The 144,179-nt window shown below is 44.4% G+C and overlaps 1 protein-coding gene across 1 annotated transcript; it reads left to right on the top strand.

Moving 5' to 3' along the window:
- The first annotated feature begins 34,554 nt into the window (after positions 1 to 34,554).
- Positions 34,555 to 113,351, top strand: LOC126235710 (protein yellow-like). The gene is made up of 6 exons (XM_049944472.1): positions 34,555 to 34,620; positions 49,035 to 49,238; positions 55,827 to 56,002; positions 74,737 to 75,288; positions 82,230 to 82,489; positions 109,557 to 113,351. The coding sequence occupies exons 2-6, from the start codon at positions 49,037 to 49,039 to the stop codon at positions 109,717 to 109,719; spliced, it is 1,353 nt and encodes a 450-aa protein (XP_049800429.1). The 5' UTR covers positions 34,555 to 34,620; positions 49,035 to 49,036; the 3' UTR covers positions 109,720 to 113,351.
- Positions 113,352 to 144,179: the final 30,828 nt, after the last annotated feature.

Here is a 144,179-nt window from a genome sequence, read left to right as displayed (position 1 = left end):
ACATTCACTCACTACCGACAATGGCTCTAACGCAGTGAAAGGTATTCTTCATTTGGTTTTGCTGCTCCTGCAGTGGCCGTGTTTGGAGATGAAATTACTGGACATAAGATCAGCTCGTTATACAAGAAACCGTTTTTATTGAAACCCAAACATGTTTCAACACTTTTGTGCCATCGATAGTTGATATTTTTGTAGTTAAGGAGTTCGATAGTGGAAATAACGCCACTTCTACATGATAATGCTGTCCCTGGTAATGTTGGCAGCTGCTTATACAATTATGTTAACAGGCTGAAATTTTGACATCCTTCAACTGAAGAATAGGGAACCCAAAGGCAAAAATATACTGTGAGAAAAGTAATGACTGCCACTAGGAACTTTTTCGAATATTTTTGTATGAAGTGACAGTTTTGTGTTGCTTACCATCAGGTCTGATTCTTCATCAGTTCTTGTGTTTTGCGAGGCCACAAATATCACAAGCCGTCTTATAGTTTTGGGCAGAGTCATCTGTTCCTATTTCGCCACAGGATTCCCAGTACCAATCTGCATGAATATAACGTCATTGCATCCACATTCAACGCCGTCATAGAGACCCTACAATATATATTCCAATCTCTGCCTTGCTCTACAGTTCTTTACCCTCTACAGCTCATTCTAGTACAATGGAAGTACTCCGTTATTGCTTAACATGTCCTACCATCCTGTCCCTTCTTCTTGTCAGTGTTTTCCATATATTACATTCCTCGCAGAGTCTGCAGAGAACCTCCTTTTTCGTAACCGTATCAGTCCACCTAATTTTCAACATTCTTCTGTGTCACCACATCTCAAATGCTTCAATTCTCATCTTTTCCGGTTTTCCTACAGTCCATGTTTCACCACCATACAAAGCAGTGCTACAAACGTAAATTCTCAGAAATTTCTTTCTCAAATTAAGACCTATCTGTGATGCAAGTAGACCTCAGTTGGCCAGGAATGCTCTTTTTGTCAGGGCTAGTTTGCTTTTTATGTCCTCCTTGCTGCGGCCATCATGAGTTATTTTGCTGTCTAGGTAGCAGAATTCCTTAACTCCATCTAGTTCGTCATCACCAATCCTCATGTTAAGTTTCTCGCTGTTCTCATCTGTGCTACTTCTCATTATTTTCGTCTTTCTTCGATTAATCTCAGTCTAATTCTGTACTCATTAGACTGTTAATTCCGTTAAGAAGATTATGTAATTCTTCTTCACTTTCACTGAGGAAAACAACGCATTTAGCGAATCTTCTCATCGATATCCTTTCACCCTGAATTTTAATTCCATCCTTGAACCTTTCTTTTATTTCCGACATCGCTCGTCGATGTATAGACTGAACAGAACGGGTAGAAGACTACAGTCCTATCTTATACTCTTTTTTATACTATCATTTCGTTCTTAATCTGCCACTCCTATTGTTCCCTCTTGACTCGTGTACGTGTTGTATATTACCCGTCTTCCCCTACAGCATACGCCTATTTTCCTCAGAATTTCGAACATCTTGCACCATTTGACATTGTCGAACGCTTTTTCCACGCTGACAAATCCTGTGAACGTGTCTTGATTTTTCTTCAGTCCTGCTTCCGTTATCACCGGCAACGTCAGAATTGCCTCTCTGGTGCCTTTACCTTTCCTAAAGCCAAACTCGCCGTCATCTAGCACATTCTCAGTTTTCTTTTCCATTCGTCTATCTATTGTCAGCAACTTGGATGCATGAGCTGTTAAGCTGATTGTGCCATAATTCTCGCACTTGTCGGCTCTTGCAATCTTCGGAATTGTGTGGATAATATTTTCCTAAAGTCAGATGATTTATCGCCAGAGTCATATAATCTATACATCAACGTGAATAGTTCCTATGTTGCCACTTCAAAATGTTCAAATGTGTGTGAAGTGTTATGGGACTTAACTGCTAAGGTCATCTGTCCCTAAGCTTACACACTAATTAACCTAAATTATTCTAAGGACAAATACAGACACACCAATGCCTGAGGGAGGACTCGAACCTCCGCCGGGACCAGCCGCACAGTCCATGACTGCAGCGCCGAGGACCGTTCGGCTAATCCCGCGCGGCGTTGCTACTTCCCCCACTGATTTTAGAAATTCTGATGGAATGTTATCCATTCCTTCTGCCTTATTCGATCATAAGTTTTCCAAATCTCGTTTTAATTCTGATTCTAATAATGAATCCCCTCCCTAATGAAGATATTCGACTCGTATTACAATAACGCTTTAAATCTTGTAACAATCAACGCTAACACTGAAACAGCTATGCACACACTTGTGGCTGAGTCGTCAGTCTTGTATTAGCACTGTACTGAAACTCTGTAGGTGGCTCATAATCAGTGGCAAAGTGCCAGACCGCATATCCAGAGGTCTCAGGTTCTATCGCCGTTCAAACCTAGGATTTGTAGCTGTTGCCTTTCATTAGTTACGCCTCTGGCAATATTTGTTGACGTGAAAAATTTCGAGTTGTACCGTGGTTCGGAGTCCGCATTAAACTGATGGTACCTCCTACAACTGGTTTGGTAGTCAGTTCAAAGGTCGGAGAGAGACAACGGCATACCCCCTCCAGCAGCAATGCCTAGCTAAGTATTGTGGTATTGAAAAAAATCTTCTGTCTGATGACTGCTTCACTTATTGAAACACTTTAATTGAAATGTTTCTCCACCTCTCTTCTTGTGTAGCTGCAGAAGCAGTTTTCTGGTTCACAGCGTATTGCGATCTGTTACTACTGTCTACGCATTTAGTGCAAAAGGACATCTACAATACCGCTAACTATCTGACTACAAACCTCGGTTTAACATTCCAAGCTAGCCTGTTTGGAAACTACACTTCCTTCTGGAAAATATTCTGTACCCCATAAAGCACTTGTTCTCTAAGCATGTTACGGGACATTTACTTTAAGAGTGTAGAAGATGTAACTGTCTGTTTGGAATATGACAGAGCGATTTGCAGAGTTTTAAGATCTAATCTAAAAATAGCATATGCAGTTTTCTGCCTTCATTACCATATCTCAATATATTTCAGTTCTGATTCTGTCCTTATTTCACAGCGGAAAACACATGTACCACCTCCAGTGCGCATTGCATTACATTTGAAGATTAGCGTCAGTTGCAGCTACACAATCTCAAACTTTTATATCCTTTGTTATTCTTCAAAATTGTGCTTTGCCTGGTTTGAAATACGTATACGAAACAAACCTGACAGCCAGTAGAATTAGCGATGCTGTATGGATGTATAAGTGGCTGTGGAAACACAAGAAAACCGAGTGTACGGGCCACATTATGCGTGAAAACAAATAATATCGCCAGTACGTCGTATTTCAAGTTAATAATTGTTCATTAATAATTGTCCGGATGCAACTAGAATAGGAATTGGCTACAGACTGTTTTGGAGATTTTGCGAGATTATGATTTTACTAGCATAAAAACTTCTTTAGTACGTTACGCGAGGAAACCAACACTACTCCCTGCCCGTACACAGCAAGTTGGTAACAGGTAACGATTGGATGTGAGGAAAGAATTAATAACGGATTAGAAATGATGAAAATTTATTCTATCTGACATAAGGAAGAAATGTCAGAGTTATACATAAAACAGTTTCTGATTGTTTGTCTAACGTGGGTAGTTTTACTTGTATCGCGCTAAGGAAGACCACCGTAAGTAAGGACGGAGAACTTGGGCACATCACTGACACCATAGAGGAAACAATAATGCCGCGATCTATTTTCCTTACGTTTGTGGTCCTTATTTCCATAAAGCTAGTAACTCTGAATGATACCTAAGTTACAAATACTAAAATAACTATTTTCGTTTCAAAAGTTAGTTTCACTTGATTAATGCACTGCTGTTGTGCCCATGACGTGATTGGAATTTTACTTTATGACGTCATATAGCTCAGTAAAATCGAAACCAATGAACTGGAGAAACACTGGGGGCGGAACGGGACCAGGGCTTGCTGGGAAATCACGGAAGAGCTGTCTTAATGTGAGGAGGTAGAACTTGTGAACAATTCAGTCACGAGTACATCACTAACTATCATATATAAATACGTATGACTAATGAAGCCCTCGGATACTCTGGAGGAATTTAGGACACACATATCTGTGAAACAAATTTCAGTCTTTTAACTTACCAAATTCCCATCTTCACCATTATCCGTCACTTGCAACCATTTTGTTTTATCAAATCCCCTATGGCTCTGTTAGAAAGCGCCACGCACTCTACCATTATTCTGGCATTGATATTAACTTCAGGACTAAAATCAGAGCGTTTAAAGGAACATACGAAATTTACATATTTTTAAAAACCTAGCAACCTGTGTCTTAAAAAGTTCACAGTTCCTTTATCGACTTATTTCGTCCTGGAGAAAGCCACTGTCCTTCCGGACAACCAGAAGTCACATGCTGAAACACCTGTCACTTTTCAGTCTTTTGTTTCTTTAGCATGAAGAGTTGTCTACACTACATCTGTATCACATTCCTCAAGCCATGGCGTGCGGCGGAAGGTACTTGTGGTATCACTAACTTATCCCCCTACCCTGTTCAATTCGTGAATGGCGAATGCGAAGAATGATTTCTCGAATTTACTCTTCATGGTCATTGCACGACATTTATGTGGGAGGAATTAATATGTTGTAAGACTCTTCGTGCAAAGTGCTCTCTTGAAATTTCAGTGGTAAACCTCTCCCTAATGCACAACACCTTTCTCCTAACGATTGCCAAAGGAGTTTGTTGAGAATTTTGGTAACGCGCTCTCACCAACTAAACGATTTCATGAAGAAAAACGGCGCTCTTCGTTGTATCTTCTCTTTCTCTTCTATCAGTCCTAACTGGTAAGGATCCCATATTGATGAACAATACTCAACAGTCGGTCGAACAAGCGCCTTATAAGCCGCATCCTTCGTGGATGAGTTACATTTCGTTAAGATTATTTCTATGAATCTCAGTCTGGCATTTGCTTTTCGTAATATTTGGGCTATGCGGTCATTCCACGTAAGCGCACGCTGGATAATTACTCCTAGATTCTGTTTCGAGCAGTTTCCTCACCAATAATGTAGTTGTACAGCAGTGGATTTCTACTCTTATGTATGCGCAATTTGTTACACTCATTTAGGTTCAGGGTCAACTGCCAGAGCCTGCAGCATTCATCAGTCCTCTGCAGGTCATTCTGCAAATCGATACTGTCTTCTGGCACTGCTACTTTCTTACAGATAACCGCACCATCTGCGAACAGTCTTCAAGAGCATCCAACGCGCTCTATAAGATCATTTATATATTATTATCAGCGATTCAGTCGCACTTCCTTATCTTACTAACAAGGGAACCTCCCCATCGCAGCCCCCTCAGATTTACTTATAAGTTGGCACAGTGGATAGGCCTTGAAAAACTGAACACAGATCAATCGAGAAAACAGGAAGAAGTTGTGTGGAATTATGAAAAAAATAAGCAAAATATACAAACTGAGTAGTCCATGTGCAAGATAGGCTAGATCAAGGATAATATCAGCTCCGGAGCGCCGTGGTCCCGTGGTTAGCGTTAGGAACTGCGGAACGAAAGGTCCTTTGTTCAAGACTTCCCTCGAGTGAAAAGTGTACATTCTTTATTTTCGCAAAGTTATGATCTGTCCGTTCGTTTATTGACGTCTCTGTTCACTGTAATAAGTTTAGTGTCTGCGTTTTGCGACCGCGAGCTATATTTGCTGGATTCATATTGCCCACGGAATACATCTCACGTATTTAATCCACTCTCGTCCAAAGTAGCGAACAGTCAGCTGCCAGCCAGGGAGCCTCGTTAGCAGGAATACTCTCTCTTCCGTGCGCTGTAGTCGACTGACGTCGTGTGTTTCGATGTTTGTTTAGGTGCAGCGTCCCCATACTACGGCGCAGTTACCTCGCATCGGACGGACAGATAATAATTGTCTGAAAATAAAAAATTAAGCATTTCACTCGAGGGAAGACATGAACTAAGGACCTCTTGTTTCGCAGCTGCTAAAAAATGGCTCTGAGCACTATGGGACTCAACTGCTGTGGTCATAAGTCCCCTAGAACTTAGAACTACTTAAACCTAACTAACCTAAGGACATCACACACATCCATGCCCGAGGCAGGATTCGAACCTGCGACCGTAGCGGTCGTGTGGTTCCAGACTGTAGCGCCTTTAACCGCTCGGCCACTCCGGCCGGCTCGCAGCTGCTCACGCTAACCACGGGACCACGGCGCTCCTGAGCTTACACTCTCCTTGATGTTGCCTATCTTGCGCATGGACTAATCAGTTTGTATATTTTGCTTATTTTTTTCATAGTTCCACATAACTTCTTCCTGTTTTCTCGATTGATCTGTGTTCAGCTTTTCAAGGCCTATCCACTGTGCCAACTTATAACTAAATCTGAGAAGGGTGCGATGGGTAGGTTCCCTTGTAAGAGATAAATTCACATTCTTAAAGAGCGCCTTCTCTCAGCTATAATTTAACGTGTTGCACAGTCATTGCTGCCACAATCTCATACGCTGTTTTAAATCATCACTGACTGCCTTTCATGTTATCATCTTTGTGTGGCTGATACAGTCAGTATGGTCAGATGTTCTAAATGGTTCAAATGGCTCTGAGCACTATGGGACTCAACTGCTGAGGTCATAAGTCCCATAGAACCTAGAACTACTTAAACCTAGCTAACCTAAGGACAACACACACATCCATGCCCGAGGCAGTATTCGAACCTGCGACCGTAGCGGTCGCGCGTTTCCAGACTGTAGCGCCTAGAACCGCTCGGCCACCAGCGGCCGGCGGTCAGATGTTCTAAGTTCCCCGTATCCACAGCTAACAACTGCACCTCAATTGACCTGTGTATATACTGATGAGCCAGAACATTATGACCACCTGCTTAATGGCGTGTTGGTCCACCTTTCGACCGCCTTTCTGCTTGGCATAGTAGTCTTCCGTCGATGTCTAGGCATAGGTCACGCAATTCTCATAAATTGCGGGCTGGTGGTTTGTGGACGCGAAGTTGGCTCCGATAGCGTCCCAGACGTGCTGCAACGGATTAAGGTCAGACGAATTTGATGACCAAGACATCAACATGAGTTGCGTCCCTCAAACCGCAATAGCACGATTCTGGTCTTGTGGTATGTGTATTTGTCTTGCTGAAAGATGCCATCAATATCGAGGATGACAGTAAGCGTGATGAGATGCAGGTGATCCGAGATACAGTCATGTTATCAACAGCTGTTACTGTGCCTTCAGTGCCACCAAAAGTCCCACGGAATCTGAGGCGGACGTCCTCCACAGCGTAACAGTGCCCCCACTGCCACTGCCCTGCGTCTATGACGCGGTGCAGGTTTCGAGCAGTTGTTCGGCTGGACGACGGCGAATCCATAGGTCATCATCTACCTGGACAACAGACGTGATTCACTCGACCAGCTGACGCATTCCCATAAGTCCACCATCCAGTCTCGACGATCCCGTACCCACTGCGATCGTAATTGTCGATGTCGTTGCGTCAACAAGGGAACACGTGAGGGTCGTCTTCGGCGTTCATCAATGTGCGCGGAGCTTGGTGCTCTGAAACAGTTTTGCCTGCTGCAGCTTTGTACTCTGCTGTCATATCTGACACAGATCGCCGCCTGTCGAGCTTTACAGAACGGGCAAGACTGCGAACTCCACATTCTGTGATGAGGTGCGAACGTCTTATACTTTGTCGCCTACTCATTGTTTTCATCGATCTTCAAAAACTTTCGATAGGTGTTCACATCATTAGCACCCGGACAGCCTATCGGCTTCCCAAAAAATGGTTCAAATGGCTCTAAGCATTATGGGACTTAACATCTGAGGTCATCAGTCCCCTAGACTTAAAAATGGTTCAAATGGCTCTGAGTGCTACGGGACTTAACTTCTGAGGTCATTAGCACCCTAGACGTAGAACTACTTAAACCTAACTAACCTAAGGACATCACACACATCCATGACCGAGGCAGGATTCGAACCTGCGACCGTAGCAGCAGGGCAATTCCGGACTGAAAAGCCTAGAACCGCTCGACCACAGCGGCCGGCAGCAAAGTCGAGTAATATCAGACGGGAGAGGGGCGAAAACCTTTGAGACTATGTTACCAATACGTCGACCATTTCGGAAGTCTCCATCTTCGATGCAAGGCTTTATTTTCAAATGGAAACAGGGGTGGTCTGACTTTTCGGACAGACTGATAATTACACGAGAGAAACAACGGTGGCTCTCATTTGAGCACAGCTTTTAGTGGTTCTGTCAGTTGTGACATATTTCTTACTTAACAAGTGATGTGAAAGCTGAACGCTTTGAGGGCGATCTGATATGAGGAGAGAGGTGCGCCCGTCTTACGCGGAAGATTTCAACGAACAGCTCCTGGACAGACGACCCATTGCCCACAGTGCGGTGGTGAAACCTCTCGCGAAATTCCGTGAAACTGGCTCTGTCGCAGACAAACCGAAAGTCAGACGACTGAAAACGGCTATGGATGAATAAACGTTAACCGCTGCTCTGGCATCGGTCGGCAAGAGCACAGGGCGCAGGTTTCGCTGTTCCTCGAAGGAAACTGTTGCTAGTGGTGCACAAATAATGAGAAATCTGGCTCATTGGTTGAGGACCATGAGGAATGAATGAAGCGAATGGCAACAATGTTACAACGTGCTGGACAGCATGTCGACAGTATCATGTAGGCTGTATATGTCATCATGAGCATTTGACTTGTTCTGTACAAAACGTGACATAACTCTAGAATGAATGAAGCTATGCTCAAATGAAAGACACCATTTATTTCCTCGTGTAATTCTCTGTCTGGAGGTGTCGAATGCCCCCTTCCAATTTGAAAAACACGAGCTGCATCCAAGGCGGCGGCTTCGAAAATAGCAAGCATGTTGATTACATAGCCACACAGGTTTCCCCCTTCTCCTATCACATACTACTTGACTACTTGACTTTAAAGTTTTGGAAGAGTGGTTCCATATTATGTACCACTCCCACTTTTAATTGTCCATACATGTGTAATAACTGCTACATGTCTATTTCGGTTCTACCCACGCCCACATACTTCCTAGGAATTTGATTTTACCGTATTATTCCCTTTATTCTTCATGGCCTGTTTTCATAACCAAAATTCAGCGCGCTTGTATATTGTTTGAAGATGTATGGCTAACATTCATAATATCAGTACGAGGTATTGCGATGAAGTGCGCTTGTATGCACCAGATAATCTGGACAAAAATTCGCCAATATGCTTGCAGCTTGTCCAACTATGGTTAGTACTAGTGTACGAGCGCATAACAGGGATTTATTAGCTTCTCCAGATCCAATAACGTTTCATCGTGTAACACATTTGCTATGAGACCAGATGAAACCTAGCGTGTCCCGTTTGCGTTTTTTTGCTCATTATATTCAGAACCAGGTGACATATTCTTCATCATGTTTACGTAAAGTTTGTTTATGAATGTGCATGCTCCATAACATCTTTCAATGAATCTGTAAGTTGCAGTTATTTTCGGCCATGTTTCTCTCTGCCATAACACTCAAACTATTCTCTTGCCACATTATACTGTAGCGGCCGAGACTGTCTCCGACATCGTATCATAGGGTTATGGAAACAATGCTCTCACTAATAAAATTGTGTGCACAGTATTTAATGGTAGGATTTAGAGGTGTTTACACCAAAGATCTATCCCGAAAGGGCCGGCCGGAGTGGCCGTGCGGTTCTAGACGCTACAGTCTGGAACCGAGCGACCGCTACGGTCGCAGGTTCGAAGCCTGCCTCGGGCATGGATGTGTGTGATGTCCTTAGGTTAGTTAGGTTTAATTAGTTCTAAGTTCTAGGCGACTGATGACCTGAGAAGTTAAGTCGCATAGTGCTCAGAGTCATTTGAACCATTTTTTTAACCCGAAAGCAGGGTTCTTCGGATGTATGTCTATTATGCTTTCTGCTGTTCATCAAGAGACAAATCAGTTCGACCTCTCTTAGCACTAACCTTGGGCACTTAAATACAGGTCATCTGGGGCACTGGTTACCTCTTTATAGGGAATAATAGAGGCCCCCAAAGATTAACAAAAGCTCCGGCTGTTTCTCGATTTACACGATAACATAGTGTCCGTGCTAATGCTGAACAAACTTTGTGACACATTTTCAGCGTCTTCGTTCGATATTATTACAGTTAACCTAACTGTTAAAAGGTTACATCACAGTGTCTAAGTGGGAAGCAGTTGCTACATCTATGTTTCCTTAAGTTGCTCTTGCAATATCGTCCTTTAAGACTTTTTCTCTTCGGATTCTCTCCTTTGATAATGGCAGTATTATTTTGACATCCTCCTATTTCTGTGTACTGTGATCACCAGAAAACATTCTTTCTCTTACCACTTTAGATACCTCCACGTTTATTCCATCTACGTTTACAGATTTCCAAGTATTCTGCTTTGTTGCTGTAACTTGTAATTCTGTGCGTCCAAACAGGACAAACAAACGTATCATTTCGACCAGATGTGCCCTCTTTAGTTTGGAGTCACAGGTAACGCACTGTGTCGCCAACATTCTGGACGCAGAGGAGGACATCCCATAGCAGATGTTCCAACCAACGCGCATATTTTTTCTTAACAAGCTGCCGAACGATTTATCAGGTAGAACACGTGACATTATCACTGTCGTTTACTCTCCGTCTGATATTCCTCTTCCATTTAAAAATTATGTACGCAACAATTTATTTGCGTAGTTTCGACGCACACGTCATAACCACATATCATAAAATGTCTGCTGCAAATACTCGAAATATTTAAATGTTATACAGAGTGAATCACCTAAAACTCGTACCACAGATACTGTGGAAATGGGAAGCGCTATTGGTGTGCAGTTTTCACAGAATGGGCTGGTATTTTAGCGAATAAACAGATCGTAATAATGCTTGCAAAGAGCATTTTTTGTGCAAACATACACTTTTTAGTGAAATAATGCTTATTGAATCACACAAACTAAAATTTGGGTAAATTAGAATGTCACTGGAGTTTGTTGTAGGACTATAATGCGAGTCACTTACCAGATAGTGTGCTTTGAAACGTTTCCGCACCGACACGTTTGTGCCATTCAACCTGCGTAGCTGGTAGGTACGATTTTATTACATTTGCATACAGCGTGTGTTTATGTTCTTTGAGTGCTTTGTGACTTGATAGTCAGTTAATGGGTGAAAGTCCAAGCAATAGCTGTGGCGCGCGACAGTAAACCATCAGCTCCTAGGCCTGTGTTTCACAGACGGAACACTGAACGAGCACCAGTATCACAGCCTCCTAACAACCATCTTCCATCGTAGAAGACGTTCCTCTGCAGACTAGAAGGGACCTGTGGTACCAAAATGATGGCTGTCCAGCCCATATCGCACGAAGTACTACAGTATGTCTTCATGAATTGTTTCCATATTGTTGGATTGGATGCAGAGGAACTGTACCTTGACCGGCTCGTTCCCCGGATTTGACGTCTTTAGACTTTTTCTGAGCGGAAAGTTGAAAGACGCTGCCTAAAATGACATACCTACTACGCCCGATGGTATGCAAAGACGTATTATTACAGCCTGCCTGGACATCTCCGCTGAACGCCGGCCGGAGTGGTCGAGAGGTTCTAGGCGCTTCAGTCTGGAACCGCGCGACCGCTGTGCTCACAGGTTCGAATCCTGCCTCGGGCATGGACGTGTGTGATGTCCTCAGGTTGGTTAGGTTTAAGTAGTTCTAAGTTCTAGGGGACTGATGACCTCCGACGTTAAGTCCCATAGTGCTCAGAGCCATTTGAACCATCTCCGCTGAAACGGTAGCACATGTGCAGCAGCCGTTCCATATCACACTGGAGGCGAGTAATGCCGCTGCGGGAGTTCATTTCGAACATAACCAGTGATGGTCAGTTGTCTCGTTACTGGTCAGAATCACGCTAACTATTGTATGCACTTTCGTTGTTCTTTTGTGTGTACTACCGCTATTATAGTACAAGTGTCAGCGGGGAAACTTTTCAAAATACGACATCTCGTAAACGACTCGCACTACAGTCCTCCAACAGACTTCACTGACATTCTAACTTACCCCGCTTTCAGTCTGCTAATTTTAATAAGCGTTGTTCCATTTAGAAAAGTGTATGTTTTCACAAGAAGTACACTCAGTATTATTACAATATGTGTATTGGCTAACAATACGAGCCTCTGACTACCAACCCACCCTGTGAAAACCGCACATAAACAGCACTTTTCTATTTCCGCAATACTTGCGGTGTAAGTTTTAAATGATTCACCCTCTATTGTTAATAATAAAACGTAGTGTGTGGGATTCTATTATAACCAGAACAGTCGACAATAGATCACATGTTATCACTGCTAAGATATTGTTAATAATAAAACGTAGTGTGTGGGGTTCTATTACAACCAGAACAGTCGACAATAGATCACATGTTATCACTGCTAAGATATTCATCACAAATTGTGGGCAGTTGGGGCTTCTTACAAATCATGCGCATAACGGTAAATTCTTTGTACAACCGGCAACTTATCTTGGTGACTGATGATGCTCAAATAACCAGATTCGGCTATCGACGAATTTACTCGGTTTTTGAAGAACAAGAATTTCTGTGGTGCACATCGCCTTTATTGTTACGTCTCTCACTGGAGGTCATTAATTATTTCTGTGGTGCTCTAGCGCTGGCCCATCTGAACATCCTGGTTTTCGGTTTTCAGTAGTTTCTCAGAATCGGTCATGGAACACGCTAGGAAGTAGGACGCTTGCTCTGAACAAGGACAAGTCTTATTCCCTGCCGCATTCAACTAGTTCGATAGTCTATTCCATCTCCAATTACATTGCGTCGACAGTACGTTAAATCATAATCTTCCTTCCTCCAAAATACTTTCAGGAAATGGTTGTTGCACCGACTTACAGCTGATGTTAAACGTAAGTAAATAGTGTCGAATACCCATAATGTTACTTCAGTTCTAGCAGCAGCTTAGGCTGAGAAGCGGAAGTGACTATGGGTTGGAAGGGTGGGAGGCATTCACTTTTCTTGTCATAACACACAATTTATGGTAACATAAATACCGCAAATGATTCTAAACAAGCAAAGCTGTCAAAATATACGGAGTAATGACAGAACATTGCGGGCAACCTGTTAAATAATTTCACGACGAGTAGAACTACCTCTAGAGGGAGAAAACTACGCCTAAGATTCAGAGAAAGATAAAAGCTTGTCAAATAAATACACAGTGAATAACAACAATTAAAATTTGTTAATCAATACACACTGAATAGTACGCATATTCTGAGTGACAATGAATATACGTGATTCCTGTCCAATAGTTAAGATTTTCTAAATAAATCCACAATGAACAAAACAAAAACTTATGAGGGAAAAGCCAATATTAACGGTAGCACAAAAACGGCAGTATAAATTACACTTAGAACTAAATCCACACAATGCACAGAATAATGCGGCTGTAATTTCTCTTGCTCAAACCCCAGAAATGAACAATGAAATGGAAACCATAACCATCACTATTAATTAATTTACCACAAAACAGTCTTAATTCCAGATGCAAGTGCTTTATAAATTCAAAATACAAATTTACATCAGCCTGTATTTTTGCAAGGACTGTACGAAATAATTTCAATCATGAAACTCATAACAAGGCGTTACCAACCAACAGAGTCAGTTAATGACAGTGTAATAACATTGACAACTTTGTATAGAACCCCTGACCATGGACGTTCCGCATTACCAGGACCTGTTCTGTTTCCTGAAGCACACAAGCGACTGTGTAGCGGGCAAACTTAAGGCTAGTTTACACGACACATTAGTTTGCGCAACTCGTTTAGTGAAATGGGTTTCCAGCAAATGGTTTCGTGTACGACTGTAGACACAGAGACAGAAGTGTACACTTCAGTTTCGTCGTTTTGTGAATGCCGGAGTCGCCTCCGAAATGGAAGTTTTGGCAGCCGCACGAGTCGCGGCGGAGTTAATGCTTGTCTGCATGAAATCACTGCTTAAGAAAATAAATAAGACACGTGTCTGGATTCACGACTGCGTAAAGAAAAGACGTCAGCACGGACGCTCAGCAACCTTGCTGAAATAAACTGTTATGGAAGACCCGAAAAGTTATTTCAGTCGCCTGAGAATAACCATCACCATTAATTAATTTACCACAACATACTTTTATATTCCAGATGAAGTGCTAGAATAATCAGAACAGTTTACGTTTCCTCTAACCAGAGTTAATATCGCAGTAAGGAAGGAAGATACCGTAATGCGTAAAGCATTGTCGCCAGAACTGGAACCACAAATCACACTGCCTTTCCTGGCAAGTGGGAATTCATATTCGTCCCATGAACAGTGTTTGACTTGTCTGCATTTTTCTTAATTCTTTTGTGTACGAACTCATAAGCGAACTCATAAGCGAACGATATCGTCGACCTATTCGTGCGCATGGAAGCCTCAAACGCAGCAACACGCTCCAACTATTTTTTTTATAATCCACATCGTTAACATCCCATGTAGGGTATGTAGCATAGATATGCAAAATGCGAGTAGACCAAGTACCAACGAAGTAATAAATTTAAATATTATGGTTGAAGCGTCAGTGTGTCACTCATCTCATTGTTTATGCCACATCAAAAAAATGGTTCAAATGGCTCTGAGCACTATGGGACTCAACTTCTGAGGTCATTAGTCCCCTAGAACTTAGAACTAGTTAAACCTAACTAACCTAATGACATCACAAACATCCATGCCCGAGGCAGGATTCGAACCTGCGACTGTAGCGGTCTTGCGGTTCCAGACTGCAGCGCCTTTAACCGCACGGCCACTTCGGCCGGCTTTATGCCACATCATCTCTTGAACTATATATCGTACAATGATATAATTTTGCACTTAGATTCAGTGGCATACGTGAATACTCCCCCCCCCCCCCCTCCGCCCCATGAACCATGGACCTTGCCGTTGGTGGGGAGGCTTGCATGCCTCAACGATCCAGATAGCCGTACCGTAGGTGCAACCACAACGGAGGGGTATCTGTTGAGAGGCCAGACAAACGTGTGGTTCCTGAAGAGGGGCAGCAGCCTTTTCAGTAGTTGCAGGGGCAACAGTCTGGATGATTGACTGATCTGGCCTTGTGACACTAACCAAAACGGCCTTGCTGTGCTGGTACTGCGGACGGCTGGAAGCAAGGGTAAACTACAGCCGTAATTTTTCCCGAGGGTATGCAGCTTTACTGTATGGCATTGAGAGCTGCATCAAACCAGTCTCTGGACTGAAGACCACAACAACAACAACGTGAATACTGTCCGTAAAATCTGTCGCGAATAAAATTAGTAGTAAAGATGTAATAAATTATAACGTCATGCGTCATGCAGTACTTTTACTGCATGAACAGCGGAACAATAGTAAGCCATAAGCATTTCTTCTATTATCATTTTTCAGCGGTTGACAGCGAGAAAAAATTTCGTTCAGGTTTAAAATCTTGTGTAATGTCTGTTGCATGTAGCTAAGTGCTCTCATTCAGATATACTGGATGGATAAAGTCGCGGGCTATGCTTTTTTTTCACCGCCAACCCCACCTATTTGATGGACAGGTTGTTCTGAAGACCACGACATTTATTGATTGACCGTAAGGTACATGTGTGCCAAGTTTGGTTGAAGCCGGTCCAATGATTTAGGAGGAGATGTGGAACACACACACACACACACACACACACACACACACACACACACACAACCATTCACGAGTGGAGTGTGTGTGTGTGTGTGCGCGCGAACAAATTTCATGAAGCGACAAACATACGGGAGTCAGAATGCCCAGCTCCTTAAACAGATGTCTACAAGATGATTGTCGGTGAGCACCATACAGAACGTTTTTGAGAAATGAAGATTTTCTTCCTTAAAGATGAGCTACCCCATAACATTATTCCATATGTCATTACTGAATGAAAATATGCAAAATATCTCAGCTTACTGATTTGTCTTTCCTCAAGATTTGCAAAGATGCTAATTGTAAATGTGTCTGAACTAAAGTCTTTTAAGAGTTCCAAATGTACTTTTTTCACACTAAATCGTCATCAGTATGAACATCTACGAATTTTGAAGTTTCCACCGTATTTATTCTTTCCTCGCAGTAGTGGACCTAAGATTGAGCCTTGAGGAGCCCCATACGTGATTTCTCCCCAGTCAGACTAAAGTCCCTAGACTACTTTGTATGAATTGTTAAGTACAGCTTTCTCCATTCTTTTGTTTTGATATGACATCATCCATTGGTTGGCTGTACTGTAACACCATCAAATTTCAATTTATCTAGGAAAATACTGTGGTGCGCACAGTCAAATGCCTTAGATATGTCGCTGAAAATACCATCTGGCGCTATTTTATTACTTAACGCTTGTAAAATTTGGTGGGTGAACATGTAAATGGCATTCTTAATAGAGCAACTCTTCTGAAATCCACCACTTAACATTCGACTTCAATGTGCAGTAACCACTCACAGATGGCAGGCAGGTGGCAGCAGTAACAGTGGAGGGTATAGAGACCGTGTCAGGGGGACGCGGAAAACAGTACAGTCGTTGTCGTAAAGTGGAAACGGAACAATTTATTTGTTGTCCTGACGCGCATTGTGGGGTTTTGCGCACTCGTCTCGTGTAGGATGCCTAAGGAATGCTGCGGTGCTGCAATGCTACACAACAATTCAAGCAAGTAACATTAGTAGTTTTATTTGAATAAATCAGATTTGACAATACTTAACTTGAATGTACAGCAAGTGTCGCAAACGATGGGCGACTTGCAAACAGTAATGATCTTGGCTATAGACAAAGTCCAAACAAGCAATGGATATGGATCACTGATAACTGCTCTCGTAGCACTGTGCTAGGTCGGGCTGATACTGTCCACTAATGTCCAGCCGAGGCTGGCTGGAGCGGCACTTATATTCACTTCTAAAAGTCGCTGTCCTTATCAGCAGGATATTGGCTTACGTCGCCTCACAACCTTCCCTGGTCTTGCGTTCTTCGTCTTCGTTTTGGCCCTTGTGGTTACGCCAGAACATTTCGGACGGACCGTCGTCATGTAGGGAGTGCAACCACGACGGTGGATCCAGGAATGTGGGCGCAACGTCGGGCCGGAAGCTGTAGCTGCAGGGGACGTCAAGTTTCCAGCCGTACCCCGCCATCCAACCTGAGCTCTGGCGGAAACTTCCCCCGGAAAACGACCAGAAGAGAACGCGCCCACCTCCTGCTGCCACGAACTAGGTGAAGAAAGCGGCGACTGCTGCGTTGTGTGCGTGTCCAGCTCCGTCGGTAAGAGGAGGCGGAGGAGGCGAAGGCTCCGTCTCCACGGGGTCGCCTTTGGTGCCGTGATGGTACCCTCTGGCGACTGCTGTGGCCGCGATGTCCTCCGGACCCTTGAATCTGGGGGGAGAGAGATTGAAAGATCATAGTGTACATGACAGAGGCGAAGCTGATTTTCGAGGTGGCGCTGCAAACCAGGTGGACGTGAAAGAAGATACGTGCAAGCGCCAAGTCTACGGACGATCTCGCCTCGCGCCCACCGTCTGCTGCCGCTAAAAACCCTGTAGAACACAGTATCGTGTGGCGCGAAGTGATACTTGCGGCCTTCCTCCGGTGCCGGATGCTGAGGAGAGTGGAGCAGGTGGAGCGGTGCGCCATGACGGCGGCCGTGAAGGAATTACTCCGGCGACGGTCCATCTCGTGGGTGCGAACGATAGGAGGCGAGAAACAGTTGCAATGTTTGATCCCTGGGGTGTGCGGAGCGCAGTTTGGCCATCTGGTGCTTGAAGGCTCTGACAAAACGTTCCGCTTCGCCGTTTGACTGCGGATGGAACGGTGCGCTAGTTAGATGCTGTATGCCGTTGCGTTCACGGAATCTTTCAAATTCATTTAACGTGAACAGAGGTCCGTTGTCTGACACTATTACTTCAGGTAAGATGCGATCACCTGAACTGTGCTACGTGTCGTTGTCGAGGTCACTGGCACAGCCAAACGGGACCTGCTATATGAATCAACCACGATCAACCACTGGGTGTTCCAAAAAGGTCCCGCAAAGTCTACGTGCACACTTTGCCATGGCGATTGCGACTTAGGCCAAGCAGAGATTTTTTGTGACGTAGAGGACTGACTTTCCTCATAGGCGTGACACTGTGACGTCATCTGTTCTACTTGGGCGTCCATACCCTGCCAAGTACAGTGTCGATGCGCTACTTGTTGCGTACGAAGTAGCGATCAGCGCCTAATTTGTCCATGAGAGCCTCTGGGCGTGTCAGTGTACAAGCGTCAGTCACAGTTTCTGGGTTGACTATAGACTTAAAGTCAACACAGAGGCGAATGCGACCTGAAGGTTTGGGGAGCAAAACCAGTGGACTCGCCCGTTGACTAGCCTGCATGGGCGCAATAGCAGCAGCGACTTTGTCCCTTTTTGCATTTGGAACAGTTCTGGCCCGGCAAAATTTCGGCTGAGTAATACGTGCAACAAAATTATTAGCCTTGTCTAAACCTTCAGGAAAGAGTTCTGGGAATTCTTTTCGCAATCTAGCGGCAGTATTTTGCATGGAATGCAGATGCTGACAACACGTTGTCCTGAATGTTAAAACCAAACAAATCAAAAGAATCAAGACCAAATATGTTCTCGACCTCACGCGATTGTAGCACTGTGAAAATCACTGTTGACGTATGCGGGCGATACATGGCAGTCAAAGTACATGTTCCGAGAACAGGAATGCCTTGTCCATCATAAGCCATCATTTGCTTGCTAGTATTAGACAGACATGGAGAGGTAACAGTTCATATGTGTGACGATTTAGTTATGTGACAGAGGCACCTCTGTCCAACTGACATTTCACACGTTTCCCATAAAGAAGTACACGAACAAAAAGTTTGTTTGACTGACGTATCATTGGCGAAACTGCACGCTTGCTAGTTGCATACTTGGAATACACAGCATTAATGACATTGGTCTTGTGACTACAGTAGACCGATTTCTTATGTTCGTTTCATTGCAAACATACAGATTGCACATGTCCTTTCCAACCACAAGCGTAACACTGAGCTTGTCTGGAGGGGCAGTCTTGTCGATTGTGCCGTGAATAACACCGAGGGCAAGACTTAATTCTGTTCGCCTGTGTAGCTGCATGTTTAGCGAACTGCTTACGAGGCATGGAGAGGTGTTGTTTACTCTGCGTAGCTAGCGCAATCGGCTGGGGGCGATCGCAATCAAGGGGCTCAACCCGAGAAATAGCTGACTGCTCAAATGTATGAGCCGACAAGGGGTGGGGGGGGGGGGGTTTCTTTGGGGGGAAGAGACCAAACAGCGAGGTCATCGGTCTCATTGGATTAGGGAAGGAAGTCGGCCGTGCCATTTCAAAGGAACCATCCCGGCATTTGCCTGGAGCGATTTAGGGAAATCACGGAAAACCTAAATCTGGATGGCCGGACGCGAAAATACAGAAGCGTCCGATCTTACCCGTCGGCTTTGACCCATGACGTCACAAATGTAGCGGAAACGACTATAAACGACAATTCCAATATGGCGAATATAAAAATATCGCATACGTATTATCCAATATGGCGGATATAAAAACATCGCATACGTATTATAAACACTGAAATACACAAGTTTCAGAAAAAGCCTAATGACTCTAACGGGACAAGCGTGGGAAATTGGGGGTTTTTGGGTGGGGACAAACTAAATATACACAAATGTAGCCACCGACCGCCATACAAAACCACGCAAAACAACGAAATAAATCAACATCACAAAACTGACCAAATACCAAAAAACACATTCCTATCCAGAATCGGACACTTCCCTTGACCTATATAGCTCAACAGAACCTACCGATCACATCCTCCAATACAAAAAAAAAACGAACACTTCCCTTACACCTACATACATCTACAACAGCTCCCAATCACATAAATTACGATCGAACACTTCCGTTGACCTATATAGCTCAACAGAACCTACCGATCACATCCCCCAACACCAACCTAAAAAACCAACACTTCCCTTACACCTACATACATCTACAATAGCTCCCAATCACATAAATTACGATCGAACAAAGATAATAATAAACAAGTGGTACTCGAGGCCAGGCAGGGGGGGGGGCTGCGCCCCCCCCTGACCCCCCCGCCAAAAAAAAACCTCCCAACCTAACCTCGTATTCAGGGCTACGCTACAGATCAATGTGTAGGTCCTTAACGTCACGGGTCAAAGCCGACGCGTGAGATCGGATGTTTCTGTTGACACAAAACATACATCAAAAACAAAAAAAAAGGAACTTACCTCAAAAAAGTTCCAGCCCCACAAACTAGATTGGCCACCACAATCACACACAAATGCACACACGCACGCACGCACGCGGGAAATACAGAAGCGTCCGATCAACAACTTCGGCGATTAAACCGAATAGTTGTAAGAACTTGATAACTTCTAACGGTGTCTTTCATATCCATTCCTGAACAAAAAACCACAACCAAATACACTCAATAACAAACTCACCCGACGTACAGCAATGAGCATTAAATTAAAACAAACGAAAACCATGAACACACCACCAGAGAGCACGACAAACAAAAACAAGACATCTACAAACACGCCACAATCGCAAAACAAACTCCGCGCCGTAATGACGTCACACACCACAACACGCTTACGTCACGGGTCAAAGCCGACGAGTAAGATCGAAGGTTTCTGTTGACCCCGGACGCGGGATTGAACCGTCGTCCTCCCGAATGCGAGTCCAGTGTGCTAACCACTGCGCCACCTCGCTCGGTAGCCGACAAGGCACCGGACTCTTACTGATCTAGTATTTGCACTATCTGCTGGAATGATGGATCAGACTGTTTCAAAATCTGTTCTCTGAGTTTGACATCAGGCACACCGTATCACACAACATAATATCTGAATATAGAGCACCGAAAGCACATTTGAATTTGCATTTCCTTACCATACCCTGCAAATCTGTTACCCACTCTTGATAAGTTTGTTCAGATCGTTTTTTGCAAGTAAAGAATTGATACCTAGCTGCTACCACATACCCTTGTTGATCATAATAGTTATTTAGCGAAGCGATTACTTGGACATAATTAAGTTCACTCAGAGAGGGGTTAGGATAAAGTTTTGTGGTTAGGCGGAACACCGCACATCCTACCGTTGAAAATAGATGAGGAAGTTTCACGGTACCTGGTATATTGTGAGCTAATAAATGTGCTTCGAACTATGATAACCACTCGAGCCATTCCTCTTCTTGGCCACAAAACTGACGAAAAGGTGGTATAGCAGCTGTAGTAGGCGGTGCTTGTTCTGTCGGGCGCGCAGTGTTTGGCGATAGCTGCTGCACCGTGCTGAGTAGTGCCGAAATCTGCTGCGTATGGAACTGAAACATCTGCATTAGACGTGAGGCATCTAACGCTCGCGGTTGTGAGGCCTAAGCAGGGGCTGGGACAGGAGGGGTGGACATGTTGGAAGACACAAATGCAAAAAAAACGGCAAAAAATATGTAGAAAGAAAACACTGATTAGCAAAAACGACAAGAAAGTGGTAAAGCAATGAGCGCCCCTGCAAAGTAAAGTAAAAAAAAAAAAAAAATTAAGGCGCCAGCACAATATACGAAAAATTCGTGGCCGATGGGCACTGGGTTTGGAGGAAACTCGTCACTAAAATGTTGAGTCTTTATCGCCAAATGTGGATTCCTGCCCACTCGTATTGTATAGGGTGCCTAAAGGATCCTGCGTTCCCGGAATGCTATATAACAATTCAAGCAAATATCATTTGTAGTTTTACAAGGGCTATTCGGAAAATAAGGAACGATAGGTCGCGAAATGGAAACCACAGTGAAAATGAAAACTGTTTTATTTGCAACGGTTAGCTACAACTTCCAGCTACTTTTCTACACAGTCGCCGCTCGGACTTAGACATATGCCATAGCGTTGTACCAACTTTTCAATTCCATCGTTATAGAAGACAGCCGCTAGTGCTTTTCGTCAATTTTCTACTCTGTGTCAAAATATTGTCTTCATACCCAGCGGTTCATATGAGCAGAGACGAATCTCAGGGGTAGCCAATTACGGGCTGTATTGTAGGTGATCAAACACTTCCCATAGAAAACGCTGCAGGAGCGTCTTCATCGCCCCTGCAGAGTGCGGCCGAGAATTGCCGTGTAGAACGAACCGCATGACAGATATGTTATGTGGATTGCATAGCTTCAGGCGAAATCTTTCGCCAGGCTCTCATACTTGGCGGGAGATGCTAATTTCTAGCCATCTTTACGTTCTCACTGTGAGCTCAGAACTGAGAAGAGCGGCATGATGCGATCCAGGGGCGTACTAGACACAGTGCCCAACGCATCTGTGCAAAGCTTCATCGGATTTTCACTGTATTTTCCATTTCGTGACCGGTCGTTCCTTACTTTACGAATAACCCTCGTATTTCAATAAAGCAGATTGACAATACCTAATTTTGTATTTAGAACAAGTGTTCCAAGTGATGGGCAACATGCAGTTATGTTCTTCGCTATACACAAAGTCCAAACAAGCAATAGATATGGATTACTAACAACTGTTCTCGTATCACTCTCTGCTAGGCCGTGCTAATACTTTGCGATTACTGTCCACTAATGTCTGGCCCAGGCTGGCAGGAGCGGCGCTTATATTCACTTCTTGCATAGGTCGCTCCTGGCGCGGCGCGGTCCTTGCCAGCAGACTACTGCCTGACGTCGTCTCGCAGCCTTCTCCTGTCTTGCGTTCTTCCTCTTTGTTCCACTGCTTGTGGTTACGCCAGAACAGGCATGATCATTGGCTTTCGAGCCAAGGGTTAAATAATTTCCGACACGGCGAAATTTGTAAACTGTTCGCTTCTGCCATAGTCAAAGTACTCCGTGCCTTGTAAAATGGCGCTATGCAAAAACGGCGCCGAAGCAACTGTAGTGCACCACGACCCATAGATGACAGGGGTGAGCGACGGCTGCAGAGATGTGTACGGGCGAATACACGTGAAACTGCTGAGAAGTGGACCGCCCAGGTGAACGAAGGGGCTATCGACACGTCTCCCTAAAGACTGTCCAGCAAACACTGCTGTCTATGGGCCTTTGCAACTCGCGTCTGGTTCATGCATCGCTCCAACTGTTGTTCGTCGGCGACAAAGGCTGGAATTTGCACGCCAGTAACGCAATTGGGCGTCCACTGAGAGGCAACAGGTGGTCTTTTCAGACAAGCCATGTTTTATCGTCTATCGGACACATGGCCATTGGCGTGAACGGCGCGAAACATGTGAAAGCAAACATCCTGCAGCCAGGCGGGAGTTTATAGTCGGGTGAATGTTTTCTTAACATACCCTGGGTGATTTGGTGGTTCGCGAAGTCACAACGGATACACACCAGTACGCATTGTCCTCGGGGAGCCGGCCACTGTGGCCGAGCGGTTCTAGGTGCTTCAGTCCGGAACCGCGCTGCTGCTACGGTCGCAGGTTCGAATCCTTCCTTGGGCATGGATGTGTGTGATATCCTAAGGTTAGTTAGGTTTAAGTAGTTCTAAGTTGGAATCCGCCACGTGCAGGACCAGGGGAGCGGGGTACAATAGCACAGAATCGTGACATGCACTAAACATGATATAGACTAGAACTTAGTTTGTAAGACTTAGAATTAGGAAATTAAAATAGGTACCTGCAGCTATTAAACATCCCTGGTCTGCCTAGTGTCAGGGGCACGCTCATCGGGGTAGCTCGATCAAGGCTGTGTAGTAGGTTTATAATCTTGCTGACACACCTGTGACGCCGCAGGCAGTAGGGATTAGACCTTAGTAGCAATCATAAAGTAGAGTATTAATAGAAATATAGCTGCCCATAATAAATTTGTACTGGCTGTAGTTCAGTTGTTAACTTGTAAACTAGCTGCAATTATAATAATTTGGATCATAAAAGGACCCGCTAATCATATAAGATGGTGGGTTATATTGCATATTTAAAATTATTTGTGAATAAAGAATTTAATAATAAGATCTACATCTACATCTACATCCATACTCCGCAAGCCACCTGACGATGTGTGGCAGAGGGTACTTTGAGTACCTCTATCGGTTCTCCCTTCTATTCCAGTCTCGTATTGTTCGTGGAGAGAAAGATTGTCGGTATGCCTCTGTGTAGGCTCTAATCTCTCTGATTTTATCCTCATGGTCTCTTCGGGAGATATACGTAGGAGGGAGCAATATACTGCTTGACTCCTCGGTGAAGGTATGTTCTCGAAACTTCAACAAAAGCCATCACCGAGCTACTGAGCGTCTCTCTTGCAGAGTCTTCCACTGGAGTTTATCTATCATCTCCGTAACGCTTTCGCGATTACTAAATGATCCTGTAACGAAGCGCGCTGCTCTCCGTTGGATCTTCTCTATCTCTTCTCTCAACCCTATCTGGTACGGATCCCATACCGGTGAGCAGTATTCAAGCAGTGGGCGAACAAGTCTACTGTAACCTACTTCCTTTGTTTTCGGATTGCATTTCCTGAGGATTCTTCCAATGAATCTCAGTCTGGCATCTGCTCTACCGACTATCAACTTTATATCATCATTCCATTTTAAATCACTCCTAATGCCTACTCCCAGATAATTTATGGAATTAACTGCTTCCAGTTGCTGACCTGCTATATTGTCGCTAAATAATAAAGGATCTTTCTTTCTGTGTATTCGCAGCACATTACACTTGTCTACATTGAGATTCAATTGCCATTGCCTGCACCATGCGTCAATTCGCTGCAGATCCTCCTGCATTTCAGTACAATTTTCCATTGTTACAACTTCTCGATATACTACAGCATCATCCACAAAAAGCCTCAGTGAACTTCCGATGTCATCCACAAGGTCATTTATGTATATTGTGAATAGCAACGGTCCTACGACACTCCCCTGCGGCACACCTGAAATCACTCTTACTTCGGAAGACCTCTCTCCATTAACAATGACATGCTGCGTTCTGTTATCTAGGAGCTCTTCAATCCAATCACACAATTGGTCTGATAGTCCATATGCTCTTACTTTGTTGATTAAACGATTGTGGGGAACTGTATCGAACGCCTTGCGGAAGTCAAGAACCACGGAATCTACCTCGGAACCCGTGTCTATGGCCCTCTTAGTCTCGTCGACGAATAGAGCGAGGTGGGTTTCACACGATCGTCTTTTTCGAAACCCATGCTGATTCCTACAGAGTAGATTTCTAGTCTCCAGAAAAGTCATTATACTCGAACGTAATACGTGTTCCAAAATTCTACAACTGAACGACGTTAGAGATATAGGTCTATGGTTCTCCACATCTGTTCGACGTCCCTGCTTGAAAACGGGGATGACCTGTGCCCTTTTCCAATCTTTTGGAACGCTACGGTCTTCTAAAGACCTACGGTATACCGCTGCAAGAAGGGGGGAAGTTCCTTCGCGCACTCTGTGTAAAATCTAACTGGAATCCCATCAGGTCCAGCGGCATTTCCTCTTTTGAGCGATTTTAATTGTTTTTCTACCCCTCTGTCATCTATTTCGGTATCTACCATTTTGTCATCTGTGCGACAATCTAGAGAAGGAACTACAGTACAGTCTTCCTCTGTGAAACAACTTTGGAAAAAGACATTTATTATTTCGGCCTTTAGTCTGTCATCCTTTGTTTCAGTACCATTTTGGTCACAGAGTGTCTGGACATTTTGTTTTGATTCACCTACCGCTTTGAAATAAGACCAAAATTTCTTAGAATTTTCTGCCAAGTCAGTACATAGAACTTTACTTTCGAATTCGTTCAACGCCTCTCGCATAGCCCTCCTCACACTACATTTCGCTTCGTGTAATTTTTGTTTGTGTGCAAGGCTTTGGCTACGTTTATGTTTACTGTGAAGTTCGCTTTGCTTCCATAGCAGTTTTCTGAATCGGTTGTTGTACCACGGTGGCTCTTTTCCATCTTTTACGATCTTGCTTGGCACATACTCATCTAATGCAGTCTGGGTTACTGATGACCTCAGATGTTAAGTCCCATAGTGCTTAGAGTCATTTGAACCATTTTGTCCTCGGGGACCACGTGTACTCTTGTGCGCACTTTGTTTTTTCCTCTGCGCGATGGCATCTACCAGCAGGACAATGCAGCGTCTCACACAGCTCGCAGTGTGCTTGCGTTTTTCGAAGAGCGCCACGATTAGTTTACTGTATTCCCCTCGCCGACAAACTTCCCAGATTTAAGCCCAGTCGAGAATCTCGTGGACCATCTGAATCGATCTGTTCGCGCCATGGATCCTCAGCCGCGAAACCTAGCGCAGCTGCCCACGGCACTTAAGTCAGCACCGCCCCACGTCCCTGTCGATGACTCCCAGAACCTCACTGACTCCCTTCCGGCACGTCTCGCATCAGTCCACACTGCAAAATGTAGTTATTCAGGCTTCTGACACGTGGTCACATTAAGGTGACTGAACAGAGTAGTTAGTCTGGCATCCCGGTCCGGAGAGTTTGAAAGCCCGCCGGAAGGTATGGAGTTTGGTGACAGCCGCTAGACGGCACTGGGAGCGATGCTGTCGCCGCTGCCACCGCCTCCGCAATGAGACGGGCGCCGTGCCGGCCTATCGGCGTTCGCGGCGGACCTTTAGAGCTAGCGGCCCAACACCTCGACAGTTCAATCCTTCCAAAACCCAGGCGATCATTGTAGGCAAAACCACCCCTTCCTTCTGCTGCATCCCTGATTTGCATATCACCATCTATGGCCGTCCTATTGCCCTCACCCCCACCCTCAAGTACCTTGGCGTCACCCTCGACCGTCGCCTCTCCTGGATCCCCCATCTCTGGACGATCCAAGCCAAGGCATGCTCCCGACTCTGCCTCCTCAAGCTCCTTTCTGGCCGCACATGGGGTCTGGGCCACTCCACAATCCTCCACACCTGTAAATCCCTCATCTGCCCCATCCTCTGTTATGACCATCCCACCTGGATCTCTGGCCAACCTACCTTCTACAAGTCCCTTCTAATCTTGGAACGCCATGCGCTCCATCTCGCCTATCGCATCCGCCTCCCTTCCCCCACACGGATCCTCTATGACTTAATTCCTTTCCCACACCTCCTCCTCTTCCTTCAACGGATACAGATCCTTTACACCTCCCGTAAACTTGATCCCCCTCACCCACTTGTCTCTCCCATCCTTTCCCATCCCCATCTGCTGCTGCGCCAGTACACCTGCATCCCATCTGCTCTCCATCTTACCAAATTCCATACCCTTGCCCAAGGTGGCTTCTGCGAACTCCCCCTCCCTGATGATGCCCTCGTCCCCTCCATCTACCCCTCCTACCAACTTTGATTCTCCCTTCCACCTCCTGTGTTTTTCCTCCAGGCCACCCTGTTTCCCTTCTCTCCCTTCTCACTTCCTCACCCTTCCTCCCTCCCTCCCTCTTCCCCTCCCCGCGCTTCCACACACCCTCTACACCCTCTCCCCTCCCTTCTTTTCTGCCACTGGCATCTCCCCCCCCCCTCCATCCTACACTCACCTCTTCCCTCTGGCAGGCCCTCGGCTTTTTCGTCTGCACAGTACGTTTTTAGTGCGCCGGAGATCGTCACCACTGTGCTAGTGTTTGTCTTCCCGTCAGTTACTCAGCGTCTCTCCTTCTGTGCTCTTCCGTTCACGTGTGAAACTCTGTCTCCGTTGTGTACAGTGCTGAGCGTTTTTATACAAAAAGTACGTCCGTGAACGCCTTCGTTTATTTTAATATGTATGTCTCCTGTTTTTATCCTCCATGTACGTTTGTTTATTTGTTTTCCTGTTTTATGTATGTTTTTTCTGTGGCCTAAGAGTGGCATAGATAGCCCGCTGCCGGCCTACCTTTCTGTAAAGGTTTTAAAATTACAATAAACAAAAGAAAAACACTCGGCAGTCAGTCCGACTTCTGCAGGACGCAGTCAACCACGCTAACGTGCAGACTCACGTGCAAATGGTTAAACAACGACCTCAAGCTTTTCTTTCTGCTGATGGAGGAGATGCATAAGAACAGGAAGCCACCACGGTACCTGAAGTATTGCAATGCATAAAGGCGCTCCCCGGCAAGATGTATCAGAGGCATGGTGATATCGAAGCCAAGATACTAAAAGAATTGTCTCCAGAAGCCATCTACTATCTCGCCTACACCTTATCGAACATAATGAGGCAAAGAGTCTACCCCACGACGTGGAAGCGAGCGGTCGTTGTCGCACTTCCCACCCCGGCAAAAATCGGGCAGATCCAAAAAGCTACGGGCCAACAAGTTTACTGCCAACATTGAGCAAAGCCTTTGAGAGCATTCTCTTTCACCGACTGAATCGCAGCCTTAGCCAAGACGACGTCCTACCTGCAGAGCAGTTTGGTTTCAGACCTGGAAATTCTACATCGGTACAGCTACTGCGGGTAGTATAAACAGCCATACAAGCCTTCAACAGCAACGAATACTTGCCACGATATTCTTAGATGTCACGCGCGCGATTCTTTGGCACTGTGGGCTCTTGTACAGGGAATGAGTGGACGACTGGTGAAATTACTCTCTGATTGCCTCGAAGGCAGGACCTTTGTCGTCAGAACTTCTCACGGTGAAACAACGCCCCGAGAAGTACGTGCAGGAGTACAACACGGTGCGGTAAGAGCCCCTGTCTTGTATAACGCCTATACCGCCGACCTCCCTGCGTCGCCACGTGTCACCAGAAACGGCTACGGTTGCCGGTAGCTGTCAAGCAAATATTACAAACTGCCTCTTCTGACATCGAACGATGGGCAACAAACTGTTCATGTGTTTCAATGCTACAAAAAGTGAAGCTCTACTACTAACTAGGAGGCGACCGCCGAAACTTCCCCACATTACGCTTCAAACGGCCTATTCCATTGACACCGTCTGCGAGGTACCTGGGTATGGCTTTGGACTACTAACTCCCATGCAAGGACCACGTTGATGAAGTCAAAAATATGATGACCAAGGCGGCCGATGTGGCCGAGCGGTTCTAGGCGCTTCAGTCTGGAACCGCGCGACCGCTACGGTCGCAGGTTCGAATCCTGCCTCGGGCATGGATGTGTGTGATGTCCTTACGTTAGTTAGGTTTAAGTAGTTCTACGTTCTAGGGGACTGATGACCTCAGATGTTAAGTCCCATTGTGCTCAGAGCCATTTGAACCATTTTTGATGATGACCAGCACACTGGGCGCTCTTTATCCCCTCATCAATCAGCGTTCAGCTCTCATCATCGCATGTGGCCTTCAGATTTATAGGTCTTACTTCCGGCCTGCCCCGTCTGGGGAACAACTGCGAAAACTCATCTCAACAAACTCCAACGCCTCCAAAACAAGTATAACGTATATAACATGTTCCGAGGAATTCCCAGCGGCGTTCCTATGCGACGCAGTTGACGAGAAACTCGTGCTTTGTAGATTTAAATATCACGCAATGAAATTTTACAAGAAGACGAGAAGTTCCAAAAACCCTTTTATCCGTCGCCTCGGAACGCGCAACGACATTACCGACCGTTACAAGCGGCCCTTGGCCCTGCTTGACAGGTAGTGCGGCCACAAGAAGCTCACCTCCCAGTCAAACCTAATTCCTGACACCATGTAGACACATTCAGACACGAGGCGGATGAATAAACAAAATCACACTAAATAGTGGGCAATAACCACTCGGGAAACATTGTACCGTCAGTACAACGCAATTTCCGCTTGGGACAATGCTTGCCTAGCTCGACAGTCAGTCATGATTTCTCTGTACTGTTGTACTGATGTCGCTACTCATCGTTGTCTTGGTTCCGAATTCGCTGTGTCTCAAGAAGAGAACACTGCAAGTGGCATAACCTTACTTCCCAGAAACTTCGTTCAGTAGAAGGGGAGTGAAAATAAGCAAACACGTGTCTCGGCTTATCCGTTTCTGAGAAAACGACTGTCAAAGTTGTCGTCAAAATTTAGATGCCCGATAGCTTGCGCTGATATCAACCTACCTGGGGCACAGTGGCTAGGTCGCAGCCTCTCACTTCTGCGTCCCATGTTCGAAAACCGATTACTGTTTTTATTGTTTTCGTTTATCCACCCGTATACCTAGGTTACTACACGAATGTTCCTTATCAAGTTCGGGGATACAAGGACATTGTATTAATTGTATAATTGCAGCTAGGTTTCACAATAAGTGTAATACATGTATTATATGTGCGTGTGGTATTTTCAGAGGTTACAATCTTTTTAAATTCTCATATTCTTTTACGAGATTTGTACAGAAAGTAAGTTCCGATCGGTGCTTAATGGAAACCACAGTGAAACTCAGAAACACTTTATTTGCAAGAGTTGGCTACACTTTCCAGATACTTCTCTACGTAGTCACCGCTCCGACTTAGACATCTGTCGTAGCGTTATACCAAATTTCCAACACCATCGTCATAGAAGGCAGCCGCCTGTGCTCTCCGATAATTCTCTACGCTGGTCTATAGCGTGTAGCCTGCTCCCAAGTGCTGTCTTCGTATCCAGCGTTTAATGTGAACGGAGATGATACTCAGGAAGAACCAATTAGCACTGTGTTGTGAGTGATCAGACACTCCCCATCGAAAAGACTGCAGGGGCATCTTCCCTGCCCCTGCAGAGTGCGGCTGAGAATTGCCACGAAGAAGGAAGTGCGTGGCAGTTGTGTTAGGTGGGCTGCATTCATTAAGGCGAAGCCTCTCAGCGGGCCCTCCTACTTGGCGGGAGAGATCGTTATTCTAGGCACCTTTACTCGTTCACAGTGCACTCACAATTGAAAAGAGCGTCTTGATGCGATCGACGGTCACACTACAGATACTACCCAACACATCCGTGCAAAGCTTCATCGGATTTTCACTGGGGTGTCCATTGCGCGACCGATCGTAACTTACTTTCTGGACAACCCTCGTATTTCATTCTAATACCAGTTCTTAATTCTTATATTTTATTCTTATGTTTATTCTTCAGGAAGATTTGTACATTCCACTGGACGATACCGATTGTACAAACATTCGAAACAGAAATTCCAAAATGTACAATATGACACAACGCGTCATTAAAGTTTAGGTTGCACACATCCCCACTGTAAATTACAAGATGCACATTGTAAACACATTGCAGATAAGAGAATTCACCGTGTTGGGGAAGTAAGATTAATTCGTAAGAAAGCGCAAATATGTCAAGACGTTTTGATTTAGATGTATCTGAACGTGCCGGGTAAGCCGAAAAGCTAGTTCCCTTCCTCTTCCCGTCACATATTCACTTTTTTTGCGCTGCGATAGGAGTATTTTACAATCTGGTTCCCAATTTCCACTTTGCCATAATTTTGATATTAGGCCACCATAGCCTGGCAATCGATGCAGATTTTTGTTGACTCGGGCAACGAATAATGCGGGATGGGCTTATTTATTATCTCTCGAATCATGTCGACGAATGATCCGAGATAGGCCTATTTATTGTCTTTCGAACCATGTTGCTTATATCGTGCCGACGGATAAAGTTTTGACAAAATAGCAGGATTACCATTAATTACAGCTATTTGTCTACCACCTTACAAAATTTGAACCTATGCGCACAAGTCTGAAACATAGAAGTGGCACGCGCCAAAAAAAAAAAAAAATAAAAAAACTCACAAAAAGGTGTTTTTTGCACGTAAAATCCGAATGAAGATTCATTTTTTAAAGGGAGTTTTCAGTTGTATCGTAATAATCAATTTTTTATTTATTTGACTCGGTTCACATTGTTTCCGCACATTAAGTTTACGTAAGAACGAATTTTATGTCCTACATTTAGCTCGATTTTAGACCATCGTATCTCGACAACAGATAAAGATAACCGGGTAAAAAGAAAATCGTTTTCACTCTATCCGTTTATCTACCTCCGTGCAAAGTTTGAACCAATTCCTACAAATTTAAAGTTTAGAAGCGGCGCACTTCAAAAACGTCCCAGAAAATGTATTTTTTGCATGCTAAAGAAGTAAGACTTTTTTTCAGATGGTCAAAACGTACCTGAGACAAAGATCCGATATACTGCTGGACCAAATTTGAACCATCAGTCTTGCTCAAGTTCCGGGGTTACTTAAGGATGACTGTCTTTGCACGTAAAATCCGAACGGTACACGTACAAATAGTGGCATTAGTTGAGCATTAATTTCAGCACAATTGAAGTCTTTTCCAGAAAGAATCAATCGATTCGCATAATTTGCCTGGGCGTTAGTTCCGGTTCGTCGTTGAAGCCATACTTAATATACAGGGTCGTCCATTGATAATGACCGGACCAAATGTCTCGCGAAATAAGCATTAAACGAAAAACTACAAAGAACGAAACTCGTCTAGCTTGAAGAGGAAAACCAGATGGCGCTATGGTTGGCCCGCTAGATGGCGCTGCCGTAGGTCAAACGGATGTCAACTGCGTTTTTTAAAATAGGAACCCCCATTTTCATTACATATTCGTGTAGTACGTAAAGAAATATGAATGTTTTAGTTGGACCACTTTTTTCGCTTTGTGACAGATGACGCTGTAATAGTCACAAACGTATAAGTACGGGGTATCACGTAACATTCCGCCAGTGCGGACGGTATTTGCTTCGTGATACATTACCCGTGTTAAAATCGACCGTTTAGAAATTGCGGAAAAGGTCGATATCGTGTTGATGTCTGGCTATTGTGATCAAAATGCCCAAATGTCGTGTGCTATGTATGCTGCTCGGTATCCTGGACGACACCATCCAAGTGTCCGAACCGTTCGCCGGGTAGTTACGTTATTTAAGGAAACAGGAAGTGTTCAGCCACATGTGAAACGTCAACCAAGACCTGCAACAAATGATGATGCCCGAGTAGGTGTTTTAGCTGCTGTCGCGGCTAATCCGCACAACAGTAGCAGACAAATTGCGCGAGAATCGGGAATCTAAAAAACGTCGGTGTTGAGAATGCTACATCAACATCGATTGCACCCGCACCATATTTCATTGCACCAGGAATTGCATGGCGACGACTTTGAACGTCGTGTACAGTTCTCCCAACTTTGAATGTCGTGTACAGTTCTGCCACTGGACCCAAGATAAATTACGGGACGATGACAGATTTTTTGCACGCGTTCTATTTAGCGACGAAGCGTCATTGACCAACAGCGGTAACGGAAATCGGCCTAATATGCACTATTGGACAACGGGAAATCCACGATGGCTGCGACAAGTGGAACATGAGCGACCTTGGCGGGTTAATGTATGGTGCGGCATTATGGGAAGAAGGATAATTGGTCCCCATTTTATCGATGGCAATCTAAATGGTGCGATCTATGCTGATTTCCTACGTAATGTTCTACCGATGTTACTACAAGATGTTTCACTGCATGACAGTATGGCATTGTACTTACAACGTGATGAATGTCCGGCACATAGTTCGCGTGCGGTTGAAGCGGTATTGAACAGCATATTTCATGACAGGTGTATTGGTCGTCGAAGCACCATACCGTGGCCCGCACATTCACCGGATCTGACGTCCCCGGATTTCTTTCTGTGGAGGAAGTCGAAGGATATTTGCTATCGTGATCCACCGACAACGCCTGACAACATGCGTCAGCGCATTGTCAATGCATGTGCGAACATTACGGAAGGCGAACTACTCGCTGTTGAGAGGAATGTCGTTGCACGTGTTGCAAAATGCAATGAAGTTGACGGACATCATTTTGAGCATTTATTGCATTAATCTGGAATTTACAGGTAATCACGGTCTAACAGCATTCGTTCTCAGAAATACTAAGTTGACAGAGGTACATGTATCACATTGGAACAACCGAAATAAAATGTTCAAACGTACCTACGTTCTGTATTTTAATTTAAAAAACCTACCTGTTGCCAAGTGTTCGTCTAAAATTGTGAGCCATATGTTTGTGACTATTACAGCGCCATCTATCACAAAGCGAAAAAAGTGTTCCAGCTAAACATTCATATTTCTTTACGTACTACACGAATATGTAATAAAAAATGGGGGCTTCTATTTAAAAAGACGCAGTTGATATCTGTTTGACCTATGGCAGCGCCATCTAGCGGGCCAACCATAGCGCCATCTGGTTTCCCTCTTCAAGTTAGACAAGTTTCGACTTTGTAGTTTTTCCGTTTGACGCTTATTTCGTCAGATATTTGGCCCGGCCACGATCAATGGACCACTCCGTAGTTATAGGTATAGTAAGACAGTTGTTTGAACGGTAATACAAATGGCCGCTGGTCTAGCTGAAAATTTTTTACCCCGGATCAAATAGGAACCGAGCACCAAGACCCTCCCTCTCTCAAACAGTGATTCAGCGCGCCGCCTTCTCATCCACATTTGCTACAGCTCTTCCGCGCCGTCAAGATACGAACTGAGTTGCACAATAAGTGTGTACGACGTGATTGACTCGACGTATGTTCCGCCGCGGTGAAATTTGGGGTGTGCGCGGCGGTGTGGAAGACGCATCGAGGGCGTGAGGTCAGCGGGGGCTGGCGTGCGTCACGGGCGCTGCCCGCGGAGAAGCGACCGGTTCGCCGCGTCGCTATATAGCGCGGCCCAGGCCGGCGGAGCGCTACACTCAGGCGGAGACCCTGCTGGCGGCCAGAAGCGGCCGCTGCTCTCCTAGTCCACACACCACAGCGCCTCCGGTGAGTACGCGCCACAGTGCTGGCTCCGAGACCTACAGTCTGCTGCAACTGGCTGAATTCCGTGAAATTCTCTGCTGACCTCTCTTCGAGCGACGGCCATCAACTGCACGGCATTGAGTTATTACTTCACGGTTATCTAGCGGATGGTACTTACTTGTAGTATATCACTACCACCGCCTCCCCCCCCCCCCCTCCCTCCTTCAACCATTTTCCGTTCCATAAGCGAACGCTACGCGGGAATGCCTGTCGGTTCCCCTCTATATGAATTTTGCCGTAATTTTCTGGTTCCTTACCTGCACCGACAAAATTTCGGAGGGTATTCAGAGATATTTTCTGAGCGTATAATGTTCCCAGGGTTTCCGTTGGCTCGTTACACAGTTACGACATCTTCTTAAAAAAAAAAAAATCTGTATTGCACTTTACAATATTTGCACAACAGTGCAAACATCGACAGCATGCGCTGTGTATTGTTTGAAAATAAACTTCGTCCCTCGGTTCTGTCTCGTTTTTTCTTCCCCGGGAGTGTTAGAGGAACATTAACAGTGATACAAAGCATTGCGGATAGGTCTTCAGTGGTGCAATTTGAAGAACGGCATAGCCACGCTGCCTGAGGCGCCCCACTAACGACAGCAACATCACGGCAATTTTCCCAGAACCCTTCCAACAAATGGAAGCCCTCCATTCACCTTTCATAAAGCTGGTTTTATATGATCCTCTCATTTCATCTCGCTTCTTACTATTACTCCTAAATGTTTACGCGGTGTGATTCACCACTAACGTAATCTGATACTATCTGGTTTTTTTTTTCTCTTCGCTACAGGTATTATCTTAAATTTATTCAGATTAAAAATAAGCCTTCGATTTCTAGTGGAATTTTTGTCGAGTCTTACAGCACTTTCTTTGACGATAGTTCACTATAGGTAACGCCATCGACAGTGAACAATTTCGTAGTGCAGCTACCTAATAAATCATTCATTTTTATCGTCGCAGTCATTACGCGAGACGCGTGTTGCAGGAAGCACTCTATTTCTTGGCTGATTTTTTGAACGTCGACCCTCGGAATTTCAACAGTAAACTTCTCCGTGACACGCAAAGTCTTTCTTAAAGTCTCTCCCCCAGATTTGTTGGTCATCTCTGCGCGACTTTCGCTCTGAAACAGTCCCTCTTTAACTCTGCTCTACTTCTTCCGTGAACGATACTTGGTAAGGCTCGCAGGCAGACGAAGACTGCTTGGTCAAAGTATAGTTTCGTGAGCAGCTTCTCATCTGCGAGAACTACACTTCGTCATGACTGTTCCAAAACGTCAATGTCTGGCATTTGGTTCCCCAGGGCTAGGTTTTGTGGGCATTCCACCTTACACCACTCTGAATATTTATTCCTAGCTACTTGAAGGCTAGGGCTGATTTCGGTGACTGATCGTCAATTATAATCAAACGACCTTCCTTCGGTTTACTACTTGCGCTACAGGAATCTTGAGAGGGGTTTTGAGTAAAATAATTTTCAGAATTGGAGTGTCGTTGAAAGCTACTAAAACAATTAAATTGCCGATGTTCCGACCGACAATGACGCGGACCAATACCCAAAATTATTTCAACTGAAATGACACCCGCCGTGGAAGTCTACGAACTCAAGAATAGTTGATCAGTTCGAATCGTAACCTTTCTTACCACTGGCGACTGCAGACGAGCGTAACATAAATGCAATATCAATAACACGAAATCTACGTTCGTCATAGGTGTATACAGCCATTTCAACTGCTGTAAATATAAAATATTTCTGCCGTTGGGACGTGCGACGTTCGTGAGCTACCTATGAGATCAAACTACATTCCTGCCTTAACAATAGGCTAATATGTCACACGAGAAGACTTACCATTGATTTAATCCTCTTTGTAGCTACGTGAGAAAACTTGTGCGTATAAGCTTTCTGTAAAACGGTTTTAATCGTCTATACAGGGTGAGTCACCTAACGTTTTCGCTGGATGTATTTCGTAAACCACATCAAATACTGACGAACCGATTCCACAGACCGAACGTGAGGAGAGGGGCTAGTGTAATTGTTTAATACAAACCATACAAAAATGCACGGAAGTATGTTTTTTAACACAAACCTACGTTTTTTTAAATGGAACCACGTTAGTTTTGTTAGCACATCTGAACATATAAACAAATACGTAATCAGTGCCGTTTGTTGCATTGTAAAATGTTAATTACATCCGGAGATATTGTAACCTAAAGTTGACGCTTGAGACCTCCGACGTTCAGTTGCGTGTTGTAACAAACACTTCATTGCAGGGGCCCAAACAGCTGCAACATACATCGCGTTTTTCTACAGAATGATCTGCCAACGTTGCTCGAAAATGTCCCACTGGAAACGCGTCGACGTATGTGGTATCAGCATGATGGTGCACCTGCACATTCCGCAATTAACACTAGGCTGACCCTTGACAGGATGTTCGACGGGCGTTTCATAGGACGTGGAGGACGCATAAATTGGCCAGTCCGTTCTCCTGATCTTACACCTCTGGACTTCTTTCTGTGGGGTACGTTAAAGTAGAATGTGTACCGTGATGTGCCTACAACCCCAGAGGATATGAAACAACGTATTGTGGCAGCCTGCGGCGACATTACACCAGATGTACTGCGGCTTGTACGACATTCATTACGCCAGAGATTGCAATTGTGTGCAGCAAATGATGGCCACCACATTGAACATCTATTGGCCTGACATGTCGGGACACACTCTATTCCACTCCGTAATTGAAAACGGAAAGCACATGTGTACGTGTACCTCGCCCCTCATGGTAATGTACATGTGCGTCAGTGAAAAAGACCAATAAAAAGGTGTTAGCATGTGGACGTAATGTGCTGTTCCAGTCCCTTCTGTAACTAAGGTCCATCACCGTTCGCTTTGGATCCCTACGTAATTCGGTGCTCTCCGATACACACGATCGAACAGCGGAGGAGTGGTACTCAAGCGTCAACTTTAGGTTACAATATCTCCGGATGTAATTAACATTTTACAATGCAACAAACGGCACTGATTATGTATTTGTTTATATGTTCATATGTGCTAACAAAACTAACGGGGTTCCATTTAAAAGAACGTAGGTTTGTGTTAAAAAACATACTTCCGTGCATTTTTTTATGGTTTGTATTAACCAATTACACTAGCCCCTCTCCTCACGTTCGGTCTGTGGAACCGATTCGTCAGTATTTTATGTGGTTTACGAAATACATCCAGCGGTAATGTTAGGTGACTCACCCTGTATATGACACTGTTTTCGCCATATTGCCTAAACAAACCTACCAGAAAAAAATTATACTGACCAACCAGAACACTATGACCACCGACCTACTATCGATATAAAGCCGTCCAGTCGATAGCTGCGTCCCATGGCGAGGAATGACAGCTATTAATACACAGAGACGGTGCATGTAGTATCTCTGTTTAGAATGGGGAAGGGGCGTGATGTGAGTTTGATTGAGGGCAGATTGTGATGGCCCAGAGTCTCGACACGAGCATATCAGAAACTGCACGACTTGTTAGTTGTTCGAGGAATGTTGTTGTGAGTGTCTTCAACACGTGGTGAAACCAAGACGAAACGACGTCCAGATGTTATGAAGTTGGTCGGCCACCCCTAATTACAAATGTCGGATGTCGTTGGCTGCGCAGAATGGTAAATCAGGACAGGCGGCAAACTGCTGCGGAACTAACATCAATGTTGGCGCGTCGGCACAGTGATGCACGGTCTGATGAATCCCGATACCTTCTTCATCATGCCGACGGGAGGACGCGAATCTGTTGTCTTCCAAGCAAACAGCTCCTTTACATCTGTACTGCGGGACGGAGACAAGCTCCATTATGCCCTGGAGAACATTCACGTGGGCATCCGTAGGTCCAGTGGAGCTCGTGCAGGGCACCACGACTGGCGAGAAGTATCGTACACTGGTTGCAGACCACGTACACCTTTTGACGACGATCATGTTGTGGTGTTTCTCAGCAAGGTACTGTGCCATGTCACAAGGCCAGATGTGTGACGGGGTTGTTCGAGGAACACAGTGGCGAATTCCAATTGATGTGCTGGACTCCCAACTCACCAGGTATGAATCCGATCGATCAGATAATGGATGTGATTGAACGTGGCGTCAGTGCTCACGGCCCTTGTAACACCATAGCTCTAATGCTGTACTGATTTATTTTGCTTTTGTTTCATTTAATGTTACATTGCTGTGCTTCTGTAAATGTGTTTGATTGAATAGATAACACAAAATTGTATACTCCTTTCTTTGTACAAACTTTGACGTCATGTTTTGGTTCAATGCAAAGTAGTGTATCTGCCATTTAAATTCTTTGTCCCATTCGGAGAGAACAAAACTGACTGTATGTAATTCTAATTTCTGTCTGAATAATTTTTTTTAGAAATGTCAATATGTGCAAATGTTCTGTTTTATTTAATGTATTTGGTTACTGTTATGTAAACTGCTGATCCTCACTTGGGTGCTTAGTTAGTTTGTATGTAAAAGGTGTAGTGGTTCCCCTCGGGAACGGAGCTGTGTAGCGCGAGCAAATTGGGGTTGGCCTAGGTGGAAAAGGTGGCATAAGAGTCAGTCGGGACGAGCTACGATTCGGGGACGAGCTACCAAACCGTGCACTGCCTTGTAAAAGATGCATATTGTGCTGGTTCCGAGAGAGGCTTTTTCTGCTTCTTTCCAATGCCTCGGGTGGATGGATAAATAGCTGGAACTATTCTGGAATTTGTATCTATCATCACCACCAAGAAATGACAGAGTCCAGCAATTCTGCCTGCAATTCCACCTACCAACATGCAGTTGCCACCACATTGCGCAATCATTGCATAGGAATGCTATAATGATGTACAGTGAAGGATCAGCTTAATGGATGTGTTAGTGTGTTCAAATGTAAGGTAATTTATATCTGAATTTATATACCAACCTTGATTTTTCTCCTCATCATAACACCTCTCAGGTTCCTCTCCGTTTGAACTAAAGTGATTTCCGAGTGCCCTTACTGAAAGAAATTAAAGCCTATAGTTTTGGTAATTGATGCCTCTTGAACATAGTAAAAAGAAAGTTAAAGTTAATGTGGCAAGAGAGTGGGTTAAAGTTAATGATGCTTGCTGAAAATAATTTTCCTAGTAAAACTGCTTATTAATGTGTTGTTGACTACTTCAAAATTAAAAGTTCTTAAGATTGAGGCTTATAAAGTTTTGCTTAGTAAATGATCACATTACTGCCTGTTGTAAATCGCAGAAGATGAGTCAGTATCTTACGTATATGTTAATTTTGTGTTTCACTGTAGTAAAAATGGAAAACTGCAGTTGTGAAACGTTATATACTTATGTTTGCTAAGTGTATGTTTCTCTTGTGTATAGGAAGTGCATATTAATAACATAACAGGATCCACAGTTTGTCTATTGTATTAATGCTGGGTAATTAGTAACGGAAAGACCACTAATTATAAAAAACCATAATTTCTTTAAAGCCTGAAAGTAATAGGGTGTTTCGGTATCTCTTATAATTTTGCAAATAGTTTCTGCTGCTCCAACTGTTAGTTTCAATCTTACCGTAAACATATGTATGTGTCAGAGTTCATTGCACTCGCGTGTGACAAAGTATAGGTTGTGTTTATTCGTTAAAATTACTAATAACTATTTTCTTAAACGAGAATGTTAATCATTCTCTTGCCTAGTTAGGCTGGCGACCGTTTTCTTTATCAGTAGAACAGTACAGATAGGCAAAATTTTGTTCGTACTGTTCAAATATTTACGTAATTCTGACTTTCATTTTCGATAAGCCATTCCCGTTAGGTACAGCACGGTCAACCTAGGAAAATTCCTCTCAGAGGGTAACACTGCTCTGTTGCTTTATACCATAATTGTTTTTACTATATAATTATATTTCACGACCTGCCTCCTACTTTAAGGTTATGGTATAGCAGTAGCAGACGGTAGTTTTATACCCTGCTCCCCGGAATTTATAGGAATTAGGTCACTTGTGTGTGCAGATGTGATACCAACTTCCTCCGGTGACCTAGCAACGCCTCATTGCTACTATGACACGATGCGACGGCGTTGTTGTCCGAAGGTGGACATACCGACTGTTAATATTCTGGCTGATCTGTGTATACTCGATCGGAGTGACTCATTCCTGTGCGGCATTGGAGTATTATCGGGGAATATGTATGTGGGTGTATTGGTCATATTGGACGAATCTCTCCAAAAGCATGGTTTTAGTCAACGTGTGAAGCGTACTAAGCGCAAGTTTACCCGTTATAAAAGGTCAGAATTAGCTTCAGCCAAGGCCGTCGGTTGAGCCAAGGCCGTCGGTCGATGAAAGTCAGCTCATAAATTGTGCTTACCACGATCTCACATCAGTAGGAGATGAATACCAAATACAACTGACTTAATAATAAAGCTGGTAACACGCTAGGTGATTGCATTGTGAGAAGAAGCCCTTTTCTCAGAAATTATGTGGATGGAATTCTCTCTAAAAAGACAGGCGACTGCATCGTGCGAAGAAGCCCTTTTCTCAGAAATAATGTTGATGGAATTCGCTTAATATGACTCAGTGGATATGAATAGTGTCACAAATACATATTATTGGTTGATGCTATTACATTTTAGCTGGCACTGTGACGTGGCATATGTCTTACTTTGTGACTGTGAAAAGTGTCAAGTCACACAATGGTTCGGATTCCTAGTTAAACTGAGGTACCTCAAAACAACTTAGTCATTATTTCTCTTTTCTTACTCATCTACTGCGAGGCGGTGCAGTGAATAACACTCTGGGTCCACATTTAGTGGTGATAGCCGAGAGGGGTGGGGGAGGGAGGCGGGAAGAGGTAGGGAGGTGACTGAAGCCTCCGTTAAACCATTCTGACTTATGTTTTCGCGCTCTGCCTTAATCGCTTTTGCCAGTCAACAGATGGTTCGTTTGAAATGTATACTGCCCATCTCTGTCAACCCAATCGGAACTAATCTATAATGATCACGCCGTAGACGGGACGCTGGAAATCTTCTTTACTTTCTTCTTACCCTTATTTTCTAGAAATTACTACTCTAGCAGGAACTTTGTGGTAAGTGGCTGGTCTTACACGTACTTCCTTCTGAAGATAACGCAAGACGCTACACAAGTAGATGAAATTGATTAAAAATTGAGATCAGTAGCTTTGGGGAATTCAGACCTGTGACAATTGGTTGCTGGTACTTCTCCCTGGTGATAACTGATCAGCGAGCCTGCCGGTGAAATAGCGGTAGAGAAAAAAATATTTTCGGTCCTATGTTCCTTGTTTCAATAAAACCAATTTACTGCGGTTTTTTTAAGTAAACATTTTTTTCTAAAGTAGGAAAAGCTCATGACTGGTAAAGATAGATGTAAGAACCGAAAAAGAGTAGATCGTCAATGCAGATCCGTTGTGATTTTCTCTGATCCAAACTAATCCGCTATATATGCGAATACATTTGACATGTGTCTACAGCACTCTAGTTTTATTGGCCTAAACTGAATAGTTTCTGATGTTCTGAATAAAATCAACAGTCGGAGGGCGGCTGCGGAGACTTGGAATATCTGTAAAGCGTTTGTTTTGTCGGCGGCGGCAGTGTGTGCTGACGGCGGCCTGCAGCTGCGTGTGGCGACCACAGCCAGGAAGCGGCTTGCGGAAACCACACAAGAGGTGTGCAACCCGGGATACGGCGGCTAGAGCGCTTATCTCCAGAAAGCTGCAGGATTTTCCGGGCAGTTGTGACAATCGTGCATCTAATAACAGATAATTCTCCAACAACAGAAAACAAGAAATTAAAATACGTGTGACTGATAACCTATGTCTCAGTACTGCTTCAAATTGTATTTTCCCTCGAACCGCGAAAATAGCTATCTCATACGAATCCACGTCCTGAATGACTGAGGCTGTTTAAAAAGTCGTATAATCAGCCATATGCTCATGGGAAAACAGTTGTGGAGCGAGGACCGTTAAGTTTGCGGTTGCATTCAGTTCACACCATGGTTATTATAGGACAAGCACTGGTTAGGTCGGACCAGGGTAGACACACCTTTGTAGTAGAAATCATGCTGTATCTCGCATGAAGTCATTCAGGCAAATGACGGACAACCAAAGGAATGACGGTTTAATGGGTATATACTAATGGAGGTGGTGTCCTTCTGACCTGTTATTGTGTCAGAAGACTATCTGCATAGTGTAAATATCAATCAGTGGTCTTGTAGTGCACTGTACTGTGTTGTTGTTGTTGTTGTTGTTGCTGCTGCTGCTGCTGCTACTGCTGTGAATTATTATATAAATTAAAGGAAGGACGGTTAAAAAAAATGGCTCTGAGCACTATGGGACTCAACATCTTTGGTCATAAGTCCCCTAGAACTTAGAACTACTTAAACCTAACTAACCTAAGGACATCACACACACCCATGCCCGAGGCAGGATTCGAACCTGCGACCGTAGCAGTCCCGCGGTTCCGGACTGCAGCGCCAGAACCGCTAGACCACCGCGGCCGGCAAGGAAGGATGAGAATGAAAGTTCTTGCCGAAACGCTGGGGCATAGCATCCCCAACCAAGGGATGCCTCAGTCCATGAGTAACATTGTTGAGTTGTTTATAATTTAGATCAATACACATCCAGCAGTAAGGTAACTACAACTCTGCACGCCAATAGTGATAAGGAACATTTCTCAGATCACCCAGCGAAAATCAACTGTGCATAGGTCAATTAATTTCAGGAAAGCACCTTATAATTTAAATGTATACCTTAATGGGCACCTACATTAGATTCTTGAGCTTTTAGGCTACAGCAGACGATGTAATAAAACGGTGGTCATCTAGAAGTAAAGTAAGCCGATTATGGACACGAAAGCATGCCTTTCCAGGGTTCCAGATTCTCGCTGTTACTCATATCAGTTACCAGTCAGTAGCTCTGAGAGTTTTGCGAGATTTCGTCATGACTTCGAAAGAACATTTAATGCCTTTCACGGGTTAGTACAGCAATTTGTGATACAACAAAATATTCAGAATGTATGTTATGCTTTGAAAATCTGACAACAATACAGTGTTGCTGGTATTTTGGACCACGCGTCAATAAAAGGTACTTGTTTACAAATAGAGCGGTTTCATGTAGTTGTGAACAGTGGTGGACCGTGTTTGTGTGAATGTGGAGGGAATTTAAACGGTAGTCGCCTATGAGATTCGGCCAGTTAATGCAACGATTAGTTACAACAGACGTCTCGTATTAAGAACAGCATTTTTACAAAAATGCGGTGAACTTTTCTAAATGAACAAGTTTCAAATTTCTGCGGGACGAGTTCGCTAACAGTATGCGCACGAGTTAAAAGTGTCAACAAAATTGAGGTCGTTGTGAATAATATTCAAGTAATCAGCGTGCCTTACTGTTAAATACACGAAACCATTCACTCAGTTTGGAGACTGAACCTAAGGCAAAGCTGGGTCTTCGATTCCGTCAAATGAGTCACCCAAACACGTCTGGCTCACAATATGACTGACAGTGCATTTCTGCCGCATTTCCTATGTCTAAAGGTCAATACGTTTGTAAGAGACACAAATGTTATTCTGTCGCCAATCAGTTCCTTCAACGTCAGCAGCCTTCTCTGGGAAGCTAAGCTTTCAATACTTTTTTATTTCTTTTCCTTCCCACGAGTTCTCCTGCTCTATCTTTCATTTATACCATTTAGTGACTATCCTTGTACCGGTCGGTGCACAGATTCGTTACACTATATTAGTTTACAATACAATACGCTATAACAATAGAGATACACTACTGAGTGATTTCTCCTGCTCTATGTTTCATTTATACCATTTAGTGACTATACTTGTACCGGTCGGTGCACAGATTCGTTACACTATATTAGTTTACAATACAATACCCTATAACAATAGAGATACACTACTGAGTGATATACTCACCATCATTGCCAATGAAGCCGATCAGCGTTCAGGTAGTTCTATGGCTCTTCCGTAGAACTGTTATCATTTCGAGTTGAAGAAATCTGCTGAGAGAAGCTTCATCATGAGACAATTATCCCCGAACGTCGTCAGGGAGAGACCGGTAAAGATGATAATCAGGAGCAGATAAGTCTGGTAGAAGTTGGGGAAGTGGTTCCCAACCAAGTTCAGCCATGGATCTGGGTGATTTTGGCCGTATTCTGGCGTAACGACACAGGTTTACCGAGTGATTTGTTCTCAGTAGCAACACTGAGTCCTCTAAGCTATTCAGTATACGCAGCACTTTCTATCGTTTCATTTGTTGATAGCAATTCATGATGAAGAAAGCCAGGTTGGTTGTACCAAACGCTCAACATGATTCCTTTGAGGGTGTGCACGATTCTTCGCACGGGGATGCTGCATTTTTCGATAGAATGAGCCGTTCTTTCGTCTTCTCTAAGTTCATATACAAATACCACTTCTCGTCACTGTGAAAATATTCCCAAGGAATGGTTTGTGCCTACGACACACCAAACGATAACGAGCCAGCGAAGACAAACCTATTCGCTGATATTTGTTGGTATCGCTTAACACATGTGCTACCCACGTACCCAATTTTTGCACCTTATTCAATGGATATAAATGGCCCACAGTGATAGCGTGATAGCATTCTATAATTTGCATTAACTGCTGCATTTTCTGGCGAGGATTATCGTGAACCAACAAATTTGAGAGTTTGTATTGGAAACCGAAGGTCTTCCAGAACGTGATCAGTACACAAGTCGAATTTTCCTTCCCGGAAACGAAAAAACCATTTCCGTGCCGTCCTCTAGGAATATGCTTCCTCTGTTAAACATGGAGAGTGAACTGTGTAGAAAGTGCTCGTTTTTCTCTGCTTGGCACTGATTAACCCTGAAAATGGCCAAAAGAATCTGTTAACAATATACAAGCTTCTGTTCACAACAACCAAACCTTAAACTGAAGAAAAAACAAATGAATGCTTCACAATCCAATTAAAAATGGCACGGGGTTCTGCACCGACCCAATACGCACAGTGTAAACGATAAAGGATCGTTAGAAGTACCTAAGGACACGTATGTTCAAAAGAGTCTCTGTGGATAAGTCTCAAGCTACGTATCACTTATTGGATACACATTTGCCATTTTACCTGAGGCTTGTCTTGACTTTCATTTCTCCACCCTCTTGGTGGACAGTTAGTATTGTGGTCGCGATCGGCTATAAACTGTACATGTTTCTGAATTCAGATCAGCAGTTATTTGATAAGACGGAAGCAGATTATTGCATATGATGGCCTTAAAAGCAAACTGAGCTGCAGAGCCATGCAGCGGTCAGTTCCCGTTGTGTCTACACACAACGAGCATAGTCCCTATCCATTTCCTATTATGCACAATTATATAAAACACGAAAATGCTGTACTAATCACCGCAGTTAGACACAAACCGAGAAACAGCATGTAGACCACGAGAAACACAGATCAAATGACCTGCCTATACCGCCGTAAGCGACGTTAACCTCAGTTACTAATATTACGAAACACACAGAAAATGAACAAGAAAATAGGGACATAGCTCAGGGGACTTTTAGACGTCGCTGAAAGCGACATTACTGAACCCTGTCACATAGATCAACAGGAAGAAGAAAGATTAGGGTTTGACACCCCGTTGACGACGAGATTTCTACATCTGCATCTACATCTACCCTCCGTAAGCCATCTTACGGTGTGTGGTAGAGTATACGTCTATTTAAGTCCCCCTTTCCTGTTCCACCCACGAATGGCACATGGAGAAAATGCGTGTAAGTAGGTAAAGGTCCGCATGACATACAAGTTCTCTAATTTTCTCGTTGTGATCATTTCGAGAGACTTCTGTGGCAGAAAGTAATGCGTTTCCTGACTCTTTAACAGCAAACCTGTGCGTCATAAACAATGCCTCTTTAGTAAAATCTGCCAGTAGAGTTTGTTAAGCAGCTCAGTAACGCGTAAAGCTCTCCCGCCGACTAAAACACTTCGTAACGAAACGTGCCGCTATCTCCTATATAAATCCTGCCTGGTAAGGGTCCCACACTGAGGAACAATATTCAAACATCGGTTGAACGAGTGTTTTGTAAGCCCCTTCGTTCATGGATTCATTTCCTTAAGACTCGCACACTGAATATCAATCTCTCACCTACTTTTCCTACTCTCTGTTTTATGCAGTCATTATGCTTTACGCCGCTCCGGCTGGTTAATCCTTGGTATCTTACGGTAGTCAACACGGATTTAGAAAATATCGTTCTTGTGAAAAAAACTAGCACTTTCCTCACACAAAGTGTGACAAGGGATTTCAAAATGATTCCGTATTTCTCCTTTTCAGAAGGCTTTTGACACTACCTCACAAGCGGCTTGTAATCAAATCGAGTGTTTATGGAATATCCTCTCAGTTATGCGAGTGGATTCGTGATTTCCTGTCAGGGACGTTACAGTTCGTAGCAGCTGACGGAAAACCATCCAAAAAACAGAAGTGATCTCTGGTGTTCCCCTGCTGTACGTTATCTATTATCTACATAAACGATTTAGGAGAAATCTGAACAGCCGTCTTAGATTGTTTGCAGATGATGCTGTCATTTACTGTCTAGGAAATTCATCAGAAGATCAAAACAAAGATATCTGTTGGTGCTAAAGTTGGCAACTGACATTAAATAATGAAAAGTGTGAGGTCATCCACACGAATGCCAAAAGAAATCCTTTAAACTTCGGTTAGACGATAAATCAATCAAATCTAAAGGCCATAAATTCAACTAAATGCCAAGAAATTACAATTACGGACAACTTAAATTGGTAGCAACACATAGAAAATGTTGTGGGGAAGGCGAACCAAAGAACGCGATTTATTGCCTCAACACTTAGAAGATGCAACAGAGCTAAAGAGACTGCCTACACTAGGCTCGTCGGTCCTCTTTTGAAGTACTGCTGCACGGTCTGGGTTCCTTACCAGATAAAATTAACGGAGTACATCGAGAAAGTTCAAAGAAGAGCAGCACTTTTTGTATTATCGAGAAATAGGGGAGAGAGTGTCACGGACATGATACAGTGGAATATAGAAATTACAATGTAACAGTTGCCCTGCATTTTACATAGGAAAAACTGGAAGAACCTTCCACACGTGGTATAAAGAACACACAGACGCCTTTCGACTAAGCCATTTTGAAAAATCTACAGTAGCTAACCACATGTATACTAATAAACACAGACTTGACGACATCCACAACAGCCTAACTGTACTTCACACAGAACCCAACAGTAAAAAACTTAATCTACTAGAACAGGTAGAAATAATGCTACACAAAGAACAATATTCCGAAAACTTGTTGAATGAACAAACAGAGTTTAACAGCCACTATTTTTTCTACACCTTTAAAAGTTTATTTTTTCCTGAGGAATCAAATCTATAATAGTACAAACAGCTGACAACCTACAACATGGTGCCAAATAATTATTTTAATAATACCTGTGTACTAATAATACGATATCATATTATCTTTTTTGAAACAAGAAAATCGATTATATTTAGAAGTAGAACATCTGTATGAACGAGAATCTTTGGCATGTTTACGTTCTGCTACTACAATGTGTGAGAAAGTGTGTGACTATGTATATATCCCAGTATGTACTGCAAAATTAAAGATGTACATTGTGTATACCAACTGCACAAAAAAGCAGACATCATACAATGTTAAATTGTAAGTTATTTTCATATTATTAACGCTGTTAAACTTATATCTACAATATACCATGTTATAACACAAAAATGTAATATCAACTGGCAAACAACTAAAAAACCTGATGTAAATAATTAAAAAGCACCTGAAGTTGAGCCTCCAGGGCTCGAAATGCATAGTGCAGTAAATAAACGCAACTTGTGACTGAAGGCGGTTTGTTCTTCATTTTACGAAAGAAAAACAGTCGCGGACGAAACACTGAAAAACAATGGATAAAATTAAGACACTCAGTTTTCTTTTGCTTGATTGGAACTTTTCTAAATCAACATCTGCATTTGTACATCAATATAACAACTCTCAATAAGTGCTATCGGTTACAAAAGTGAGTTTCGTTTCCGTGTATCACTTAAATCTGTCTAACTGTAGGACTATGACCGCTGAAAATTGGACGTTAGTATGTACTTCCCACGACCTCCATAAATGTATGCTACTCCTTTGCACTGTCTTTTTCTCCTACTTTAACTCCATTTCCGCCTGCTTCGCTTGCTGGGCCATCAATGATCACTCACGGAGACTTTCACTTTTGATGTATTTGCCCCTGCTAGACGTCAACGACTGCCTGTACAACGGCTTCAGCCAGTGTAGTAACTCTGGCACTGGGCGTCCACGTCCTAGACTGACAGCACCTCCCTACAGAGGCGTTGGACGCACCTAAACGTGGTTTGTTGACAGGGATGAATCGGCTGGGCGCCGCGATGCTGCTGTTGGCAGCCCTGACGGCGGGTGTGGGCGCGGCCGGGAAGATGCGCATCCTCAACGCCTGGCGGACGCTCGACTTCACCTTCCCGTCGGAGCTCATTCGCCAGGCCATGATACGCAACGGCTCCTACGTGCCGGGGAATTCCATCCCTATTGACGTGCAGCCTTGGCAGAGCGGTAAGTCATCCTCATCCTCGACGTGCATAATTAATCTACAATAGAATTTCCATCATGACGCCCCTCATCATTGGTTTGGCCTCAAGTCTGTCACGAAGTTTCCTCTGTCATTTTCAATACAGGGCACCGAACCACAGCATGTGTGACGCACACTTCCCATTTTTTCTCATTTTGCACCCAAACAAGAGGAAGATCGTTCGCTTATCGAGCGATCTACCATCTGTGTAGACTATCATGCGATAAAATCGTCAAACTTGTTCAGCGACAGTGGGTCACATTTCGAACATCCCTGCCACCCTTCACGGTGGAGAATAAAACGTTTTTAAAAACAATTATGCAAGTCAAAATTAAATTTTTAATATAACACATTTTAAATTGGATTAAAAAATATAGAATAATTCTCCTTGTTCCATACGGATTCCTAGCTCCTTAGAGATAGTCCTGATAATTTGTGCTTGTGAATTTTTAATAGCTATGGCAGTACTTGTAAGCTTTACAACGAAAAACGTGAAACTCAAGCAATACATGACAGATGCATGAATAGATCATTTCCTATCATCTGTTGCATTCACCCCACTTTTTCGTTATACATCTTATAGGTACTGACGTAGCTATTATGAATCCAGAAGCACAAATTTTTAAGACTATCTGTATCGGATTAGAAATCTGTATGGGGCTAGCAGAAATTATTTTCTGGTTTTTACTTCTGAACACGTGAAATTTTTCAATGGATTTTAAATATTTTGATCAGATTATATCCGTTTATTGTACAATATACATATATACTATGTGATCGGAACTATCCGGATACCTCCAAAAACGTACATTTAGGTGCAATGTGCTGCCACCTACTACCAGATACTCCATATTAGCGACCTCAGTAATCATTAGACATCGTGAGAGAGCTGAATAGGGCGCTCCGCGGAACTCACTGACTTCGAACGTGGTCAGGTGTGATTTGTGTCATACGTCTGTACGCGAGATTTACGCACCTCTAAACATCCCTAGGACCACTGTTTCCGATGTGATAGTGAAGTGGAAACGTGAAGGGAGACGCACAGCACAAACGTGTACACGCCGACCTCGTCTGTTGACCGACAGAGACCGCCGACAGTTGAAGAGGATCGTAATATGTAATAGGCAGACATATATCCAGACCATCACACAGGAAATTTGAACTGCATCACGATCCACAGCAAGTACTATGACAGTTGGTGAGAAAACTTGCATTTCATGGTCGAGCGGCTGCTGATAAGCCACACATCACGCCGGTAAATGCCAAACGACGCATCACTTGATGTAAGACGCGTAAACATTGAACGATCGAGCACTTGTTTATAATGCACGGCCTTTCAACAAGATCGAGCACCTGTTGATAATACAGGGCCTGTGGCGGAGGTGTTACATGACAATAACATCCCTGCAATGAACTGGTACGCACAGAGTCCTGACCTCAGTCCTACGGAATACCATTGGGATATTTTAGAACGCCGACTGTGTGCCCGGCCTCACCGACTGACATCGATACCTCTCTTCACTGCAGCACTCCGTGAAGAACGGGACGCCATTCCCCAAGAAAGCTTCCAGCACCTGATTGACTGTATGCCTGCGAGAGTAGAAGCTGACATCAACGCAAGGGTGGGCCAACACCATACTGAAATCCAGCATTACCGTTAGAGGGTGCCACGAAGTTGTAAGTCATTTTCAGTCACGTGCCGGATGCTTTTGATCACATAGTGTAGATACTACCTTTTTGCCCATGGTTTCACCTGAGTACTCATATATCATATACAGAGTGGTCCACTAATCGTGACCGGGTCAAATATGTCACGAAATAAGCATCAAACGAAAAAACTACAAAGATCGAAACTTGTCTAGCTTGAAGGGGGAAACAACATGGCGCTATGGTTGGCCCGCTAGATGGCGCTGCCAAAGGTCGAACGGATATCAACTGCGTTTTTTTAAATAGGAACCCCCATTTTTATTACATATTCGTGTAGTACGTAAAGACGGGCAACGGTGCGACAGGATGCGGAAACTGGTGTGAGTTTCGTCAACTACATCAGCATCAGTACACCTGTCGTAGCGGCTAAGTGGTCAAAACAGACCCACCTTAAGCATTTAGGTGGTGGGTCGTAAAATCAGGGCGGCAAGTGAAAAAAAAAAAAAAGTACGTAAAGAAATGTGAATTTTTTAGTTGGACCACTTTTTTCGCTTTGTGATAGATGGCGCTGTAATAGTCACAAACATGTGGCTCACAATTTTAGAAGGACAGTTGGTAACATGCAGATATTTTAAATTAAAATACAGAACGTAGGTACGTTTGAACATTTTATTTCGGTTGTTCCAATGTGATACATGTACCTTTGTGAACTTATCATTTCTGAGAACGCATGCTCTTACAGCGTGATTACCTGCAAATTCCACATTAATGCAATAAATGCTCAAAACGATGTCCGTCAACCTCAATGCATTCGGCAATACGTGTAATGACATTCCTCTCGAGAGCGAGTAGTTCGCCTTCCGTAATGTTCGCACATGCACTGACAATCCGCTGACGCATGTTGTCAGGCGTTGTCGGTGGATCAAGATAGCAAATATCCTTCAACTTTCCCCACAGAAAGAAATCCGGGGACGTCAGATCCGGTGAACGTGCGGGCCATGGTATGGTGCTTCGACGACCAATACACCTGTCATGAAATATGCTATTCAATACCGCTTCAACCGCACGCGAGCTATGTGCCGGACATCATGTTGGAAGTACATCGCCATTCTGTCATGCAGTGGAACATCTTGTAGTAACATCGGTAGAACATTACGTAGGAAATCAGCATACATTGCACGATTTAGAATGTCATCGATAAATGGGGGCCTATTTTCCTTCCTCCCATAATGCCGCACCATACATTAACCCGCCAAGGTCGCTCATGTTCCACTTGTCGCAGCCATCGTGGATTTTCCGTTGCCCAGTAGTGCATATTATGATGGTTTACGTTACCGCTGGTGGTGAATGACGCTTTGTCGCTAAATAGAACTCGTGCATAAAATCTGTCATCGTCCCGTAATTTCTCTTGTGCCCAGTGGCAGAACCGTACACGACGTTCAAAGTCGTCGCCATGCAATTCCTGGTGTATAGAAATGTGGAACGGGTGCAATCGATGTTGATGTAGCATTCTTAACACCGACGTTTTCGAGGTTCCCGATTCTCGCGCAGTTTGTCTGCTACTGATGTGCGGATTAGCAGCGACAGCAACTAAAACACCTACTTGGGCATCATCATTTGTTGCAGGTCTTGGTTGACGTTTTACATGTGGCTGAACACTTCCTGTTTCCTTAAATAACGTAACTATCCGGCGAACGGTCCGGACACTTGGATGATGTCGTCCAGGATACCGAGCAGCATACATAGCACACGCCCGTTGGGCATTTTGGTCACAATAGCCATACGTCAACACGATATCGACCTTTTCCGCAATTGCTAAACGGTCCATTTTAAAACGGGTAATGTATCACGAAGCAAATACCGTCCGCACTGGCGTAATGTTACGTGATACCACGTACTTATACGTTTGTGACTATTACAGCGCCATCCATCACAAAGCGAAAAAAGTGGTCCAACTAAAACATTCATATTTCTTTACGTACTACACAAATATGTAACAAAAACTGGGGGTTCCTATTTAAATAAACGCAGTTGATATCCGTTTGACCTATGGCAGCTCCATCTAGCGGGCCAACCATAGCGCCATCTGGTTTCCCCCTTCAAGCTATACAAGTTCCGTTCTTTGAAGTTTTTTCGTTTGACGCTTATTTCGTGAGATATTTGGCCCAGTCACGATCAATGGACCACCCTGTATGTTGCACGTCTTCCTCCTCCCCCTCTATCTGTCCATCTGAACTTCCACCCTGCCTCTGCTCAGCCATCCTCGTCCACTCATATACCCCCTGTAAAGCACTCCAATACTTCCTGCACAACATGCAGATCCTGCAGGGCAGCCGAGGTGTCAGACATTACCTACCTTCTTCACTACTAACCACGCCCCTACCGAACAGACGAACAAGAAAACGAGTTAATATTGCATTGTCGTCCAGTTCTGAGATATGTTTCAAATTTCAAGTTTCTAACTCGTTAGGAAGGTAGTTTAAAATTAATTGCAAATTTAGTATCAAACAAGCAGACAGACAAGAGAGCAACTCGTTGTTGTTGCTATTGTTGTGGTCTTCAGTCCTGAGACTGGTTTGATGCAGCTCTCCATGCTACTCGATCCTGTGCAAGCTTTTTCATCTCCAGGTACTCACTGCAACCTACATCCTTCTGGATCTGCTTAGTGTATTCATCTCTTGGTCTCCCTCTACGATTTTTACCCTCCATGCTGCCCTCCAATGCTAAATTTGTGATCCCATGATGCTTCAGAACATGTCCTACTCACCGGTCCCTTCTTCTTGTCAAGCTATGCCACAAACTCCTCTTCTCCCCAATTCTATTCAATACCTCCTCATTAGTTATGTGAACTACCCATCTAATCTTCAGCATTCTTCTGTAGCACCACATTTCCAAACCTTCTATTCTCTTCTTGTCCAAACTATTTATCATCCATGTTTCACTTCCATACATGGCTACACTCCATACAAATACTTTCAGAAACGTCTTCCTGACACTTAAATCTATACACGATGTTAACAAATTTCTCTTCTTCAGAAACGCTTTCCTTGCCATTGCCAGTCTGCATTTTATATCCTACTTCGACCATCATCTGTTATTTTGCTGCCGAAACAGAAAAACTCCTTTACTACTTTAAGTGTCTCATTTCCTAATCTAATTCCCTCAGCATCACCCGACTTAATTCGACTACATTCCATTATCCTCGTTTTGCTTTTGTTGATGTTCATCTTATATCCTCCTTTCAAGACACTGTCCATTCCTTTCAACTGCTCTTCCAAGTCCTTTGCTGTCTCTGACAGAATTACAATGTCATCAGCGAACCTCATTGTTTTTATTTCTTCTCCATGGACTTTAATACCTACTCCGAATTTTTCTTTTGTTTCCTTTACTGCTTGCTCAATATACAGATTGAATAACATCGGGGACAGGCTACAACCCTGTCTCACTCCCTTCCCAAAAGCTGCTTCGCTTTCATGCCCCTCGACTCTTATAACTGCCATCTGGTTTCTGTACAAATTGTAAATAGCCTTTCGCTCCCTGTATTTTAGCCCTGCCACCTTTAGAATTTGAAAGAGAGTATTCCAGTCAACATTGTCAAAAGCTTTCTCTAAGTCTACAAATGCTAGAAATGTAGGTTTGCCTTTCCTTAATCTATTTTCTAAGATAAGTCGTAGGGTCAGTATTGCCTCACGTGTTCCAGTATTTCTACGGAATCCAAACTGATCTTCCCCGAGGTCGGCTTCTACTAGTTTTTCCATTCGTCTGTAAAGAAATCGCGTTAGTATTTAACAACTGTGACTCATTAAACTGATAGTTCGGTAATTTTCACATCTGTCAACAACTGCTTTCTTTGGGATTGGAATTATTATATTCTTCTTGAAGTCTGAGGGTATTTCGCCTGTCTCATATATCTTGCTTACCAGATGGTAGAGTTTTGTCAGGACTGGCTCTCCCAAGGCCGTCAGCAGTTCCAGTGGAATGTTGTCTACTCCCGGGGCCTTGTTTCGACTTAGGTCTTTCAGTGCTCCATCAAACTCTTCACGCAGTATCGTATCTCCCATTTCATCTTCATCTACATCCTCTTCCATTTCCATAATATTGTCCTCAAGCACATCGTCCTTATATAGACCTTCTATATACTCCTCCCACCTTTGTGCTTTCCCTTCTTTGCTTAGAACTGGGTTTCCATCTGAGCTCTTGATATTCATACAAGTGGTTCTCCTTTCTCCAAAGGTCTCTTTAATTTTCCTGTAGGCAGTATCTGTCTTACCCCTAGTGAGATAAGCCTCTAAATCTTTACATTTGTCCTCAAGCCATCCCTGCTTAGCCATTTTGCGCTTCCTGTCGATCTCATTTTTGAGACGTTTGTATTCCTTTTTGCCTGCTTCGTTTACCGCATTTTTGTATTTTCTCCTTTCATCAATTAAATTCAATATTTCTTATGTTACCCAAGGATTTCTACTAGCCCTCGTCTTTTTACCTACTTGATCCTCTGCTGCCTTCACCACTTCATCCCTCAAAGCTACCCATTCTTCTTCTACTGTATTTCTTTCCCCCATTCTTTTCAATTGTTCCCTTATGCTCTCCCTGAAACTCTGTACAACCTCTGGTTTAGTCAGTTTATCCAGGTCCCATCTCCTTATATTCCCATCTTTTTGCAGTTTTTTCAGTTTTAATCCACAGTTCATAACCAATAGATTGTGGTCAGTCCACATCTGCCCCTGGAAATGTCTTACAATTTAAAACCTGGTTCCTAAATCTCTGTCTTACCGTTATATAATCTATCTGAAACCTTCTAGTATCTCCAGGATTCTTCCAAGCATACAACTCAATAAGAGTGTGTTAAGAAAAAGAGGGGCGGGAGGTGAGGTACATGGGAAGGGCTCGACAGCAGGGGATCACACTCGGGTTTCCGCGTGCCGCAGAGCGCGGCCTGTGGAGCATGCTGGTGACGATCCCACGCTTCAAGAAGGGCGTGCCCGCCACGCTGGCCGTGGTGCCGCCCAAGGGGGACACCGGCACGCCGCTGCTGCCCTTCCCGGACTGGCGCTCCAACCTGCAGGGCAACTGCGACGGCTTCACCTCCGTCTTCAGGGTGCAGGTAAGAGCAGCCTCTGCCACGTCTGGGCAGTCTCCTCGTAGCGTAGCAAATTTGCGTTTTTGGAACTTGTCTGTCACACATCCAAAGACTTTTTTAATAACATTCAAAAATTTAGGTATGGTAAAAACTATTTATCAAGCAGCGAGGGAAATTTGTCAGACTGTAACAACTGGCGTGGTATTACATTGATGTCAGTGCCCAGTAAGGTCCTCACCAGAATTATTTTAAGCAGATTTAAAGAATCCCTTGAAAAGCGACTGCGTAAAGAACAGGCCGGTTTTAGGGCACAACGCAGTTGTGTTGATCTTATTAACACTCTTAGGAGCATTTTAGAGCAAAGCAAAGAATTCCAAGCAACCATGTACCTGGCATTCATTGATTTTGAAAAGGCCTTCGATTCCGTGAAACATAAAGTGCTCTGGCAGGTATTGCGGAAGTATGGCATACCACAGAAGATCTTAAACATCATAAAAGATCTATATGATGGCTACAAATGCTGTGTACTCCACAAGGGAAATATGACAGAGCCCATAAAAGTAACAACTGGAGTCCGTCAGGGTTGCGTTTTGTCACCAACACTTTTTCTACTCGTTCTAGACTCTGTTATGAGAAGAGTCACAGCAGGCAGGAGACGAGGAATCCAGTGGGGGATCCACGAACGTCTGGAGGATTTGGATTTTGCACACGACATAGTTTTACTAGCTCCAAGGCTGACTGATATGCAAGCTAAATTAAACTTGCTGAAAGAAGAAGCAGAGACTGCTGGCCTCAAGATAAATACAGGCAAAACAAAGGAAATGAGACTAAATTCAGGGAACATGGAGGTGCCATTGTTAATAGGTGAGCAGCGGGTGGAGACTGTCAACTCATCCCTGTATCTGGGTAGTATAGTGGCGGAAGATGGTGGAGCTGGAGATGACGTGAAAAACCGCATTAAAAAGGCAAATGCTGCCTTCATACAATTGTATCCAAAGTGGAAAAATAGAAATATCATGTACAAAACAAAAATCCGTATTTTTAATACAAATGTGAAGGCTGTCCTTCTGTGCGCCAGTGAAAGCTGGAAAATGGATAAAAAGATAACATCCCAGTTACAAAGCTTCATAAATACATGTCTTCGATGCATCATGAATATCTGGTGGCCAGAAAAAATATGTAATGAGGAGCTCTGGCGAATAACAAACCAGATACCTATAGAAGACCAGATACGAGAGAGAAAGTGGGGCTGGTTGGGGCACACCTTAAGAAAACCAGATGGATCCATCGAGAAAAAAGCATTGGAATGGAATCCTCAGCGAACAAGGAAGAGAGGAAGACCAAGGGGCACATGGAAGAGGACAGTGGAAGGGGAAGCAAAAAGAGTTGGCAAGACCTGGGCAGAATTGAGGCAAATGGCCAAAGACAGAGACGGATGGCGAGTTCTCCTGGATGGCCTGCGCCCCAATAGGGGCCAAAGGAATTAAGTCAAGTCAGTCATGTTGGATGTAATCCCTTGGACGGAGGAAGATTTAATAATCTGCTTCTCCTCTTCATAACTGCGCGGTGTCACGAATTCACGTCAGTCTCTTTATCCGCCCGTTCCAGGTATTTGCGAATCGGCGATTCCGCTGCAAGAGAAAAAATGTAAATGAGCATTTCGCATCTTGACCTATTTCTCTAACGTCGATCAGTTGCAGAATTTTGGAACACGTATTATGTTCGAGTATAATGACTTTTCTGGAGAGTAGAAATCTTCTCTGTAGGAATCAGCATGCGTTTCGAAAAAGACGATCGTGTGAAAGCCAGCTCGCGCTATTCGTCCACGAGACTCAGAGGGCCATAGACACGGGTGCCCAGGTAGATGCCGTGTTTCTTGACTTCCGCAAGGCGTTCGGTACAGTTCCCCACAGCCGTTTAATGAACAAAGTAAGAGCATATGGACTTTCAGACCAATTGTGTGATTGGATTGAAGACTTCCTGGATAACATAACGCAGCAAGTCATTCTCAATGGAGAGAAGTCTTCCGAAGTAAGAGTGACTTCAGGTGTGCCGCAGTGGAGTGTCGTAGGTCCGTTGCTATTCACAATATACATAAATCACCTTGTGGATGACATCGGAAGTTCACTGAGGCTTTTTGTGGATGATGCTGTGGTATATCGAGAGGTTGTAACAATGGAAAATTGTACTGAAATGCAGGACGATCTGCAGCGAATTGACGCATGGCAATTGAATCTCAATGTAGACAAGTGTAATGTGCTGCGAATACATAGAAAGAAAGATCCCTTATGATTTAGCTACAATATAGCAGGTCAGCAACTGGAAGTAGTTAATTCCATAAATTATCTGGGAGTACGCATTAGGAGTGATTTAAAATGGAATGATCGTATAAAGTTGATCGTCGGTAAAGCAGGTGCCAGACTGAGATTCATTGGAAGAATCCTAAGGAATTGCAATCCGAAAACAAAGGAAGTAGGTTACAGTACGCTTGTTCGCCCACTGCTTGAATACTGCTCATGAGTGTGGGATCCGTACCAGATAGGGTTGATAGAAGAGATAGAGAAGATCCAACGGAGAGCAGCGCGCTTCGTTACAGGATCATTTAGTAATCGCGAAAGCGTTACAGAGATGATAGATGAACTCCAGTGGAAGACTCTGCAGGAGAGACGCTCAGCAGCTCGGTACGGGCTTTTGTTGAAGTTACGAGAACATACCTTCACCGAGGAGTCAAGTAGTATATTGTTCCCTCCTAGGTATATCTCGCGAAGAGACCATGGGGATAAAATCAGAGAGATTAGAGTCCACACAGAGGTATACCGACAATCCTTCTTTGCACAAACAATACAAGACTGGAATAGAAGGGAGAACCGATAGAGGTACTCAAGGTAGCCTCCGCCACACACCGTGAGGTGGCTTACGCGCAGTATGGATGTAGATGTAGATGTAGTTGTGCCGGGGAAGTTCGGCCGCCAAACTCTAGTCTTACTTCAGTCGACGCCACTCTGGGCGACTTGCGCGCCGGTGATGAGGATGAGGACAACACAACACCCAGTGTCTGAGCGGAGGGAATCTCCAACCCAGCCGCTGCAAGACGTACTTGGACGACTGTCGGCGAAGCAATGATTGATCGGCGGCCCCGCATCAACTCTCTGCTCCACCACATACTGAAACACTTTGCGATAAATGTTGTCAACCTCGCTTTAATCCTCGAATCGAGGTTAAAAATTCACGACTCTGACTCATCTAATAACTGACCTGCAGGAATCTCATAATAGTCAGATAAATTCAGAGGTTCGACCACTGTAGTGGAAACATGTAATGCCTGCAGTCTCATCTTGATCTCCAACTAGTTGCTTATCACGTTATCGGCAACTTCAGAAAGGTAAAATATCCCGAGATATCAGATTAAAAATATGGAGAGAAAGACATACAAGAATCAAGCAAGTCCTCTGAGACAATGCGGCTTATTGTACTGTATATCGCCATTCCGTTTCTACAAACCAGTTCAGTATCAGATAGCAATGGTCCCGCAAGGAAATACATAACTTTAGCTTTGGCTAAATCTTTGCCTACTTGATTAGAAGTCACAACTACCGATCAGCTTTCGCTACAGCCGTACAGTACCGTGCCGCTCCTAAACGACAAAGGCATCCTACCACTCTACCAAATCGAGAACTACGCATGCAACTTGTAATGTAATGTGTGCCTCACTGCTTTTTTTTAAACTAATTTGTGCCTGATTTTATTCTGAGAAGCGCAGTAATGTATTAAATACCGTAAATGTAGATGTGACAATGTGACTCAAAAAGTACTTGCAGTGAAGTGAAGCGCAGCCGGGCAGCAACAAACTCTTTAGGGCGCAATCCCCGCAACGATAGTAGTTGTGAATCTTCTTTGAGTATGGACTCTAAAAAAAAAAAAAAAAAAAAAAAAAAAAAAAAAAAAAAAAAAAAAAAAAAAAAAAAAAGGACTGTTAATCTGTATCTTGTGGAAAGAGGACGTGTTGCTAGGCCGTCGCTCAGAACGTATTGTTACATTTAATGAAAATTGATATTTTAGTGATAAAACCGAGTGAAGCATGTGTAAGAGTTGCCAAACATTAATGTATACAAATTTTCTGGAATTGAAGAATAGGAATATCCTGTTTTTGGAAAAGCAGGTGAACTTCATTGTCGTTGCCGTCTATCTGTCGACAGAATTGTAAGTGTACAAAGTTCACTAAAATACAGGAAAAGAAATGCAATCTCTACAGTTTTCATTCAATAAGTAACAACCTCTCATAACTTCTTAATTAAAGTAATTGGATTATGTTCTTGTACAATAGTATGGTGCTGAACTCCACTGACCAATTTTGATGTAGAAGGACGTGTAGTTTGAACGAAGTCTCTGTGCCAAGCAATCTCCTTTTCTCACGAAAAGCAGATCGCTGTTTCATCTTATTTACTTACAACAGTGGTCCCTTAGGTATGAAAAGGTACGAAAACTTGGGCTCAAAGCTATCCGCAATACGGCCAAGTAACTAACAGAGTCGTATTTTAAACCTTAAAGAACAATAACTTTCTCCAAATTGTAATACGTCACCAACTGGTGCAGAAGCTGATCATTCAAGGAGGCAGCAACCAAAATTCAGGTACCACTTACGACTTAAAGTAAAAATCTCAATCAAAAATCAATCTCTCTCTCTCTCTCTCTCTCTCTCTCTCTCTCTCTCTCTCTCTCTCTCTCCAAACACATATACAAATATTGATATTATTATTTAAAAAAAAAGTCATTTTTATATTGGCGCCCGAACATAACATTACAAACTCTCTCTAAGCCTGTCTTCTTCCCTCCACGAAGGCCTGCGACGTACTCCCATGTTTAACCACTTCATAAAAAAATTCTGAAAATTATCAAATGTGTTTGGCCTGTGCTGTCGTTGCAGAATGCATGATTTGTTCCTCGCCACATTCTTGTCGGTTCAACCCTTTCAGCACCTAACAATACCTCACTCGTGACTGTTTGGCAAACGAGCGTTTAGAAAAGTCCCCATGATTCATCGGGAAACGCAGCGAAAAACTCAGTGAGAACATCCCAATTGATCTGGGAAGAATACCATACCCCTCTCATACTTCTGGCAAAAAGAGTGCCCCAGTTCACGAGAAATTTCAAATGCCTGCCGAAAATCTAGCTGATCCCTTCTCAGCACCTACTGCGGTCTGCCACTTTGTAATTAAAGAGCGTAAAATTAATCTGCGGATTTAAAATAGATCGAAAAACTACTTCTGAGGCAACGCATCCCCATCGGCATGGAAAATATACATTACATTATAGTTCACATCTAAGCCCTCTCACATTTCTACGTGATACGATTTGGGCACCTGGTGTTTCTATGTCACTTATGAATGATTGCAGAAACTTATCTTTTGGCCACAAGACATCGGGCGTGCCACGTTTCAAAGAGAAACCAGTGATGTTCACCTGTGGTCTATCCTAAGATAACGACTTCATTAGCTGACGAAACTAGTCACCAGAATACTGCAATGGTGAAAAATCGATTGGTAAATGTAATAAGACTCACCTTAAAAAGTGTTCTCGGCCCTACGTATTCCAGCACATTGTTCCTCTTCACACTCCTAGTCAAATGCTTCACAGTGCCCTGTGAGAGGAACATAGAAATTTCGTGACAAGTCTGTAACGTATCACGGATCAATATTGGCTCTGAGCACTATGGGACTCAATTGCTGAGGTCATTAGTCCCCTAGAACTTAGAAATAGTTAAACCTAACTAACCTAAGGACATCACACACATCCATGCCCGAGGCAGGATTCGAACCTGCGACCGTAGCGGTCTCGCGGTTCCAGACTGCAGCGCCAGAACCTCGCGGCCACTTCGGCCGGCCACTTGTGTGACATTTGTCAATGATATGTCTTATGCATTCAGTTCAAGCGTTGCTTTATTTCTCTGCTGAAGATATTTTTCCAGCAACAGACAGTACTTCCACCGGATACGCCCCATTTCATGCGCAATCGGCAAATTTCGTCCCGCCTTCTAGTGCTCCCTGCGCAATCCGGTGGAAGAGAAGAGCAACAAAAGCAATGGATAGCATTACCAAGTCCAGGAAGCGACTGTCAAACCTCCAAACAAGAACCAACGTTACACAAAAGTGTAACAATTTGCCGGCCGGAGTGGCCGAGCGGTTCTAGGCGCTTCAGTCTGGAACCTCACGACCGCTAGGTCGCAGGTTCGAATCCTGCCTCGGGCATCGATGTGTGTGATGTCCTTAGGTTAGTTAGGTTTAAGTAGTTCTAAGTTCTAAGGGACTGATGACCTCAGCTGTTAAGTCCCTTAGTGCTCAGAGCCATTTGAACCATTTTTTGTAACAGTTTCTATGTCAGACACAGCTCATTACAACGGTGGAGTCACTGATGACAGTGCCACTAAAGCAGAGTTATTAAAAACGGTTTTCCGAAACTCCTTCACCAAAGAAGACGAAGTAAATATTCCTGAATTCCAATCAAGAACAACTGCCAAGATGAGAAACATAGAAGTAGATATCCACGGTGTAACAAAGCAGCTTAAATCACTTAATAAAGGCAAGGCCTCCGGTCCGGATTGTATACCAGACAGGTTCCTCTCAGAATATGCTGATAAATAGCTCCATATTTAGCATTTATATACAACCACTCACTCACAGAAAGATACGTACCTAAAGACTGGAAAATTTCTCACGTCACATCAATACCCAAAAAGGGAAGTAGGAGTAATCCGCTGAATTACAAGCCTATATACTAACGTCGATTTGCAGTAGGGTTTTAGAACATATACTTTATTCGAACATTATGAAGTAGCTCGAAGAAAACGATTTATTGACATATAGTCAGCACGGAATCAGAAAATATCGTTCTTGTGAAACACAACTAGCTCTTTATACTCATGAAGTAATGCGTGCTATCGACAGGGGATGTCAAATTGATTCCATATTTTTAGATTTCCAGAAGGCTTTCAACACCGTTCCTCACAAGCGTCTTCTAATCAGACTGCGTGCCTACGGAATATCGCCTCAGTTGTGCGACTGGATTGATGATTTCCTGTGAGAAAGGTCACAGTTCGTAATAATAGACGTAAAGTCATCGAGTGAAACAGATATTAACGACATAGGAGACAATCTGAGTAGCCGTCTTAGATTGTTTGCAGATGATGCTGTCATTTACCGTCTTGTAAGGTTATCAGATGACCAAAACGAATTGAAAAATGATTTAGGTAAGATATCTGTATGGTGCGAAAAGTGGCAATTGGCCCTGAATAAGGAAAAGTGTGAAGTTATTCACTTGAGTACTAAAAGAAATCCGCTAAATTTCGATTAAGCGATAAGTCAAATTAATCTGAAGGCTGTAATTTCAAGTAAATTCTTAGGGATTGCAATTATAAATAACCTAAATTGGAACGATCACGTAGATAAAGTTATGGGTAGAGCAAACCAAAGACTGCGATTCATTGGTAGAACACTTAGAAGGTGCAACAGGTCTACTAAAGAGACTGCTTACACCACGCTTGTCCGCCCTAGTCTGGAGTATTGCTGTGTGGTGTGCGATACACATCAGGTGGGACTGACGGATGACATTGAAAAAGGTCAAAGAAGGGCAGCACGTTTTGTATTGTCGCAAAGTAGTTGGGGTAGTGCCTCAGAAAAGACACGTGAATTGGAGTGGCAATCATTGAAACAAAGGCGTTTCTCGATGCGACGGGATCTTCTCATGAAATTTCAATCACCAGTTTTCTCCTCCGATTGCGAAAGGATTCTGTTGGCACCCACCTACATAGGGAGAAATGATCATCACGATAAAATAGAGAAATCAGGGCTCACACATACAAATTTAAGTGCTCATTTTTGCCGGGCGTAGTTCGAGAGTGGAACGATAGAGAGACAGCTTGAAGGTGGTTCATTGAACCCTCTGTTAGGCTCTTTATTGTGAATAGCAGAGTAATCACGTCGATGTAGATTATCCACATAGCAGTGTGGAATATACTAACATGATAATCACTTAATAAACAGTATGAAGAGACTGTATAATTGAACTTATATTAAACTTGATGTCCACAATTAGACAGGAGGAGAATTTTAACAAACTACGGTGTAAAACAAGTGTGCTCTATATCGCCTACTCTTCTTAATATTCATATAGACCACACCATCCACGGGAAAAATCAAGTATGAAACAATATTGTAACTGAAGATCAGATTTTGGAAGAAGTTCAGCACTTCAGTTACCTAGAGAGCTATATTACTTTTAACGAAGATAAGGATGTAGGTATTAAATTACAGAAATATGTTTCACTATAAAACAGAACATTAAAATACAGAGAGATACAAAAACGAAATTGTATAAGGTGATGGCTGTACCTGTTCTACTGTACTGGCGGCTGAAATAAAATTTTTACGATTTGTCAAAGATTGTACCGAGTTGGACAGGATTGCTGATCAAACATTAGACATGAACTGAATATTTTTGCAGTAAATAACAAAATAAAACAACGTAAAGAAAACGGGAAGGAACATCTGGAACGAAACCCAAAAATGGCTTTACAATACAAGCCCAAAAGAAGCAGTGACATAGGACGACCAGTTAGTAGGTAAAACCGAGCCCCGAGCTGGTGATAAGACTCATCTGTGAAAGGCAGAAGAGAAAGAAGAAGAAGGTAATATGTACCACATTTTTTATGTAATGACAGTCGCCCTGAAGATGTGCAAATCAAAACGCCGCCCGTAACCCGACTACAGCTTCTTCCTATTTGACTGTAAGCAAACACTCAAAGCATCAGGCAGCAAATAATCAATTGCGCATGAAACAAAGTACCTCAATCAGAAGTACAGTAAGATTCACGAAAAGTGACTTCGTACAAGAAACTATTGATGGCTTAGACTCAAGGATTAAAAAAACCTATGATTTGTTTTTGTTTCGACTTTTTAAAGTATTTCCTTCAGAACCAGTCTCAGTACGACACCTCGTTCGTTTAGTCTACTACGTTTTCATAAGGGCAAATCTCATCAGTTACGAGTTTAACTGTGGTGTAACTACGGCTGGATAAGCAGTTAGTATAAGCTGCGGCGAAACGACCTTGCGGAGTGTGTGCGCTACGTGAAGGAATGCGCAAATTTAGACACACATGCGGGCATAAGGACCGATAGCTTTCATAAGCTCTTTGGTTGACGCCACAGAAGGTTTGTGAGGCAATGCAAGAAGCGTTTGGTGACGTTATGTAATCTTCAGCAAACACATTTAAGTAAATCCACTCAGCGTTGGATTATTCTTAGATCTGGAGTATCTGCCTACTGCGCTATTTTTATTCCTATTCGACGGAATCTGGGAGATCAGGCGAGGGTAGCTGTCATCATAGACCGGTCTGCACGCGTATAAAGCGTTCATCACAGCTAAATCAGAAGCAATGTATCATGTCTGGTCACCGTATTATAGCAGATCACAGAACGATACGTGTAGAGGGCATAACGCAGAGTTATGGGATGTACTGCAAAGTAATAGATGTCTGAGAGAGTGGGTACGTCTCCCTATCTATTTCGCTAACTACTGTTACAGATGAAAAAAAAGCTATTTATATAGCATTAACATTCACATAGCTAGACTTCTATGAGCACAATATGGGAGTATTTATTTTTGCAACCAGCCAGTTGCTATAGATATTGTACTTTAACATTGCACTGTTTGGTTCAGGATTTATTCAGCTTGTTTCTAGAGCTCAATGCTAATAAAAAGCATCGGAAGTATGCTTTAAGTGCTCCAGCGGCATTATGTTTAGGACAATCTTCTTGTTTCCATAACTGTTAATTTAAAATTTAAATCAATTTCTTCTCGTATAATTTATGATTCAAATACAGCATCAAAATCAAAATATTTGCACACTTTCGAAGTGACACTCCTTCCGTTCCTAAAGCATGTTTCCACTATAATCTTGCTCCAAGCATCAAATTTACTGTACTGAATTGAAAGTACGAGATTTAGAAAATTTAAAATAAAAGAATTCACTTCATCTTTATAAATGAAATTATTTGTCCCAGATCATTTCACTACAGAGGTGCAGTTTTTCAGCAGAGGTCTTAAATTTTTCATGGTACAGCCTCTTCAAAGATTTTTTCTCAATGGAACGACACTATATTTCATACAATTAGGTGCAGAATGCGGAGCTGGTCGCATAAAAAGGAGATTTAATTTCATTTGTCACCTAAGATAGGGACAACGAACATCTACATCTACATACATACTCTGCAAGCCACCATACGGTGGGTGGCGGAGGGTACCTCGTACCACAACTAGCATCTTCTCTCCCTGTTCCCCTCCCAAACAGAACGAGGGAAAAATGACTGCCTATATGCCTCTGTAGGAGCCCTAATCTCTCTTATCTTTGTGGTCTTTCCGCGAAATATACGTTGGCGGCAGTAAAATTGTACTGCAGTCAGCCTCAAATGCTGGTTCTCTAAATTTTCTCAGTAGCGATTCACGAAAAGAACGCCTCCTTTCCTTCAGAGACTCCCACCCGAGTTCCTGAAGCATTTCCGTAACACTCGCATGATGATCAAACCTACCAGTAACAAATCTAGCAGCCCACCTCTGAATTGCTTCTATGTCCTCCCACAATCCGACCTGATAGGGATCCCAAACGCTCGAGCAGTACTCAAGAATAGGTCGTATTAGTGTTTTATAAGCGGTCTCCTTTACAGATGAACCACATCTTCCCAAAATTCTACCAATGAACCGAAGAGGACTATCCGCCTTCCCCACAACTGCCATTACATGCTTGCCCCACTTCATATCGCTCTGCAATGCTACGCCCAAATATTTAATCGACGTGACTGTGTCAAGCGCTAAACTACTAATGGAGTATTCAAACATTACGGGATTCTTTTTCCTATCCATCTGCATTAATTTACATTTATCTATATTTACAGTTAGCTGCCATTCTTTACACCAATCAGAAATCCTGTCCAAGTCATCTCGTATCCTCTTACAGTCACTCAATGACGACACCTTCCCGTACACCACAGCATTCATCAGCAAACAGCCGCACATTGTTATCTACCCTATCCAAAAGATCATTCATGTAGGTAGAAAACAACAGCGGACCTACCACACTTCCCTGGGGCACTCCAGATTATACCTTCACCTCCGATGAACACTCACCATGGAAGACAACGTACTGGGTTCTATTACATAACTATTTCCACGTAGGCACCTTTCACCATAAGTACCCTGCTTCAGTCCTACCTAGCAAACATGTTTTCAGATGGCTGTAGCACGGAATGGTACGTTTCCCGACATGGTTTCCTATTCAAAATGTTATGTACTCTCTCTTCTCTACAAGTCACATAAGTTCGTACCAGGAAGTTTTGAACATCCTGCACATCTTTACAGAAAAAATTATGTAAATTGAAGGTGGACGGAGGGCAGGAAATGAAGGGGAAGGGATTATTGATGTCAGTTGCATCGGGAGTTTGTGCGGCATCCGCGGCAACGAATGAAAATGTGAGCCGGACCGTGATTCAGACCCGGGGTCTCCTGCTTGCTAAGCAGCTGCGTCATCCGGACACAGTGTTTACGACACTCGCGCGCACTATCTCTGAATGCCTGCCAGCCGACACACACTCACCCCCAGCGCAACTTATCTGCAGTCCCTGTTCGTGTCCTCCATGTTCACTACTTTGAGATTGACGCAGACAGTCGGGCGCAATTATGCACCCGCACTGTAAGTGGATGATTCATTGCCCACCGAGGCGTGCCGAAGTCGTCCGTGCAACTGCGATAAACACTGTGATGAAGATGTCTCGTTTGTGGGACGCTCCACTGCGCGGCTATCAGCGGCCGTACAGATTCCTAAACTTTGCTCAGTCCAACCTCGCCACTTTCGTGAATGACGATGACCTTCCTGCCAGGAAGGTCACAGTTCGTAGTAATAGACGGTAAATCATCGAGTAAAACTGAAGTGATATCAGGTGTTCCCCAGGGAAGCGACCTGGGACCTCTGCTGTTCCTGATCTATATAAATGACCTGGGTGACAATCTGAGCAGTTCTCTTAGGTTGTTCGCAGATGATGCTGTAATTTACCGTCTAGTAAGGTCATCCGAAGACCATTATCAGTTGCAAAGCGATTTAGAAAAGATTGCTGTATGGTGTGGCAGGTGGCAGTTGACGCTAAATAACGAAAAGTGTGAGGTGTTCCACATGAGTTCCAAAAGAAATCCGTTGGAATTACTCGATAAATAGTACAATTCTCAAGGCTGTCAATTCAACTAGGTACCTGGGTGTTAAAATTATGAACAACTTCAGGTGGAAAGACCACATAGATAATATTGTGGGGAAGGCGAGCCAAAGGTTGCGTTTCATTGGCAGGACACTTAGAAGATGCAACAAGTCCACTAAAGAGACAGCTTACACTACACTCGTTCGTCCTCTGTTAGAATATTGCTGCGCGGTGTGGGTTCTCGTACGTCTCTCGAGACCTGCCGTGTGGTGGCGCTCAGTCTGCGATCACACAGTGGCGACACGCGGGTCCGACATGTACTAATGGACCGCGGCCGATTTAAGCTACCACCTACCAAGTGTGGTGTCTGGCGGTGACACCACAACTTCCATCCCAGCTCGCGTATCATATCTGCCACACTCTCTCCCCTATTACGTGATAATACAAAACGAGCTGCCCTTTTTTGTACCCTTTCGACGTCCTCCGTCAATCCCACCTGGTAAGGATCCCACACCGCGCAGCACACAGACCACATAGATAATATTGTGGGGAAGGCGAGCCAAAGGTTGCGTTTCATTGGCAGGACACTTAGAAGATGCAACAAGTCCACTAAAGAGACAGCTTACACTACACTCGTTCGTCCTCTGTTAGAATATTGCTGCGCGGTGTGGGATCCTTACCAGGTGGGATTGACGGAGGACGTCGAAAGGGTACAAAAAAGGGCAGCTCGTTTTGTATTATCACGTAATAGGGGAGAGAGTGTGGCAGATATGATACGCGAGCTGGGATGGAAGTTGTGGTGTCACCGCCAGACACCACACTTGCTAGGTGGTAGCTTAAATCGGCCGCGGTCCATTAGTACATGTCGGACCCGCGTGTCGCCACTGTGTGATCGCAGACCGAGCGCCACCACACGGCAGGTCTCGAGAGACGTACGAGAACTCGCCCCAGTTGTACAGCCGACGTTGCTAGCGACTATACGGACGAAGCCTTTGCTCTCATTTGCCGAGAGACAGTTAGAATAGCCTTCAGCTAAGTTCATGTCTACGACCTAGCAAGGCGCCATTAGCCTTAGATTGCTTGTATCTAAAGAGTCTCACTTGTATCGCCACAATCTCCAGATGTCTCATCAAGAACGATGTATACAAAGGATTAAAAGTTAAGTAGTCCAGAAGCTACGTACTTTTCTTTATAGCATTCATTAAGTCTCCTGTTTCAGACCTCACTCCATCCTTCGTGAGTTAGCGCGTGCATCTTGGCCGCCTCTTTCAGTTAGTGTGCGTAGTGTTGGCAAGTCTGCCGACACAACAGAAGTCATTAAAGCAAAGACGTTTTTCGTCGCGGCGAGATCTATTTACGAAATTTCAGTCACCAACTTTCCCTTCCGAATGCGAAAATATTTTCTTGAGCCCAACCTACATAGGAAGGAATGATCATCAAAATAAAATAAGAGAAATCAGAGCTCGAACAGAAAGGTTTAGGTGTTCGTTTTTCCTGCGCGTTGTTCGGGATTGGAATGGTAGAGAGATAGTATGATTGTGGTACGATGAACCCTCTGCCAAGCACTTAAATGTGAATTGCAGAGTAATCATGTAGATGTAGATGTAGACAACACAAACACCCAGTCATCTCGAGGCAGGTAAACACTCTGTCCGGGTGGCGCAATGGTTAACAGCCGATATCAATAGTCCCTTCTCTTTGCTTTCCTTTCTCCCCATCCACCTTCATTTTATATAATGTGTATCACAGCTGCGGATTTCGCGTAGTGTCTGCGACGGGGAGGGGGGGAGGGGGGGGGGCAGGTCGTTCGTACGCGTTTTTGTTAACGCTTAACGCTATAGTCGTTTAGTCCACCTACCTCGATAGGCTTCTTGCCGATGTCCCTTCACTCTGTGGTAGCAGATACGTGCTAGACAGTATAAAGCAGCGTTGATGAAACGACTACCTAATACCTGCCACACAGAGGCCCATAACTCTAGTTGAAGGTCTGTTCCTGAAAGTTCATGATTAAAAAAATAGCTCTGAGCACTATGGGACTTAACTTATGAGGTCATCAGTCCCCTAGAACTTAGAACTACTTAAACCTAACTAACCTAAGGACATCACACACATCCACGCCTGAGGCAGGATTCGAACCTGCGACCGTAGCGGTCGCGCGGTTCCAGACTGTAGCGCCTAGAACCGCTCGGCCACCCCGGCGGGCCATGATTAAAAAATAGAGCGTTCGGGATCTTCAGTCTACTTGCAGAAAAGCGTTTAACGATTAACTCCGCATTTTGTTCATATTGAAACATATGAAATGGCTACCAAGTCCGTATTTAATATGGTGAAACATTATCCTTGAAATTTCACTGTCTATACAACAAATTTTCACTCGAAAAGCAGCCGTAATTGTAGCAAGTCCGACCGGACTAATTTTCACGCTTTACCAGTGACAGACCGACAACTACTCGCGAGTTAAACATTCAGTCGTTTCAGTAGTCTTCTTCATAAGAGATGCTCGCCAAAATATTCCGCACAGAGCACGAAACACACCACGCGGAGTTGTTACTACGACCAGAAAGCTCACACGCTCATATCTCTCAAACTATTTAATTTAGAAACATCAAACTTTCATTAAAATGTTCGTAACTCCAGTCACGATATGTTCGAACCGACATTAGCTTACTATTTACTCATATTACAGACTGTTTTTAAGGAGCGATCTAACATCGTGTTATCCGTAGACCGGCTAGCAAGCGACTCTTTCGAGGTATTCTCCTATGTGCCAACTCCTCTTTTTTCGCGGGAACAGCTTAATTCTGATTCGCTGTTGATCTAAACGTCCAATCAGAACGTTCGTTCCAGATCATTCTCGCGGCAAATCTTGCCTTATCCAATCTTTAATTTGATAGTACACTCTCTCAATCATTCTCAAGCCCCCACATGGCAAAATGTAATCAAATAACATTTTTGACTCATTTTTGTATTACGTAATGCACAGTGTTCAACATTTTAAAAAGAAAATTCTAATTAATTGATTTTTATGCACTGATAACTTTGGAATGGCTTGAAATGATAATGAAAGTTAATCTGTTATTGTTCCTAAGTTGGTTTTTAACAACAAGGGTAGGTTTTATGAGTTTTAGGTAATTCTCTTTATCTCCAGAGCTATAATAAAAAAAAATCTGAAATTTTGACAGCATCATTCCATTAATTATAGAAGGCTGTGTACCAATTTTGAACAAAATCGGATAATAACTAATATGGATTATTTAGATTCGTAGAGCGTATGACTCTTCGTGTTGACTGAATGTTACGCTATGCAGTTATCACGGCAGGCAGCGTCAGCCGTGTTGTGAGCAAAGCGAAAAAAAAAAAAAAGTATCCTGCAGCCACCGTACTAGACGGCGATGTGCCTTACTGCAACGAATGTCATGTCGTAATAACTTGCTGCGTTACGCGTATGTTATTATAAAAAAATTCTTAGTTTCTTTAGTTCGTGGCTCGAGATAGAAAGAAGGATCCTTTATTGTATGATTATATGATAGCGGAACAAACACTGACAACAGTTACTTCTGTAAAATATCTGGGAGTATGTGTACGGAACGATTTGAAGTGGAATGATCATATAAAATTAATTGTCGGTAAGGCGTGTGCCAGGTTGAGATTAATTGGGAGAGTCCTTAGAAAATGTAGTCGATCAACAAAGGAGGTGGCTTAAAAAACACTCGTTCGGCCTATACTTGAGTATTGCTCATCAGTGTGGGATCCGTACCAGGTCGGGTTGACAGAGGAGATAGAAAAGATCCAAAGAAGAGCGGCGCGTTTCGTCACAGAGTTATTTGGTAAGCGCGATAGCGTTACGGAGATGTTGAGCAAACTCAAGTGGCAGACTCTTCAAGAGAGGTGCTCTGCATCGCGGTGTAGCTTGCTGTCCAGGTTTCGAGAGGGTGCGTTTCTGGATGAGGTATCAAATATATTGCTTCCCCCTACTTTGAAACGTCGCCTTAGAAAAATTATTAATGATTGTGCTTAAACTGACACACAATATTTCTAGCGCAACGCAATCTGACTTTCAATAATCCCTACGAAAGAATGCAATAATCCCTACGAAAGAATGGCCCTGACTAACATTAAACTATACCTTTCACAAATCACTTACCTCAAAAAAATCTTCGTTACTCGAAATACTGCAATACAGCGAGCGCCACTACTGCCAGCTGAATAGAAGATTCTAACTACTGAAGGCACTAACTACAGATAGGCATTGTTAGCAAATGAAATATTTTGATAGAGAACAAACAATGTATTTACCTTAATAGTGATCAAATGCTTCAAATGGCTCTGAGCACTATGGGACTCAACATCTTAGGTCATCAGTCCCCTAGACTTAGAACTACTTAAACCTAAGGACATCACACACATCCATGCCCGAGGCAGGATTCGAACCTGCGACCGTAGCAACAGCGCGGTTCCGGACTGGAGCGCCAAGAACCGCTCGGCCACCGCGGCCGGCCCTTAATAGTGATCAAAAGTCATAATACACTCTTGGAAATTGAAATAAGAACACCGTGAATTCATTGTCCCAGGAAGGGGAAACTTTATTGACACATTCCTGGGGTCAGATACATCACATGATCACACTGACAGAACCACAGGCACATAGACACAGGCAACAGAGCATGCACAATGTCGGCACTAGTGCAGTGTATATCCACCTTTCGCAGCAATGCAGGCTGCTATTCTCCCATGGAGACGATCGTAGAGATGCTGGATGTAGTCATGTGGAACGGCTTGCCATGCCATTTCCACCTGGCGCCTCAGTTGGACCAGCGTTCGTGCTGGACGTGCAGACCGCGTGAGACGACGCTTCATCCAGTCCCAAACATGCTCAATGGGGGACAGATCCGGAGATCTTGCTGGCCAGGGTAGTTGACTTACACCTTCTAGAGCACGTTGGGTGGCACGGGATACATGCGGACGTGCATTGTCCTGTTGGAACAGCAAGTTCCCTTGCCGGTCTAGGAATGGTAGAACGATGGGTTCGATGACGGTTTGGATGTACCGTGCACTATTCAGTGTCCCCTCGACGATCACCAGTGGTGTACGGCCAGTGTAGGAGATCGCTCCCCACACCATGATGCCGGGTGTTGGCCCTGTGTGCCTCGGTCGTATGCAGTCCTGATTGTGGCGCTCACCTGCACGGCGCCAAACACGCGTACGACCATGATTGGTACCAAGGCAGAAGCGACTCTCATCGCTGAAGACGACACGTCTCCATTCGTCCCTCCATTCACGCCTGTCGCGACACCACTGGAGGCGGGCTGCACGATGTTGGGGCGTGAGCGGAAGACGGCCTAACGGTGTGCGGGACCGTAGCCCAGCTTCATGGAGACGGTTGCGAATGGTCCTCGCCGATACCCCAGGAGCAACAGTGTCCCTAATTTGCTGGGAAGTGGCGGTGCGGTCCCCTACGGCACTGCGTAGGATCCTACGGTCTTGGCGTGCATCCGTGCGTCGCTGCGGTCCGGTCCCAGGTCGACGGGCACGTGCACCTTCCGCCGACCACTGGCGACAACATCGATGTACTGTGGAGACCTCACGCCCCACGTGTTGAGCAATTCGGCGGTACGTCCACCCGGCCTCCCGCATGCCCACTATACGCCCTCGCTCAAAGTCCGTCAACTGCACATACGGTTCACGTCCACGCTGTCGCGGCATGCTACCAGTGTTAAAGACTGCGATGGAGCTCCGTATGCCACGGCAAACTGGCTGACACTGACGGCGGCGGTGCACAAATGCTGCGCAGCTAGCGCCATTCGACGGCCAACACCGCGGTTCCTGGTGTGTCCGCTGTGCCGTGCGTGTGATCATTGCTTGTACAGCCCTCTCGCAGTGTCCGGAGCAAGTATGGTGGGTCTGACACACCGGTGTCAATGTGTTCTTTTTTCCATTTCCAGGAGTGTATATATAGCAGTTCATGACATCCATTCTTACAAATGTACTGTTTCTGATGGACACACGTCCATATGACCCGCTCTCAAAATTCCGCCATCTCTCTCCCCACATCCACCACTGCTGGCGGCTCACCTCCAACTGCGCAACGCTACGCGCTGTTAACAGCCAACTGCCCAACACTACAATAGCGAACATTACAACAATGCCACCCAGCCACAGACTGCACACAGCACAGCCAGTAATTTTCATACAGAGCGCTACGTGGCGGTGGCGTTACCAATATAAGAACCTAAACAGCCTACTTACAACTTATATCTCCCGAGGAGATCACGAATGTAATATTAGAGAGATTCGAGCGCGCACGGAGGCTTTCCGGCAGTCGGTCTTCCTGCGAACCATACGCGGGTGGAACAGGAAAGGGAGGTAATGACAGTGGCACGTAAAGTGCCCTCCGCCACACACCGTTGGGTGGCTTTCGGAGTATAAATGTAGACGTAGATTTGGACGGGTGGAAATTTGCTACCGGCAGTGGTAGATGTCTTTGATGGGATACTTTTCACAGTGTGTGTTAACCTGCTGTTGCAGGTTGACTCTTGCGGCCGGTTATGGATTCTGGACACTGGCTTCGTCGACATTTTGACGAGCGACTTCAGGCGGATATGTCCGACCAAGGTGGTGGTGTTCAACAACCGCGGCGAGAAGACGCTGAGCTACGAGTACCCCCACGACGTGCTGACGGCCTCGTCGCTGCTGGTCACCATCGCCGTGGAGTCGCGCGACGCGGCGTGCACCACCAACTTCGCGTACGCCGCCGACGTGACGGGCTTCGGGCTGGTCGTGCTGGACGAGCAGCGGCGCCGGTCGTGGCGCGTCACGGCCAACTACTTCTACCCGTACCCGCAGTGGGGCCACTTCGACCTCAACGGCGACTCGTTCGACCTGATGGACGGCGTGCTGGGGCTGGCGCTGGGGCCGCCCGAGGCGGACGGCGACCGCCGCCTCTACTTCCACAGCATGGCCTCCGACCGCGAGTCGGCCGTGGCCACGTCCGTGCTGCGCAACCACTCGCTCTTCGAGGACGGCGTCAACCACGCCAGCAGCGAGTTCCTCCTGCTGGGCGAGCCGCGGCCCGGACAGGTGAGCACCGGCTCCCAGCCCACTCGAATAGTCTCCACCCAAACCACAGGATTAGACAGAACCCCACCGGTAAAACTCTGCTAGTTGATCAGGAGTATCCGCTGAGTATTTCGTTACAAGAAATCGGTACACAGATACTCAGTATTCTGCTCCATCCACTTTCAGTAAGCTACCACCAGAATTCAAAAATCTTGAAACTTCCAGGCTGATTAAAACTGTGTGCCGGACCGAGACTCGAAATCGGGACCATTGCCTTTCGCGGGAATGTGCTCTACCGACTGAGCTACCCAAGCACGACTCACGCCCCGTCCTCACAGCTTTACTTCTGCCACTACCTCGTCTCCTACCTTCCAAACTTTACAGAAGCTCTCCTGCGAACCTTTCAGAACCAGCACTCCTGAAAGAAAGGATATTGCGGAGACAAGGCTTAGCCACAGCCTAGGGGATGTTTCCAGAATGAGATTTTCACTCTGCAGCAGAGTGTGCGCTGATATGAAACTTCCTGGCAGATTAAAACTGTGTGCCGGACCGAGACTCGAACTCGGAACCTTTGCCTTTCACGGGCAAGAGCTTCTGTAAAGTTTGGAAGGTAGGAGACGAGGTACTGACAGAAGTAAAGCTGTGAGGACGGGGCGTGAGTCGTGCTTGGGTAGCTCAGTCGGTAGAGCACTTTTCCGCGGATGGCAAAGGTCCCGAGGTCGAGTCTCGGTCCGGCACACAGTGTTAATCTGCCAGGAAGTTTCATATCAGCGCACACTCCGCTGCAGAGCGAAAATCTCATTCTTCAAAAATCTTGTCAGTAATCCACACGTGCTTTCAAATCGAAACTGGACAGTTTCCTCCTAGGTCTCTCCTCCCATTCTGTCGAGGAGTTCCTTGAAAAATTAAGCTGATTCCTGTGTTATTTTGTTGACTGCGTTTATATAAACTTACAGCTTGTCTTTTTAGGACTCATAAACATTTTATTTTATGTCTTGTTACTTTCATGCTGTAATTTCATGTACTGATACGTTCCATGACCACGGAGGCTGCTCAGTTTTGTCCTACAGAACTAGATGTGTAAGATTAAAAAATAAATAAATTTAAACACAATGGATGTTTATTGTGAAAAATGGTTCAAATGACTCTGAGCACTATGGGAGTTAATCTCTGAGGTCACCAGTCCCCTAGAACTTAGAACTACTTAAACCTAACTAACCTAAGGACATCACACACATCCATGGCCGAGGCAGGATTCGAACCTGCGACCGTAGCGGTCGCGCGGTTGCAGACTGTAGCGCCTAGAACCGCTCGGCCACACCGGCCGACTATTGTGAAAACTGAAGGTGGAAAGGTGAGAGAGAAAGTGAAAGGAATTAATTATAACAAGACTTTATGTGGAACTGGTGACGACGAGCGAAAATGCGTACCAGGCTGGGACTCGAAGTCGTGACCTCCAATTTACTAGGCACTTGCGTTAAGTATTGTGACCCCTTGACACAACGTTTAACGCAAATTCGAGGACTACCTCGGCACGCTCCCGACCTGCAGTCAGCATGCATTTCCTCCAAAATGGCCCATTTTAGGTTCATGTGCATCTTACTGACAACTGAAGGCTGTGGATTCACTGCCTGTCGAGGTGAATCAGTTATACACGGTGATTTTTTCGACCGTGTGTAAACTGTAGGAACTGATCGATGAGAGGATACGGAACAAAAAAGGTCTAATGTACGTGTGCTCGAAAATGCATGTTTCCATGTTAGAGACAATTTATTCAATTTATTTAATAAAATTGCCGCCAAATAGCCACATACATTTACTTTGCTTAACATTTTACATTTACATTTACATTTTTGCATATTCATTTATAGATTTCACTCTTTTACTGCACAGTTCTATATGATATCGTTCACAGCTTTCGTTACACAGTTCACACACACATGTTGTGGTTGGGTCGTGATAAATTTTGTTTTTGCAAATTACATGATGAAAGCCGTGAATAGAAAATCTCGTTACGACATGTCGCAGTTCGAAGTTCGGTGCTGTCCATGAGCAGTTCGTCATTGCTTCGGTGTCACAGAACTCCGGCCATACTTTTTCTCGTTTGTCCTCCATGATCAGACCTGGTGCGTGGCATCATATATCAGTGTTTGATGTCTTCAATTAGGAATGTCTCTCTCGCTAGTCTAGGTCTTGTTGTCTTTGAGAGACCCAGTGCTCTTTTTAGATAAGTCGAATTTACCTTTTCTAGTGTTTCTAGATTTTTTCTATCAGGTGGTCCCATATAACCTCCATCTCATAGGACAGGATAGGTAATATTTTTGCGTTGAATAATTTCATGGCCGTTTCTAGACTGAGTAGGCAGATGTTTTTGGTGTCCTGTATTGCTATTATTGCTTAGGCTGCGCGTTCTGTTGTATGTTTCGTGAAGCATTTGGCTATTGGTTGCAATGTCGCCCCTAGGTATTTAAAGTCTGATGAGATTTTTATACGAGGGCCGTTCAGAAAGTAACCTCCGGTTGATTTAAAAAAATACACCAAGTTAAATAAAAATATTTTAATATTTACATCTTACAACTACATCTTTGCACTATTTTTCTACATAGTCTCCATAGCGATTGAGGCACTTATCGTATCTCTTCACAAGCTTTGAAATTCCTTCTGCATAAAAATCACCCGCTTGTGCCTGGAGCCAGCCTGTGACCGCATCTTTGAGCTCTTCGTCGTCATCAAACCGCTGTGACCCGAGCCATTTCTTCAAATGCATGAAGAGGTGATAATCACTTGGCGCCAGGTCTGGGCTGTAAGGTGGATGGTTGATAACGTCCCACTTGAAGGACTCAAGAAGGGCCGTTGTTCTGCGAGCAGAGTGAGGACGGGCGTTATGGTTCAAATGGCTCTGAGCACTATGGGACTCAACTGCTGTGGTCATCAGTCCCCTAGAACTTAGAACTACTTAAACCTAACTAACCTAAGGACATCACACACATCCATGCCCGAGGCAGGATTCGAACCTGCGACCGTAGCAGTCGCACAGTTCCTGACTGCGCGCCTAGAACCGCGAGACCACCGCGGCCGGCACGGGCGTTATCGTGCAAAAAAACGATACCGGAAGTCAGCATACCACGGCGTTTGTTCTGTATAGCCCGTCGTAACTTTTTTATTGTTTCACAGTACACTTCTTGATTAATGGTCGTACCACGTTCCATGAATTCAACCAACAACACCCCTTTGGCATCCCAAAACACCGTTGCCATCAGTTATCTGGCAGAAAAATCTTACGAGGCTTTTCTTGGTTTGGTAGGCGAATTTGAATGTGCCCACATCTTTGATTGTTCTTTTGTCTCAGGGTTCACGTACTTCATCCAGGTTTAGTCACCGGTCACGATTCTGTTTAACAATGGTTCTCCTTCGTCCTCATAACGTGACAGAAAGTCTAATGCAGAGGCCATTCTTTGAGTTTTGTGGTGGTCGGTAAGAATTTTGGGCACCCATAGTGCACAGAACTTACGGTAACCCAATCTTGCTGTCACTATCTCGTACAAGAGAGTCTTAGAAATCTGTGGAAAACCAGTAGACAACTCCGACATTGAGAAACGTCGATTTTCACGAACTTTTGCATCAACTGTCTGAACGAGTTCGTCAGTCACCAATGATGGTCTACCACTCCTCTCTTCATCATTAACGTTTTCTCGTCCACTTTTAAATAAACGTACCCATTCACGGACAACTCCTTCACTCATAACTCTTGGTCCGTACACGGCACAAAGCTCACGATGAATAGCTGCTGCAGAATATCCTTTGGCTGTAAAAAACCTTATGACAGCACGCACTTCACATTTGGCGGGGTTTTCTATTGCAGCACACATTTCAAACTGCCACAAAAACTAAACTAGCGCAGGTACGACGTTCACTCGACCACGGCTTGTTGCCGACTGACCTGTTGAGTGCGTGAACGCACAGATGGCGTCGCTACTCCCCCCACAACCCGCACTGTGACCAATCGGAGGTTACTTTCTGAACCGCCCTCGTATTTTGTTCTTTGATGTTGATTTCCGCATTCTTGGGTGTTTTGTCTCCTTTTCTGAAAATCACTATTTCTGTCTTTGTTATGTTTATGTGTAATTTGTGTTCAGTGCACCATTTGTCTATTTTCTCAATGATTTTCTGCAGCTTCTGTATATCTGTTGAACCTACGGCTATGTCGTCAGCGTATGCATATATGTATACATCTTCTTCATTTTCTCCAATTCGCAGTACTTCTTCAGTGGCAAGAATGTACAACAAAGGGCTCATTGGGTCACCCTGTAAGACTCCGCTCGATTTCAGAATGAGGTTCGAAAAAGAGAGGTTGTCTGATACTGTGATTAAGTTGTACTCGAGGACTGACTTGATTATTCTTGCTCACACGCTATCTTCTCTTTTTTCCAGTTTTCGGACTATGAAATCCCTTTCCAGTAGGTCAAAGGCTTTGCTAAAGTCTATGAACCATTTATTCAAACACACATTGTTACAGAGACTGCGGTCTAATATGGCCGAGCGGCTCTAGACGCTTCAGTCTGGAACCGCGCAACCGCTAAGGTCGCAGGTTCGAATCCTGCCTCGGGCATGAATGTGTGTGATGTCCTTAGGTTAGTTAAGCTTGAGTAGTTCTAAGTCCCATAGTGCGCAGAGCCATTTGAACCATTTGAACTGCGGTCTAATATGCTTGGAAACATCAACGGAACGTCTTCCACATAGGACGCAAAGTCACCCGCAAGAAACGCCGACAGTTCCGTCCTGTTAGGCGACGTGGAAGGGAGACTGGTTCTAAAACCATGCATTTCCGGACATAAGTTCATTAGACCGTTTTTGTTTCGTGTCCTCTCGTCGACCAGTCCCTAGAGTTTGTACACAGTGGAAGAAATCACCCTGTATTAATGAGTGCTTTCTCTTCTTTCGGACTTTTCCAAAAGAACAGACATCAAGCATTCATAGAACTGGTACTGTTCCCTAAAAAAATGGTTCAAATGGCTCTGAGCACTATGGGACTCAACTGCTGAGGTCATTAGTCCCCTAGAACTTAGAACTAGTTAAACCTAACTAACCTAAGGACATCACACACATCCATGCCCGAGGCAGGATTCGAACCTGCGACCGTAGCGGTCTCGCGGTTCCAGACTGCAGCGCCAGAACCGCGCGGCCACTTCGGCCGGCACTGTTCGCTAACTGTGATGATCAGACCGCCTCGCTCTAGCACAGTCCGGGCGCAGCTTTCTTACTGCTGCTGCTCCTCGCCCTTCAGCTTTACCCGCTGCTGCGCTCAGAGCACTAGGCGGGGGACGGTGGGGGGGCGGGGGGGGGGGCCGAGCGCAGCTACTTATCTGGGCCACGTCTGGAGAGACAACTTTGTTGCAGACTCATTACGGAGCCCATGAAGCCTTACGAGTGCAATTTGTAAACGAGTTCTATACGCTACACCGAATCGAGCGCCGGACTCGAATCCACGATGCAATTACGAATCCAGCCGGGAAGCACTGCACATAAGAAATTTTACTAGGTCATGAAACATGGAAGTACCGAAAGCTCTCAGCAGAACAGGTTTCTCGTGAGAAGCGTTGCAGGATAGAATTTAGGAGCAACAAAAAAAAAATGGTTCAAATGGCTCTGAGCACTATAGGACTTAACATCTATGGTCATCAGTTCCCTAGAACTACTTAAACCTAACTAACCTAAGGACAGCACACAACACCCAGTCATCACGAGGCAGAGAAAATCCCTGACCCCGCCGGGAATCGAACCCGGAAACCCGTGCGCTGGAAGCGAGAACGCTACCGCACGACCACGAGCTGCGGACTAGGAGCAACAGAGTAAACTCTTAACCCTTTCGTGGGCAAAATTATTGAGCAGTTTTTTTTAATGAATGGAGAGCAGATAGTAGTTAACAGATAGGTATATTTATCATACAGAATATCAGATTTGCTCCAACTGGGAAAGTGAGGTCACTCAACAAGGTGCGAAGTATTCTTCCCACTGCCCTTCCTTGGAGTTAAATGACAAAAACAACTTTTTCGATATATGTCATATTTATTTGATAAATTTACTTCTCTTGTTACAATGATTGTTCACAATTACGTGCCATGAAATTTTCTGAAGCATGGGTCTACGCAGAGTGGTATTTGACAATATGTACAAACACAGCGAGTGCTCTTTTCCGTAGCTTTGGTACTACAATGACGGCACGTCCAGTAGGTTTCTCCTAAAATAGGTTGACGCTCCCCTACAGCCACATGACGAAAATATTCAGGTAATTTACCCCTTTTTGCCGGAGAGACAGGTTTTTTTCGTAATTGATCAAACTTATCGACACCACCAATTATTTCGTTGTATTCTGCCACAGCTTCACAATAAGAAATCTCTGTACTAGTACCATCCTTGTTTTTCCTTTTCTCTGTGGCTGTTTCTCATGGGTCATGAATTTAGGACATAAAATTGACTGGACGGTTTTCCATCCATTTTACTGCAGAAATGGCTCCTTTTTTTTTTTTCAAACTGGAATTCTCCTCGTTCCAATTTTACGTCTTCCTTCATAAATTTGGGCAAATCAAAAGTATTTACCTTATACTATATCTTTGAGGAAAAAAATCACAAAATGTCACGCAAACAGCACTGAAAGGCTCCTCTACAGGGCAACACTCAGCTATACAATGCCTCTGCGCGAAGGTACGGCAAAAACGGCGGGAACTTCCGGTTGGAAGTAGTACCTTATACTGTTCACTAGGTGGTAGCACCGTACAGAGGTGGGAACTGTGAATCCCATGAGACTAGGAGCGAGTTCATTGTAGTGCGAAGCATGTTTCCCACGGCTCACGAAAGGGTTGAAGATGAAACCAATCTGTTTGTTTCCCTGGGATCGCTGGACATACCTGTTCCGTGTCCGTTTCTCCTGCGGCCCCACTGGACACCGCTCTGTTTGTCGACAGACGGCGGCCGAGGCGATGGACGTGGACGGCGTCATGTTCTTCAGCGTGCTACCGCGCAACACGCTCAGCTGCTGGAACTCGCGCTCCAGCTACGGTGGCCGGAACATCGTCGAGCTGGACCGCGACGAAGTCAACCTGCAGTTCGCCAGCGGCGTCAAGGTCATCCAGGACAGCAAGGGCCGCAGCCACCTATGGGTGCTCACCTGCCGCTTCCAGAAGCACATGACGGGCACCATCGACAACTCGGAGATCAACTACAGGTTCGTCGCCCGCAGCAGAACGCCATCCTTGCCTCCTGAGAATCTGTTATGTTATACAGGGTGTCCGAAGAGTCTTTCCCTGATTACATAAATTGATAACTCAGGCTAGAAGTAAGATACAAATATGAAACTTTTTGTGGCGGCCTTCGTAGCGACAACACTTCGCTGTAGAAACGGCCTACGAAGTCACCACCACACTTTTAATAGCGGGCCGACCGGTCCGCTGGAACAGTGAACAGAAAGATGAAAACCCAAACACTCGGATTAAATGAAAGTCGGTACTTATCTTTATTAACGACGGTACAGAACACAGTGGTGAACATGGTCTACAGAAATCTGTCTAGTTCGAGTCGGAGCGGCTTGGTCAGCGTCGGCTGACGACAAACAACAACTCTGCTGCGATGAACACACAACTGACTAGCAGGTACACAATTCGGTGGCGAGTATACAACTGAGCGGCGAATCCAGAACTGTCCTAGCGCTCGCGACTCCAGCGCTTAAGAAGCCAGAAGCCAGCGGTGGCGCGCGCAGACTTGCGGCGATTTCCTGTATCGCTGGCGCTGCTTATGCGGACGGCGTCCGGACTTTGATGCTGCCAACCTTTTTGGCAGCGGGCTCGGTTGGCATTACTGGCTAGGATGTAACAAAACTGGTGTCTAATTGTTTACAAACTATCAAAGTTGTTTCACACATCAGTAACCTTCCACTTCCATTATTGCCCAATGACAGTACACGTCGATACGACTTTGCGGTCGAAATGCTATCATGTATTGAGGACGATGATGGTTATCTCAGACGAATTGTCTTTTCCGACGGAGCGACCTTTTTTGTCAGTGGAGAAATGAATTGCCATAATGTGCGCATTCGGGGTTCACAACCCCCTGGCGAGGTCATGGAGTGCACCAGAGGCAGTCCAAAGGTGAATGTTTGGTGCGCGCTATTGCACGATCGAATTATCGGGCCATTCTTCTTCGCTGAGGCTACCACCACATCTGCAGTGTATCTGGACATGTTGCAACTGTATGCTGTTCCTCAGCTGCTTCAGTATCACCCGATGACTTGTTTCAGCAAGACGGTGCACCGCCTCATTGGGGTTTGGACGTCCGTGCCTATCTCGATGTGACCTTTCCTGGGCGATGGATTGGTCGTGATGGGCAAACGGTTTGGCCTCCACGCTCTCCTGACATAACCCCATTAGACTTCTTTTTATGGGGTTATGTCAAGGATGAGGTCTACCGAACACGTGTACCAGATCTTAAAACCCTGCGACAACGGATAACCACAGTCGTTGAATCGATCCCTCCAGTGATGTTGGCTAATGTGTGGAGGGAAATTGAATATCGCCTAGACGTGCTACGTGCTACCAAGGGTGCTCATGTGAAAGTTTACTTATGTTTAAAATAAACTTCGATAGTTTGTAAACAATTAGACACCAGTTTCACATTTGTATCTTATTTCTAGCCTGAGTTATCAGTTTATGTAATCAGGGAAAGACTTTTCGGACACCCTGTACAACCTGGCAATGTTTCATAACGAACCATCTTCTGTTGGTAACATAGTGTAAGTAGAAACTGGAGTGTCTCACTTTCTAACCCACTTGGGCTTTGGTGCTTTTCTTCGCCGTACTTTGTCGACTCACTCTGTGGTAAAGCTCTGTGTCTGTTACGATAGTGAGGAAGTGTCGTCGCTCACACTCCACAGCAATCTCGCTTTTACCCCCACACCCCCTCCCTTTTCACAAAAGACTGGTTGCGATGCAAAAATGCAATAATTGAAAGAAGGTTCAAGAATTTATGTGCACTGTTACAGAGGACAGAGGACACTAGCGTCTAATTACCTTTTCTATAAAATTCTTCTAAATTGTACATCGAATCATACAGAAAACTAAAGAACCGACGTTTCGACCACTTTTTCAGCTAGTCTTCATCAGGTTATATAATATTACTGGGGCAATGTAATTTATACCATCTTCATGCGGTGAATTTTATTTGCGCTCATTTCAAGAAATTATGGGGTGGTAGTGGAAACAGTATATCAAAGTTTCATTAATTCATATCTATTACATACCCTGATAAACACATCTTGCATTAGCGGAAGTCATTGGTTCATTATTTTTTAATATGACGCGCTTTGCAGCACCGAATATTTTGTGGAAACTGATTACGACCGCAGCCGTACTAATTGCACCGTTCCCTCAAAGTTACAATAAAGAGACACAACAACCATCCTATGAAGCTCCTCCACTCACTATCCTGTATACTCAGCTGTAATTTTTACCTAGCAAGTGTACATATACAGTATACTGGTAATAACCATTACAGTATCAGCCAGACTGTACTAATTTGTGGTAAGATCTTGTCGGACCAAACTGCTTAGGTCATTGGTCCCTAAACTTACACACTACTTAACCTAACTTAAATTAAGTTGCGCTATGGACAACACAGACACCCATGCCCAAGGGAGGACTCGAACCTCCGACGGGGGGAGCCGCGCGCACCGTGACAAGACGCCTGAGACCGCGCGGCTACCCCGCGCGGCAGTCAGGCTGTCCTGATACCTCACGCGGAGAGCGTTTTGTCTGCGGATACTTTAATAACAACTAATCATCATCAGTACGCAAACGAGTGAAAGATCTTCGTACTCACCTAGACAGATAAGACACGAGCGTAGATGTCAGCTGGGCCTTTATTAGGAAACCTTAGGTATAATCACAGTTTTGGATAACCAGTAACCACTGATTTTTTCCTAAGCACTGCAAGCGTTGGTTCCGCACGATTTGCCAGTATGAGGTACTTCATCATTTGTTTCACACTTAGGCCCTGGTAAGGGGGGCTCGTCAGACACAGCATGAAATAGAAAATATCATTTCGAGGGCGCCGAAGATTACTTGCACAATGGTGTAATCTCTTTCCGACGAAGGGAGGCATTCGAAGTTTATCAACAAGATAGTTCGTGAACAACTGACGCCAGACCCTGCCATTGTCTCTTACCAACAGCCCACTGGTATAGACTACAGATTGTGACTGATCTCTTGGCGGCCTTCTACAGTATATCGTGTGTGATACGTCGACTTTGGAGTTTACCACTGCTTACGATTCATGATTACTTGTCGATAAAGAAGCATTACTCATTGCAAGAACTTTGAGACATGCATTTAATGTACTCGTATGTTGTACCGAAGTTTAGTGTCAAGAAAACTAAACGAGTGTACAGAGAAAAGTTTCACAACCAATGTCCTAATTCGAAGAGATTTGTAGTCGTAGATAAAGCCTCACTCATTTCCGAGCAATGGTTGTTCTTTTTTGAGCATTCCATTTTGAATCCTTGGCAAATAGATTAACCGTAATATGATTCCTGATTCGAGTTCTCAGACTTCACGAGGTACTTTGCACCTCTTTCAGAGTTCTTGAACTGGAACAAGGTGATCAAGGAGGGGAACGATAGAGAGGAATGATACAGCAGTTGCTCAGTAGAATTAACAGATGGGAAATTCTGCGAATTCCATTCATCAGATATTTTGCTTCTGTAATTAATAGCGAAGTGGACGTTTCCATTTACCGTAATTTTTCATTTCGTGATTTTCCCGGACTGGCGACGATTTACTGAAGATTGAAGCTCAATGTCGCCATCAATGAGAGGTGCTTTTAATAGCTTCCACAGCTTCCACAACGAAACTCTGTCTCGAAATCTGAGAGAAAATCCTAGGAGACTACCCTCGTATGAAAAGTACAAAAGCGGCAAGACAGAATCAACATCTGCAGCGCGCGTTAGCGATGCTCATATTACCGATGACAGCACACCTAAAGCGGAGTTATTAAAGACCGTTTTCCGAAATTCCTTCACCAAAGAAGACGAAATCAATATTCTGGAATTCGAATAAATAACAATTTCCAACATGAGCAACTTAGCAATACGTATCTTCGGTGTAGCGAAGCAGCTTAAAGCTTTTAATAAAGGCAAGCCTTCCGGTCCAGATAGCATACCATAAGGTTACTTTCAGAGTGTGCTGATACAATAGCCTTTCTCTTAGCAGTCATATCTAACCGTTTGTTCTCTGCAAACATCCGCACCAAAAGATTGGAGTGCTAGACAGGTCATAACAGTGCTGCAAAATAAAATAGGAGTAATCCGCTGAATTGGACACAAAACACTGGAACAGGGGCCGTCAAACGCCTCAGTCCCGCCTATGCAACTGTTTTGAAAGAGACAGTGGAAACTATAAAAAGATCACCCAGGACGGTGGATCACTCGGCTCGTGGGTCGATGAAGAACGCAGTAAATTGCGCGTCGACATGTGAACTGCAGGACACATGAACATCGACGTTTCGAACGCATGGATCCCATGGATCCCGTTCCCGGGCCACGTCTGGCTGAGGATCGGCTACGTATACTGAAGATTTGGAGAATCATTTTGGAGTATACACTGTGTTCGAACATTATGAATCACCTCGAAGGTTAGGTCTATTGACACACTATTAGCACGGATTCAGAAAATATCGATCTAGCGAAACATAGATGGCTATTTATTCGCACGAAGTAATGAGTGCCTTCGATGGGGAGCCTCAAGCTGATTCCATATATCTAGATTTCCAGAAGGCTTTTAACACGGTTCGTCACAAGTCTTTTAATCAAATTGCGTGCCCTTAGAATATCGCTTCAGTTGTGCGAGTGGAATCGTGATTTCCTGTCAGAAAGGTCACATACGTAGTAACCGATAGAAAATCATCGAGTAAAACGGAAACAAAAGAAAAATTTGGAGTAGGAATTAAAGTCCAAGGAGAAGAAATAAAAACTTTGAAGTTTGCCGATGACATTGCAATTTTGGCAGAGACAGCGAAGGACTTGGAAGAACAGTTCAACGGAATGGACAGTGTCTTGAAAGGAGGATATAAGATGAAAATCAACAAAAGCAAAACATGGATAATGGAATGTAGTCGAATTACATCAGGTGATTCTGAGGGAATTAGATTAGGAAATGAGACACTTAAACCAGTAAATGAGTTTTGCTATTTGGGAAGCAAAATAAGTTACGATGGTCGAAGTAGGGAGGATATAAAATGTAGACTGGCAATGGCAAGGAAAGCGTTTCTGAAGAACAGAATTTTTTTAACATCGAGTATAGATTTAAGTGTCAGGAAGTCGTTTCTGAAAGTATTTGTATGACGTGTAGCCATGTATGGAAGTGAAACATGGACGATAAATAGTTTGGACAAGAAGAGAATAGAAGCTTTCGAAATGTGGTGCTACAGAAGAATGCTGAAGATTAGATTGGTAGATCACGTAATTAATGAGGACGTACCGAACAGAATTGGGGAGAAGAGAAATTTGTAGTACAACCTCACCAAAAGAAGGGATCGGTTGGTAGGACACATTTTGAGACATTGAGGGGTTAACCAATTTAGTACTGGAGGGAAGCGCTAGGGGGTACAAATCGTAGAGGGAGACCAAGAGATGAATACGGTAAGCATATTCAGAGGGATGTAGACTGCAGTAGTTATTCGGAGATGAAGAGGCTTACACAGGAGAATCAAACCAGTCTTCGGACTGATAACCACAACAACAACAACAACAACAACAACAAAACGGAAGTGATATCCGGCGCTCTCCAGGGAACTGTCATTGGCCCTCTGCTGTTCCTAATCTATATAACGATTTACGAGACAATGTGAGTAGGCCTCTTAGATTTTTTTGTAGATGATGCTGTCATTTACCGTCTAGTAAAATCATCAGAAGATCAAAACCAATTACAGAATGACTTAGACACGTTATCTTTATGGAGAGAAGAGTGGTAAATGTCTCTCAAGAAGGAAAAATATTAGGTAATCCACATAAGTACAAAAAGAAATCCGTTAAATTCCGGTCACACGACAGATCACACAAATTTAAAGGTTGTCTATTCAGGTGTATTCATAGGAATTGCAGTTACGAACATTGAAACGTTCACATAGATAATGTTGTGAGGAAGGCAAACAAAAGACTGCGTTTCGTTGGCAGACCGCTTAGAAGATGCAATAAGTCTACCGAAATGATTGCCTGTACTTCGTTGGTTGGTCATCTGCTAGATTGTTGCTGTGCTGTAGGAGATTCTTACCAGATGGGATTGACAGAAGACACTGAAAAGATTCAAAAAAGAGCAGCTCATTTTGTATTATCGTGAAATAGGAGAGAGAGTGTTACGGGTATGATAAGCGAGTTGGGATGAGAATAATTGAAACAAAGGCGTTTTTCGTTGCGGTGAGATCTTTTCATGAAATTTCAATCACCAATATTCTCCAATGAGTGAAAATATTTTACTGTCACCAACCTACATAGGGAGAAATGATCATTATAATAAAACGAGGTAAATCAGAGCTCGTACAGAAAGAATCAAGTGTTCATTTCTTCTGCCTGAGAGTGGAACGGTACAGAAATAATGTGAAGATGGTCCGAAGAAACCTCTGCCAGGCACTTAAGTGAGAAATGCAGAGTAGTGATGTGGACTTAGATAAGATTTATATTGAAATGAGAAGCTACTTCCGTATTTTGTCTCAGCGACTGTGGTGCTGTCATCTTGCAAAAACAATCTTCCACGACGCCCGGCAACATGAAACTGCTAACGGTTGCTAATGTAGAGCAATGGCCCTTCATTTCTCTTTTCTTCCCGTCAGTTTTTGCGCAGGTACGACTTCTCGCACCAGTCGTGCGGCTTCTAGAAGTCGTCGATGCTGTGGAAAGATGGATTCGTGTAACACTGTTTCGTTTAAACAGGTTTTGTTCGTGAGTTCGCTCTCTACTCGTCGGACCCTTGCTGTTCTGTTGCAAGTAAACAGTCGCCAAGAAGACTGCACTCCTGAAAACGTACCTCGTATCAATGACGTGAGAGAAACTTCTCGGATAAAAAGATACCGACTGATTCTCCACCTTCCACGGGGAACGTGAACGTCGCGGCTTTCGTATTCAACTAAACTCAGCCTCTCTCCATAGTTAACTTTGAAATGAAAGCGTTGTGGGTGTATACTTAACTACACTTTGTGACGTTTGGATTAGTGTTCAGAAAACTTGGCTGAGAGCCGTGACCCGTGACCGCCTGCAGACACGGAGTTGTGTTTACCCCTCATTCGCGGAGGCCGCATCTGCCGCCAGCGTTCTGTGTCTCTCCGGACGACGTGGCAGAATGTCAAGGCCTCACATTATCGAGCGGTGCGGTTGCGACATCTTAACAGCCAGCATTTGTAAAGTTTTTCTTAAATTACCTCATAAAGCAAAGATCCCTTTAAAAAAAAGCATAGCAATTTGGTTTGTGTAGTGTGTAAACCTGTATTTTGTCATTTGTGACTGTTCAAGGCGTGTGACTTCTCTGTTCATCTTGTTTTTTATCTTCTAACATGAAACGGGAAATTATCATTGCGTCAAGTAGCTTTAATACCCTTTGCGAATGGAGAGCCAAGGTACTGCCTAAGCCGACAAATCTAGCTGAGCCTTTCTTTTTGCTTTAATTCGTCTATTTTATTTATTTATTTTTCCTCATGTTTACGTCCGAAGGAACGGCTTCTTTCATTACGAAGAAGACTGTGCACCATCTTCCCAACTTGACTGCCCCGACAGCACTCTCCGCAAAATATTAAGTCATTCTCCAAATTCCCCCTCCATTAATCTGTACATTAATGTGGGCAATACATGAAAAAGTAAGGGACCATACATTTATGGTCTTAGAGGCTTTAGAAGAAACCAATCGCCAACGCCGGGAATTTAGTTTTGCAGTATTTTACTACCTGAAGTGCCAGAGCCGGTGTACCACAGCCGTTCTACGTTGTGTGCGACTTACAGCTGAGAGATTGTGTAGTTTTACACGGAACCAATGACAGCGTTTCCCAACTTGTCCCCAAATGTTCAGAGCGAAGCCAAAGAAAAATATTCCTTCATGAGCGAGGAAAAGTGTCTGCCACTTGGCTGGACCTTTTATTCGGTCGAACGTTGTCACATTACTGTCATATTCTGTCCTTTAGCTACTCAAACCATCAACATCACGCTTCCAGAATGCGCTAAGTGAATAGTTTTCCTCAATTAATATATGGCAGAATAGGAATAATAATAGATAGAAACATGCCTCAAGCATTGATACATCTTCAACATTTTCTTCCGAAAGTGTCCTGCAGATTTGGAACAGTGCTTCTTTGATCAGTTCGGGTTGCACGTCAGCAATCAACCACCTCGTGTCCGTATTTTTCAGTCAGTGTGGAATTTTTCGTTACTGTGGTATTTTTCATAAAAATAAGACGTGAAAAGTTCCGTACAAAGAAAGACGCGAAGTATGTGGTTTCTTGACTACTTCAACATAATTCCACTGCTTTCGTCAGGCAGACGCAAGGCCGCACGTGCGACGTGGAGGCACGCGTAAACACACTAGGAGAGCCTTGGGTCGTCCCCTTAAGCGCGCTTTTATCATGCAGCGTGGCAGTGGGAAGACAATGGACTGCTATACGGCGCGGGAAAAACAAACAAACCTGTAATGTTCCAGTACAGTATTAGTAGTGTGCCGCTTCACACAATCACCTCGATTATATAGGGTGGTCCATTGATAGTGACCGGGCCAAATATCTCACGAAATAAACATCAAAGTAGGCCTATGCAGGGTGGTCCATTGGTCGTGACCGGGCCAAATATCTCACGAAATAAACATCAAATTAGGCCTATGCAGGGTGGACCATTGGTCGTGACCGGGCCAAATATCTCACGAAATAAACATCAAAGTAGGCCTATGCAGGGTGGTCCATTGGTCGTGACCGGGCCAAATATCTCACGAAATAAACATCAAAGTAGGCCTATGCAGGGTGGTCCATTGGTCGTGACCGGGCCAAATATCTCACGAAATAAACATCAAAGTAGGCCTATGCAGGGTGGTCCATTGATCGTGGCCGGGCCAAATATCTCACGAAATAAACATCAAAGTAGGCCTATGCGGGGTGGTCCATTGGTCGTGACCGGGCCAAATATCTCACGAAATAAACATCAAAGTAGGCCTATGCAGGGTGGTCCATTGATCGTGGCCGGGCCAAATATCTCACGAAATAAACATCAAAGTAGGCCTATGCAAGGTGGTCCATTGATCGTGGTCGGGCCAAATATCTCACGAAATAAACATCAAAGTAGGCCTATGCAGGGTGGTCCATTGATCATGGCCGGGCCAAATATCTCACGAAACAAACATCAAAGTAGGCCTATGTAGGGTGGTCCATTGGTCATGACTGGGCCAAATATCTCACGAAATAAACATCAGAGTAGGCCTATGCAGGGTGGTCCATTGATCGTGGCCAGGCCAAATATCTCACGAAATAAACATCAAAGTAGGCCTATGCAGGGTGGTCCATTGGTCGTGACCGGGCCAAATATCTCACGAAATAAACATCAAAGTAGGCCTATGCAGGGTGGTCCATTGGTCGTGACCGGGCCAAATATCTCACGAAATAAACATCAGAGTAGGCCTATGCAGGGTGGTCCATTGATCGTGGCCGGGCCAAATATCTCACGAAATAAGCGTCAAACGAAAAAACTACAAAGTACGAAACTTGTCTAGCTTGAAGGGGAAAACCATATGGCGCTACGGTTGGCCCGCTAGATGGCGCTGCCATAGGTCAAACGGATATCAACTGCGTTTTTTTTAAATAGGAACACCCATTTTTATTACATATTCGTGTAGTACGTAAAGAAATGTGAATGTTTTTGTTGGACCACATTTTTCGCTTTGTGACAGATGGCTCTGTAATAGTCACAAACATATGGCTCACAATTTTAGAAGAACAGTTGGTAACAGGTAGGTTTTTAAAATTAAAATACAGAACATAGGTACGTTTGAACATTTTATTTCGGTTGTTCCTATGTGATACATGTATCTTTGTGAACTTATCATTTCTAAGAACGCATGCTGTTACAGCTTGATTACCTGTAAATACCACATTAATGCAATAAATGCTCAAAATGATGTTCGTCAACCTCAACGCATTTGGCAATAAGTGTAACGACATTCCTCTCAACAGCGAGTAGTTCGCCTTCCTTAATGGTCGCACATGCACTGACAGTAAGCTGACGCATGTTGTCAGGCGCTGTCGGTGGATCACGATAGCAAATATCCTTCAACTTTCCCCACAGAAAGAAATCCGGGGGCGTCAGATCCGGTGAACGTGCGGGCCATGGTATGGTGCTTCGACGACCAATCCAACCGTCATCAAATATGCTATTCAGTAACGCTTCAACTGCACGCGAGCTATGTGCCCGACATCCATCATGTTGGAAGTACATCGCCATTCTGTCATGCAGTGAAACATCTTGCAGTAACATCGGTAGAACATTACGTAGGAAATCAGCATACATTGCACCATTTAGTCGGCCGGAGTGGCCATTCGGTTCTAGGCGCTACAGTCTGGAACCGGGCGACCGCTACGGTCGCAGGTTCGAATCCAGCCTCTGGCTTGGATGTGTGTGATGTCCTTGGGTTAGTTAGGTTTAATTAGTTCTAATTTCTAGGCGACTGATGACCTCAGAAGTTAAGTCGCATAGTGCTCAGAGCCATTTGAACCATTTTTTGAACTGATGACCACAGCAGTTAAGTCCCATAGTGCTCAGAGCCATTTAAAATATTTTTTGCACCATTTACATTGCCATCGATAAAATGGGGGCCAATTATCCTTCTTCCCATAATGCCGCACCATACATTAACCCGCCAAGGTCGCTGATGTTCCACTTGTCGCAGTCATCGTGGATTTTCCGTTGCCCAATAGTGCATATTATGCCGGCTTACGTAACCGCTGTTGGTGAATGACGCTTCGTCGCTAAATAGAACGCGCGCAAAAAGCTGTCATCGTACCGTAACTTTTCTTCTGCCCAGTGGCAGAACTGTACACGACGTTCAAAGTCGTCGCCATGCAATTCCTGGTGCATAGAAATATGGTAACGGTGCAATCGATGTTGATGTAGCATTCTCAACACCGACGTTTTTGAGATTCCCGATTCTCGCACAGTTTGTCTGCTACTGATAAGCGGATTAGTCGCGACAGCAGCTAAAACACCTACTTGGGCATCATCATTTGCTGCAGGTCGTTGTTGACGTTTCACATGTGGCTGAATACTTCCTGTTTCCTTAAATAACGTAACTATCCGGCGAACGGTCCGGACGCTTGGATGATGTCGTCCAGGACACCGAGCAGCATACATAGCACACGCCCGTTGGGCATTTTGATAACAATAGCCATACATCAACACGATATCGACCTTTTCCGCAGTTGGTAAACGGTCCATTTTAACACGGGGTAATGTATCACGGAGCAAATACCGTCCACACTGCCGGAATGTTACGTGATACCACGTACTTAAACGTTTGTGACTATTACAGCGCCATCTATCACAAAGCGAAAAAAGTGGTCCAACTAAAACATTCATATTTCTTTACGTACTACACGAACATGTAATAAAAAATGGGGTTTCCTATTTAAAAAACGCAGTTGATATCCGTTTGACCTATGGCAGCGCCATCTAGCGGGCCAACCATAGCGCCATCTGGTTTCCCCCTTCAAGCTAGACGAGTTCCGTTCTTTGTAGTTTTTTCGTTTGACGCTTATTTCGTGAGATATTTGACACGGTCACGATCAATGGACCACCCTGTATATCTAGGCGTAAGGCTGCAAAGCAGTGTGAAATACAATGAACATGTAAGGACTGTAGCGGGGAAGGCGAATGTTCGACTTGAACATTTTAGAGAGTTGTGGTTCATCCGTAAGGAGACTGTGTGTTTGCGACCCTTTGTTGAGTACTTTTCGAGTATCTGGGATCTGGACCAAGTCTGGTTAAAGGAAGACAAGGAGTATTTCAGACATGAGATGCTAGATTTGTTACCGGTAGGTTCGAGCAAGGCGCAAGTGTTACGGAGATGCTTCGGCACCTCAAATGGGAATCACTGGACAGACGGCGACATTCTTTTCGAGGAGTACTGTTTAGAAAATGTAGAGAAGCAGCATTTGAGGCTGACTGCTGAGCGATTCTGCTGCCGTCAACGTACATTTCGCGTAAGGAACGTGAATATAAGATTAGCAAGATTAGGGCTCGTCCACAAAGCTATAGATAGTCATTTTTCCTTCGCTTTATTTGCGAGTGGAACAGAAAAGGAAATGACTGCTAGCGGTACAGAGCACCCTCCGCCACACACCACACGCTGGCTTGCGGTGTACGTACGTAAATGTAGGTATAGATATAGATGCAGAGTATTTGTTTTAATCTCCGCCCTGTCATACTGTTTTAGATATTCCAGTTTTCTAAACGACTTAAGCCAGGTTCCAAAACAGATCCGCTAAAACAGCTACGGGAGATTTCCTGCCTCAACGTTGTTCGATCTGAACGTGCCTTAAAAGGAAAGTTTACTGTGAATGTGAATTAACCTTTCTGGCTTTCTCCAGTAATCCACAGAATTTCAGTTCTTGTTGTGGTCTTCAGTCCTGAGACTGGTTAGATGCAGCTCTCCATGCTACTCTATCCTGTGCAAGCCTCTTCATCTCCCAGTACCTGCTGCAGCCTACATCCTTCTGAATCTGCTTAGTGTATTCATCTCTTGGTCTTCCTTTATCCTCAACGCTACCCTCCTGTACTAAATTGGTGATCCCTTGATGCCTCAGAACATGTCCTACCAACCGATCCCTTCTTTTAGTCAAGTTGTGCCACAAACTCCTCTTCTCCCCAATTCTCTTCAATACCTCCTCATTAGTTATGTGATCTACCCATCTAATCTTCAGCATTCTTCTGTAGCACCACATTTCGAAAGCTTCTATTCTCTTCTTGTCTAAACTATTTATCGTCCATGTTTCACTTCCATACATGGCTACACTCCATGCAAATACTTTCAGTAACGACTTCCTGACACTTAAATCAATACTCGATGTTAACAAATTTCTCTTCTTCAGAAACGCTTCCCTTGCCATTTCCAGTCTACATCTTATATACTCTCTACTTCGACCATCATCAGTTATTTTGCTCCCCAAATAGAAAAACGTCTTTACTACTTTAAGTGTCTCATTTCCTAATCTAATTCCCTCAGCATCATCCGACTTAATTTTACTACATTCCATTATCCTCGTTTTGGTTTTGTTGATGTTCATCTTATACCCTCCTTTCAAGACACTGTCCATTCCGTTCAACTGCTCTTCCAAGTCCTTTGCTGTCTCTGACAGAATTACAATGTCATCGGCGAACCTCAAAGTTTTTATTTCTTCTCCATGGATTTTAATACCTGCTCCGAACTTTTCTTTCGTTTCCTTTACTGCTTGCTCAATATACAGATCGAATAGCATGGGGGAGAGGCTACAATCCTGTCTCACTCCCTTCCCAACCACTGCTTCCCTTTCATGTCCCTCGACTCTTATAACTGCCATGTGCTTTCTGTACCAATTGTAAATAGCGTTTCGCTCCCTGTATTTTACCCCTGCCACCTTCAGAATTTGAAAGAGAGTATTCCAGTCGACGTTGTCAAAAGCTTTCTCTAAGTCTACAAATGCTAGGAACGTAGGTTTGCCTTTCCTTAATCTTTCGTCTAAGATAAGTCCTAAGGTCAGTATTGCCTCGCGTGTTCCAGTATTTCTACGGAGTCCAAACTGATCTTCCCCGAGGTCACCTTCTACCAGTTTTTCCATTCGTCTGTAAAGAATTCGCGTTAGTATTTCGCAGCTGTGACTTATTAAACTGATAGTTCGGTAATTTTCACATCTGCCAACACCTGCTTTCTTTGGGATTGGAATTATTATATTCTTCTTGAAGTCTGAGGGAATTTCCCCTGTCTCATACATCTTGCTCACCAGATGTTAGAGTTTTGTCAGGACTGGCTCTCCCAATGCTGTCAGTAGTTCTAATGGAATGTTGTCTACTCCCAGGGCCTTGTTTCGACTTAGGTCTTTCAGTTCTCTGTCAAACTCTTCACGCAGTATCATATCTCCCATTTCATCTTCATCTACCTCCTCTTTCATTTCCAAAAATATTGACCTCAAGAACATCGCCCCTGTACAGACCCTCTATATACTCCCTCCACCTTCCGGCTTTCCCTTCTTTGCTTAGAACTGGGTTTCCATCTGAGCTCTTGATATTCATGCAAGTTGTTATCTTTTCTCCAAAGGTCTCTTTAATTTTCCTGTAGGCAGTATCTATCTTATCCCTCATGAGATAAGCCTCTACATCCTTACATTTGTCCTCTAGCCATCCCTGCTTAGCCATTTTGCACTTCCTGTCGATATCATTTTTGAGACGTTTGTATTCCTTTTTGCCTGCTTCACTTACTGCACTTCTCCTTTCATCAATTAAATTCAGTATCTCTTCTGTTACCCAAGGATTTCTACTAGCCCTCGTCTTTTTACCTACTTGATCCTCTGCTGCCTTCACTATTTCATTCCTCAAAGCTACCCATTCTTCTTCTACTGTATTTCTTTCCCCCATTCCTGTCAATTGTTCCCTTATGCTCTCCCTGAAACTCTGTAAAACCTCTGGTTTAGTCAGTTTATCCAGGTCCCATCTCCTTAAATTCCCACCTTTTTGCAATTTCTTCAATTTTAATCTACAGTTCATAACCAATAGATTGTGGTCAGAGTCCACATCTGCCCCTGGAAATGTCTTACAATTTAATACCTGGTTCCTAAATCTCTGTCTTATCATTATATAATCTATCTGATACCTTCTAGTATTTCCAGGATTCTTCCATGTGTACAACCTTCTTTTATGATTCTTGAACCAAGTGTTAGCTATGATTAAGTTATGCGCTGTACAAAATTCTGCCAGACGGCTTCCTCTTTCATTTCTTTCCCCCACTCCATATTCACCTACTATGTTTCCTTCTCTCCCTTTTCCTGCTCTCGAATTTCAGTCACCCATGACTATTAAATTTTCGTCTCCCTTCACTACCTGAATAATTTCTCTTATCTCATCATACATTTCATCAATTCCTTCATCATCTGCAGAGCTAGTTGGCATATAAACTTGTACTACAGTAGTAGGCGTGAGCTTCGTGTCTATCTTGGCCACAATAATGCGTTCACTATGCTGTTTGTAGTAGCTTACCCGCACTCCTATTCTTTTATTCATTATTAAACCTACTCGTGCATTACCCCTATTTGATTTTGTATTTATAACCCTGTATTCACCTGACCAAAAGTCTTGTTCCTCCTGCCACCGAACTTCACTAATTCCCACTATATCTAACTTTAACCTATCCATTTCCGTGGAAACTATTTAAAGAGTCAGGGTTGTTCAACGCAAAATGGAGTGGTGCATCTTGGGAACTGCTAGAGGAGACAGGAGAACAAATAAGTGGATAGGGAGCAAAGTGAAATGATGAGGTAAAATATGACTGCGATAAAAACCAAGTGGACATTGTTTGGTCGAATAGCCAGATTTTATCCCAAGAAAGAATAACAGATCGAGTCGACGACGACAGAAAACATGGAGTGTCAACGACGATGCGCATATGTAATGCAAGGCAAAGCCTGATGGTTGCCTTTATCCAGCAGGGGTTGCCAAATGACTGATGACGACGATGATGATGACGATCATCATCATCATCATTATTATGATCATGAGACAGAGTTAACAATGTTGCACGAGATATCCTGCTTTTCACACTCAATTCCATTACTTAAAAATGGCCACAGATCGAGTATAAACCACGTGACAACAGCTGAGAATCAGTAGCAGCAGCATAACAGTGTTGTTTCACTCCGTTGCGCAATTTGTTTCGGTCCTTTCACAATGCAAATTCACGGATATCTACCTCACAATGAAGGGAAAAAAGATACACAAAACTGGTCACAAAAGAACTGTACACAATGCATGAGGAGAAAATGTGGCAAATCCAACTTATAGCCTAGGCTGCGCCGATGTTTTTGCAAATATTTGGCTAAAAATACTTACTTGTTAAAAAAAAATCCGACTGCTTTGTAGATTAAATGCTTTCGTGCTGTGCTGTTAAATGAATTCTACCCTGTAAACTTAAGGTATAAATGATGATCATTATACGAGTAAATGACTTGTATTAGTTTATGGCTTAAAATTACAATGTTTGATTCATGTGAAATTTGTAATACAATTTCAGAAATAAATGTATAAATACCCGTTAGGGATGGAGGCAATGAACATTGTCTGTACGACCTAACGAAATACGGATATTATGTTCAGGGATAACCAGATCTCCGCGAATAAAGTTTCGAGGGTTATTTCCGGAATGTTCCGGTATGTTTCGTTTAATATCTTGCCCCATTTATCTATTTATCTATACTACACTAAAAATACCTGCACAGCAGTGCAAATGTCTACTGTATGTTCTGCGTATCGTCTTTGGAAACAAACTTGTTATAGTCTCTCAGTGCAGTTATTGACGACAATAATGCCTACTATACTCTTTGCCATCAAGCTTGCGTTCAATACTGCTCATTTCTGCATCAGGTTTGTTTTTCGGGCAGTTTTCGTCGTGGGTCAATAGTCATACACATCAATACGGTTAAGTTTATTATTGATGAGCTGGCCGTTATGCACCTCGTGTATGAACATTGTCTGTACGACCTAACGAAATTTTATAGACCCTAGCTCTCTCATATTTATCGCTTTCCTGCTGCAAATTATTTCTTAGTTTAAACCGCAGCGTATTATTGGTATGAAAAGCGGTATCAACTTTAAAAGGTTTGAAAATGTTAGCCACTTTTTGCGAAATATCACCGAAGTATGGTATTGTGACTCTCGTAGTATTATTTGCGGTATTCTTCCTTGCATTCGCGCGCTGTTTCTGTCGTATTAATTTATTGACAACGTTTTGGTGATATTCGTTAGCTCTGGCTAGTTGTTTCACGATGTTCAGCTCAGTCATTCTGTCTCTTCATTCATATGGACTCTAAAGGCTCTACCTATGAAAGATCTAAAAGCAGAAAGTTTCTGGCTATTAGGATGGCAGGAATTATTTTGTATCAACACATCGGTGGTGGTTGGTTTCCTAAATATTTTAAAAACGTGCCTACCATTTTGTTTCCTAATACTTAGGTCGAGAAATTGCAGTTCACCATTTTTCTCTTCTTCCAATGTGAATTCATTTTACCGTGTAACTCGTTAAATTTATTTACTATTTCTGCAACTTTTTTATTATTCTGATGATGGAAGCTTGACTTCCGAAACGCGTCAATCTTAGTGTTTTACACAATAAACAAGTGGTTGAGCCGATATACACTCCTGGAAATTGAAATAAGAACACCGTGAATTCATTGTCCCAGGAAGGGGAAACTTTATTGACACATTCCTGGGGTCAGATACATCACATGATCACACTGACACAACCACAGGCACATAGACACAGGCAACAGAGCATGCACAATGTCGGCACTAGTACAGTGTATATCCACCTTTCGCAGCAATGCAGGCTGCTATTCTCCCATGGAGACGATCGTAGAGATGCTGGATGTAGTCCTGTGGAACGGCTTGCCATGCCATTTCCACCTGGCGCCTCAGTTGGACCAGCGTTCGTGCTGGACGTGCAGACCGCGTGAGACGACGCTTCATCCAGTCCCAAACATGCTCAATGGGGGACAGATCCGGAGATCTTGCTGGCCAGGGTAGTTGACTTACACCTTCTAGAGCACGTTGGGTGGCACGGGATACATGCGGACGTGCATTGTCCTGTTGGAACAGCAAGTTCCCTTGCCGGTCTAGGAATGGTAGAACGATGGGTTTGATGACGGTTTGGATGTACCGTGCACTATTCAGTGTCCCCTCGACGATCACCAGTGGTGTACGGCCAGTGTAGGAGATCGCTCCCCACACCATGATGCCGGGTGTTGGCCCTGTGTGCCTCGGTCGTATGCAGTCCTGATTGTGGCGCTCACCTGCACGGCGCCAAACACGCATACGACCATCATTGGCACCAAGGCAGAAGCGACTCTCATCGCTGAAGACGACACGTCTCCATTCGTCCCTCCATTCACGCCTGTCGCGACACCACTGGAGGCGGGCTGCACGATGTTGGGGCGTGAGCGGAAGACGGCCTAACGGTGTGCGGGACCGTAGCCCAGCTTCATGGAGACGGTTGCGAATGGTCCTCGCCGATACCCCAGGAGCAACAGTGTCCCTAATTTGCTGGGAAGTGGCGGTGCGGTCCCCTACGGCACTGCGTAGGATCCTACGGTCTTGGCGTGCATCCGTGCGTCGCTGCGGTCCGGTCCCAGGTTGACGGGCACGTGCACCTTCCGCCGACCACTGGCGACAACATCGATGTACTGTGGAGACCTCACGCCCCATGTGTTGAGCAATTCGGCGGTACGTCCACCCGGCCTCCCGCATGCCCACTATACGCCCTCGCTCAAAGTCCGTCAACTGCACATACGGTTCACGTCCACACTGTCGCGGCATGCTACCAGTGTTAAAGACTGCGATGGAGCTCCGTATGCCACGGCAAACTGGCTGACACTGACGGCGGCGGTGCACAAATGCTGCGCAGCTAGCGCCATTCGACGGCCAACACCGCGGTTCCTGGTGTGTCCGCTGTGCCGTGCGTGTGATCATTGCTTGTACAGCCCTCTCGCAGTGTCCGGAGCAAGTATGGTGGGTCTGACACACCGGTGTCAATGTGTTCTTTTTTCCATTTCCAGGAGTGTATTTTTTAACATTGACAGTCACAACCATGATCTCTCATCCAGCATGGATAAAATCAAAGCCCACGGAGAATATTTCTGGGGTGGGAACGAAGTCTTTCGCGACGGCACTTATCTGTAAAACATTCTCGGTTTTCTTGCCAGGCCAATTGGGATAAAATCTCAAGCTTTCGACGATTACGTCCATCGTCATCGTTAGGAACAACTGACTGTCTTCACTGTTGCTGTGGTAGCCTTTTTTATAGCCCATGGACGGCATCTGATTGGTCGGCTTGAGAACTGGAGAAATCGGCAATTGCAGAGCGCAGCCTCACGAACAAACATAAAATATTGTTCGATGAAACAAAAATTCTGTCCCATGCCTCCACGCACTGGGATTCTGTTATTAAGGAGGCTGTTGAAATAAGAATGAGCGAAAAGAACTTTAACCGCGATAGCGGATACCATCTGAGCTGTGCATGGAAACGAGCGCTTGATGCAGAGAAGCAGCAGAGACGTTCCTTCCAAGGTTTACGTTCCAACGGAAGCGGTCACAAGCCTTCTACGGGCTATAAAAAAGGCTATATCAGCAGTGAAGACAGTCAGTTGCTCCTGACGATGACGAAGGTAATCGTCGAAAGCTTGAGATTTTATCCCGAACTGACGCGACAAGAAAACCGAGAATGTTTTACATATGTTATGCAGGGGTATTATACGAGTATTTTGCTGTAAGGCACCCGTTGACTCATGTGGCTCGTTACAGAGAAGTGACGTACTTATTATACATTCGGTTTGTTACTATATTTAGCCTTGTTTCTTATGAAAATACCTGCACGACGTTGTAAGACCCTGTAATTTGCAATCACAAAACATACAATACGGAACACAGAGTAATAAATTTAACGAGTTACACGGTAAAATGAATTCACAGTGGAAGAAGAGAAAAATGGTGAACTGCAATTTCTCAACCTAAGTATTAGGAAACAAAATGGTAGGCACGTTTTTAAAATATTTAGGAAACCAACCACCACCGATGTGTTGATACAAAATAATTCCTGCCATCCTAATAGCCAGAAACTTTCTGCTTTTAGATCTTTCATAGGTAGAGCCTTTAGAGTCCATATGAATGAAGAGACAGAATGACTGAGCTGAACATCGTGAAACAACTAGCCAGAGCTAACGCATATCACCAAAACGTTGTCAATAAATTAATACGACAGAAACAGCGCGCGAATGCAAGGAAGAATACCGCAAATAATATTACGAGAGTCACAGTACCATACTTCGGTGATATTTCGCAAAAAGTGGCTAACATTTTCAAACCTTTTAATGTTGATACCGCTTTTCAGACCAATAATACGCTGCGATTTAAAGTAAGAAATAATTTGCAGCAGGAAAGCGATAAATATGAGAGAGCTAGGGTCTATAAAATTCAGTGTAACACGTGCAAGGCAAGCTATGAAGGCCAAACTGGTAGGTCCTTTAAAGTACGTTACAAACAACATAGCGATGCTTTCCGGCTTAATAATTTCGAATAGTCAGCTGTAGCCACGCATATTTAAGAAACGGGACACCCCATGTTGGGAATAGATCAGGATCTAGTTATTTTACATAGACAGGACAAAGGAAAAAGCTGGATCTACTAGAACAGCTGGAAATTACGATACATAGCGTGGATAATCAGAACACACTGAATGAACAGCTAACTGGTGATAGAAATAACTTTTTCAAACATTTCACTGGTTTCTTTTAGTAACTACTTTTTAGGAATTTCAGGATACCATCATTTCATGTATACGTTATCTGTTTCTATAGACATCTCTGTGACGTCCTTGTTTACTTGCGCGTATGCTCACTCGCGTTTCAGTGTCGTGTTTGGCTACGTGGTGTGTGGTATCAACGAAGACGCACGGGAGGTTTACGACGATAGAGGAGAGAGCCATGTTGTTAGATTTTGAACACCATAGGCGACACCACTTTAGAGTTTTTTATATTTTGACGACTATGTGGAGATGCACCTGGGAAGACACGGCTGCAACAGGGGAAGTAGCCACGATGTTTCAATTTTATTATCAGTTTTATTGTGCCTGGTGCATGTTCCATTTTAGCGAGTTTTAACAGTTTCTTTCACTTTTTATTATTCTGATGATGGAAGCTTGACTTCCGAAACACGTCAAGCTTAGTGTTTTACACTATAAACAAGTGGTTGAGCCGATATATTTTTTAACATTCTCCGTGGGATCGGGATTCACCCAGTGTCGTACTGTGCAGAAGGCCGACTTCTAAAACCCAAATAAAACCTTTTGTTGCGCGAAGCTCAGTTAAATCAGCTCTCGTGATCTTTCCACCGAGAGGATGTTAACGCTTCTGCACGCCCTCTTCTGGAAAAACGTGCCGTAACGATTCGAGATTAGCACGCAAACGCAATCAGCGTGGCTGATCTCAGGTCCGAGTAGCAGTTTCGTCGACAAAAACAACAAAACGCGCAATTATGTGGCGGTAAGTCGCTGAGAGGGGGGGTGGAGAGGGGGAGCTTAGAGATGGGCCTGGGTGACCCCGAGGACGAGTCCGTCGTCCTCGCAAGAGCCACGCCAAGGGCGACGGCTGGCGCGGAAATTCCGCCGTTGCTTCAGGGCAGCCCCACGGCGAAAGTTGACAGCGTGCGTGCGCATCTCTGCAGCACGCACGCACCTCTGACGTTCCTGTCATGACGTCACCGTCTGTCCTGCGTGGCTGACGCGAGCCTATCGCCTGCGCAGTTCACTGTCCGGCACCAGTCGTGGCAAGGCGAAAAATTCGGGCGGAAAAGTTTCGGCTGGTGTGAATCAATCGTACAGTGCCGGGTGATCAAAAATAATGTAGATAGAGAGGCACAAATTGACAGACATACTTGGAATGACATGGGGTTTTATTAGAACCAAAAAAATACTAAAGTTCAAAAAATGTCCGACAGATGGCGCTTCATCTGATCAGAATAGCAATAATTAGCATAACAAAGTAAGACAAAGCAAAGATGATGTTCTTTACAGGAAATGTTCAATATGTCCACCATCATTCCTCAACAATAGCTGTAGTCGAGGAATAATGTTGTGAACAGCACTGCAAAGCATGTCCGGAGTTACGGTGAGGCATTGGCGTCGGATGTTGTCTTTCAGCATCCCTATAGATGTCGGTCGATCACGATACACTTGCGACTTCAGGTAACCCCAAAGCCAATGATCGCACGGACTGAGGTCTGTGGACCTGGGAGGCCAAGCATGACGAAAGTGGTAGCAGAGCACACGATCATCACCAAACGACGCGCGCAAGAGATCTTTCACGCGTCTAGCAACGCTTTTTTTTTGTTCTAATAAAACCCCATGTGATTCCAAGCATTTGTGTCAATTTTTACCTCTGTGTCTACATTATTCCGTGGTTTATTAAGTTTTCAAATTTATACTGACTTTTTGATCACCCGGTATATTAAATCTTAAAATTGTTAAACTTACGCTGTACAAGGAATAAATTTCGGAACTGAAGAGGAAGTTTAATGTAACGTAACGCTTGGCGGGCGGTACAAAATGTAAGCTGTTCTCTAACATAGCTCAGAAAGTCAGAAGGATCATGAGAGCGAGATGCAGAGAGGTTCCGATAAGATTGACACAAATAATTATCGACACCTACAGTATCGATATCGACACCAAGGTTTGATAATTTCGTAGTACAGTGTGTTTCAAAAAGAATTACCTGATTTTGTACAGTAATAATTACGAAACATGGGACGTTCTGGTAAGGAAATGTGTATTGTTTGAATGGGTGTGGCCTAAAGTTTCAGAAAATCGCCGTTAGATGTCAATCAATGCGTCTTCTCACTTTGCAGTAAGTCAAGAGTAAGATGGCGTCCGCTCAACAGCAGACGTTTTGTGTGCTGCAGTTTGCAAAAAGCGAGTCAGTGAGTTCGGTCCTGCGCGCTTTTCGTCGGTGTTTTGCCACTGATCCGCCAGCGCGCAAAAACATTTGTCGTTGATATAGCCAATCTGAAGAGATAGTATACTTGTGCGAAGATCGACCTCGCACAGGAAAACACAGTGACTGGAATGACCTTCCTTCGAATGCTGAAGAACTGGCTTTTTTCACTTCAGGAGGACTCCGATGACTTCATTTTCCAACAACGTACGTCAGGCTCTCAATGACACTTTGCCTCGATGCTGGATAGCCCGCTTGGGATCCCGAGATACTGCCCTTCATTCTTGGCCTCCAACATCGCCAGGCAGGACCCCATGCAAATTTTTCTTGTGGTAATATGTGAACGAAAGAGTGTTCATCTCCTCTTTTACCTCGTGAGGTAGAAGAAGTGAAGAAAAGAATAAAAACGACCATAACTGCTGTAAAAGCAGATACATAGTGTAAAGTTTATGACGAATTTAGCTATTCTCTAGATGTTGTTTATGTTGCTGGTGGTGGGCACATGAAGCATTTGTAATAGAATAGATAAAACTTTAAGATTTTGTGGGTATTTTGCAATCCACCCCATGTTTATAGTATGCTTTTATCAATAAATAAGGAGTTTTGAAATCAGGTCAATCTTTCCGAAACACCGTTACTTGAGACATATCAGAGTATCGGCATGTTCTGACATCAGTACCAGCTATAAGGAATGCTATGGAATGTTGTTTTATTTACATTACAATGCTTTTCGTAACTTCCAGAAAGATTCGGCTTAATATTGTTGTTAAAAAAAATCGCACATTCCTTTGTTTCTTGTCTTCTGAGTTCAGCGATTGTGTGTGGGGTTCTTGCATCTTTGGGTTTACGTCCTCCCATTAATTTTGGATACGTGACAGTGATTTTCACAATTTTCTGTTAGCGTCTCTTTAAGACTGTCGCTAAAAAAATATGGTGCTTTTTATTTTTCATTCATTCCATGTCTTCTGCAATGCAAACCTTAAGTTCAGTGAATTTGTGTGTGGTGTTTACATTCTCATATTTATGTCCGCCTGCCATCCAGAAGTTAACTGCTCAGATAATTACCCACTAGTTCTTACTTTATTGCAGTTTAAATGTCAGTCAGTGTTTTACACTTTACTGTAAAAGTAGTGTCATATGTGACAAATGTGGATGTCACCATAGGTTACTAGGCATGAACGCTAGCCTTTACACCACGACAGAACTATGCTAACATTGCTGCATGGATTACAAAAGTCCAGCGCCCTCCCCAGCACAAACTTCAATTCGTGTTTTCAGCTTATTTCCCCCTTCTTAGATCGTCGCTGTTATCAAGTGACGATCCAAGAAGGAGAAAATAAGCTGAAGATATGAATAGAAGTTTGTGTTGCAGAGGGCGCTGGACTTGTGTAGTCTGTGCAGCGATATTAGCCACAGTCTTGCCAATAATACACTAATGGCCATTAAAATTGCTACACCACGAACATGACGTGCTACAGACGCGAAATTTAACCGACAGGAAGAAGACGCTGTGATTCGCAAATGATTAGCTTTTCAGAGCATTCACACAAGATTGGCGCCGGTGACGACACCTACAACGTGCTGACGTAGGAAAGTTTCCTACCGATTTGTCATACACAAACAGCAGTTGACCGGCGTTGCCTGGTGAAACGTTGTTGTGATGCCTCGTGTAAGGAGGAGAAATGCGTACCATCACGTTTCCGGCTTTGATAAAAGTCGGATTGTAGCGTATCGCGATTGCGGTTTATCGTATCACGACATTGCTGCTCGCATTGGTCGAGATCCAATGACTGTTAGCAGAATATGGAATCGGTGGGTTCAGGAGGGTAATACGGAACGCCATGCTGGATCCCAACGGCCTCGTATCACTAACAGTCGAGATGACAGGCATCTTATCCGCATGGCTGTAACGGATCGTGTAGCTACTTCTCGATCCCTCAGTCAACAGATGGGGAAGTTTGCAAGACAGCAACCATCTGCACGAACAGTTCGACGACGTTTGCAGCAGCATGGACTATCAGCTCGGAGACCATGGCTGCGGTTACCCTTGACGCTGCATCACAGACAGGAGCGCCTGCGATGGTGTGCTCAACGACGAACCAGGGTGCACGAATGGCAAGACGTCATTTTTTCGGATGAATCGAGGTTCTGTTTACAGCATAACGATGGTCGCATCCGTGTTTGGCGACATCGTGGTGAACGCACATTGGAAGCGTGTATTCGTCATCGCCATACTGGCGAATCACCCGGCGTGCTGGTATGGCGTGCCATTGGTTACACTTCTCGGTCACTTCTTGTTCGCTTTGACGGCACTTTGAACAGTGGATGTTACATTTCAGAGGTGTTACGACCCTTGGTTCAAATGGTTCAAATGGCTCTGAGCACTATGGCACTCAACTGCTGTGGTCATTAGTCCCCTAGAACTTAGAACTACTTAAACCTAACTAACCTAAGGACATCACAAACATCCATGCCCGAGACATGATTCGAACCTGCGACCGTAGCAGTCGCACGGTTCCGGACTGCGCGCCTAGAACCGCGAGACCACCGCGGCCGGCTACGACCCTTGGCTCTACCCTTCATTCGATCCCTGCGAAACCCTACATTTCAGCAGGATAATGCACGACCGCATGTTGCAGGTCCTGTACGGGCCTTTCTGGATACAGAACATGTTCGACTGCTGCCCTGGACAGCACATTCTCCATATCTCTCACCAATTGAAAACGTCTGGTCAATGGTGACCGAGCAACTGGCTCGTCACAATACGCTAGTCACTACTCTTGACGAACTGTGGTATCGTGTTGAAGCTGCATGGGCAGCTGTACCTGTACACGCCATCCAGGGTCTGTCTGACTCAATGCCAGGCGTATCAAGGCCGTTATTACGGCCAGAGGTGGTTGTTCCGGGTACTGATTTCTCAGGATCTACGAGGTGTGGCTAGAAAAAAACCGGACTAGTACTGGTGAAACAATAAAACGAGTGCAATAAGGCTGAAAGTCGCGTGGCCTGTCACGTGACTCTTGCTCCGCCTACTGCTCGAGTTTCATCTGCCTCCTGCACTCAGTCTGCCCGTGGCGCCTGTTTTAAGTAGTTGACGTTTTGTCTCTGCGTCGGAAAATGTTGAGTGTACAGAAAGAACAGCGTGTTAACATCAAATTTTGTTTCAAACTAGGAACATCTGCAAGTGAAACGTTTGTAATGTTACAACAAGTGTACGGCGATGATTGTTTATCGCGAACACAAGTGTTCGAGTGGTTTAAACGATTTAAAGATGGCCGCGAAGACACCAGTGATGACACTCGCACTGGCAGACCATTGTCAGCAAAAATTGATGCAAACATTGAAAAAATCGGTAAACTTGTTCGACAAGATCGCCGTTTAACAATCAGAGCAGTGTCTGAGTTAACAGGAGTTGAAAGTGTTAGGCAGATTCTTCATGAAAGTTTCAACATGAACAGAAGGAACGCCGAAGGATGATTTGTTCTGACATCCTGGAAAACATTGAAAGTGATCCCACCTTCTTACAAAATGTTATTACTTGCGATGAATCGTGGTTTTTTACTTACGATCCCGAAACTAAACGCCAATCGATGCATTGGAAAACTCTTGGTTCTCCACGACAAAAAAAAGCACGAATGTCAAAATCGAAATTCAAAGCAATGATGATTGTTTTTTTTTTGACATCAAAGGGATTGTGCACATTGATTGGGTACCAGAGGGACAAACAGTGAATCGGCATTACTACATTAGCGTCCTGGCTACCCTACGTGAGCGAGTACGGAGAAAACGGAACGATTTGTGGAGAAAAAAGTCATGGATCCTTCACCAAGACAATGCCCCAGCTCACAGTGCGTTGTCAGTGAAGACGTTTTTGGCAAAACACAACATTCCCATCTTAGATCATCCACCCTACTCACCTGATTTGGCCCCCTGTGACTTTTTTCTTTTCCCTAAAGTCAAGTCAGCTTTGAAAGGAACTAGATTTGAGACTGTTGAAGCAGTAAAAGAAAAAGCTACGGAAGAAATGTATGGACTTACCGAAAATGATCTGCAGCATTACTATGAACAGTGGAAAATTCGTATGGAGCGGTGTAGAGACCGAGGAGGAGAGTACATTGAAGGAGATAACATGAAATTGTAAATAATTGTAAATAAATGTTTTTTCCAGCATCAGTCCGGTTTTTTTCTAGCCGCACCTCGTATGCACTGAAATTGCGTGAAAATGTAATCACATCTCAGTTCTAGTATAATATATTTGTCCAATGAATACCCGTTTATCATCTGCATTTGTTTTTGGTGTAGCAATTTTAATGGCTAGTAGTGTAATTAACATTCCTGCTTAGTAAGCAAGGAGACCTGGGTTCGAGTCCCGTGCCGTGACAGAAATTTTAATTCATTTCTTCAGATTCCGTCATTATCATAGATAAAGATGAGACTCAAATGTCTCGAGGAAAATGTAATTGTAAGATGTGTGAGTGCGGTGTGTGAGTGACACCTCGGTTGGCTGCCCGCAGGATCCTGGCGTCGCCGGTGGACGACCTGGTGCGCGGGACGAGCTGCGCGGTGCAGCGCCAGCAGGCTGCGCGGCCCCAGCAGCAACAGTCGCAGCAGCGGCCGTCGTACGGCGGCGGCCCCAGCGGCGGCTACTACGGTAGTGGAGGCCTGCTCTTCCAGTAGCGGGCAGCGCGCCAGCTGGCTACTCGTACAAACACTGACCGCCATCCCCTCTGGCTGCGGCGCGACACGCGTACTCGCTGCGCCCACGGTGTCAGCCACAGGCGCTACCCGGTGATTTCACTCACAGAAACCACGGCCTCAGCCCCGCAGAGTTGAAGCTGACGCAAGGACTTTCCGTGAAAGTTCGAAGCTCCACCTTCTCATTTCACCCCTTCATTTACACAAAACCGCTACATTTTCAGTGTGTAAGTTCAAGAAGGACCGGCGTTAACAACTCGACTGTCTGCCTTCTTCTAAAAACAGGGCAACATTCAGAATGAGATTGCCCTAACACAGAGCGTAAAAGACGAAAGCATCCCTAGAATTTCACTTCAAATCAGAACATCGATTTATACCCTGTTTACTCTGTACCCAACTTGGAAGGAATGTCTACCGACAACCTTTTAGTGGTGTTTTCAGGGCTGTATGCTGACTGTTTTGATACGAGAAGTCTAGCTTTCCTAATCTTATTTTAGCCTCTCTTTTCCCGAGGGTATTTGTGAGACAGTATTCAGTCCAACGGCATGACGCACAGAAGAACTTCTCATATCATGTATCTAGATGCCACACGGTGAAGAGTCGGTGATGTGCAGTATCTCATCGCCACAATATGCATCACTGCCCAGGGTAACTCCTAAACATCTTCTCGGTGTCTCATGAACTGAGAGCACATCACGCTACTGATGGTGTAACTTCACAGAATGAGGATGTTCACTACAGATCAGTACATCGATTTATAACACACTATTTACTCAGTACCAACGTGGAAGGAATGTCTACCGACAAACTATTAGTGGTGTTTTCAGGGCTGTGTGCTGACTGTTTTGATACGAGAAGTCTAGCTTTTCTAATCTTATTTTAGCCTCTCTCTTTCCGAGGGTATTTGTGAGACAGTATTCAGTTCAGCGGCACGACGGACAGAAGAACTTTTCATATCATGTATCTGGATGGCAGACGGTGAAGAGTACGTGTTATACAGTTTCTCATCACCACGATATGCATTACTGGCCACGGTAAATCCTAAACGTCTCCTCGTTGTCTCATGAAATGAGAGCACATCACGCTACTGATGATGTAACTAAAAACAGGGCAACATTCAAAATGAGATTTCCCTAACCGAGAGAGTAAAAGACAACAGTGTCCCCCGAATTTCATTACAAATCAGTACATCCATTTATAACACACTGTTTACTCAGTACCCAACTTGGAAGAAATATCTACCGCCAAACTTTTAGTGGTGTTTTCAGGGCTGTATGCTGAATGTTTTGATACGATAAGTCTAGCTTTCCTAATGTTATTTTACCCTCCGTCCTTCCGAAGATAATTTGTACGACAGTATTCAGTCCAACGGCACGACGGACAGAAGAACTTCTCATATCATGTATCTGGATGCCAGAGGGTGAAGAGCAGGTGATGTAAAGCTTCTCATCGCCACAATATGCACCGCCGCCCAGAATAAATCCTAAACGTCTCCTCGCTGTCTCATGAACTGAGAGCACATCACGCTACTGATGGTGTAATTTCTCAGAATGAGGATGTTAAGCTACGCTACCACCATAGTCCAATTCCAGAGCAGTAGGCTATTTGTTTTGTTTTTTTTTTAATTCCAGTCGTCGATCACAAAAAATAGTCATCAGACTATCGGTTTTTGCCCAGAGTGACCATCTTCAGGTCTGAAGAGACTAGCAGATTACCATATTATCCTAATACGATTAAGCCGAAGTGGCATGGTCAAAAGATACAAACCAAATTAGCTTGGCATCATTGAACAAATATAATAGTGTAGTATAAACCACACTACAATGACGGAAGAATCATAATGCGAACGGTGCTGTTGTTCACATCATTTTAGGATAGTACAAAGCTTCTCTGTTTTAATCAGATCGTCATTATGGACCGAAATCCATAGTCCGATGATATATTTTTGTGATCGTCAAGTAGAATAAAAAAAAATTCTGTACTTTCGCAATCACTGGCTTTAATCACGACCAAGTCGCACCTTCTGAGGCCAGTGCGCTACATTCCGCTTCTAGGTTCTTCCTCCTCCTTCTTCCCTTCATCATCGCCATTGACAATGCTAGAAGATGCACCTGTAACATTCATCAGTGCTCAAACGGCTATTCATAAGACGTAGCACTCCAAACTTTAACGAAGAACAAGTGCCATTCACTCGAAGAAGCAAACCTTTCTCGATCAAATGGCTAAAACTGTCCTTCAGGATCTCTGTGCCGCAATAATATGACACGACTTTACATTTTGTCGAGTAGTTTCATCATAAGGCGTTGGATAAATAATATCTTTATGACTGCGACAGCTGGAGCTCGACATCAAAACATAAATCAACCTTTCATTTCAAGTTCTGACAACAGAAACTTCATGGACCTACATACCGATAACCAAGCCCACAAAATAGAAATTACTCGACAGTTGCAAAAGCTGCTAAATATGGCGCCCACACTTCTCTTAGAATGCCGTTCAGTATCTGCCCTGTCATTCTGTGGATAATTTTGCTACTGATATGGAAGAAAGTCTTGTCCACTTTTCCATCGGATAGTAATTGATATGTGTATAAGCTACCAGTGATCCAATCCAGTGTTTCTCTACCTGTTACAAAATGTAACACTACAGCATTCAAAGTCCTTCAACAAATATAACATGTAGTTTATGAACGGAAGTAGAACTATAAGTTTTTTGCACTATATATGTGACTGATGTACTATACACCGAAAGTTACAAGGGAATATTCAAAGAAATCCCCACTGTCTAAGAAGGTTTCGTGGATGTACGTTAGACCTTAAACTCTACTGTTGGAGAATGTCCTTGTATTGTTTCTATAACTCATCAATAATTAGTCAAACATTTTTGTTGGAGGATTGCTGTCAAGCTTCAAAACTTTTCATGCACCTGTAATTAACACCAAAGTGGTTTATACATGTTCCAGTCTGTCTATAAGCTTTTTCAACAGCAGTGATTGGGTTTAGAAATAAACCAATCCGGGATGTCCAAAACGTAGTAGTTATTCTAAATGGGTACAGGGATTTATGTGAAACCAAAAATTACGCACTTTACCTCACCTATAGACTCACAGATTTTGCCCATTCCTTCCAATACTCCTCATTGCAGATATGAGGTTTTTTTCATTGTTTACATCTCGTGTACCATGAATTTTTATATATCGATACTTTAAGGCAGTTTTGCTTCATAATACAATTCATACCACCCTCATTGCTTAATAGATCTTAGTACCTCTGATGAAAACAGTACTCAGTGTAACAAAACTGTGTGTTGGAGGTCATGACAAGTACCAAAGTGCATCATCTTCAATATTTCGTCAGACTACCATTTTTCTCATACCTTTTACAGTGAAGTAATTTATCAATGTAATATTTATGTATCAATTACCATTCGTGTATCATTACATTTTTTTGTGTTTCTCATGCAACATTTAAGCACTAAATCAAAAAGTACAAGCCACCTTTATATATGCATAATGCATACACTGCTAATCATTTAATAACATTTGAGTATTTATTTATTTTATAATAATGTATCTGGTTGTCATCACCAATAAATATCTAATATTCCTAAAAATACCTACAGTCCATGTCTGTGAAAATCCATTTTTGTGCATAAGAAGAAATACTTATTGAGAACATGTACAGCGACACGTTACCCACCAGGGCTATAAGAGGAAGTCGCCTTTTAAGTACGCTTTCTAGGGTATTAGCCAAGTCTAACACAAGGAAATAATAAGATAGTATCGCAGGGTATCCCGTAACCGTAGATGACGAAAGAGACAAAACGGAGGAACAAACTGTTCGTCGACGTTTATAAACACAGTTCACGACATGTTTTACAGCCTTACAAAAGCATTTAAACCGAAAGGAGGGGCGCAGTGGCCACAGTGGATTCGTATTCTGGAGGATGGCTTTTCCGATCCACGGTTGGTCAACAAATTTTAGTATTTCCTTGGTTTCCTTAAGACTCTAAACTCAAAACCCAGAATAGTTCTCTTCAAAAAGGAAGCGAGCAATTCTCGCCGTTGACTGGGCATTCATTGCACCCTCAAAAATATTGTAGTAACATAAGATTACTGGCAAAACGTGACAAATTTTTAAAGTCCACAGTTTAGTCCTCTGCTTTCACAGCTCTCCGTAAAGTGGAGGTTGTTGAGAGATCTTCATAGGCCACTCTACTGAGACGAGCTGTTCAATCAAATGTTCGGGAAACCTTTTGTTTATGTGTTGTCTCACATTACCGCTTTATCCGGAAGGACACGTCCGTACAGAAACCATGTAGGGAAGTGCCTTCCGATTCAGGAAGTATGAAAATTGTTTCTCTTGCAGTACGTTAAGGCAAGAAGCATCCTGCATTTTCCGGTTGTGGGAGAGAAGAAATAGACATGACATGTGGGCTTCACATGAGCGAATAAGTCGATGAGGACTCTCTGCTGTGTGTTCTGACAGTTGGCATCCCAGAAAATATGATGGTTAGTCACTGAACAAATTACTTCCATGAAAAAATGCTTGTTTGGTGAATCTAGTTGATCATCTATATACACTCCTGGAAATGGAAAAAAGAACACATTGACACCGGTGTGTCAGACCCACCATACTTGCTCCGGACACTGCGAGAGGGCTGTACAGGCAATGATCACACGCACGGCACAGCGGACACACCAGGAACCGCGGTGTTGGCCGTCGAATGGCGCTAGCTGCGCAGCATTTGTGCACCGCCGCCGTCAGTGTCAGCCAGTTTGCCGTGGCATACGGAGCTCCATCGAAGTCTTTAACACTGGTAGCATGCCGCGACAGCGTGGACGTGAACCGTATGTGCAGTTGACGGACTTTGAGCGAGGGCGTATAGTGGGCATGCGGGAGGCCGGGTGGACGTACCGCCGAATTGCTCAACACGTGGGGCGTGAGGTCTCCACAGTACATCGATGTTGTCGCCAGTGGTCGGCGGAAGGTGCACGTGCCCGTCGACCTGGGACCGGACCGCAGCGACGCACGGATGCACGCCAAGACCGTAGGATCCTACGCAGTGCCGTAGGGGACCGCACCGCCACTTTCCAGCAAATTAGGCACACTGTTGCTCCTGGGGTATCGGCGAGGACCATTCGCAACCGTCTCCATGAAGCTGGGCTACGGTCCCGCACACCGTTAGGCCGTATTCCGCTCACGCCCCAACATCGTGCAGCCCGCCTCCAGTGGTGTCGCGACAGGCGTGAATGGAGGGACGAATGGAGACGTGTCGTCTTCAGCGATGAGAGTCGCTTCTGCCTTGGTGCCAATGATGGTCGTATGCGTGTTTGGCGCCGTGCAGGTGAGCGCCACAATCAGGACTGCATACGACCGAGGCACACAGGGCCAACACCCGGCATCATGGTGTGGGGAGCGATCTCCTACACTGGCCGTACACCACTGGTGATCGTCGAGGGGACACTGAATAGTGCACGGTGCATCCAAACCGTCATCGAACCCATCGTTCTACCATTCCTAGACCGGCAAGGGAACTTGCTGTTCCAACAGGACAATGCACGTCCGCATGTATCGCGTGCCACCCAACGTCCTCTAGAAGGTGTAAGTCAACTACCCTGGCCAGCAAGATCTCCGGATCTGTCCCCCATTGAGCATGTTTGGGACTGGATGAAGCGTCGTCTCACGCGGTCTGCACGTCCAGCACGAACGCTGGTCCAACTGAGGCGCCAGGTGAAAATGGCATGGCAAGCCGTTCCACAGGACTACATCCAGCATCTCTACGATCGTCTCCATGGGAGAATAGCAGCCTGCATTGCTGCGAAAGGTGGATATACACTGTACTAGTGCCGACATTGTGCATGCTCTGTTGTCTGTGTCTATGTGCCTGTGGTTCTGTCAGTGTGATCATGTGATGGATCTGACCCCAGGAATGTGTCAATAAAGTTTCCCCTTCCTGGGACAATGAATTCACGGTGTCCTTATTTCAATTTCCAGGAGTGTAATCTTCACTTAAAAATACGCAACAGAAGTTAGTATGGATGCTGGTTATTAACACTTTGATCTGGTGCATACTATTAATAGAGTCATTCTCGTCTGAATGGCGTTGTGGTGAGCTTTCAGATCTGACGACGAACCTACGAAACAGAGAGTTAGGGTTTTAATCCCAAACACCTCTTAGTGGTCTTCTAAAAGATCTGTTACGTACCAACCCTGTTTCATAAAACTTGTTCACCACGTGTGTGCTATACAACTACTAACGAGTTTTGGGAAATCCTTGGCATTCCTCGTTAGTTTCTTCGTGACGTCGTATCGACGGTGGTTTATAGGCGACCTACCAAGACCTCCAGTATACACTTAATAGGACATTCGGGACAAGTCGTCGGCTGATCCGTCGTCTGCTTCTGTCCGTCCCCATCTTTGGAACGAGTAAATTCCCGGAAGATTCCCCACTTTTAATGTTTATATTGCGTCATCTTACTACAGAGCGCAAGCTGCTGAACGATTTCCGCGAGGACTAATATTCCTTGTGGCCTTTTTATTGAAGGTTTCGAAGCATCTGGATATCTGCAGTGAGTGAATGAGGTGGAAACTCCCCTGTGTGCACAGACCTGAATATTATCTTTCGGACGAGCACGTTTTGTATAGAATTCAGGAAAGTTGTCCAGAATGTCAACCGCTGCTGGGCAGTGTGTTACCCACAAAACCGGTAAAAAATCCCAGTAGGCATCTTGCGTCTCCCCTCCATACTTGTCAGACGTGCTTTGAAGTGACTCGGTTGGTCTGAAGCATCCTGTAATGAGCAGACACGGTCAGTACCCCTGTCTGTTCGGCATGGCACGATTTGACGCGGAAAGCACACGTATATTCCGCAGCGTTATCCTGAACCACTTTGGTTTTGGTTGGTTGGTTTGGGGAAGGAGACCACACAGCGAGGTCATCGGTCTCATCGGATTAGGGAAGGACGGGGAAGGAAGTCGGCCGTGCCCTTTGAAAGGAACCATCCCGGCATTTGCCTGGAGCGATTTAGGGAAATCACGGAAAACCTAAATCAGGATGGCCGGACGCGGGATTGAACCGTCGTCCTCCCGAATGCGAGTCCAGTGTCTAACCACTGCGCCACCTCGCTCGGTACTTCGGTTTTGTACCGAAATTTCCACGATTTTATTTCCTGGTTGTTACAAACATTAGACTTCGCGTTCGTACATTCCTTCTGATGCGTAACAATCCGGTCCAGAGTTACACTTCATTACTTATTCGTGAGACAGTGATCCACAACCATGTTTTTCCCCGACAATATGAAAGTTTTTAGACACACTCTTATTCTTTACGCGGAAGGCACAGACACACTGGTCTTATCAGGTTCAAAATGGCTCTGAGCACTATGGGACTTAACATCTGTGGTCATCAGTCCCCTAGAACTTAGAACTACTTAAACACATTGGTCTTATCAGGTTCAAAATGGCTCTGAGCACTATGGGACTTAACATCTGTGGTCATCAGTCCCCTAGAACTTAGAACTACTTAAACCTAACTAACCTAAGGACATCACACACATCCATGCCCGAGGCAGGATTCGAACCTGCGACCGTAGCAGTCGCGCGGTTCCGGACAGAGGGCCTAGAACCGGAGACCACCGCGGCCGGCGGTCTTATCAGGGTTCAATTTAAATGTGCTTGGTTCCTCCTGAGCAGCAGATAGAAATTATTCTATTGTTTAAAAACAATCTGTGCAGTCCTCAGTTCAGATAACATTCCTTGAAGGTCTGATTGTTTGTGAACGCTATCTGATTGAAATTATCCGAGCACCCCTGTGTAATGCAAAATTACGTCATGCGTAACTGATCACTAGAAGTCATTACAGCCGGCACACCAATATAAAAGGATGCGGGGAGTTTATATTTTTTGTGGTAAGGTCTTATAGGACCAAACTGCTGAGGTCATCGGTCCATAAGCTTACGCACTACTTAATTCACTACTGGCCATTAAAATTGCTACACCAAGAAGAAATGCAGATGATAAACGGGTATTCATTGGACAAATATACTATTACCCTCCTGAACCCATCGATTCCATATTTTGCTAACAGTCATTGGATCTCGACCAACGCGAGCAGCAATGTCGCGATACGATAAACCGCAATTGCGATAGGCTACAATCCGACCTTTATCAAAGTCGGAAACGTGATGGTACGCATTTCTCCTCCTAACACGAAGCATCACAACAACGTTTCACCGTGCAACGCTGGTCAACTGCTGTTTGTGTATGAGAAATCGGTTGGAAACTTTCCTCATGTCAGCACGTTGTGGGTGTCGCCACCGGCGCCGACCTTGTGTGAATGCTCTGAAAAGCTAATCATTTGCATAACACAGCATCTTCTTCCTGTCGGTTAAATTTCTCGCCTGTAGCACGTCATCTTCGTGGTGTAGCAATTTTAATGGCCAGTAGTGTATATCTGCTCAGTTCCTCTTGGACAGCAGACAGAAATTATTCTAGTGTTTAAAAATACTCTGTGGAGTCCTCAGTTCAGAAAAAATTCCTTGAAGGTCTGGTTGTTTGTGAACACAATTTGATTAAAATTATCTCAACACCCCTGTGTAATGTAAAATTACGTCACGCGGAACTGATCAGTAGAAGTAATTACCTTATGTCCTGACGGACTGGGATGGTCGAACATTGCGGTGAGTGGCGAATCACGCCGAACTCCTGGGGAAAAACGGTATTGAGCAAGAATGGGCTGCCACCCCTCCACAGGCATTCAGACATGTCGTTGAAAGCGTCCCCAGCAAAGTTCATGCCACCATAAAGGCGAAGGGTGGACAGATCCCATTTTAATGTCCACAAACAGGTGTCCGGATACTTTTGATCAGGCAGTGCAAGTGGACTTTCTCAGGTTAGGTCATTCTTATGGTTTTTCCATCAGACGCTGGTCTTGAAATCCTATGAAATATATGATGCTCCCAAGGCGACATCCAAGATCTTTAATCAGCTTAAATTCCTTCGTCACCGTGTACACACTGAATAACAGTACACGGTGACTGACTGAATGATATGCAGCTGTCAAGCTGGTGACTAGGACACCTGTAGTTTTACACTTTGCAAACGGTCTTCAAAGTACTGTATCAGAATAAAGATTCGCGAAGTACATCTTTTTCCTGTTCGAAAATCCGTTTTAGAGATGACTTGCACTCTACCCATGTTCCAGGTCGGTAGCAATTTTTGATTATCTTCACAGTTTTGGCATTAAGCAAACATCAAAACAACGTTTTAATTAATAAGAAGATCTGTAATATTCAGTCAACAAGACGAATCCTTTCCCACTCGTGAGAAATTCGGACATTCCGAAAGATGCTTCTGGTTCGGAACGATTAGCCGGTTATCCCTCTTGGTCAGTGTAGTCTCAAAGGTAGCATGTGGAGCACTCTTCTGGAACACACTTTCTACTACATGAACGGAACGGATCACAGAGGATGTAGATGCATCTAAGGGCCCACATGAAATAACGTCCCAATGACACAGGAGATTCGTCATAACGACGTTAAGTCTCTCCCTGTGAGATAATGGGTGTTAAAAGCGTTATCATTACAAATTCATGCGCCACATTGTTATCTAAAATAAGCTGTACTTTGCATACCAGTTTTATAACTACAGAATAAGTGAAGAAAACAGATACGTGATCCACGCAGCACCCTTGTAACACAGGAAGTTATTGGTACAGGTGGTGCACTGGTCCAGTTACCAAAACAATGAACTGATTGCCTTCACAGCTGCTCCTCCATTTTTAACTGGACTCTGAAAAGTTGAATCTACAACAATATAACTCGTTGACATACACTAATAGCAACTGCAATGGCCAGCGCTGGGAGCTTGGGGAGTGGTAGGGCTAGACGGTCAAGCAATCATCATTCGGACAATAACAAATTTATTAAAATAAACCACCACTGCCCTCATTAAGTTCAAAAATGGCTCTGAGCACTATGGGACTTAGCTTCTGTGGTCATCAGTCCCCTAGACTTAGAATTACTTAAACCTAACTAACCTAAGGACGTCACACACATGCATGCCCGAGGCAGGATTCTCACCTGCGACCGTAGCGGTCGCGCGGTTCCAGACTGTAGCGCCTAGAACCGTTCGGCCACCCCGGCCGGCGCTCATTAACAGGATACAAATGATTGCCCAAAAGTTTACAGTGCAACTAAAAATTCCAACAGGTGTCCAAATAACTTAATTTTTCAGTCACGTGTAGGCAGGGCTTAAGCCCGGCACCATTTCACAGTAGTTGACGCTCCGTTCTACAGGATGCTGGCCAAATAGCGCTGTCACTGGTAATTACAAAATATAGAAATATACACAACGAAAAAAGTTTTGCATCACCTCGGTTCCGAGAGTTCCAGAACCTGTACAGAAAATTGGAACAGAGATCAATATGAACATCATTTCCGCCATTTTTATTGTTCATGAAAACCACACATTGCATGTTGTACCACGATACAACTAGAAATTCAGAGGTGGTGGTCCAGATTGCTGTAGACACCGGAGCCGGCCGGAGTGGCCGAGCGGTTAAAGGCGCTACAGTCTGGAACTGCACGACCGCTACGGTCGCAGGTTCGAATCCTGCCTCGGGCATGGATGTGTGTGATGTCCTTAGGTTAGTTAGGTTTAAGTAGTTCTAAGTTCTAGGGGACTTATGACCACAGCAGTTGAGTCCCATAGTGCTCAGAGCCATTTGAACCATTTTTTGTAGACACTGGTACCTCTAATAGCCAGTAGCACGTCCTCTTGCTGTGATGCATGCCTGTATTCGTCGTGGCATACTACCCACAAGTTCAGCAACGCACTCTTGGCCCAGATTGTCCCACTCCTCGACGGCGATTCGGTGTAGATTCCTCAGAGTGGTTGGTGGGTCACGTCGTCCTTAAATAGCCTTTTTCAATCGATCCCAGGCATGTTCGAAGAGTTCATGTCTGGAGAACATGCTGGCCACTCTAGTCGAGCGATGTCGTTATCCTGAAGTAAGTCATTCACAAGATGTGCACGATGGGGACGCGAATTGTCCACCGAGACGAATGTCTCGCCAATATGCTATCGATATGGTTGCACTATAGGTCGGAGGATAGCATTCACGTAACGTACAGCCGTTGCTTCGCCTTCCAAGACCACCAGCCATACATAATGCTACCGCAAAACATCAGAGAGCCTCCACCTTGCTGCGGTCGCTGGACAGTGTGTCTAAGGCGCTCAGCTTGACCGTGTTGCCTCCAAACACGTCTCCGACAATTGTCTGGTTGAAAGCATATGCGACACTCATCGGTGAAGAGAACGTGTTGCCAATCCTGAGCGGTCCATTAGGCATGTTGTTAGGCCCACATGTACCGCACTGCATGGTGTCGTGGTTGCAAAGATGAACCTCGCCATGAACGTCGGGAGTGATGTTGCACATCATGCAGCCTATTGCGCACAGTTTGAATCGTAACACTACGTACTGTGGCTGCACGAAAAGCATTATTCAACATGTTGGCGTTGCTGTCAGGGTTCCTCAGAGCCATAATACGTAGGTAGCGGTCATCCACTGCAGTAGTAGCCCTTGGGCGGCCTGAGCGAGACATCATCGACAGTTCCTGTCTCTCTGTATGTCCTCCACGTCGGAACAACAACGCTTTGGTTCACTCCGAGACGCCTGGACACTTCCCTTGTTGAGAGCCCTTCCTGGCACAAAGTAACAATGCGGACGCGTTCGAACTGCAGTATTGACCGTCTAGGCATGGTTGAACTACAGACAACACGAGCCGTCGGACCCCATCCGACTAATAGGCGCTGGTCAGGTTCAGTGACATCTCTGAACAGTCAAAGGGACTGTGTCTGTGATACAGTATCCACAGTCAACATCTGTCTTCAGGAGTTGTGGGAACCAGGGTGATGCAAAACTTTTTTTGATGTGTGTAAAATACATTTAACAAACGCACAATAACCAGATCACAAAAGCGGGCGGTTCTACAGAATTTCCAGGATTACACATTGCGTTTGTCCAGGCCCAGAAACATTTTGACAATAAATTTTCACAATACCAACAAATAACTTCAACCTAAAAATAAAAAGAAATTAAGCAATAATTCCTGTGTCTAACGCCAATAGTTATCAACTCTTGAATAATAAACCAACAACAATAAATCGTAGAAAACCTGGTTCAAGCGTAATATAGCTAAGTTGAAACTTAGAAGAAACGGTGCTGATGACAGAACCCTAATCGAATAGAAATAAGCAAAGGGTACAGCGTCTACTAGGACACGTCGCAATACTCACATAACAAAAATCTTAAAAGTAGACGTACGTAACGAGCAAATTCACACTCGCTATGTCACTCAGATCTGTTCTGCCCACAGAGCCCGGTACTCAAATAAATGGCCAATTTAAATATGGGGACAATAATATTTGTGACCCACGATAACAAGAACAAATTAATGGGCGGATGCAGTTTAACACCAAACAATTAAATAATCAACTCTTTTCAAGTCTGCCGGCGCCAATAGCAAACACCAAGTAAGAAACCGACTGGAGACCAATAAGGACTGAAGTTCCAACAAGCAACACTAAACCAGACTAGACTGCGTGATAAATTCGACTCCGCAGTGCATGGCGCATGGAAACTGGAAATTTTCTGAAAAGTGCTCACCATGTTCAGTTCCTTTTGATTGAACGGGGGGTGACTTCCAAGAATGATTGACTCTCGAAGTCGCGGGTACAAACGATACATATCGAACATGCGATCCTAAATCTATCAAGCGACTCTGGTGGCGGGCGTTATGAGTATCTTTACGGTGGTCATTATAGCAACGACAAAAGAAGAGCGTTACAAAAATACTTGTAACTACGAAGGAGACGATTTATCTTACTCGTTGACGGTGTTGTTGTCATGTGAAAGTCCTTGTGGTGTGTACGCTGTGGGAACAATTCCCTTTTTGCCATTAATTCGCGGAGGTGAGTAACTCAGAGCAACTAAGGGAACGACGGAAAACAAACAGATAAAAATGACGATCACAAATAATTTATCATAACGCCCGCCACCAGAGTCGCGTGATTGATTGAGGATAGCACGTTCGATATATATCGTTTGGACCCCGCGACTTCGGGAGGCAATCATTCTTGGAAGTTAGCGAACAGGGGCTGCTCCAGGTGGTGAATGCTTCGCCTTCCGTTGGTCACGCACTGCAATCCGACGTTGTGCACTCAGGCTTGCACTGCCCTGGAGGAGCCCACTCAGCTTGTCTGCTTGGAATGGACTCTACACACCTGTTGCCAGCTGGAACCTTCCTTCTTGACTGCCACAAAGAGACCCCTTTCCGCGAGCCCAGTGTACCTGTAAAAGGCTCGGAAGTCGCCCACAAGCCCTCTCGGGAGCCTCACGCGAAGCAGTTGCTGGGCAACGCGCAATAGGTAAGAGATGGCATGGCTCGGTAACTTACACAATTAAACAAGTAAAGATGCCATAGAAACTGTAAAATTAACTTAAAAGAACTTGACATATGTGATTTTTTTGTATTAAATACAATCACTTTTTTCTGGTTACTTCCAAATCTGATCCTTTTCTATCCAACCCCGTTATGGAAATGGAAATCGTAAACAGGGAAAGAGTCGTTGTAAGCTCGCAGTGATCATACGTATATCAATGGTGAAAACCAGAGAGTCCAGAAACACAGCCGGGTCGTTGTATGCGTGGCGATATGACGAGATACTGAGCCACGGAACAAGTCTTGACTGGCCTCGGGCCGGTCTGTACCTATGCGGGGGATGCAGCCCACCTGACACACCAGTTCCGCCTGTTACAACTGGAGGCAGTGAGTGTATAGCGACGTGTAGCGTCTCTGAGTCACTATCGATAGCCGCTATAGGCGGGGATACTAAATCACTCCTCGCTCGGCACGTGGGTCCGATCATGGCCAAGTTTGTGCTTTTGCCGGCATGGAAGCGGAGGCACGACTGAGCTCTCCACCAAGAGAGTCAGAAACATGGCTTCGTCTGGACTGGCCGTTTCTGACAGCTTGGCTTGGTACTGTGGGGTCAGTGGATTTGGCAGCATGGTGGAGACATACTGTTGTTCACTACAACTGGAGTTAGAAGACTGGCTCCGCATCCATCAGCTGTCGGACAGTGGTTCATTCATTTGCCTATTTAGGAGTGGGTAACAGGGGTGCAGGGTGTACCAGCGAGAGTGTGGCACAGGATTACGACTAGTGGCAGGGTGAATGTTTGCCGTGGTGTCAGGGCCCTGAGTCGGAGGTGGCAACGGTGAGACAGTGCTGCCGTAGTTGCGGTGCGAGTTGGTGTTGGTGGGGGAGCTGATAAGACGACATAACTGGCCGCGACGTGGAACAGCTGACGCCCCTGTGGCTGACAATGACCCCCTTGATCCACCCCAGGTGCTGTACAAATAGATGTGCCCTGAAACAAGCACTCCGCAGGCAGGCGGACCTATACTTAAGCTGGGCTCGCTGCACTTGAGGCAGGTCTAGCATGGTTCGATATCTGCACCCACGCAACATTTTGGTCGGGCTGGCCCAGTGAGCGTAGAGGAAGCTGTGGAATGCTTCCTCTCTCAATGTCACCAGTAATAAATTATGTATTTGAGCTCTAAATGTCCTGATAGCTCATTCGACCTCTGTGTTGGAGGCTGGACAGAAGGAGGCTGGCGCAGTGGTTAGCACACCGGACTCGCATTCGGGGGGACCACGGCTCAATCCCGCGTCCGGCCATCCTGATTTAGGTATTCCGTCATTTCCCTAAATCGCTCCAGGCAAATGCTGGGATGGTTCCTTTCCAAGGGCACGGCCGAATTCCTTCCCCATTCTTCCCTAATCCGATGAGACTGATGACCTCACTGTTTGGTCTCCTCCCCCGAACAACCCAACAGAAGGAGGCAGTGGTCAGGTGCTCAATGCATTGCGGTGACAGGAGGCTTCAAACTGAGATGACGTAAACTGGGGACAGTTGTCAGACACCAGTCTGCATGTCACTCCCTCATCGCATAAATGATAGAGAGGGTACAGATAATAGCATGGGTGGACTTTGACGACATCTATGCCACAAAGGGGATGTTGGAGAGAGCGTTCACCGCCAGCGGACATATAGCTCCCTGAAATGTCCAAGAAAAATCAATGTGTACTCTCGTGTGTGGTCTGCTTATGGCCACCGAGAGAAAAGTTGTGCTGGGGCCATTTGGTTTAGTGAACTGTCGCAACAGAAGTTTCATACGAGTCCAGTCTCAGCTTCACTACTGCGACAGTATATCTGTCGCTTTGCTAACGTTTTCAATCGTGTTGTCATCCCACAATGTGAAGCATGAAGCGCCTGTAGGCTACACGGCAGAAGTCATGGGGAGGGTGGGGGTGACTATCCGGCATTCACAGTTGTCAGTGGCCAAGGTTAATGTCTCTCCACCGCTGACAAAACTTTCCACAGAACTGGGTCGTTGGACAACACTGTGACTACATACGTCCTTTCAGCAAGAGTTCGTCCAGCATTTCTTAAAGTTGCTGATCTAGCTCAATGCAGATCATTTCCTGGCGAATGAAATCTACACTGGAGCCAATGGGAAGGCAGGAAAGGACATCTTTACAGTTCAAGAAATAAGAAGTATTGACATACTTCAGATTTCAAATTTCAGCCTTTGCCAATAAAAAGCTAAAACCCGTTTTTAGATTAAATAAAGGTGTAAAATATTTGCAGTGAATTGGGCATTGAGGTCGAGCGTAAAGTTATGTCCTTTTGCGTGCAAAAGCTGAAACATAGGGAACTGTATAAGAGGCTACAGCCCATCTGGCTTAAGACTGTCTTGTTGTGTAGGACACAGACTAAACTGTAGTCTAACAGCAACCATCTGCTTCTAATGACCATATATTCTGTTACCAGAGTGGATAGTTTAGTGAAATACAAATCACCATGGTTAGAGAGTGGTCGCAAGTATTGCACCACTTGGCAGAGAGGACTGCTAGAAGAAAAGACCAAACACTACGTTGACTACCACAAATGCTATAAGCAAACAAAGCAGCTCAAAAAATCGAAGGTATACCTCCTAGCTCTCTGAAGCGTAGTCAAAGCGGGCGAACGGTGCTGGGTTGTTACTGTGACCGCCGACTGATATTGCAGTTGTTGAGACCAGAATCATGGAATAGCAGCATACTGTTATTGTCGCAGTTTTTCTCGTTCCTAATGTTGTTGCTGTTGCTGTGGTGACAGCTTTAGTTGCCAAAGCTCAAGAAACTTCGAATCCATAGTATTGGCGCATAGTGTGAACTGATGTTAGAGTAACACCTTGTCGCCACTTCTCTGTGCACTCATAATATGGAAATGTAAACTGTAAACAAAGCTGCGTCCTGCAAGTTTACCAACAGCATAAACAAAGCAGAGTTCTTGTGCGCACATTAGTATTACGAGACATCCAGCACTTCATACAGCACGGAACAAGGAATTACTGGCAGCCCAGCGAGCCTTGCACAAATGCCAGAGGCGTGGCCTACGTGACGTACCTGTCCCACCTCTGGCAGCTGGAGGCGGCATCTGTGGTAGCGACGAGCAACATATCTGGTCGCTATCGTTACCTGCTGGAGGTGAAGATAATAAAGAACCCACATAATGTGAAACGTGTCTTTGTTTATACACTCTAAGACAAAAAAACTACGCACCACGAAGCAATTATCCAGATGGGAAGGAAATCGGTACATGTGATGTGCATGTACAGACAAACAAATGATTACATTTTCATAAAATTATTGACATAGTTGTTGGGTGTCATTCCGCGGGATAACGTGCCAAATTCTGTCCTATTGGCACTTTAGATGGTCAAAATCCCGACCTGGTTGGGGGCCCCTGCCCACAATGCTCCAAACATTCTCAACTGGGGAACGATCCGGCGACCTTGTTGGCCAAGGTAGGTTTTGGCATGCAGGAAGACAAGCAGTAGAAACTCTCACCATGTGTGGGCGGGTATTATCTTGCTGAAATGTAAACCGAGGCAGCAAAACGGGGCATAGAATATTGTTGACGTACCGCTCTGCTGTAAGGACGCCGCAAATGACAACCAGAAATGAAATGAAATGGCGCCCATCACTGCTGATTTCCGGGCCTTATGGCGGCTGACAGTCAGGCTGGTATCAAACAGCTGTCCGCGGAGTCTCTAGATTCGTCTTGGCTGGTCATTGGGGCTCAGATGGAAGCGGGGCTCGTCACTGAACAGAGAGAACTTTGTAATGCGGACAGCCACGACCGTTAAATTTCATCGTGAATGGAAGTAAAATCAACCCCAAGCAAGCAATAATTGGTGATTTCGTTATTGTCATAACCGGTTTCGCTGCATTAAATAGCAATCTCAGGTGAAATACATAAGAAGAACCTCCCTCCGCAGGTTCGAGTCCTCCCTCGGGCATGGGTTTGTGTGTTGCTCTTAGCATAACTTAGTTTAAGTAGTGTGTAAGTCTAGGGACCGATGACATCAGCAGTTTGGTTCCTTAGGAATTCACATATTTGAACATTTGAAGATAAGAAGGAAAGGACCTCATGTTAGAGATATGAAGAAACCTATAAAAATCCTTTACAAATTCTGTAAAAATTTAAATATTTTCGAGAATTTTAAGAAAACAATTTTTTTTTTAATATTTTTATGAAGTATTCAAACAGACAGAAACATCATAATTAAAACATAGTTACAGCAGTTACACATCATCGCACCAAGATGCCCGTACATCTACATCTACATCTATACTCCGCGAGCCACCTTACGGTGTGTGGCGGAGGGTACTTATTGTACCACTATCTGATCCCCCCTTCCCTGTTCCATTCACGAATTGTGCGTGGGAAGAACGACTGCTTGTAAGTCTCCGTATTTGCTCTAATTTCTCGGATCTTTTCGTTGTGATCATTACGCGAGATATATGTGGGCGGTAGTAATATGTTGCCCATCTCTTCCCGGAATGTGCTCTCTCGTAATTTCGATAATAAACCTCTCCGTATTGCGTAACGCCTTTCTTGAAGTGTCCGCCACTGGAGCTTGTTCAGCATCTCCGTAACGCTCTCGCGCTGACTAAATGTCCCCATGACGAATCGCGCTGCTTTTCGCTGGATCATGTCTATCTCTTCTATTAATCCAACCTGGTAAGGGTCCCATACTGATGAGCAATACTCAAGAATCGGACGAACAAGCGTTTTGTAAGCTACTTCCTTCGTCGATGAGTCACATTTTCTTAGAATTCTTCCTATGAATCTCAACCTGGCGCCTGCTTTTCCCACTATTTGTTTTATGTGATCATTCCACTTCAGATCGCTCCGGATAGTAACTCCTAAGTATTTTACGGTCGTTACCGCTTCCAATGATTTACCACCTATGGCATAATCGTACTGGAATGGATTTCTGCCCCTATGTATGCGCATTATATTACATTTATCTACGTTTAGGGAAAGCTGCCAGCTGTCGCACCATTCATTAATCCTCTGCAGGTCTTCCTGGAGTACGTACGAGTCTTCTGATGTTGCTACTTTCTTGTAGACAACCGTGTCATCTGCAAATAGCCTCACGGAGCTACCGATGTTGTCAACTAAGTCATTTATGTATATTGTAAACAATAATGGTCCTATCACGCTTCCTTGCGGTACTCCCGAAATTACCTCTACATCTGCAGATTTTGAACCGTTAAGACTGACATGTTGTGTTCTTTCTTCTAGGAAATCCTGAATCCAATCACAAACCTGGTCCGATATTCCGTAAGCTCGTATTTTTTTCACTAAACGTAAGTGCGGAACCGTATCAAATGCCTTCCTGAAGTCCAGGAATACGGCATCAATCTGCTCGCCAGTGTCTACGGCACTGTGAATTTCTTGGACAAATAGGGCGAGCTGCGTTTCACATGATCTCTGTTTGCGGAATCCATGTTGGTTATGATGAAGGAGATTTGTATTATCTAAGAACGTCATAATACGAGAACATAAAACATGTTCCATTATTCTACAACAGATTGACGTAAGCGAAATAGGCCTACAATTATTCGCATCTGATTTATGACCCTTCTTGAAAATGGGAACGACCTGCGCTTTCTTCCAGTCGCTAGGTACTTTACGTTCTTCCAGAGATCTACGATAAATTGCTGATAGAAAGGGGGCAAGTTCTTTAGCATAATCACTGTAGAATCTTACGGGTATCTCGTCTGGTCCGGATGCTTTTCCGCTACTAAGTGATAGCAGTTGTTTTTCAATTCCGATATCGTTTATTTCAATATTTTCCATTTTGGCGTCCGTGCGACGGCTGAAGTCAGGGACCGTGTTACGATTTTCCGCAGTGAAACAGTTTCGGAACACTGAATTCAGTATTTCTGCCTTTCTTCGGTCGTCCTCTGTTTCGGTGCCATCGTGGTCAACGAGTGACTGAATAGGGGATTTAGATCCGCTTACCGATTTTACATATGACCAAAACTTTTTAGGGTTCTTGTTTAGATTGTTTGCCAATGTTTTATGTTCGAATTCGTTGAATGCTTCTCTCATTGCTCTCTTTACGCTCTTTTTCGCTTCGTTCAGCTTTTCCTTATCAGCTATGATTCGACTACTCTTAAACCTATGATGAAGCTTTCTTTGTTTCCGTAGTACCTTTCGTACATGATTGTTATACCACGGTGGATCTTTCCCCTCGCTTTGGACCTTAGTCGGTACGAACTTATCTAAGGCGTACTGGACGATGTTTGTGAATTTTTTCCATTTTTGTTCCACATCCTCTTCCTCAGAAATGAACGTTTGATGGTGGTCACTCAGATATTCTGCGATTTGTGCCCTATCACTCTTGTTAAGCAAATATATTTTCCTTCCTTTCTTGGCATTTCTTATTACACTTGTACTCATTGATGCAACCACTGACTTATGCCTCTTCTACATTCACGGAGTCGAAAAGTTCCGGTCTATTTGTTGCTATGAGGTCTAAAACGTTAGCTTCACGAGTTGGTTCTCTAACTATCTGCTCGAAGTAATTCTCGGACAAGGCAGTCAGGATAATGTCACAAGAGTCTCTGTCCCTGGCTCCAGTTCTGATTGTGTGACTATCCCATTCTATACCTGGTAGATTGAAGTCTCCCCCTATTACAATAGTATGATCACGAAACTTCTTCACGACGTTCTGCAGGTTCTCTCTGAGGCGCTCAACTACTACGGTTGCTGATGCAGGTGGTCTATAGAAGCATCCGACTATCATATCTGACCCACCTTTGATACTTAACTTAACCCAGATTATTTCACATTCGCATTCGCTAATAACTTCACTGGATATTATTGAATTCTTTACTACTATAAATACTCCTCCACCATTGGCGTTTATCCTATCCTTGCGGTATATATTCCATTCTGTGTCTAGGATTTCGTTACTGTTCACTTCCGGGGACAGTTGTCAGACACCAGTCTGCATGTCACTCCCTCATCGCATAAATGATAGAGAGGGTACAGATAATAGCATGGGTGGACTTTGACGACATCTATGCCACAAAGGGGATGTTGGAGAGAGCGTTCACCGCCAGCGGACATATAGCTCCCTGAAATGTCCAAGAAAAATCAATGTGTACCCTCGTGTGTGGTCTGCTTATGGCCACCGAGAGAAAAGTTGTGCTGGGGCCATTTGGTTTAGTGAACTGTCGCAACAGAAGTTTCATACGAGTCCAGTCTCAGCTTCACTACTGCGACAGTATATCTGTCGCTTTGCTAACGTTTTCAATCGTGTTGTCATCCCTCAATGTGAAGCATGAAGCGCCTGTAGGCTACACGGCAGAAGTCATGGGGAGGGTGGGGGTGACTATCCGGCATTCACAGTTGTCAGTGGCCAAGGTTAATGTCTCTCCACCGCTGACAAAACTTTCCACAGAACTGGGTCGTTGGACAACACTGTGACTACATACGTCCTTTCAGCAAGAGTTCGTCCAGCATTTCTTAAAGTTGCTGATCTAGCTCAATGCAGATCATTTCCTGGCGAATGAAATCTACACTGGAGCCAATGGGAAGGCAGGAAAGGACATCTTTACAGTTCAAGAAATAAGAAGTATTGACATACTTCAGATTTCAAATTTCAGCCTTTGCCAATAAAAAGCTAAAACCCGTTTTTAGATTAAATAAAGGTGTAAAATATTTGCAGTGAATTGGGCATTGAGGTCGAGCGTAAAGTTATGTCCTTTTGCGTGCAAAAGCTGAAACATAGGGAACTGTATAAGAGGCTACAGCCCATCTGGCTTAAGACTGTCTTGTTGTGTAGGACACAGACTAAACTGTAGTCTAACAGCAACCATCTGCTTCTAATGACCATATATTCTGTTACCAGAGTGGATAGTTTAGTGAAATACAAATCACCATGGTTAGAGAGTGGTCGCAAGTATTGCACCACTTGGCAGAGAGGACTGCTAGAAGAAAAGACCAAACACTACGTTGACTACCACAAATGCTATAAGCAAACAAAGCAGCTCAAAAAATCGAAGGTATACCTCCTAGCTCTCTGAAGCGTAGTCAAAGCGGGCGAACGGTGCTGGGTTGTTACTGTGACCGCCGACTGATATTGCAGTTGTTGAGACCAGAATCATGGAATAGCAGCATACTGTTATTGTCGCAGTTTTTCTCGTTCCTAATGTTGTTGCTGTTGCTGTGGTGACAGCTTTAGTTGCCAAAGCTCAAGAAACTTCGAATCCATAGTATTGGCGCATAGTGTGAACTGATGTTAGAGTAACACCTTGTCGCCACTTCTCTGTGCACTCATAATATGGAAATGTAAACTGTAAACAAAGCTGCGTCCTGCAAGTTTACCAACAGCATAAACAAAGCAGAGTTCTTGTGCGCACATTAGTATTACGAGACATCCAGCACTTCATACAGCACGGAACAAGGAATTACTGGCAGCCCAGCGAGCCTTGCACAAATGCCAGAGGCGTGGCCTACGTGACGTACCTGTCCCACCTCTGGCAGCTGGAGGCGGCATCTGTGGTAGCGACGAGCAACATATCTGGTCGCTATCGTTACCTGCTGGAGGTGAAGATAATAAAGAACCCACATAATGTGAAACGTGTCTTTGTTTATACACTCTAAGACAAAAAAACTACGCACCACGAAGCAATTATCCAGATGGGAAGGAAATCGGTACATGTGATGTGCATGTACAGACAAACAAATGATTACATTTTCATAAAATTATTGACATAGTTGTTGGGTGTCATTCCGCGGGATAACGTGCCAAATTCTGTCCTATTGGCACTTTAGATGGTCAAAATCCCGACCTGGTTGGGGGCCCCTGCCCACAATGCTCCAAACATTCTCAACTGGGGAACGATCCGGCGACCTTGTTGGCCAAGGTAGGTTTTGGCATGCAGGAAGACAAGCAGTAGAAACTCTCACCATGTGTGGGCGGGTATTATCTTGCTGAAATGTAAACCGAGGCAGCAAAACGGGGCATAGAATATTGTTGACGTACCGCTCTGCTGTAAGGACGCCGCAAATGACAACCAGAAATGAAATGAAATGGCGCCCATCACTGCTGATTTCCGGGCCTTATGGCGGCTGACAGTCAGGCTGGTATCAAACAGCTGTCCGCGGAGTCTCTAGATTCGTCTTGGCTGGTCATTGGGGCTCAGATGGAAGCGGGGCTCGTCACTGAACAGAGAGAACTTTGTAATGCGGACAGCCACGACCGTTAAATTTCATCGTGAATGGAAGTAAAATCAACCCCAAGCAAGCAATAATTGGTGATTTCGTTATTGTCATAACCGGTTTCGCTGCATTAAATAGCAATCTCAGGTGAAATACATAAGAAGAACCTCCCTCCGCAGGTTCGAGTCCTCCCTCGGGCATGGGTTTGTGTGTTGCTCTTAGCATAACTTAGTTTAAGTAGTGTGTAAGTCTAGGGACCGATGACATCAGCAGTTTGGTTCCTTAGGAATTCACATATTTGAACATTTGAAGATAAGAAGGAAAGGACCTCATGTTAGAGATATGAAGAAACCTATAAAAATCCTTTACAAATTCTGTAAAAATTTAAATATTTTCGAGAATTTTAAGAAAACAATTTTTTTTAATATTTTTATGAAGTATTCAAACAGACAGAAACATCATAATTAAAACATAGTTACAGCAGTTACACATCATCGCACCAAGATGCCCGTAAGGTTCGTAATCAAAAATCAAACCCCTGAAGAGGTGAAGCCATCAAAACGAATAAAACAGGAAATCTGTTCGAATAATGCGGTGACACACTACGAAGAAAAACCCATGTATAAGTACAATGTGTGAAAACGAAAGACATTTATAAGTAAAGATCAAAATTGGGGCCTCCAGCGAGCTAAATAATCAACGTCCCCCCATCGTCACTTACTCTCACGACGTTGTGAACAAATGTCAAAACCATAAGACTGACTGAACAACAAACCGATAAGTGTATCCGTATGGAATTCATGAAATTGAGGACACTAAATAGTTATTGACACGTTATTATTATTATTATTATTATTATTATTATTACTAGACAAAATACACTCCTGGAAATGGAAAAAAGAACACATTGACACCGGTGTGTCAGACCCACCATACTTGCTCCGGACACTGCGAGAGGGCTGTACAGGCAATGATCACACGCACGGCACAGCGGACACACCAGGAACCGCGGTGTTGGCCGTCGAATGGCGCTAGCTGCGCAGCATTTGTGCACCGCCGCCGTCAGTGTCAGCCAGTTTGCCGTGGCATACGGAGCTCCATCGCAGTCTTTAACACTGGTAGCATGCCGCGACAGCGTGGACGTGAACCGTATGTGCAGTTGACGGACTTTGAGCGAGGGCGTATAGTGGGCATGCGGGAGGCCGGGTGGACGTACCGCCGAATTGCTCAACACGTGGGGCGTGAGGTCTCCACAGTACATCGATGTTGTCGCCAGTGGTCGGCGGAAGGTGCACGTGCCCGTCGACCTGGGATCGGACCGCAGCGACGCACGGATGCACGCCAAGACCGTAGGATCCTACGCAGTGCCGTAGGGGACCGCACCGCCACTTCCCAGCAAATTAGGGACACTGTTGCTCCTGGGGTATCGGCGAGGACCATTCGCAACCGTCTCCATGAAGCTGGGCTACGGTCCCGCACACCGTTAGGCCGTCTTCCGCTCACGTCCCAACATCGTGCAGCCCGCCTCCAGTGGTGTCGCGACAGGCGTGAATGGAGGGACGAATGGAGACGTGTCGTCTTCAGCGATGAGAGTCGCTTCTGCCTTGGTGCCAATGATGGTCGTATGCGTGTTTGGCGCCGTGCAGGTGAGCGCCACAATCAGGACTGCATACGACCGAGGCACACAGGGCCAACACCCGGCATCATGGTGTGGGGAGCGATCTCCTACACTGGCCGTACACCACTGGTGATCGTCGAGGGGACACTGAATAGTGCACGGTACATCCAAACCGTCATCGAACCCATCGTTCTGCCATTCCTAGACCGGCAAGGGAACTTGCTGTTCCAACAGGACAATGCACGTCCGCATGTATCCCGTGCCACCCAACGTGCTCTAGAAGGTGTAAGTCAACTACCCTGGCCAGCAAGATCTCCGGATCTGTCCCCCATTGAGCATGTTTGGGACTGGATGAAGCGTCGTCTCACGCGGTCTGCACGTCCAGCACGAACGCTGGTCCAACTGAGGCGCCAGGTGGAAATGGCATGGTAAGCCGTTCCACAGGACTACATCCAGCATCTCTACGATCGTCTCCATGGGAGAATAGCAGCCTGCATTGCTGCGAAAGGTGGATATACACTGTACTAGTGCCGACATTGTGCATGCTCTGTTGCCTGTGTCTATGTGCCTGTGGTTCTGTCAGTGTGATCATGTGATGGATCTGACCCCAGGAATGTGTCAATAAAGTTTCCCCTTCCTGGGACAATGAATTCACGGTGTTCTTATTTCAATTTCCAGGAGTGTATATCAAGTGAGAGGACACCTAACCATAACAGAAGTTTATGATAAGGAGACAGTAAAGGACTTGAAGTAACATCAAACGAGAATTTGTACACACCCCGCGGTGGTTGCAATGGTGCTGCGTGGAAGGCAGACGGGTGTGTACTAACATGGAAAGATGACATTCTATCGGAGGCGCTAGTGAGCTACGGTTAAGAGCGCGACATAAAGTAAACGCAGCGAGATTTTTAAATACGGAAGGTATGGGCGCGCCCTAAAAGTGAGAGAATGTACCCAAAGATGTAATAGTAAAGAAATAAAAGATAACAATTTCTCATTGAGGAAAAGGTAAATATAATGATGAAAAAATTAATACGCGTAAAAATAAGTAAGATCACGAAGTAGATGAAATTAAAATTCACTTTTAGACAATTAAAATAGATAAATTGCAGTGTAGGTTGCCAACTGTATGACCCGTTTGACGAAGCTGTGCTTATTATGTTAGATTTCAAGCTGACCAATTTAACATGCCCTTGGAAGCGCACACTATAAGATCTACCAGTCTGGCCAAAATATGTCTTCTGGCAGTCCCCACAACGAACATTGTAAACAACAGATGTATGTAACTTACAAACAGGAGACCGATCACTATTCCCGTATTTTTGGCCAATCTTCTGGGGAATAAAATATACCGGAGAAATATTTTTTGTTATAAAATCCTACCATAAAGGGAGATCCTAGGGTAAACATGGGCCGGGCAAGAGGGTCTTAAGAACAGGCTGCAGGGTAATGCCATGGATACGAACCGGCCTCAGATTCGAACCTCTCTTCTTTAAAATGCCCTAGATGATATCACCAACAAAGCCAGCCTCGTAACCATTGTGTAACTCTATAACCTGCGTAAGTTGATATCCTCTGACAAAAGCTTCACGGGACAAGGCCACGTTATGCATTCTGCTCACCATAGCTCTAATAGCAGCGTTGCGTTGCGTTCATTTGGGGGAAGAAACCAAACAGCGAGGTCATCGGTCTCATCGGATTGGGAAAGGAAGTAGGCCGCGGCCTGTCAAAGGAACCATCCCGGCATTTGCCTAAAGCGATTTAGGGAAATCACGGAAAACCTAAATCAGGATGGCCGGACGCGGGACTGAACCGTCGTCCTCCCGAATGCGATAACAGTAGCCATCTTGTACTTATGAGGATGGTTTGCGGTACAACGAATCACTGAATGAGTGCATGTAGGTTCCCGGTAAAAATCAAAGACAAAGCCAGAATCCCGCAATTTCACAATGAGATCTAGGTAAGGAAGTGAGCCTGGCTAATTATGCTGCATAACGAACTGGATCTTCGGGTGGAGAGTATTTACATCGTTCAAAACCCGATCGCTCTCACCACTAATGCCATCACGCACCAGCAAAACGTCGTCAACGTATCTGCACCACAACATTACCTTCTGGGTATGACAGAAATTTTTCCATAACATCGCGTTCGAAACTAGTCATAAAAATATTTGCTAGACGAAAAGCCAAGGGAGAACCCATTGCCAGTCCGTTTTCTTTTTCTTTTTCTTTTTTTTTGTGTGTAGTAGCAGTTCTCAAATCTGAAATACCTAAATTGCTATACAATCCTCAATGTTGACAGAACCTCATCAATTTCTTGTTTTGGTCTATGGCTCAAAGTCGACAGATTGCTGGAAATGATGTCCAAAGCTTGCTCTGTGGGAATATTAGAATATATATTACATACATAAAATGACAAAATACGTGTACTGGAAGTGAGATTCAACTCTTGCAATTTGCAGTTTGGCAATAACCTGTCTCCGGTTATGTGCGTAAAAATCGTTAGGGTCCTTGTAATGTTTGTCCAAGTACTTAGCGAGTGCCTTCTCAACATGATATCCAGCTGCCCCCTCCCCCCCCCCCCCCCTCCATCCCCGCTCAGCATTAAAGATGGGGCGGACAGGGTGGTGATTTCTTTGGAGTGGCACTTGATCTAGGGACAGTTGGGTGCATCGGAAACATATGAATTTTCTGAAATGCACTGAAAAGAAATTCAATAGACTTTTAAAAAATTTCACACTAGCAACATACTTAGCTGTTATACGAACCTACATTTGACAATACAGTTCAACGTAAAAAACTGCTCCACTTTCTCAACAGTCTTTTCCTTCGATTACAATTACCATCTTCCCCTTACCATCCTTTATGACCAGGGTTTGGCGTCGATGCAACTTATTGTTAATAGATTTCAAACCTCATAACTTCCACATCCAATATCTGAGCCCTGCATATATTTGGAAATAACTCTGTTGACGTCAGTTGCTACCTCATTGCGTTGTGCAGTAAAAAGCTTAGCACTCCGTAGGGCCGAAACGGTGTGAGAAACATGTGTTCAATAGGTGTTGTACTGTGTCTGCTGAAGGCCTAAGGCAGATTTTGCTGTTTACCATAAAAATGAAATAAATATACTTTATTCCAAAAAATAAAGGATTAACAGAAATTTATATTGAGCACACTTTGGTTTTTTCTAGAGGAGTGAATGGTTTTCAGTATGAATGGGCAGATGCCCACATAGCCCAGGTGACAAAAATGAGGTGACCTTGCTCGATAAGGGCTTTCTTATAATATCCCTAATGTCGTGACATAGCAACATATTTTTGCACATCCCTCGGAGGACATTTAACAACGCTGTCGATCAATGCCAAGCAGAATAATTGCTTGCATAACGGTCAGAGGTGGATCAACACGTTTTCTGAAATTTTAATCAATTGTTTATCTGTACATGTACTTCGTATCTACCGATTTTCGACTTATTCGGATAATTCCTTCGAGGTGCGTCGTTGATTTCTTTCTCCCTTCTTCTTCTTCTTCTTCTCCTTTTTAGAATGTACATATATTTTACCTTTCAAGATTAGGGCCGTCATGTTCTTTCACAATATTAGATTTAATCAAACATCCTTAGAGATTCTGCTTACAATTAACATTGCAATGGATAATACGTTATTATTATTATTCTGAACATTTGTCATAGTAAAGTGGCTTCTATTACCATCTGTTAAGTACATTCTCACAACATACGACTAATATATTTGACAAATAGAGTAGTGATACACTATGTGATCAAAAGTATCCGGACACCTGGCTGAAAATGACTTACAAGTTCGTGGCGTCCTCCATCGGTAATGCTGGAATTCAATATGGTGTTGGCCCACATTTAGCCTTGATGACAGCTTCCACTCTCGCAGGTATACGTTCAATCAGATGGCGGGATGTTTCTTGGGGAATGGCAGACCATTCTTCACGGAGAGCTGCACTGAGCAGAGGTATCGATGTCGCTCGATGAGGCCTGGCACGAAGTCGGCTTTCCAGAACATCCCAAAGGTGATCTGTAGGATTCAGGTCAGGACTCTGTGCAGGCCAGTCCATTACAGGGACGTTATTGTCGTGGAACCGCTCCGCCACAGGCCGTGCATTATGAACAGGTGTATCGTGATCAAAGTTGCAACCGCCATCCCCAAATTGCTCTTCAACAGTGGGAAGCAAGAAGGTGCTTAAAACATCAGTGTAGGCCTGTGCTGTGGTAGTGCGAAGCAAAACAACAAGGGGTGTAAGCCCCCTCGTGAAAAACACAACCACACCAAGACACCAACGCCTCCGAATTTTAGTGTTGGCACTAAACACGCTGGCAGATGACGTTCACCGGGCAGTCGCCATACCGACACCCTGCCATCGGATCGCCACACTGTGTACCGTGATTCGTTTTTCCACTCTTCAATCGTCCAATGATTAGGCTCTTTACACCATGTGAGGCATCGTTTGGCATTTACCGGCGTTATGTGTGGCTTATGAGCAGCCGCTTGACCATGAAATCCAAGTTCTTTTACCTCCCGACTTACTGTCATAGTACTTGCAGTCTGGAATTCGTGTGTGATGGTGTGGACAGATGTCTGCCTATTACACATTACGACCTTCTTCAACTGTCGGCGGTTTCTGTCAGTCAACAGACGAGGTCTGCCTGTACGCTTTTGAGCTGTACGTGTCTCTTGCCGTTTCGGCTGCACTATCACGTCGAAAACAGTGGACCTAGGGATGTTTAGGAGTGTGTAAATGTCGCTTGCAGCATGACACAAGTGATACCCCATCACCTGACCGCATCCGAAGTCCGTGAGTTCGGCGGGGAGCCCCAATCTGCTCTCTCAAGATGTCTAATGACTACTGAGGTCACTGATATGGAGTACCTGGCAGTAGGTGGCAGCAAAATGCATCTAATATGAAAAACGTATGTTTTTGGGGGTGTCCGGATACTTTTGATCACATAGTGTGTACTAAAATGAAGGCTTGGCAACAGGACAGAAGGAAGCAAATCTAGAGAAGAAATTAAATGGTCTGGAGAGAATGGTGAGAAGTTATAGGATTAAAGTGGCGTGGAAGAAAAAAAAAAAAAAAAGGAAACGCATAGAGATGAAAAAGCTGCCAGAGTATCGACTCTGCGAGAGACATACAGATTGGTCTGGAGGAGAAAACTATGATAACCCCGAAGGGAAAATGTTCAAATGTGTGTGAAATCTTATGGGACTTAACTGCTAAGGTCATCAGTCCCTAAGCTTACACACCACTTAACCTGAATTATCGTAAGGACAAACACAAACATCCATGCGCTAGGGAGGACTCGAATTTCCGCCGGGACCAGTAGCAGAGTCCATGACAGCAGCGCCTTAGACCGAAACCCGATGGGAACACAAGCCGTTGATAAAAGATAAAGCTTTACCCTTATCTTGAAAGTTTCGTGATTTCGGATCAGTCGCAGTTACTGGATAGAGTGCTCCACAGCTGTATGACTGAAATGAAGAGGGAGATAGATAACATTTTTATCCACGCGAAGGTGCAGGGAAGTAGCTGGAGGTATCAGATGTTGTGTTGAAATTGTGGAATGATTTCAGGTATGTAGTATGTGAGAACACTAGCAGTTATAAAACCTATGAAGAAAACCGCAAGTACGCGAGTACACAGAAATCTGCTATCTCATCAAAAGTATCCGGGCACCACATGTATCGCGGGATTGATCAAGAGATGACACAAGAGGCGGTCCGACCATCATAGAAGAAGGCGGGATGTAATGTGTTATTAGTAGGGAAGGAGTAACAGCAGAGTGCGTCGGTCACGAGAGCTCAGTGACTTCGAACGTGGACCAGTCATTGGACGTCACCCGAGCAACAAACCCATCAGGGACATTTCAACCTTCCTGAAGCTTCTAAGTCCATTGTTGGTGATGTGACTGTAAAGTGGGAACGCCAAGGAACAACCACAGCTAAACGAAGACCAGCCACACGTCATATACTAACGGACAGAGACAGTCGAACACTGCGGGGGTGTGGGTGGCAGTTGTAAAAAAAAACTTGAAGTCAGTAGAAATATTGATCCATGAGGTTAGAAAGATTCACCCGAGAGCTCCAAAATGCTACCAGTGAACCAGTAAACACAATGACTGTGCGTAGCGAGTTAAAAAAAATACAGTACAATGGCCGAGCAGGTCCTAATAAGCCACCCATTTCTGTAGTCAGTGCTAGTCGATGTAAAAGGTGGCACGAAGTGCTACGTCACTGTGCAGTGAACGTCTGGAAACGAGTGGTTTGGAATGGTGGGGCACGCTACATCCTGTGGCAATACGACGGGAGAGTTTGGGTTTGGCTAATGCTTGGAGAACGATATCTGACGTTCTCAGTAGTGCCAACAGTGAAGTATGAAGGAGGTAATCTTATGGTGTGGGGTTGTTTCTCGTGGTTAAGGTGTGCTCCCCTTATTGCTCTTAAGAAAATGCTAAACGCGCAAGTTGTGAATACTTTCTACTGTGTTGTGTACTGCGTACAGTAGAGGAACAGTTTGGAGACAAGGACTGTTTTTATCACAATGACAAAGCACCCTGCCAAAAAGGAGGACCTGTGAAGCAATGGTTTGTGTACAGTAATATTCCTGATATGAACTGGCCTGCCCAGTACCATCCTGAACCCTGGAACACCTTTGTGATGACTTAGAACGTCGACTTGGCTCCAGACCCCAGCGTCTCTAGTTTCGGCTCTTCAGGAAGAGTGGGCTGCTATTCCTCTACAGACATTGAGGTACCTCACTAAAGTGTCCCCAGCAGAGGTCAGTAGTCATAGAGAGGAATCGTGGACACACTCGATATTGACGTCCTCTGCTAGGCCTTTGACCAGACAGTGTGTTTTATGCAAGAATTAATTGTTAGCTCGAGCCGTGCTGCGTTTTCAATATTTGTATCTTATTAAACAATATCTCAGCAATACAGGAGCGTTTGGACTGTTTTTTTTTATTTTAGTTGGAAACATTTTTCTAAATTTTTGAATTGCATATACGAGGTTTATTCGGAAAGTAAGGAACGATCAGTCACGAAGTGGAAAATACAATGAAAATCTGATGGAGCTTTGCACAGATGCGTTGGGCACTGTGTCTAGTACGCCCGTCAATGGCATCATCTCGCTCTTTTCAGTTCTGAGCTCACAGTGAGAACGTAAAGATGGCTAGAAATTAGCGTCTCTCGCGAAGTATGAGGGCCTGGCGAAAGATTTCGCCTGAAGCTATGCAATCCACATAACATAACTGCCATGTGGCCCGGTTCTACAGAACAACTCTCGGAAGCACTCTGCAGGGGCAATGAAGATGCTCCTGCAGCGTTTTCGATGGGGAGTGTTTGATCACCCACAATACAGCATCTAATTGGCTACCCCTAAGGTTCATCTCTGCTCAAATGAACCGCTGGCTATGAAGACAATATTTTCACACACACAACGAGCTGCAGTCCAGAGCTGTCTTCTATAGCGAGGGAATTGAAAAGTTGGTACCACGCTACGACAGATGTCTAAGTCTGAGCGGCGACTGTGTAGTGAAGTAGCTGGAAGGTATAGCTAACCGTTGTAAATAAAACAGCTTTGATTTTCACTGTGGTCTCCATTCCGCGACCTATCGTTCCTTACTTTCCGAATAGCTCTCGTACACCACAGAGAGTTTTCTTCCGAGCTGTGCCAGTCTACTCTTCCCAGCACAGACAGTCATCCAAGCGAGACCTTTTACTGCCTCTTGATTGTGGTACCATCTAGAAGAATGGAAGGAAATGCTTAAGGGAACACTCCAGTGATCAGCTGTCGAAAGGACTGTGAATTTTTGTGGCTTAATTTGATCCCAGGTTTTTTTTTTTTTGCCAATCTTGACATATGGCAGATGTGACATTCTTATGACTGGCACTTAGAGACTGCGTTTCAGCACGTAAGTGACAGCTGTAACAACGTAAGGCACTTTAAATCGCATTGTACAATCAAGGAGAAGAAACACACAAAGAACTGTACCTTGTACAGCTCTAGAAAGGACACTTTTCCATGAAGACTTCTCCAGTCCAAGAGTAGCTCATTGGTAACTATACAGCTGGTAGCTGAAATAGAAACGTGGTCCAATCTGTAACCCACATCATTAAAACAGTCAACATTGCATATATCTGTGCTGCAGAACTTGACACTTGCCTATCAACAGTATTATGCACAGGTAGCGCATATTTTCATAAACAAGCAAAAGACGTATCAGTCCTCTAAGAAGCAAACATTGACAAAGTTCCTGGGATACAAACCAACTAACTACTGCTTGTATATATGAATGCAGAAATTAACAGAGCTACTTCGGTGTGTCCAGTGCTTCAGAAGCATAACACGTATCTTTAAATTATCTTGTTTTTGTTTTATTTTTTAACTATATGGAACTCTTCCTGAGGGCCTAGGAAAGTCATATTTCTGACATGTTACATTGACTCTTAAAAAACAGTTGTATATTGTAGAATTAGATTTTCACTGAAGTAGATCATGTCAGCACCAGTTTTCGTATGAAATTATGTTAATTGTGCATAGTGTAGAGATCTTTTCAACAGTTTATCGCTTTTGACACTTGAATTTACTGCACTAAAACACATTCATAGAAAATGTAAAAAATCTAACAAAAAAAATTGTTGCAATAAATATAATAAAAATAGCAATTCTTACATATTTAAATCAGCGCTGGGAAAAGCAACTTTCAACTATACTCTTGCATAGTTATAAGTATGTGCATATCACAGATCTCTATAGATCATTCAGTTTCCTCGATCAAATCACAAAAATACTTGAACTGTTCTTCTGTCAGATGTATTGAATTTGTGTATGCAAAATAATACCTACCACATTATTTAATACTTCATAGTTAATCAAAGAAATAACCTTTTGACAGATGCAATAACATTAAGAAAAGCGTGAATAGAACGTTCTCGGTTTTCCAGCCGTGTCAATTTGAATAAAATCCTCGAGCTTTCGATGGCCATCCCCGCCATCGTCGTCAGTAGTTCACTGACTGCCGGGGCTGTTACGGTCTCTGCCCTGTATAGGCATGATGACATCAGCAGCAGCCAATCAGATCGGTCCAATGTGGCGCGCGCGCGTAAGCCGACCCGAGCAGCTAGCGGAGCTATCGCCCGTGGCAGCACCGGTGACGTCAGGTGACGTCAGGTGACGTCAGGTGGCGCCACGTTTGAAACTGCCGCTCCCGCGTCGCTCATCTGTCTCTGCTTTCTTTCGATGTCCAACGCCCGTCCCCATGCCGAGTGTGTATCCCTGGTCTCTGTTGAAATTGTTGTTGTTTAAGAGAATCTCGGCCGCTTCCTTTATAACGGAGTCCCAATATGTAGACGCATGAGCCAACACTTTTGTATTTTCGAACTGTATTTTATGTCCGTTTTCTAGGCAATGCTCCGCTATGGCCGACTTGTCAAGCTCCTTTTGTTTTATATGGCGCTTGTGCTCAGTACAACGCTCCGCAGTTGTCTGTCCAATGTACATGCTGCCACATTCACAGGGTACACCATACACACCGGACACTCGAAGAGCAATGTCGTCTTTAACAGGGCGCAACATATCTCGTATCTTGGGGGCGGGCCGGAACACTGGTCTTAGCCCATGTTTCTGCAGCAGACGTCCTAACTTACTGTCAGTTGCTGCACAGTATGGCAGGAATACAGTCCGTTTGGCCTCTTCTACTGATTCACCAGGTGTCTTTCGTCGGTGGCCCTTGAAAGCGTTTGCGATGTCTCTTTTGCTGTATCGATTTTCCCCGAAAACACGTTTGAAGTTCTGCAATTCAGACTGTAGGTGGTCGTCGTCAGAGATAATCTTGGCTCTATGAACCAACGTGTTCAGGACAGCTTTCTTGTGCACAGGCTGGTGGAAACTATTGGCGTTCAAGTACTGATCAGTGTGTGTTGGTTTCCGGTACATTGAATGACCAAGCTGGCCTCCTGCCTACCGCTCAACCAAATCATCCAAGAATGGTAGTTTGCCGTGCTTCTCCATCTCGACAGTAAATTTAATGTTGGGATGGACACCATTCATACGATCGACGAACTGCTGTAGTGTATCTTCACCATGAGGCCATATCAGGAAGGTGTCATCAACGTATCGTAGAAAGCAAGATGGCCGTAATGTCGCAGTTCGTAGAGCCT

The sequence above is a fragment of the Schistocerca nitens genome, chromosome 2 (genome assembly GCF_023898315.1).
Source record: "Schistocerca nitens isolate TAMUIC-IGC-003100 chromosome 2, iqSchNite1.1, whole genome shotgun sequence".
NCBI classification, from domain to species: Eukaryota; Metazoa; Arthropoda; class Insecta; order Orthoptera; family Acrididae; genus Schistocerca; species Schistocerca nitens.
Note: the sequence above shows the minus strand (reverse complement) of the source record. Positions and strands in the feature narration are given on the sequence as shown.

Excerpts from the sequence above, each read along its gene's own strand:
- LOC126235710 (XM_049944472.1), top strand. The coding sequence starts at position 49,037 with ATGAATCGGCTGGGCGCCGCGATGCTGCTGTTGGCAGCCCTGACGGCG. Across the intron at positions 49,239-55,826 it reads CGTGCAGCCTTGGCAGAGCG|AGCGCGGCCTGTGGAGCATG; the intron begins GTAAGTCATCCT and ends CGCGTGCCGCAG. Across the intron at positions 82,490-109,556 it reads AACTCGGAGATCAACTACAG|GATCCTGGCGTCGCCGGTGG; the intron begins GTTCGTCGCCCG and ends GGCTGCCCGCAG.